The 144,179-nt window shown below is 36.9% G+C and overlaps 9 protein-coding genes and 1 long non-coding RNA gene across 16 annotated transcripts; 2 read left to right on the top strand and 8 right to left on the bottom strand.

Moving 5' to 3' along the window:
- Positions 1–39,452: 39,452 nt before the first annotated feature.
- Positions 39,453–40,787, bottom strand: LOC110779949 (uncharacterized). Its single transcript, XM_056830905.1, has 2 exons — positions 40,566–40,787; positions 39,453–40,463 (listed from the first exon to the last, which is right to left on the bottom strand). The coding sequence occupies exons 1-2, from the start codon at positions 40,785–40,787 to the stop codon at positions 39,453–39,455; spliced, it is 1,233 nt and encodes a 410-aa protein (XP_056686883.1).
- Positions 40,788–59,805: 19,018 nt separating this feature from the next.
- Positions 59,806–63,935, bottom strand: LOC110776890 (uncharacterized). Of its 3 annotated transcripts, none has more exons than XM_021981455.2 (2): positions 63,468–63,935; positions 59,806–61,997 (listed from the first exon to the last, which is right to left on the bottom strand). In XM_021981455.2, the coding sequence occupies exons 1-2, from the start codon at positions 63,523–63,525 to the stop codon at positions 60,016–60,018; spliced, it is 2,040 nt and encodes a 679-aa protein (XP_021837147.2). In that variant the 5' UTR covers positions 63,526–63,935; the 3' UTR covers positions 59,806–60,015. The 3 variants fall into 3 exon arrangements, with proteins under 3 accessions (XP_021837147.2, XP_021837148.2, XP_056687539.1); XM_021981456.2 differs by having other exon boundaries at positions 59,806–61,952; positions 63,468–63,933; XM_056831561.1 differs by lacking the exon at positions 63,468–63,935 and having other exon boundaries at positions 59,806–63,461.
- A 2,158-nt stretch (positions 63,936–66,093) lies between these two features.
- On the bottom strand, positions 66,094–75,011 carry LOC110776884 (uncharacterized). Its single transcript, XM_021981449.2, has 14 exons — positions 73,674–75,011; positions 70,315–70,426; positions 69,712–69,824; positions 69,497–69,619; positions 69,221–69,393; positions 68,900–68,975; positions 68,141–68,227; positions 67,968–68,048; positions 67,827–67,859; positions 67,466–67,519; positions 67,329–67,370; positions 66,800–66,878; positions 66,643–66,713; positions 66,094–66,517 (listed from the first exon to the last, which is right to left on the bottom strand). Exons 1-14 carry the CDS (start codon positions 73,869–73,871, stop codon positions 66,428–66,430), a joined length of 1,332 nt encoding a protein of 443 aa, XP_021837141.1. The 5' UTR covers positions 73,872–75,011; the 3' UTR covers positions 66,094–66,427.
- A 375-nt stretch (positions 75,012–75,386) lies between these two features.
- On the bottom strand, positions 75,387–90,669 carry LOC110776891 (lysine-rich arabinogalactan protein 19-like). Of its 5 annotated transcripts, none has more exons than XM_021981457.2 (6): positions 90,514–90,669; positions 89,718–89,794; positions 80,740–80,828; positions 77,078–77,149; positions 76,005–76,615; positions 75,387–75,682 (listed from the first exon to the last, which is right to left on the bottom strand). In XM_021981457.2, exons 3-6 carry the CDS (start codon positions 80,804–80,806, stop codon positions 75,593–75,595), a joined length of 840 nt encoding a protein of 279 aa, XP_021837149.1. In that variant the 5' UTR covers positions 80,807–80,828; positions 89,718–89,794; positions 90,514–90,669; the 3' UTR covers positions 75,387–75,592. The 5 variants fall into 5 exon arrangements, with proteins under 5 accessions (XP_021837149.1, XP_056686624.1, XP_056686625.1 ...); XM_056830646.1 differs by having other exon boundaries at positions 90,597–90,615; XM_056830647.1 differs by lacking the exon at positions 77,078–77,149 and having other exon boundaries at positions 76,005–76,647.
- A 349-nt stretch (positions 90,670–91,018) lies between these two features.
- On the top strand, positions 91,019–96,171 carry LOC130464397 (uncharacterized). The gene is made up of 2 exons (XR_008924798.1): positions 91,019–91,443; positions 94,294–96,171. It is a non-coding gene; the product is annotated as an uncharacterized lncRNA (long non-coding RNA).
- Positions 94,182–99,686, bottom strand: LOC110776892 (lysine-specific demethylase JMJ29). The gene is made up of 13 exons (XM_021981460.2): positions 99,412–99,686; positions 98,258–98,766; positions 98,054–98,169; positions 97,855–97,954; positions 97,628–97,760; positions 97,464–97,527; positions 96,680–97,355; positions 95,672–96,001; positions 95,225–95,503; positions 94,977–95,049; positions 94,793–94,878; positions 94,566–94,685; positions 94,182–94,478 (listed from the first exon to the last, which is right to left on the bottom strand). The coding sequence occupies exons 2-13, from the start codon at positions 98,759–98,761 to the stop codon at positions 94,410–94,412; spliced, it is 2,550 nt and encodes an 849-aa protein (XP_021837152.1). The 5' UTR covers positions 98,762–98,766; positions 99,412–99,686; the 3' UTR covers positions 94,182–94,409.
- Positions 99,687–104,615: 4,929 nt separating this feature from the next.
- On the bottom strand, positions 104,616–107,419 carry LOC110776885 (60S ribosomal protein L15). Its single transcript, XM_021981450.2, has 4 exons — positions 107,268–107,419; positions 106,989–107,155; positions 105,787–105,984; positions 104,616–105,071 (listed from the first exon to the last, which is right to left on the bottom strand). Exons 1-4 carry the CDS (start codon positions 107,269–107,271, stop codon positions 104,826–104,828), a joined length of 615 nt encoding a protein of 204 aa, XP_021837142.1. The 5' UTR covers positions 107,272–107,419; the 3' UTR covers positions 104,616–104,825.
- A 1,576-nt stretch (positions 107,420–108,995) lies between these two features.
- LOC110776889 (protein OSCA1) lies at positions 108,996–119,214 on the bottom strand. The gene is made up of 12 exons (XM_021981453.2): positions 118,784–119,214; positions 117,511–117,903; positions 116,709–116,855; positions 116,053–116,188; positions 114,706–114,807; positions 113,952–114,071; positions 113,715–113,795; positions 113,085–113,425; positions 112,314–112,559; positions 110,858–111,182; positions 109,938–110,171; positions 108,996–109,502 (listed from the first exon to the last, which is right to left on the bottom strand). The coding sequence occupies exons 2-12, from the start codon at positions 117,822–117,824 to the stop codon at positions 109,251–109,253; spliced, it is 2,298 nt and encodes a 765-aa protein (XP_021837145.1). The 5' UTR covers positions 117,825–117,903; positions 118,784–119,214; the 3' UTR covers positions 108,996–109,250.
- A 3,720-nt stretch (positions 119,215–122,934) lies between these two features.
- Positions 122,935–123,970, top strand: LOC130462514 (uncharacterized). Its single transcript, XM_056830903.1, has 2 exons — positions 122,935–123,817; positions 123,923–123,970. The coding sequence occupies exons 1-2, from the start codon at positions 123,191–123,193 to the stop codon at positions 123,968–123,970; spliced, it is 675 nt and encodes a 224-aa protein (XP_056686881.1). The 5' UTR covers positions 122,935–123,190.
- A 5,065-nt stretch (positions 123,971–129,035) lies between these two features.
- Positions 129,036–129,748, bottom strand: LOC130463869 (uncharacterized). Its single transcript, XM_056833147.1, has 2 exons — positions 129,368–129,748; positions 129,036–129,278 (listed from the first exon to the last, which is right to left on the bottom strand). Exons 1-2 carry the CDS (start codon positions 129,693–129,695, stop codon positions 129,262–129,264), a joined length of 345 nt encoding a protein of 114 aa, XP_056689125.1. The 5' UTR covers positions 129,696–129,748; the 3' UTR covers positions 129,036–129,261.
- Positions 129,749–144,179: the final 14,431 nt, after the last annotated feature.

Genomic DNA, 144,179 nt, shown 5'->3' with positions numbered 1-144,179 from the left:
ATTAATTGCTGCAAATGTTTACATGATGCATAATGTGTTTTACTAACCAGCTATGTGGGCCATTCATGATAATGAATGGGTGAATGGTATATATTGTATATGTACTGTTTTGCAGGTTATGAAGTGACTAGTATGGCCCAAATAGGATAGAAAATATGGTCTGCGTACCATTAATTTGAATGTAATTGGTCTAAAGTACCAAAGTTATTTTTCAATTCAAATATGGTCTGCGTACCATCAAATAGTTGTAATTAGTTATAGCTTATCCTATTTGAAGAAAATGGTGCCTCCCACGGAGATTTTCAAGACGGACTTTGAAGTCAAAGCTTCAAGATGAAGTCGGGCCATACTAGATCACATTTATCTTATGCATGTTTTAAGTTATTTATTGTTTTAAATATGTCTTAAAATGCATGAGATCAAAAGCTTGATTATGTTGCATGATTAAGGATTTTAGTTCACTTAAAATCTAACCAACATAGTAAGAGCCTTAAGTTCCAAACTTAAAAATTGAGTTAAAAGGTGCCATGCCAAAATATACACTTGCTTGGATATCCTTTACATCAATCTAGTAATAGTTTTCGCTCAGCGAGGTGTTACTTATTGGTCCTAAAGGGGCAAGGTACACAAATAATTGTGAGTACATGTTAGTTTTGGTGAAACTCAACGATATAAGTAAGGAGTCCTTTTATGTCGTGGCAAATTCGATAGGTTTACCTAATAAGTTCTTAGACGTACCTATCAACCAAGAATAGTTTCTAGACTATTAGCAAAAGGCTTTTGCTTACCTAAGATGTTCTAGGATTAAGTCGACAAACTGTGCTTAGTTCTTCAATGATTTTAGGATCTTGGAATCATTTTATTCACACCTGCCGGAACAATAAAATCGAATAAAATGCTAATAACTTGTTTGAATTGCATGGTTGCTTTAATTTCAAGTTATTATTCATGATAAATGTTTAGACTTTGCATGCTTCAATGTATGTTTTAATTATTGTTTATAATTAAATATCTTGCACTGCAGTAAATCCTTTTAGAAAGGTAACAGTAAATTTCCTCGATTGGTAGTGAATCCAAGAACGATTCACGGAAATGAGAGAAAGAGCAATTTAAAATGTACGTTTCTTATAGCGACTTTTATGGTTGTTTTCGAACATCAAAGTCGAATGGCAAACCAATTGGTGCTTGTGAATTCAAAATACACTGTAGTTTTGAGATCATAAAGCATTGAGTTTAATACGCTCAGCTTTACCAATGGTTAACAACCTAATATCTTTGTCCATTTAATTCTCGAATGAGTCTAGTCCCTAGACATTCGAATAGATCGATGCTTAGAGAACTTTAGAAGCTTCTGGTAAGATCATCTAGTTGAAACTTAATATTCAACATAAATTAAATGGTAAGAACCTTGTTGGGTGACATTGGACATGTCTAACAAAGTATAAAAGTCAACACTAAAGAATTCAATTCTTAAGACTATAAGAAAGGGTACAAGAAATAGGAAAACGAGGAACAAATGAAAGGAATTTACGATTCCGTTTCTACCTATAAGTTTATGTTTAAAGAGAAGTGACCTAGCAATCAAACTTCCTTGGTATCATATACCGCTTGAGGTTCTTACTTCGGTAATAACTCAAACAATGGAAGCTAGGATACACTAATGACCTACAAGTGGGAAATGAAGCATGGCATTGCTACATTAATTGTAGGGTCATCTAAGTTTGTTTTAAGTCCTTTCAAAGGCTGGAACTTAATGGCTATTTTGTTCCATAATCAACATACCTAAATTTCTGTTTTCAAACACAGAAAGACTCACATTCAAGAAAAACAAAAACAATGTTTGTTTGTTTATTTGAATGAAATGGTCAATTACAGGTTGAGTCAATATGCTTGATTAAAACAAACAACTCTTTAAAGAACTTTACTAGGTTCAAATCAACCCCTTGATTTGAGTTCCACTAATCTTTGGCATTGTTGCTTAGACCATATCAATAAGTTAACATTCAAAAGCTCTATTTTGATGGACTTTTGAAAGTTGATTGATCAATTCAAGACAAGCTAGTCTTACTTGTTGAAAGTAACAAAAGATATGAACTATTGTTAGAACGCCTAGACAATAGAGTTCAAAGCTAAAGAAAGATTTTATGACTTTATTATTTCACATGGATTTGAGTGAATATAGGTTTATTTACTCAAATGTGATATAAGTTGAATCTGTTTGGCTAGTTCAAAGATTCAGAAGTATAAAATCCACTTGGTAAGAAATCATAAAGATCTAGGTTAGATCATGTTGATGATTACTTAAATCAAGAATGATCATCAATGATTGTGTGTTGTAATTTCACAATCTAGGTCCATAAGATATGGCATATCTTAGTTGGAATAATCGAAGTCAATTAGTACTTGATTCGATCAATGATGGATCATAAAGACTTTTCCTATAATTTCTAAAACAAAATGCTCAACTACCACCAAACTAAACCAAATTCGTCAAAGCTATTGAAAAGTAATTTCAGAATAACTTTTCATAAAATATATCTAGAGAGTTGCAAAACTCAGTGGGAGCTTAGTGTTTGTCATTTCGACAAACTAAGGCCCAAGTATAGATATATGTTTCATTATGATTTATTCAAATGAGGCACAAGGGTATTGTTTCTACCACGAATTTTGAGAACATAATGTTTGTTTGCTCGAAATAATGTCCTTTTGGAGATTCGTTTCCAAAATGACAAGTGGGAGAAAATAGACCTCGAAAGTCTTCGAGGCGAACAACAAACATAAACGGACATTCCGGAGGCTTTTCGAAGTGCTTCAGAAAATCCGAACTTATTCTTTAAGGACTTTAGAAGTGGCTTTAAAGAATAGACATCTCTTAGAAGACTTTACAAGTGCTTCAAGGAGAACAGAATATTCAAAGGACTTTCAAGTGGCTATTGATATTCTATTGTTTGATGTTCTATACCCTAGTAGGCATAGAGTTCAATTCACTGGAACTATGAGATTCTTCTATTAGATAGTGAAGAAACATGGAGTTCAGGTCACTGAAACTATGCAATTCTTCTATTAGATAGTGAAGAAACCTACAACTTGCAGTCAAACTATTATCATGTAGATTAATGAGTTTGTGACTTGTAAGAAAGCTATGACGAAACCCAGATTCCCTAAAATGGTTAGAGGCCATATATAGACTCAAATGTTTTAAATGGTTAAAGGCCATAAAACATACTCAATGTTTTGATGACAAAATTGAAATTTTGTTGATTTGCAAGAATAGTTTCACACCTATTGGTTGCAAGTTTGTTTTAAAGATAAAAACCATCAAACATGAAATTGTGTTCACACACAAAGCTAGATTAGTTGCTAAAGGTTACAAGCAAATTCACGGCGTGGATTATGTTGAAACCTCATGCATAATCATAATGCTCAAGTCTATAAATCAAGCAATGATTGCATATTGGTACATATAGCAATTGGATGACAAAACGTATTCCTCAATCAAATGTTGGAATAAAATATGTACATGGTATGTCATAGGATTTGTGGATCCAAATAAATGCTTGAAAAGGAAAGCTAGCTTATAAAATCTAAGTACAGATTTAAGCAAGCAATTGGGAGTTGGAACTGTATTTTAAGTGAAGCTAATAAGCATTTTAGTTTCATAAAATATACATGATTCTTATAGATATATAAGAAGTTTAGTGGGAGTACATAAAACTTATTGGTCCTATGTGTATCACACACATATCTCTCTATTGTGAAATAACATTCAAATGCTAAATACTTAGATTTGAGATTATTCATCAATGACGGACCATGGCGAAACTTAGTACATACTGGGTATTAAGATCTATTTACAAAGATCTTATGATATTGTTTTGGATTAAGTAATGGCATTTACTAAATCAAACACGAAAGTCTCCATTGGAGATATTCGACCCATGTGAATAAATCTAAGTAAAGGATGTTTGAACTATGTATAAGCATTTACTAAGTTAAACATCAAAGAATCTAAATGAGATTCTTAACCTATATTATATGTCAAAGAATTTAGCTGAATTTAGTATCTACTGAAACTAGATAAGCTAAAGTTACATGAATAGAATTCAATTGGGAATTATTCTGCAAAAGAATTTATCATGTATGATATAATATGAGGATCGCCAAAAACGTATCGTATGACTTTAGGCATGACGAACATATACCAATCTCTATTGATCTAAGTGAAGATCAACTAGATTGAGATCAAGAATACTTATGGTACTTGAAAAGGTACATAGGAATAGTTCTTGATTCAAGGAAATAAAGATATGCTAAATATTGATGCTACATGCATAAACACTGGCAAAGGATCAAGCAAGACCCTTTGGAGTTAACCATTGATAAGGACGAGCTATAGAGCATCGTGTTTTGAAATGGCAACATGGATTGGAGACCATGAGTTGTTGCGTGGGAAATTAAAATATTAATTTCTATGTTCTAAGATACAGCTGGAAAGTCTTCCACATATCTGTGAACTGCTTGGATAAGCAAATCCAAACAAAACATCACTAGCAACCTAAACAGTTGAAGTAAAAGTAATTATTGCCTAAGGAGCAATAAAACAGGGTTGTTTAAAGTTCTTCACTGAACTTGGGTAGATCACCTATCTGCTAGCTTGATGGTTCTTCATTGAAAAATGCGTAGAACCACTCTTGAAGCAAGAAAAACGTCTGCTAACTTGATGGTTCTTCATTGCAAAATGAGTAAAACCACCATCGAAGTAAGAAAGACTAGATCACATAATAAACAAACTCGAAAAGATCTTATCATCATATCTCGAAGAACATTCGATGAAAAGGATATTAAGATTGGCAAAGCATGATAACTAAACCTATGCAACAAGTGAGAAGCAACACTCACGTTGTAGCACTGGAAATCAAGCGTAGCTTTGAATTCCATGAATTGTTTTAGAAGATGGGTTTGAGGCCCATGGTTATAAAACATTGGGGTTGAACATTTATCATATATGAAATGTATTTTCATATTCCATTTAATCTTGGTTTAGTATTAAATGATGAGTCCCTTCAAATTTGACGATATATTCAAGATAGACTGTCAGGACCAGTCCTGTGACTAAGAAATGTCTATCAAGTGAACTTGAATGTCAAAGGTTGAAAATGGTCCCTAATCGGAGTTTTCTATAAAATTGGACGCATAGAAAACGTTAGACGATTAGAATGCAAGATGACTAGTAGTTCTGTTTCTTGAACTATGTGGACATGGCAATGTCATAATCATTAGCATAGATACTTACTTTGGGAAGATTAGTATCGGACAAGACCTATGAAACTTTACTGTAAGAGATGAAAATCTGTCATAAGTAAATTTCATTAAATTATTAGACACTAAATCCTCAATACCTGAGTGATTTGAGATTACTTGTTTGAGAACTGGTTGCTTTGACGTTGACCAACCGTCGCACCGTAAAAGGAGGCTATAAAGGCAACGCTCAGGTAATCACCTATCAAACGAAGTCTAATCTCAAGATCGCAAGATTGGGATTTTCCTCCCATAAATCGGGATGAGATGCTTAAAAGTTGTACAAGGCCACTCGGAGAGCTAGAAACTGTGAAATGCATGGCCGTGCTCGGATGAATCATAGGCTATGATTATCTGTTTATTTGATCAGTTGAACTCTGAAACCGAGGAACACCTCTGGACGTAATAAGGATGACAACTCTTACCTTATGTTCAAGAGCAAGCATCGAGCGACAAAGGAATTAGGAAATGCACACTTGTCCCTAAGGACAAGTGGGAGACTGAAGGAAATAATGCCCTTGGTCCAAGTATGCATTCTATGTTAAGTCTAATAAATGCGGTTCAGTATTAATTAACAAGTTAATAATTCAGTGAGATCAAGTGAGCTGAATGCCTAGCTAGAGGCCGCTTCAATTCAAGTGGAATTAATGATATTAATCCACAGCTTACTCTTGACTGAACCCGTAGGGTCACACAAATAGTACGTAAACGGATCAAGTATTTAATGGCATTAAATACTCCATCTATGAATATTCGGAACCGACGGATCTTGGTTTCAGTGGGAGCTAAGATCGTCACAGGCAAGAAATGAATACTCCGGAAACGATGATATTGCCGGAAACGGAAATATGGATCGTATCGGAAATATAAATATTATCCAAGTCGTAGATGTTGCCGGAAACGGAAACATGGTACGTATCGGAAAATATTATCGGAAATGGAAATATTGCCAGAATCGGAAATATTGCCGGAAACGGAAATATTGTCAGAATCGGAAATATTACCGGAATCGGAAAATAATTCCGGAAACGGAAATATTAAATATTTGTTCGAAACGGAAATTAATTCCGGAATCGGAAATATTAAATATTGTTCGTATCGGAAATGAATTCCGGAATCGGAAAATTTAATCGGAAGCGCATCGTACGAATAAGCATCGGACGAGGCCTGCCGGACGAGGCCCAGCACGAAGCCAGGCCATCGCCCAGCATGCCAAGCGCGCCGCACAAACAGCCACGCCAGGCCCAGCAGGCTGAGCAGCGCGCACAGCGCGCACAGCACGCGCAGCGCGCAGCGCGCGCGGGCGCTGCGTGGGCTGCTGCTCGCGCGCACGCATGGGGCCCATCATGGCAGCCGTGCGTGTGTGTGCAAGTGTTTGTGTTCGTGCACGTTTCCTAAAACATGCAGAGTTCGGTTAATGATTAAATTCCTAATTCTATTTGATAAATTAATTAAATTAGAGTTCTTGTAGGATTCTAGGTTTAATTAATTTGTATCTGAATAGGATTTCGATTCCCTTTCCATACCCCTATAAATATGAGGCTAGGGCTCACAATTTATAACAAGTTTCAAAGTATTCAAAAGTGAGTTTTTTGAGAGAAAATTAAAACACACATCTTGCTCACAAAAGTGCCGAAATTTTCTAGTACCTTAAGGGCGATTCTAGTTGGTCAATCTTAAGGCGTATCCGGACGTGCTGTGGACTATCTACGGAGGGACGACACTTGGAGTCCTAAAGACTTGTTCTTGTTCGGTTCGGGCGCAGCTAGGGAGGGCACGCAACAAAGAGTATGCATCTAAATTATGCTATATGATTATGTGTAAATAATATGTTGTCCTGGGTTAATGGTTGTTTCCGCATGATCTATGTAAGTCATAAGTATCATAACCTATCATGGCAATGCTACATTAGTTGTAGGGTCATCTAGTTTGTTTTAAGTCCTTTCAAAGGCTGGAACTTAATGGCTATTTTGTTCCACAATCAGCATACCTAAATTTCTGTTTTCAAACACAGAAAGACTCACATTCAAGAAAAACAAAAACAATGTTTGTTTGTTTATTTGAATGAAATGGTCATTTACGGGTTGAGTCAATATGCTTGATTAAAACAAACAAATCTTTAACAATAAGAACTTTACTAGGTTCAAATCAACCCCTTGATTTGAGTCCCACTAATCTTTGGCATTGTTGCTTAAACCATATCAACAAGTTAACATTCAAAATCTCTATTTTGATGGAATTTTGAAAGTTGATTGATTTCTAGATCATTCAAGATGAGCTAGTCTTACTTGTTGAAAGTAACAAAAGATATGAACTATTGTTAGAACGCCTAGACAATAGAGTTCAAAGCTAAAGAAATATTTTATGACTTTATCACCTGGATTTGAGTGAATATTGGTTTATTTACTCAATGTGATATAAGTTTGAATCTGTTTGGCTAGTTCAAAGATTCAGAAGTATAAAATCCACTTGGCAAGAAATCATAAAGGTCTAGGTTAGATCATGTTGATGATTACTTAAGTCAAGAATGATCATCAATGACTGTGTGTAGTAAAATTCACAATCTAGCTCCATAAGATATGGCATATCTAAGATGGAATGATCGAAGTCAATTAGTACTTGATTCGATCAATGATGAATCATAAAGAATTTTCCTATAATTTCTAAACAAAATGCTCAACTACCACCAAACTAAACCAAATTCGTCAAAGCTATTGAAAATATCTTTTCATAATATATCTAAAGAGTTCCTAAACTCAGTGGGAGCTTAGTGTTTGTTATTCAACAAACTAAGGCCCAAGTATAGATATATTTTTCATTGTGATTTATTCAAATGAGACACAAGGGTATTGTTTCTACCACGAATCTTTGAGAACATAATGTTTGTTTGCTCGAAATAATGTCCTTTTGGAGATTCGTTTCCAAAATGACAAGTGGGAGAAAATAGACCTCGAAAGTCTTCGAGGCGAACAACAAACAAAAAACGGAGATTTGGAGGCTTTTCGAAGTTCTTTAGAAAATCCGAACACTTATTCTTTGAGGACTTTAGAAGTGGCTTTAAATAATAGACATCTCTTAGAAGACTTTACAAGTGCTTCAAGGAGAACAGAATATTCAAAAGACTAACAAGTGGCTATTGATATTCTATTGTTTGATGTTCTATACCCTAGTAAGCATGGAGTTCAGGTCACTGAAGCTATGCAATTCTTCTATTAGATAGTGAAGAAACCTACAACTTGCAATCAAACTATTATCACGTAGATTAATGAGTTTGTGACTTGTAAGAAAGCTATGACGAAACCCAGATTCCCTAAAATGGTTAGAGGCCATATATAGACTCAATATTTTAGATGGTTAAAGGCCATAAAACATAATCAATGTTTTGATGAAAAAATTGACATCTTGTTGATTTGCAAGAATAGTTTACACCTATTGGTTGCAAATTGGTTTTAAGGATAAAAACCATCAAACATGGAATTGTGTTCACACACAAAGCTAGATTAGTTGCTAAAAGGTTACAAGCAAATTCATGGCGTGGATTGTGTTGAAACCTCATGCAAAATCGTAATGCTCAAGTCTATAAATCAAGCAGTGATTGCATATTGGTACATATGGCAATTGGATGACAAAACGTATCCCTCAATCAAATGTTGGAAGAAACTATGTACATGGTATGTCATAGGATTTGTGGATCCAAATAAATGCTTGAAAAGGAAAGCTAGCTTATGAAATATAAGTACAGATTTAAGCAAGCAATTGGGAATTAGAACTGTATTTTAGTGAAGCTAATAAGTATTTTAGTTTCATAAAATATACATCATTCTTATAGATATATAAGAAGTTTAGTGGGAGTACGTAAAACTTAATTGGTCCTATGTGTATCACACACATATCTCTCTATTGTGAAATAACATTCAAATGCTAATGACTTAGATTTGAAAATTATTCATCAATGACGGACCAAGGCGAAACTTAGTGCATACTGGGTATTAAGATCCATTCACAAAGATCTTATAATATTGTTCTGTATTAAGTAATGGCATTTACTAAATCAAACACGAAATACTCCATTGGAGATATTCGACCCATATGAATAAATCTAAGTAAAAGATGTTTTAACTATGTATAAGCATTTACTAAGTTAAACATCAAAGGATCTAAGTAAGATTATTAACCTATATTATATGTCAAAGAATTTAGCTGTATTTAGTATCTACTGAAACTATATGAGCTAAAGTTACATGAATAGAATTCAATTGGGAATTATTCTGCAAAAGAATTTATCATGTATGATATAATATGAGGATCGCCAAAAATGTATCGTATGACTTTAGGCATGACGAACATATACCAATCTCTATTGATCTAAGTAAAGATCAACTAGATTGAGATCAAGGAAAACTTGTGGTACTTGAAAAGGTACATAAGAATAGTTCTTGATTCAAGGAAATAAAGATATGATAAATATTGATGCTACACGCATAAACACTGGCAAAGGATCAAGCAAGATTCCTTTGGAGTTAACCATTGACAAGGACGAGCTAAAGAGCATCGTGTTTTGAAATGGCAACATGGATTGGAGACCATGATTTGTTGCGTGGGAAATTAAAATAATAATTTCTATGTTCTAAGATATAGTTGGAAAGTCTTCCACATATCTGTGAACTGCTTGGATAAGGAAATCCAAACAAAGCATCACTAGCAACCTAAACAGTTGAAGTAAAAGTACTTATTGCCTAAGAAGCAATAAAACAGGGTTGTTTATGTTAAAGAGTTCTTCATTGAACTTGGGTAGATCACATGTCTGTTGATTTAATAGTTCTTCATTGCAAAATGCGTAGAACCACTATTTAAGCAAGAAAGACTAGATCACAAAATAAACATACTCAAAAGATCTTATCATCATATCTCGAAGAACATTCGATGAAAAGGATATTAAGATTGGCAAAGCATGATAACTAAACCTATTCAACAAGTGAGAAGCAACACTCACATTGTAGCACTGGAAATCAAGCATAGCTTTGAATTCCATGAACTGTTTTAAAGATGGGTTTGAGGCCCATGGTTGTAAAACATTGGGGTTGAACATTTATCATATATGAAATGTATTTTCATATTCCATTTAATCTTGGTTTAGTATTAAATGATGAGTCCCTTCAATTTGACGAAATATTCAAGATAGACTGTCAGGACCAGTCCTGTGACTAAGAAATGTCTATCAAGTGAACTTGAATGTCAAAAGTTAAAAATGGTCCCTGGTCGGAGTTTTCTATAAAGATGGACGCATAGAAAACGTTAGACGACTAGAATGCAAGATGACTAGTAGTTTTGTTTCTTGAACTATGTGGACATGGCAATGTCATAATCATTTGCATAGATACTTACTTTGGGAAGACTAGTATTGGACAGACCTATGAAACTTTACTGTAAGAGATGAAAATCTGTCATAAGTAAATTTCATTAAAATTATTCGGCACTAAATCCTCAATACCTGAGTGATTTGAGATTACTTGTTTGAGAACTGCTTACTTTGACGTTGACCAACCGTCGCACCGTAAAAGGAGGCTGTAAAGGCAACGCTCAGGTAATCACCTATCAAACGAAGTCTAATCTCAAGATCGCAAGATTGGGATTGTCCTCCCATAAATCGGGATGAGATGCTTAAAAGTTGTACGAGGGCACTCGGAGAGCTAGAAACTGTAAAATGCATGGTCGTGCTCAGATGAATCATAGGCTATGATTATCTGTTTATTTGATCAGTTGAACTCCGAAACCGAGAAACACCTCTGGACGTAATAAGGATGACAACTCTTACCTTATGTTCAAGAGCAAGCATCGAGCGACAAAGGAATTAGGAAATGCACACTTAACCCTAAGGACAAGTGGGAGACTGAAGGAAATAATGCCCTTGGTCCAAGTATGCATATAATGTTAAGTCTAATAAATGCGGTTCAGTATTAATTAACAAGTTAATAATTCAGTGAGATCAAGTGAGCTGAATGCCTAGCTAGAGGCCGCTTCAGTTCAAGTGGAATTAATGATATTAATCTACAGCTTACTCTTGACTGAACCCGTAGGGTCACACAAATAGTACGTAAACGGATCAAGTATTTAATGGCATTAAATACTCCATCTATGGATATTCGGAACCGACGGATCTTGGTTTCAGTGGGAGCTGAGATCGTCAAAGGCAAGCAAGTGAATACTCCGGAAACGATGATATTGCCGGAAACGGAAATATGGATCGTATCAGAAATATAAATATTATCCAAGTCGTAGATGTTGCCGGAAACGGAAACATGGTACGTATCGGAAAATATTATTGGAAATGAAATTACCGGAATCGGAAATATTGCCGGAAACGGAAATATTGTCAGAATCGGAAATATTATCGAAATCGGAAAATAATTCCTGAAACGGAAATATTAAATATTTTTTCGAAACGGAAATTAATTCCGGATTCGGAAATATTAAATATTGTTCGTATCGGAAATGAATTCCGGAATCGAGAATTTAATCGGAAGCGCATCGTACGCATTAGCATCGGACGAGACTTGCTAGACGAAGGCCCAGCACGAAGCCAGGCCCGCGTCCAGCAAGCCAAGCGCCCAACACAACGCAGCCAAGGCCACGCCAGGCCCAGCGCAAGGCCAGGCCCAGCAAGGCCAAGGCGCGCGCGCGGACTGACGCTCGTGGGCTGCGAGCAGCGCCTGCTCGTGTGGGCCGCAAGGCCTGCGCGGGCTGTGCGGTACGCTCGTGGTCGTGCAACATTTGTGTTCGATACGAATCCTAAAGCTGATGGAATTCGTTCATTGATTAAATCCTAATCCCAATAAAGATAGAATTAGTTTAAAAGATTTTTAATGAAATTCTAATTAAACTAATTAGTATCCTAATAGGATTATAATTCCTTTCCATAAACTCTATAAATTGGTGCCTAGGGTCACATATTTACATCGAGGATTGAAGTATTCAAAGGTAAGATTTTGGAACAAAATCAGCCAAACACTTGTAGCCTATTAGCCGAAAATTCTTAGAACCTTAAGGGTGATTCTAGTTGGTCAAGCTTAAGGCGGATCCGGACGTGCTGTGGACTATCTACGGAGGGACGAAACTTGGAGTCCTAAAGACTTGTTCTTGTTCGGTTCGGGCGCAGCTAGGGAGGGCACGCTACAAAGTGTATGCATCTGAATTATGCTAAATGATTATGTGTAAATAATATGTTTCCTGGCTTTATGGTTTTTCCGCATGATTTATGTTGTATCATAACCTAACAATAGTACTAACATATCATTCATGATTCCAACCTCATACCAATTTGCGAACCAAACACCCTTTAATGACATCTTCATGTACTTTAAAAGTTTTAAAACAATTATTGTGGAAGCTTAGACAACAGTTAGTGTCTTTTGCTTTCATGATGAGTAATACATAATCCTAAAAATAGGTTAATTCTTTAGAAAAGTAGGAGTAACAAATTAAAAAGTACTCCATAGGTTGTTTCACCATATTTATCAATGGTTTTGAAAATTAATAATTGCATCTTGATTTTTTTTGAAGTAAGGGTTTGAACGATCTCCGATTACAAAAGACTAATTCAACCTCTTCAATTCTAAGGTTACTTCTCTACACTTGCATTAAATTTAAGATGACAACTTCTTTTCGATGAAGCAGGACACGCGGGTCAGGTGGCGTGTCCCGTGTCCGACACGTATTGGGTAAAGATACTATGTGAGCACGCGATAATATGTGCCCGACAAGTGAAATCAAGTATCCAGTTTGTTTTTTTACAAATATTAGAACAAGAACACACAGACCGAATACGCGATGGATATTTATTGGACACGTATTTCAATATTAGTCAAATTTAAGATGATTTTGAAAATTTGAAAGACTTTATTTATCTTGGAATGAAAAACCTCTAACTTAATGAGCCTAAACTAGAAAATAACCTCTTTTTGGAAGATTTTGATAAGGATAGTATGTCCGAATACGTTTGAGTTTGTTTAATTCGTGAAACTATTATTTGATATACTTTTTAATATATTATATAATATATTTTTTCACATTTGTAAAATTAATAAATAATATTAAAACTTAAGAATATTGTGTTATTTAATTTAAACTATTGGTAAATCATATATGTGGTGTACTAATAATTAATGACTTACATTCGTAGAATGGACATCCAACCTATGAATGTTCAAGGTCCCAAACATGTGTTACCTTATGCACATTGTTTAAGGCACGCCGGGTTCTATTGTGAGCCTTGTACTACGCGCCTTCTTCAGATATTGATCACCGTTATTGCTGCGGTTGGTTTGCTCACCACTTCGGACAGGTTTACGTTTCTTTTTAGGAAATTTTGTGCAAAACTACCTTAAAGTTTGGACGTTTTGTGAATTGCTACCTTATAATTTTTTTTTTTTAATTTTGCTACCTTATAAGTTTGTTTAGTTTGAGTAACACTACCTTGTAACAGTTTCCGTCAATTTCCTCCGTTTGTGGGCCCCACCTCCAACGGCTATATTCAACTGCTTTAACTCCTTTTCCCCCTTATTTAAACTTCCTGTAAAACCCTTATCAAACACATTCAACCATTTTTTCGAAAAAAATTCAAAAATCTGGTTAAATGTTTTTGACAAAGCAAGATTCGCAATTTGGTGTAGGAATCGAGTAACCAAAAGGTAAGTGCATTAATTTCGTTCTTGTTCTTCAATATCTGGGCTTAATTTTTCAATTTAGGGTTTTTGTTCTTGTTGAATTTTATTAAATTCGAATCAATTTTGCTAAATTAAGGGTTTGAAACCTTTTAATTGACATGTGACAACAACTAGATTGCAAAATTAGGTTCTTGAATTGACTAAAAATGTGGGTGTTCGTGGTTTAAAATTTCAATTGTGATCGTTATTTGCAATTTGGGGGTTTTTGATTGAGAAATCTAATACTAATAATTAGTTGTTTTAACTGTTGCAGGATGTCGAGTGGGTCTCCTTGTGCTTCAAAAAAATGTTATTGTGGCATTCCATCCAAGATGTTGACATCGTGGACAACTGATAACCCGGGGAGAAAATTCCTGACTTGTAAGTTCTCTGATGTACATACTGGTAGGAAAGGATGTGGTTGGTTTTATTGGGTTGATCCTGATGTTGTGGAGTGGCAAAGAGTCGTGACGAATGAATTGGTGGTGGAGAAGAGATTGCTGAAAACAGAGTTGAGGATCATGATGACGGAATTGCAGAAGTTGGAGGATGACAAAGCCCTTCTTGTTGCTGCCAATGAGAGGCTTGAAAGGATATGCAATGGTGGAGTGGCTGGAATGAAGGGACAGAGGATAAGGGCCAAGAAATTGCCCATTCTGTATTCTGTTTTGTTGTAGGATTAGTTGTTTGTTGCGTGTTGAAGTTTGTAATGAAGTTCCTTTAGTGTAAACACGACAATGGAACGGGAAATTGGATGGAATGTAATGTAATGTTGTTGACATTAGTTGTACTCTAATTATTTAGTAATGGTAATGCTATGAAGGAAATAATGCCCTTGGTCCAAGTATGCATTCAATGTTAAGTCTAATAAATGCGGTTCAGTATTAATTAACAAGTTAATAATTCAGTGAGATCAAGTGAGCTGAATGCCTAGCTAGAGGCCGCTTCAGTTCAAGTGGAATTAATGATATTAATCCACAGCTTACTCTTGACTGAACCCGTAGGGTCACACAAATAGTACGTAAACGGATCAAGTATTTAATAGCATTAAATACTCTATCTATGGATATTCGGAATCGACGGATCTTGGTTTCAGTGGGAGCTGAGATCGTCACAAGCAAGAAATGAATACTCCGGAAACGATGATATTGCCGGAAACGGAAATATGGATCGTATCGGAAATATAAATATTATCCAAGTCGTAGATGTTGCCGGAAACGGAAACATGGTACGTATCGGAAACTATTATCGGAAATGGAAATATTGTCGGAATCAGAAATATTGCCGGAAACGGAAATATTGTCAGAATCGGAAATATTATCGGAATCGGAAAATAATTCCGGAAACGGAAATATTAAATATTTGTTCGAAACGGAAATTAATTCCGGAATCGGAAATATTAAATATTGTTCGTATCGGAAATGAATTCCGGAATCGGGAATTTAATCGGAAGCGTATCGTACGAATTAGCATCGGACGAGGCCCGCTAGACGAAGGCCCAACACGAAGCCAGGCCATCACCCAGCGAGCCAACACGCACCATCGCACGCCAAGCCTCGACCAGGCCCAACGCAAGGCCAGGCCCAGCCAAGGCCTGGGGCGCGCGCGCGAGAGCACAGCAGCAGCGGGCCGAGCGCTGTGCGCCTAGCGTGGGCCGCAAGGCTTGCGCGGGTGTACGGTGCTCGTGCAATGCTCGTGCGGGAATCCTAAAGCAATCGGGATTCGAAATATGATTAAATCCTAAAACTATTAGATAATGATTATTTAATAGAGTCCCAGCAGGATTCTAATTAAACTAATTAATATCCTAATAGGATTATAATTCCTTTTCCATACCTCTATAAATAAGTGCCTAGGGTCATAATTTATAGATACGATTGAAGTATTCAAAGGGTAAGTTTTTTAAAGAAAATTCAGCCATACACTTGCACAACAATAGCCGAAAATTCCTAGCACCTTAAGGGCGATTCTAGTTGGTCAATCTTGAGGCGGATCCGGACGTACTGTGGACTATCTACGGAGGGACGACATTTGGAGTTCTAAAGACTTATTCTTGTTCGGTTCGGGCGCAGCTAGGGAGGGCACGCTACAAAGTGTATGCTCCTAAACTATGCTAAATAATTATGTGTAAATAATATGCTTTCCTGGCTTTATGGTTTTTCCGCATGATTTATGTATTGTCATATGTATCATAACCTAACATGCTAGAACTAGCTCTTTTTATTATTTTTTGTTCAATTATTATCTCCGTTTAATTTGTGTTCGGTTATTAGCTCCGTTTAAATTGTGTTGGGTTATTAGCTACGTTTAATTTGTGTTCGGTTATTAGCTCCTTATAATGTTTACTCGTTTAAATTAGAGGGAAATCCTAAAATTTTGGTTAACATTAGCCTTAAGACTCTAACAGTCCACGAAGTCAACGGGAGTCAACTTTGGTCCACTTACTTAAACACACCACTTGAACACCAACTTATTTACAGACACACCATCTGAACAACAAATCAAGTAACTGACAACAACAACAACAACAACAACAACAACAACAACAACAACAACTACAACAACTTATAAAACCTACACTTAATTAAAATGAGCCATGCGTGAGCCGAGCTTGAACTTCAAATATAATTAACAAGCAAATGAATCCATACACATTGTTGCAACTAATTTTAAGTCTCATTGACAAAATGTAAACCTTATAACTAATTGGAAACATTAACTAAATGTTCAAAGGAATTACATGGTTGTACAACCAACCAAACTACTTAAATCTTCCAAACTGGCTTCTTGGTTGTCTGCATTTTGGGTCTGAAAGTAGGAGGAAGTGATGGTTGAGGCTGCTGGCTTCTTGTCTGACTGGATTGAGCTGGCTGATGGGTTCTTGTCTGACTGGATTGAGGTGGCTGCTGACTTGCTGCCTGACTGGATTGAGGAGGTTGATAACTTCCTGTCTGACTGGATTCAAGTGGAGCAATAAATGTGTATTGTTGTTCTTGACTGCCTCTGTCTGATACACCTTCAGCTTGATACCTCTGCATACACACAACAAATCCACATTTTAAACATTGAAGCTCTGAATCAAACATTAAAGTGTAAAAAGAAGACAAAAACTCACCCTTAAAACTCTTGCAGCCCTCTTGTTTCTGTCAGCAACCACCCATGGATTCTTGGAGTAATCCTTCCCTGGTTCCTTGGGTTGAATAACAGCAGGTGCATTCTTGCACTTTCTCTTGTTATGCCCTGGTTGCTTTCAGTTTGAGCAATTATTTTGTTTTTTCCCTCGCTTCACAAACCTCTCCTCAGCATCCTCACCTGCTTCTTTTTTTCTCTTGTGTGACTTAGGCCTTCCTGGCATTTTCCTTAACAGTGGTGGGAAAGGTCGTGGAAGATCAGTTTTCTTCCACTGCTTCATCCCGGGCATTGGCTTGATATGTGGCGAGTAAGTTGCTAAGTATTTGGCCTTTGAGTAACACTCATGAACAAAATCTTTAGGCCTCCACCTCTTCTTCACAATACATGCATAAGCATGTGGACATGGTATTCCCGTTAACTCCCACCTAAAGCATGTGCATGTCAACACCTTCAAATCTACCACATGCCTATCAAAAGCAGTTTCTACCTCCCATTCATCCAATCTAGAAGGGCACACAATACAATTCAAAGCTGCCTCAGAAACCCAGGCTAAAACCTTCTCCACAAACGGCATAAACCTACCCTCATAGTTCTGAATACCCTCCCACTTCTCAGCATTCCTCCTCATTACGTACCTCCTAATCCAATATTGGCTTATCCCTAGCTTCCCTTATGACAGCATTGAATGTCTCACAAAGGTTGTTAAGCAACATATTAGACCTAGAATGTGATCCAAATGCATATCTACACCAATGCACAGAAGGTATGCCATTCAAGTAGTTGTACGCATCCTCATTTAGCTCTTTGATTTCAGCCATGTAAGAATCATGACAATGCTATACACATTTAACAAACAAAAACAAGTATGACATCAACAAACAATAACAAAATAATTGCAATGGAATAACCTATGTTAATCCGACTCGGGTATGTGTCCAAGTCCCGACTTGGGTACGTGTTCAAGTATGCTTTGCTTTACAACCAACATGAATGCCAAAATTGTGAATAATTCCTAACATGACACCCTAAGTGCAACAAATGATAAACATCACAGTGAATTCTGAACATGAAACCTTAAATGCAACAAATCGAATAATACGAGTAAATTCATAACATGAAACCCTAAACGCAACAAATCGAAGACAAGTAGAAACATCAAACCTTAGTTGTTGATCTAGAAGATGCACAAAACAGATCCTTATAAGTCGTTCCACTGAATTTATTCTTGAAGTTAGCCCATATGTGTCTAGCACAAAATTTGACCTCGGCTTTTGAACTCACAGCAGCAATAGCATCCAGAAGTCCCTGTATTGAAACATCAAACAGAAACATACATCAGGTTAGTAAAAATACAGAATATAAGGCACCAGAAACAAAATGGGAGCATGTTTTCCTTTTGCCTATCAGACATTAGTGTCAAGCCTTCTCCATCATGGTGTCCTATGTCACTCATCAGCAAATTAAGAAACCATGTCCAACTGTCACTATTTTCCACTTCCACCACTGCCCAAGCTACGGGGAAAATATTGTTATTCCCGTCCTTGCTCACAGCCACCAAAATCATCCCCGGATGAGCCCCTTGTTAGGTTATGATACATATGACAATTCATAAATCATGCGGAAACAACCATTAAGCCAGGAATACATATTATTTACACATAATCATTTAGCATAGTTTAGATGCATACTCTTTGTTGCGTGCCTTCCCTAGCTGCGCCCGAACCGAACAAGAACAAGTCTTTAGGACTCCAAGTGTCGTCCCTCCGTAGATAGTCCACAGCACGTCCGGATCCGCCTTAAGATTGACCAACTAGAATCGCCCCTAAGGTACTATAAATTTTCGGCACTTTTGAGCAAGATGTGTGACTGAATTTTTCTCTCAAAAACTCACTTTGAATACTTGAATAACTCGTCATAAATTGTGAACCCAGGCCACATATTTATAGGGGTATGGAAAGAGAATTGGAATCCTATTAGGATACGAATTAATTAAATTAGAATTATAATAAAACTCTTATTTAATTAATTTATCAAATAGAATTAGGAATTTAATTATTAAACGAATTCTGCACGTTTTAGGTTTCGTATGCGAACACAAACACTTACGCGAGCATGACCCGCAAGCGTGCAGGCCATGCCCGCGCACAGTCCACACGGCCGCACGGCCCACGCGAGCTACAAGCCCACGCGAGCTGCAGCAATGCTCGCAGCCCACTGCTCGCAGCTGCGCGCGCTGCGCGCGCTGCCACGGCCTGCTGGGTTTGGCCTTGCGCTGGGCCTGGCGTGGCCTTGGCTGTTCGTGTGGCGCGCTTGGCTTGCTGGGCGATGGCCTGGCTTCGTGCTGGGCCCTCGTCCGGCAGGCCTCGTCCGATGCTTATTCGTACGATACGCTTCCGATTAAATTCCCGATTCCGGAAGTTATTTCCGATACGAACAATATTTAATATTTTCGATTCCGGAATTAATTTCCGTTTCGAACAAATATTTTATATTTCCGTTTCCGGAATTATTTTCCGATTCCGATAATATTTCCGATTCTGACAATATTTCCGTTTCCGGCAATATTTCCGATTCCGGCAATATTTCCATTTCCGATAATATTTCCCGATACGTACCATGTTTCCGTTTCCGGCAACATCTACGACTTGGATAATATTTATATTTCCGATACGATCCATATTTCTGTTTCCGGCAATATCATCGTTTCCGAAGTATTCATTTCTTGCCTGTGACGATCTCAGCTCCCACTGAAACCAAGATCCGTCGATTCCGAATATCCATAGATGGAGTATTTAATGCCATTAAATACTTGATCCGTTTACGTACTATTTGTGTGACCCTACGGGTTCAGTCAAGAGTAAGCTGTGGATTAATATCATTAATTCCACTTGAACTGAAGCGGCCTCTAGCTAGGCATTCAGCTCACTTGATCTCACTGAATTATTAACTTGTTAATTAATACTGAACCGCATTTATTAGACTTAACATAGAATGCATACTTGGACCAAGGGCATTATTTCCTTCAGTCTCCCACTTGTCCTTAGGGACAAGTGTGCATTTCCTAATTCCTTTGTCGCTCGATGCTTGCTCTTGAACATAAGGTAAGAGTTGTCATCCTTATTATGTCCAGAGGTGTTCCTCGGTTTCAGAGTTCAACTGATCAAATAAACAGATAATCATAGCCTATGATTCATCCGAGCAGGGCCATGCATTTCACAGTTTCTAGCTCTCCGAGTGGCCTTGTACAACTTTTAAGCATCTTATCCCGATTTATGGGAGGACAATCCCAATCTTGTGATCTTGAGATTAGACTTCGTTTGATAGGTGATTACCTGAGCGTTGCCTTTATAGCCTCCTTTTACGGCGCGACGGTTGGTCAACGTCAAAGCAACCAGTTCTCAAACAAGTAATCTCAAATCACTCAGGTATTGAGGATTTAGTGTCTAATAATTTTAATGAAATTTACTTATGACAGATTTTCATCTCTTATAGTAAAGTTTCATAGGTCTTGTCTGATACTAGTCTTCCCAAAGTAAGTATCTATGCAAATGATTATGACATTGCCATGTCCACATAGTTCAAGAAACAGAACTACTAGTCATCTTGCATTCTAATCGTCTAACGTTTTCTATGCGTCCAATTTTATAGAAAACTCCGACTAGGGACCATTTTGAACCTTTGACATTCAAGTTCACTTGATAGACATTTCTTAGTCACAGGACTGGTCCTGACAGTCTATCTTGAATATATCGTCAAATTGAAGGGACTCATCATTTAATAAACCACAAATTAAATGGAAAAATGAATTCTTTTCATTTATTGTGAATGATTAACCAATAATGTTTTACAAAGATTTAAACTCTAAAACTTTAAAACATTAAACAGAGACATCAAAGCCATTCTCCAATATGCTTGATTCCCATAGCTGCAGTGTGCGAGTTGTGCTTCGCCTGCGGCAGAGGTTTAGTTAATGGATCTGATATGTTGTCATCAGTACCAATTTTTCTTATCTCGACTTCTTTTCTTTCAACGAACTCTCGTAGAAGGTGAAATCTACGAAGTACATGCTTGACTCTCTGGTGGTGTCTAGGCTCCTTTGCCTGTGCAATAGCTCCGTTATTATCACAATACAGGGCTATTGGTCCTTTAATGGAGGGGACTACACCGAGTTCACCTATGAACTTCCTTAGCCATATAGCTTCCTTTGCTGCTTCATGTGCAGCAATGTACTTCGCTTCAGTTGTAGAATCCGCAATGGTGCTTTGCTTAGCACTTTTCCAGCTTACTGCTCCTCCGTTGAGGCAGAAGACAAACCCAGACTGTGATCTGAAATCATCTTTGTCGGTTTGGAAACTTGCGTCCGTATAGCCTTTAACAATTAATTCATCATCTCCACCATAGACCAGGAAGTCATCTTTGTGCCTTTTCAGGTACTTCAGAATGTTCTTGGCAGCAGTCCAATGCGCCTCTCCTGGGTCTGACTGGTATCTGCTCGTAGCACTGAGTGCGTACGCAACATCCGGGCGTGTACATATCATAGCATACATTATTGAACCAATCAATGATGCATATGGAATCCCATTCATTCATCTACGCTCATCAAGTGTTTTTGGGCACTAAGTCTTGCTTAGAGTCATTCCATGAGACATGGGTAGGTAGCCTCGCTTGGAGTCCGCCATCTTGAACCTATCAAGCACCTTATTGATATAAGTGCTTTGACTAAGTCCAATCATCTTTTTAGATCTATCTCTGTAAATCTTGATGCCCAATATGTACTGTGCTTCTCCTAGATCTTTCATCGAAAAACATTTCCCAAGCCAAATCTTGACAGAGTTCAACATAGGAATGTCATTTCCGATAAGTAATATGTCGTCGACATATAATACTAGGAAAGCAATTTTGCTCCCACTGACCTTCTTGTATACACAAGATTCGTCCGCGTTCTTGATGAAACCAAAGTCTCTGACTGCTTCATCAAAACGTATATTCCAGCTCCTGGATGCCTGCTTCAATCCGTAGATTGACTTCTTTAGCTTGCATACCTTTTTAGCATTCTTTGGATATCCTCAAAACCTTCAGGCTGTGTCATAAACACAGTTTCTGTTAAAACGCCGTTTAAGAAAGCAGTTTTGACATCCATCTGCCATATTTCGTAATCGTAATATGCAGCGATTGCTAACATTATCCGAATAGACTTTAGCATTGCAACTGGTGAAAAGGTTTCATCGTAATCCACACCGTGGACTTGCCTGTAACCTTTTGCAACCAATCTAGCTTTGAAAACTTCAAGTTTCCCATCCTTTTCCTTTTTCAGTTTGAAAACCCATTTGCTTCCAATGGCTTGGTAGCCATCTGGCAAATCGACCAAATCCCATACTTGGTTTTCAGACATGGAGTCTAATTCAGATTGCATGGCTTCTTGCCATTGCTTGGAGCTAGGGCTCGTCATAGCTTGTTTGTAAGTCGCAGGTTCATCACTTTCAAGTAATAGAACGTCATAGCTTTCGTTCGTCAAAATACCTAAGTACCTTTCCGGTTGAGCTCTATATCTTTGCGATCTACGCGGGGTAACATTTCTAGATTGACCATGATTCTCACCAGATTCTTCTAAAGATCTCTGAGTTTCATCCTGAATGTCATCTTGAGCATTCTCTAGAGTTTGTTGTTCGACTCGAATTTCTTCGAGGTCTACTTTTCTCCCACTTGTCATTTTGGAAATGTGATCTTTCTCCAAAAAGACACCATCTCGAGCAACACACACCTTGTTCTCAGATGTATTGTAGAAGTAATACCCCTTTGTTTCCTTTGGATAGCCCACAAGGATACATTTGTCAGATTTTGGATGAAGTTTGTCTGAAATTAATCGTTTGACGTATACTTCACATCCCCAAATCTTAAGAAAAGACACATTTGGAGGCTTTCCAAACCATAATTCGTATGGAGTCTTTTCGACAGCTTTAGACGGAGCTCTATTTATAGTGAGTGCAGCTGTATTTAGTGCATGTCCCCAAAATTCTAATGGAAGTTCGGCCTGACCCATCATTGACCTGACCATGTCTAGCAAGGTTCTGTTCCTTCGTTCCGACACACCGTTCCATTGTGGTGTTCCAGGAGGAGTCAATTCTGATAGAATTCCACATTCTTTTAGATGGTCATCAAATTCATAGCTCAGATATTCACCGCCTCTATCAGACCGCAGTGCCTTAATCTTCTTGCCTAATTGATTCTCTACTTCACTCTGAAATTCCTTGAATTTGTCAAAGGATTCAGACTTATGCTTCATTAGGTAGACATAACCATATCTACTGAAGTCATCAGTAAAAGTGATAAAGTAGCTGAAACCACCTCTAGCATTTGTACTCATTGGTCCACATACATCTGTATGGATTAAACCCAATAGTTCATTTGCTCTTTCTCCAACTTTAGAGAAAGGTTGCTTTGTCATTTTGCCAAGTAAACATGATTCGCATTTACCATAATCCTCTAAGTCAAATGGTTCTAGAATTCCTTCCTTTTGAAGTCTTTCTAAGCGTTTCAAGTTTATATGGCCTAATCGACAATGCCACAGATAGGTGAGATCTGAATCATCCTTTTTGGCCTTTTTGGTATTTATGTTATATACTTGTTTGTCGTGATCTAATAAATAAAGTCCATTGACTAATCTAGCAGATCCATAAAACATCTCTTTAAAATAAAACGAACAACTATTGTCTTTTATTAAAAAGGAAAATCCCTTAGCATCTAAGCAAGAAACTGAAATGATGTTTTTAGTAAGACTTGGAACATGGAAACATTCTTCCAGTTCCAAAACTAGCCCGGAGGGCAACGACAAAAAGTAAGTTCCTACAGCTAATGCAGCAATCCGTGCTCCATTTCCCACTCGTAGGTCGACTTCACCCTTGCTTAACTTTCTACTTCTTCTTAGTCCCTGTGGATTGGAACATAAGTGTGAGCCACAACCTGTATCTAATACCCAAGAAGTTGAATTAGCAGGTATACAGCCTATAACGAAAATACCTGAAGATGGAACGACTGTTCCGTTCTTCTGATCTTCCTTTAGCTTTGGACATTCTCTTTTGTAATGGCCTATTCCATCACAATAAAGACAGCTTGATGTGGACTTGTCCTGCTTTGATTTAGCATTGCCCTTGGACTTTCCACATTTCTTGAACGGTCTCCTTCTAGCCTTGAGTAAATCTTTGGCTTCATAGTCCAGTATTATTTCAGCCTTTCTGACAAGGTGAACAAATTCTGCAACTGTTTCTTCTCTTGGTTTACTTAGGTATAGTTGCTTGAAGCGACCAAACCCACTGTGTAGTGAATTGAGCAAGATAGAGACTGCCATCCTTTCGCTTATTGGTGTTCCTAGTAGACTTAGGCGATCAAAGTATGAACGCATAAGATCCACATGGAACCTCAGTGGGACGCCTACCCTCTGTTTAGTGCGAAGGAGCTGAACATGTCTTTCTTGGACCTCCATCCTATAACACCTGTTGGGAGAACTAACCTTTAGACCAGACATTGATTCAATCAACTCATGGACGTTCAGGTCCCTGTCCTCCGTGCTTCCACGACAGATATCCCTCAGATTCTTGATGAGCGTAAAAGGTTCATAGGCTACAAACCTTCTAGCCCAATCATCAGGGATATTGTTCAGCATGAGACTCATAACCTTTTTGAGATCCGCATCCCAGGCGTAAAATCTCTCAGGGGTCATGTCTCTGGCATAGTAGCTTGGCATGGGATGTGATAGTACATACTCAAGTCCATTGAGTTTGACTATTTCAACTAGCTTAGCTTCCCATTCAAGAAAATTTGCCAGGTTCAGCTTGACCATAAGCTCAAAACCCATGATGATGTTTTGATTGTTGTTTGCCATATTAAAAACTACAATTGAAAAGAATAAACAAATAAATAACCATTCACAGTTTCTCTTAATAAACTTAAATTCTAGCATACATGCATAATTCAATGTTTATTAAGCATTTTATTCAAGTTATGTGTTCATGCAGGTGTGAATAAAATGATTCCAAGATCCTAAAATCATTGAAGAACTAAGCACAGTTTGTCGACTTAATCCTAAAACATCTTAGGTAAGCAAAAGCCTTTTGCTAATAGTCTAGAAACTATTCTTGGTTGATAGGTACGTCTAAGAACTTATTAGGTAAACCTATCGATTTTGCCACGACATAAAAGGACTCCTTACTTACATCGTTGAGTTTCACCAAAACTAACATGTACTCACAATTAATTGTGTACCTTGCCCCTTTAGGACCAATAAGTAACACCTCGCTGAGCGAAAACTATTACTAGATTGATGTAAAGGATATCCAAGCAAGTGTATATTTTGGCATGGCACCTTTTAACTCAATTTTTAAGTTTGGAACTTAAGGCTCTTACTATGTTGGTTAGGTTTTAAGTGAACTAAAATCCTTAATCATGCAACATAATCAAGCCACAATCTCATGCATAATTAAGACATATTTAAAGCAATAAATAACTTAAAGCATGCATAAGATAAATGTGATCTAGTATGGCCCGACTTCATCTTGAAGCTTTAACTTCAAAGTCCGTCTTGAAAATCTCCGTGGGAGGCACCATTTTCTTTAAATAGGATAAGCTATAATTAAAACTAATTACAACTATTTGATGGTACGCAGACCATATTTGAATTGAAAAACAACTTTGGTACTTTAGACCAATTACATTCAAATTAATGGTACGCAGACCATATTTTCTATCCTATTTGGGCCATACTAGTCACTTCATAACCTGCAAAACAGTACATATACAATATATACCATTCACCCATCATTATCATGAATGGCCCACATAGCTGGTTAGTAAAACACATTATGCATTACGTAAACATTTGCAGCAATTAATCAAGGGCACCAATAATCTACCAATTATTCAGTCCTTATTAATTCTAATCAAGTAATTTTAACCTTAAGGATTCGTAGACCTAATCAAGAGTTTATGACTAAAAAGCGCTCCCACTTAAACCAATAAATTCATATGCTTTACTAATTTTAAACATAAAAATGTATTTCAAGTCTAACCGGAAACATACAAATTTAATTAAAATTTAAAGCCCATATAAATTTATAATTGAATCCAAAAATTTTAATTTGATTTCAGTCGTATTTAAATTAATTCATGATTTTAATTTTAGTAAAATAATTAGAATAAATAAAATTTATTATAATTACAATATTCAAAATTAAAATCCAAGAAAATAATTTAAATTATTAATTTTAAAATTAATTAAAATTACGTAAACTGAAAATTTCAAATTAAACATTCAAAACGATCTAATCGTAATGCAAACACCCTATGCATCGCACGCCCATGGGCCACACGCACACAGCCATCGCTGCCCATGTGCGCGCAGCCCATGCGCTCGTCGCATAGCTGCTGCATCTACCCATAGCAAGCCATCGCACAAGTTGGTGCTCGCTGCGCGCGCGCCAGCGCTCGATGCACGCGAGCCATAGCTCGCTGTGCGCGCTCGCCAGCAATTGCTGCGCGCGCTCCAGCGCTCGATGCACGCGAGCCATCGCTCGCTGTGCGCGAGCAATTGCTCGCTGCGCGCGATCGACGCTGGGCGCAGCGCTCGTGGCACGCGAGCTTGCGCTCGCTGCGCGCGAGGCTGCGCGCGCTTGCGCGAGGCAGTGCGCGTTGTGGCGCAGCTTGCTTGCTGCCCACACGCGACTGCCGTGCCTTGCCTTCGCCCATGCCCATTCGTCCATAGCTCGTGGCCCACGACACAAGGCAGGGCTGCTGCCTTGTGCTCTTGCACCATGCCCTTGCTCATTGCATTCGTGCCGCACGGGCGACGAGCTCCCTTGCTCGTCGTCGCATGCCCGCACTATACAACACCCCTTAAGGGTAACACGAAGCGTCCATTGCTTTGTGCGTGCAAGTTATATGAACGAATCGCATAAAAAATTTAAAATTTATATTTAAAATTAATGACAAATTAATAAATTAATATTAATTTCATAATTTTAGGGCGAAAAATCGAAAATTTATTATTCAATTGATTTCCGATTATCATGGATTCAAGCCTAGGTCATAAAAATTTAAAATTTATCATAAATTTACAATTTTTATGGTGGTTTTTAATCATAGGTTTCTAATTAAATTATAATTAATTATGAAAATCAAATTAATTCTAAATTATTCTAATTTTCAACAAATTAATCATAATTACAAATTAGATTGCATAATTAACAAGGCTAGGCATTCAAACTTGTTAAACATATACAGTAGGTCAATCAAAAATTCAAGATTTATCAACAAGAATCGCAAATATTTAATTTAACATCTTAAATTTACGAAATTTTGCATTCGAAAAACTAAAACCTTCGAAAAGTCATAGTTAGGCTTCGAATTTGAGAATTCTGGGTACGGCAGAAAAATACTCTTTTTGTCAAAATTTTAGAATGCCTTTTACATGCGGAATTGACACAAAAATCACTCGATTTGGATGAGTAACGAAGAAACTGCCGAAAAACTGCGTACGTATAATTAAATAAACGCAATTTGCAATTAATTAACAATTACGAAAATTAATCACCCCTTTTAATTCTTGCAAATTTGTAATATTTAACCATGTTCATGCAATTTAGATTATGAAAATAATAAGAGGCTCGTGATACCACTGTTAGGTTATGATACATATGACAATTCATAAATCATGCGGAAACAACCATTAAGCCAGGAATACATATTATTTACACATAATCATTTAGCATAGTTTAGATGCATACTCTTTGTTGCGTGCCTTCCCTAGCTGCGCCCGAACCGAACAAGAACAAGTCTTTAGGACTCCAAGTGTCGTCCCTCCGTAGATAGTCCACAGCACGTCCGGATCCGCCTTAAGATTGACCAACTAGAATCGCCCCTAAGGTACTATAAATTTTCGGCACTTTTGAGCAAGATGTGTGACTGAATTTTTCTCTCAAAAACTCACTTTGAATACTTGAATAACTCGTCATAAATTGTGAACCCAGGCCACATATTTATAGGGGTATGGAAAGAGAATTGGAATCCTATTAGGATACGAATTAATTAAATTAGAATTATAATAAAACTCTTATTTAATTAATTTATCAAATAGAATTAGGAATTTAATTATTAAACGAATTCTGCACGTTTTAGGTTTCGTATGCGAACACAAACACTTACGCGAGCATGACCCGCAAGCGTGCAGGCCATGCCCGCGCACAGTCCACACGGCCGCACGGCCCACGCGAGCTACAAGCCCACGCGAGCTGCAGCAATGCTCGCAGCCCACTGCTCGCAGCTGCGCGCGCTGCCACGGCCTGCTGGGCCTGGCCTTGGCTGTTCGTGTGGCGCGCTTGGCTTGCTGGGCGATGGCCTGGCTTCGTGTTGGGCCCTCGTCCGGCAGGCCTCGTCCGATGCTTATTCGTACGATACGCTTCCGATTAAATTCCCGATTCCGGAATTTATTCCGATACGAACAATATTTAATATTTTCGATTCCGGAATTAATTTCCGTTTCGAACAAATATTTAATATTTCCGTTTCCGGAATTATTTTCCGATTCCGATAATATTTCCGATTCTGACAATATTTCCGTTTCCGGCAATATTTCCGATTCCGGCAATATTTCCATTTCCGATAATATTTCCCGATACGTACCATGTTTCCGTTTCCGGCAACATCTACGACTTGGATAATATTTATATTTCCGATACGATCCATATTTCTGTTTCCGGCAATATCATCGTTTCCGGAGTATTCATTTCTTGCCTGTGACGATCTCAGCTCCCACTGAAACCAAGATCCGTCGATTCCGAATATCCATAGATGGAGTATTTAATGCCATTAAATACTTGATCCGTTTACGTACTATTTGTGTGACCCTACGGGTTCAGTCAAGAGTAAGCTGTGGATTAATATCATTAATTCCACTTGAACTGAAGCGGCCTCTAGCTAGGCATTCAGCTCACTTGATCTCACTGAATTATTAACTTGTTAATTAATACTGAACCGCATTTATTAGACTTAACATAGAATGCATACTTGGACCAAGGGCATTATTTCCTTCACCCCTTTAAGGTGACAACCATCCACTCCAATTAGGGGCCTACATCCATTCTTAAACCCGACTTTTAGAGCTTCAAAACAAACATACATCCTTTGAAAGTGAGGGGTTGGGTTGTCCCTGATCTGGCATACAACATAGGCTGAAGAACCGGGGTTGTACTGAAGAATTGCATAACCATAGTCATAAACAACAGCATACTCATCTGCAGCATCATCATACAGAATCAACTTGGCTCTAGCCCTAGCAAACCATGACTTGTAGTATCCAATATGCAACCCCGTTTCCTTGTAAACCCTTTCCCTAAACTTTACAAGCTTCCAATATGGTTCTGATCTCCACTCCTCCAAATATTTCTCAGCTAACCACTCGGATGTGATTTTAGAACTTGAATGAACTACACCAAAAGTATGCCTCAACCTCAAAGACTTGATCTGAAATGTTTCTTCCATCCTTAGCTTCTTGACATGAATCTTAAACCTACACTTATTAGGATGTTCACACACACACTTCACAAGCTTAGCATGCTTTTTATCCCATGGACATTCACATCTATACCTACAATACACACTCACCCTCTGCCTTCCATTATGGAGAAAGTAGTAATCGTAATGGTTATCGATCGAATGATACCTTATCGCTTTCCTAACCGCATGAACACTCGGGAAGTTCAAACCCAAACTTAACACAACCTTCTTCTTGAAATCCGACTCTGGGTTAAAAGTAGGGTAGGGATCTACTTCATCATCTGAACCACATAGACTCCTAAGCTCCTCAGAATCATATTCCACCTCTTCCACCAGATCAACATTCTGTTCTACAAATTCTGGCCTTGACTGCCCTTCACCTGCCTGCTGATTTGCTTTGCATACATCATCTACACTCCCTTAGTTACCTCATCTACTCTCCCCTAATTTACCTCATCTACTGCCACCTTAGGTACCCTATTATATCCCCTAAAAACAGAAGACAATGGCTCACAGAACAACTCATCCTCCTCTTCTTGTTTTTTATCCTCTTCCCCTGGCTCAAAATCTACATCTGGATCTGAAAAATCAGATTCACTTTAAGACCAATCACCCATCTCATCACTGCTTCCATCCTCATCCCCAACATCCTTTTTCTTTCCTTTTCCCTTCCTCAATTTTCTCTTTTTAGCACCACTCTTCCCTGTTTTCTCAGCTTTTCCTTTTTCCTTTTTTAATCTCTGAGCTACACTCTTGATCCTAGGGCTATATTTCTTTGCATCTGGACTAAGTAAGGGTATTTGTGAAACCTTTGTGGGAGTGGTGGAAATATTTGATGAAGGACCTGTGTTCTGGGAAGGATTCACAGTGTTTTGAGGAGGATTTTCAGAGTTTACAGTGGCTGGAATTTGAGGAGGGGCTTTCACAGTGGCTGAGGAACCAGTTGCTGGAGTTTGAGGGTTTTGGGGGATGGATTTCTCACTCTTTGTAGCTGGTTTACTTGATGCTTTCTCAGCAGAGGGTTTACCTTTTCCCATATATATGATGTCAGGATCAAAACCAAGCCTTGGGCTTCTCCTAACTGGTGAAAACTTGTGTGATTCACCAAGTTCTAATTTAACTTGCTTTAGTGAAGATGGGCCAGGAGGGTTGATTTTTGTGGGTTGTTGCATTGGTCTTGGGTTTAAAGGTTGCAGTTTTATAGGTAATAGATGGGCCAACAAATGCTGGTTTGGGTTCCTCAATTATGTACAAAATGACCCTATTACCCACATCTTTTGTCTCCAATAACCTCCCTATATCTTCATGACTGTGTATAACCTTCCTACCATTAGTCAAAGTCTTTCCATGTAACCTAAACCATATACTAAAATGCTCATACATCCTACCTATGGTTCCACTCATCCCTTTCATTACATGTTCCCTAAGAGTAAAAACACTCAACTCATGCAACCACACAGTCAATCTTGTGTACAACTTCCCACCAACATAATCAGTTTTGCCTTTATTGAAAACAAACTTCCCCCCATCCATATTGCAAGATCAATGTACCCCAACTGCTGATTCCTACAATTATATTTACCAATTGAATTATAAATTAACTCCAAATCAACAGTGAGTAAAAAAGAAAAACATAATTCCCGAATCGGGTACGTGTCCAAATCCCGACTCGGGTACGTGGCCAAGTGTCCGACTCGATTACATAACACAAACAAAATAGTAACCACATGGAATTTTAAACTAATAAACTAATCAGTTATACTAATGAATTTATCAAATTAAAAATTTAGGGGTTTTCCAACACTAATCCAGAAACCCTAGAAATTAAAAATTTAGGGGTTTTCCAATTAAACAATGAATTAATCAAATTTTCACATTAAACAATCAATTAAACAATCATATAAGGTTTTTCAACCACATTAAACAATGAATTCGTGGATTTCAATGACAATAAAAAATTAGGGTTTTAATTGGAAAATTCACAGTGACAATAAAAAATTAGGGATTTCTAATTAAACAACTAATTAAGCATTAATCTCATATTATACTACTTAAAGCGCAAACCTATAACAGTTTAATACCTGGTTTGGACTCCTCCTTGTTGTTGCGCTGTCATTATCCCCTTTCCTTTAACTTGTGGACCATTGCCTGTCGTTGTCATCTTTCCAAAATACCCTTTTGTGCGTAAGAGAGAGAAGAATATCTTGTGTTGATGATGAACTCAGAAGTACAGCAGCAGTAAAAGCTTCATGCGTTTGTGGTTGAGAGTGAGGGAGATGAAAGAGACGAATAAATGAGAGGAGGGACAGAGGTTGCGAAAAATGACAGAGGAAATAAAAGGAGAAGATAGAAAGTGGTTGGAGGGAAGTAAAGGAGGGATAAGGGGGTAAATTCAACTCAAAAAATGGAGGGAATCGTTGGAGGTGGGGCCCACAAACGGAGGAAATTGACGGAAACTGTTACAAGGTAGTGTTACTCAAACTAAACAAACTTATAAGGTAGCAAAATTAAAAAAAAAAATATAAGGTAGCAATTCACAAAACGTCCAAACTTTAAGGTAGTTTTGCACAAAATTTCCTTCTTTTTAAAAGCAAATCCAACCTATTTTAGGCAAGACTTACCATTTTTGTTAATCATTAATGTCAAGTATATTGTTTAATCCAAGCAGTAACGCCCTGGAACGTACTAACAAGGTAAAAAATTAATTCACTTATTGGTTCAGGTGAGTCAGGTGACTACGACTCGTTAATCGTCAATAATTCAATATCCTATCAATTTCAATTACTTTTAAAAAGTGAAAGTGATGTAATTCGTTTAAACAAAGTAACCAATACACATAAATATAATTGATTTTTTTCACTTTAGATGTCCAATCTTCCCTCATTTTTACTCTGTATTTTCCATTTTATGTGGAATCACTTTTCTCTAATAAACCCATCTCTTTCAAAATCATGTCAATCTAGCAGTTTTTTGAGGTTCAAATAAGCTTTTAAACTTTTCGAAAATGGAGGACGAAGATTACTCGGCTAAGTATTACTATAAATGTGTATGTTTTCTTTTAACATAGTTTTTCTCAATTTAGTTCTATGATGGCGTCTATGGCGTGTCAAGCCACATGGAGCTTTCTTTTAATGTTGGTAGAACTCATTGTTGCGAGGAGAAACAAATACCAAAATAATTACGTATGTAACTTACAATTTGCCATGATCAAGAAAGAGACAACAATGAACACAAAAAATACAATTCTTGGTGCCATTGTTATTAATCAATTATGTGAATAAAAGGGTCTGTATATGATATTAATTTGTGAGTACATAATGATGGTTGTACCTTGAGTCTTATTTACAGGTGCATATTGTGTGTAAATTAAAACAAAATCTTCATATTATCTTAAATAATGTTTATATCTTAAATAATGTTTATATCTTACGAAGTAGTACACCACATTCTAATGAATAAAACTCCGGCTAAAAAGTTACAGAATCCTCCTAAACTGACACTACTTTAAAGTTTTAACCAGATAGATAATAAGGAAGACTTTTCAATGACTACAATAGAGTGGTATCTACTATAATTATAACGAATCTCAACCGTTAGATTTTAAAGACTGAATCTTATCCTTTTATTTGTTTGACCACTATCTTTCATAAAAAAAAAGTAAAATAAAAATAAATTTTTTTTAACAAAAAAAGTTTGCATCATGGAAAAAAAAACCTTTTATCTTCTTCTCCATTGTTACACAATCAAACCATGCACAATATAATATCACAGTCACCAAAAAAAACAATATATTATCACATTTATCTGATTTTTTAACAATAAAAACCCACAAAAATAATAATCAAATACATTAGAGTCATGTCTCATCCACCTAACAATTATGAGTTTTACAATTGAAACATTCTCGGTACCGATTAAAATTACTGTTTCTAACTAATTGAAATCAATTTTTGAGATTTGTGTTATTTTCGTTCTAATGGTGTTTTATCTTTCAGCAAACCTAGTTTTCACTAGAGTAAGATTTTGTTAAACAATACTCATATATGATAACTCTTTTAGATTTTGTTAAGCAAGCTCAGTTCTAATGGTTAACACTACTTTAAAAAATAAAGTTCCTGCTAAATAGTTACAGAATCTTCCTAAACTGACACTACTTTAAAAAATAAAGCTCCTGCTAAAAAGTTATAAAATCCTCCTAAACTGACACAACTTTAAAGTTTAAACCAAACAGATAATAATTAAGAACAAAGCTCCTGCTAAAAAAAATTATAAAATCCTCCTGCACTGACACTACTTTAAACAATTAAAGATCAATAATAATGATTAATATTCGGGCAACAAATATAAAGTCTCAAGTAAATCAAGCTCAGATAACTACCTCTAACAAATTGAAGCAAACATTTTCTAGAAGTTAAAAAAATCAGCATTTTTGGTATTATGGTGCTGGAAATTAACGACTTTTTTTTTTTGAAACTCTTCCTTAAAAAATGTTAGAAAGTTTTTATTTATAGGAGGATCTGCTTAGCCGAATAGGTAATAGTTTTATAGAAAATGGTAGTGTAAAGTTGGGTTTTGGATAAAGTAAACCGTTATTTTTGGATAAGTTGTGTTGGGCTTTTTCTGCTTTTTTCGCTGGACTATTTCAACTCCATCTACTATTGTTGAATTGTTTGGGCCGGTACCAGGGGCCAGTCCCCATATGGCCCCCCTGGCTTGGATTACATAATGTCAATTGACACATGCATTTAATGTATATAAGTGTAATACCCCATATTTTTAGGCATTTTATTAATCATTTTATGCATTTTTTTAATATATATTTGATATTAAATTATTTTGGAGGGAAAAATATTCAAATATTTTGGAGGGAAAATATTCAAATGTGAATATTATTTTCAAAACTGAATTAAATTATATTTTTCATATTTTATTAATTCCTAATTCTATTAGGAATCAATTTTGGAGAAAAAGAGTTTAATCAACTTAAAATTATTTTTAAAATCCGAAAATTATTTTTAGTATTTTATAATATCAGTTTTATATAATAATATATTTATGATAATATATTTCTGATTTATTTTGGAAAAAATAAGATAATTCTATTTAAAATTGGATTTTAAGAGTTTTACCAATTCAAAATTCCCTAAAAATCCGATTTCTTTGAGATAAATTCTGAAATTTTCAGGATAAATCTTAATTAATTATTCAAGCCTCTGTTTAAAATTTCGTGATTTTATCTTTTGTATTTCTATTTTAAACAATTTTACTCTATACCGAATATCACCAAAATCATGACTAGATTCAGAATCCTATCACAGCTTGAACACCAATCACGGCCATACCCCTTAGGGTTCCAATCTAACCCTAACCCTAATCCTATACCTATAAATACCCCCTACTTCATTCATCATTCCTCACACCAAAAGTTGAGAGCTTTCCCAAGCCCGCTCTTAAACTTCTTCTCCCTCTTTGGCTCTAAACCTTCTTACCTAAAACCCTTATACAACCACCACGACACCCCCGTCGTGCACTCCTTGCCGCCGACATCTACCTCTTGGTGTCGTGACTTCCACACCCCAATTGTTTTCAAAGCCTTCTCTTTTACGGTCAGTTTTTACTATTTAAACTCTTCTAAATTAATGCCGTAATTTTTAAAAGTGTATTTTTAAAATATGGGTTCGAAATTTTGATTTATAATATTGTTATTATGCATTCATAACTCATGAATTAAATTTAAGTCCATTAGATTTATTTTTATTAATTTAATTGTTTAATCATGAATTAATTAGGGTTTTATTTATTTAATTGTTAGGAACTCGTGAGTGATCCGTAGCAGGATCAAACTAATCTTTGTGTGAGGTGTTATTTAATCAAGGTACGTTTATGTGGCTTGATAACTATGTGTTAAATCTATGTATGGCTTGAATTGTTATATTCTAATTGATTAATCGATTTTCAATTGAATTGTGAACCTATGATTTTGATTTTATTCTTGAATTTATGGACAAATGATTTATGGATTTAGAATTTATATATTAATATAATGATTTTCAAGTGTTAATGATTCAATAAAAAGGCACTTCGAAATTATTGATGAATTTTAATGATTTAATAATTAATCATTTATTTACACATGTATTTAATCAAAAAAAAAATTTATATTTGATTAAACAAAAGGAGGTTATTGGTTATCATGTGGAATGGAATTGGAAAGTCTTTCACGACATTATTATACTTTTGTAAAGTCTCAAAATGGAATGATCTCATGGAACATTAAAGTTCATACGCATCACTTGTTGTGTAAGTCGAGGGTCACTTGTTGACTATTATTTGGTTAGTACCCAATGCATAGATTTGTGATGGAATACTAGATTGGGGGTGTGCACATTTAGGAAGGAAGGGGAGAAAAGAAGAGGTGTTTGATTTTCATATTCTAATTGGAATCTGTTTTTGGAAAGTTTCTACTTTTGGAATATTGTTATATTTGGAAAGTTTATATATTGGGAATATTTCTTTTCGTGGAATGTTTCTATTTTTGGAAAGTTTCTATTTTGGGAATCTTAAATCTTGAAATGTTTATACTTTTGAAAATTTACTATTTATGGAAAGTTACTATTTATGGAAAGTTTCTAATTTTGGAAAATGAATATTCTATGATTTCAATCAAGCAAGTTTGAATTAAATGGTCTATGAAAGTATGTCCAACTATATATAAATGTTTTACATGTCTTGTATATATTCGTACTTAGCTTTTGCTAACCCGTATTTCCTATTTGTTTTGGCTTGACCCTGTTCACCTTTTGGTGAGCAGTTTTCAGGAACTTGATGTGATGATGTGACATGCTTGCGTACGGGATTAATGGAGAGTTCACTAGTTAGGATTTACTTTTCTAAGTTGGTTTCATTAATGAGTTCAGATTTTAGTATTTTAATTTTAAGGGTTTATCCAATATACACTATTATCATTTCGATTATTATTATTCAATAAAGAAAAGTATTTGAGTTATTCCGCTGCATTAGTTGAGTTAATTAGCCTTTAACGTAATCACGTGACAGTAATACTCCTAAGTTTCTCTCCATGTTGGTTTTGTTCAAATAAATGTTGGTTTTAAAAAGAGAGAAATTTGGGGGTGTTTGTAATACTCCAATATTTTATGATTTTATAAAATATATTTATAGCTAGAATAAGATTATATATATTTATTAAGTGAGTTTATCTAAACTAAAGGGTGTCTTTCTATTTTTTTTAAGTTATAATTTTAATAGGACTCTTTTTACAAGTACTATAAATACTCCCTAACCCTAATTATCTTCTAAAATCTTAATGCTACTTCCATGTTGTAAATTTTATAGCTTTTGCCGTGTATAGTTTTCCAAAAGCCAATTATAAGGCTTATGTTATTCGCCACTTAATCATCATGCTTTTGAGATTGATTATAGTCAAAAGCCCTTGTGTATTGTCGTGGATTTTGGTACTCAATTTATATTCGATCGTATACGAAGTCGGAAGGTAATCACGCACGTCTATACATCTGTTATTATTAATACCTATTATTTGTATCAACACATATTTCTTGGAGTTGTGCGACTAATTTTATATTGTTAGTATACATTATTGATGCTGATTATTAGTTTAGATATAAGATTTTTTTTTGAGGATTCGTATTAGTAGTATGGATGAGTAGTATTATTTTCCTTCAAAGAGTTGAGTTTTATATTCTCCGCATGATCGAGTTCGATCAAGTGATATTTTGGGATGCAAAATTATAAGTTTATAATTGGTATAAGTTGTACGAATGAGTTTGGTTATTTTAGACATAACTAAGTTATATCCTAATATAGTACTTTGAGATCTCGTGCCAGTATTGAAAAGTATAGACTATTCACTCATAATGGATATCGATCATATTGATCATATTATGAGATATTATGAGAAGACGGTAATTATATATTCTTGGTTTGAGGCTCGACGTTATAGACCTTAGTCCTTGGCATGTTGGTAAGGAGATGATAACCATTAGTAGAGGAGCAAGATACAATCTTTATTATTTCTTAATATCTCCAAAAAGTGGGATTTGGTCCAAAAGTGGCCTTGACTCAGAGAGTCTTTTTAGTAGCTATTGAGAGTTTCAAGTTTTTATACTTGTTGGTTTATTTATTCGAATTACCCATGTCCAAGGCTAGGTATAAAACAAAGAGCAAACATGGCACCTATTTGTTGAAGTAAGTTTAGTAGATGAAAGGATCATATCAAATATATTTGAGGTTCAACTGAAGAGAAGACTTATAGTATTTATAGAGTTTGGAGTTAGTTTCATCTTTGGGATCATACTTGAAATGTAGTTCATACTACATTGTTTACATGAGCCTTTATTATTCTATATTAGTATGTTTCCGTTTTTGTTGATTACTCAGCTTTTTGCTGACGTGTGTGTTTATTTGCTATGTGTGTTTGCGGCCATGTCTTTTTCTTATGGTGGCCCTGCGACGACCCTTTTGGAATTTGTCCTCTATGGTGAGCAGTCAAGATTGACTGGAGCAGATTGATCGTGAAAGATCGCATTTCAAGATGAAGGAGCTCAAGTGTTATCGTTCTGCCTTTTATGACAGTTTTATATTTTTCAGTTGTAGATAGACCACCTAGTAATTGAGTTGTAATAGTTTAAGTCTTGTAAGCCTTAGCACTTGACAATGTGATCAAGTGTGGCGGTGATACCTCCGATTTAGGTGTAAGCTTCCGCATATTTTTATAAAGTCTTTTATATTCTTATTTATTTAAAGTTAGTAAATCGGGGGTGTTACAGTGTTACAATAAGAGTCAAGTCATTTAACACTGCGCATGTCATTATATTTCAAATATGAAGTCTTAAGTAACACAAAATAAGTTCCTTTTAAAAAAAAAAGTAACACAAAATATAGTACATCAAAGATCCTGGAATTTCATCATACCAAAACTTGGTTATACAAAAAATGATCTTAACACTAATCAACTCCACGTCCATTTAGAAAAATAATCATGAATAAAACCCTAATAAAGCAGGAATTACCTGGGAGAAGGGATATTCAGAAATGTGAATCTTGTGGTAATCCTAGAAATTTGGGATTCAGGATGATTTGGAGGAGAAGGGCACTGAAAGAAATTTGGAGGAAAAGGTGTAGAAATGCAAATCAGTGGCTACTTTCTTCTATTAAAGCCTCTTAGACCACTCCCATCAATGGGGAAAAAAAAACTCCTCACCACTATCTCTCTACCACTTTCTTACTCCTCCACATCACTTTTCTCACATTCAAATTTTGTTATAACAAACTCATCCCACCAATGAGCAAAAAAAAAAATCTCCTCACCACTTTTACTTTTACTATTCACTAAACCCCACCACACTTTCTATTTCCCACATACTCCATCCATTTTGTATTTATTCAAATATATTAATAACTTAAATGAATTTTAACAATTAGTTAAGATAAATTATTTAATTTACGTTAATTATTTAATTTATGTTAATTATTTAATTTACGTTATTTTTATATCTATTTTTAATATTAAAAATTTTATTGAAAATATTTCATAAATTTAAATAAAATAAAGGGACATAATTGAATAAAATACATAATAGATGGACTAAAGCAAGACAAGTTTCGGATAACTAAAACAATACAACAACTAAAAACACTATGTCATAAATTAAAACATAATAAAGCCAAAATATGATTTAAAAAAATTACGATAAATCAAACGCAACCACTAAAATAACAACTCTTCTTCGAGGCATGAGTTTAATGATTATTGCCTCCATATTTTTGCCAGTTATGCTCAATTAAATCCTCTTTCAAAGAGTGATGAATTTGACTGCTACGCAAAGCTGTTATTCTCCCCAATAATGCGTTAATGGAGAAGGGTTGTCCAATCTGGAACTCAAAGGGTTTACCATTATTCACTGTTGCGGTTAAGCTCGAAAGGTCTTCTTCATAGTACCTTCGTAACACATCAGCTCGGACATACATATCTCGTTCATCCTTAACTATCATGTTGTGTAAGATGATACAAGCGTTCATTATATCGCCTAATATATCTTCATCGTAAGCCAGAGATGGTTGTCGTAAAATGGCGAATCTTGCTTGCAAAACTCCAAACGCACGTTCAACATCCTTACGAACATGCGCTTGTCTGTTAGCAAACAACCTTTCCGTTTCAAGTTGGGGACGAGAAAATCCTTGAATGAACGTAGCCCAAATTGGATAAATACCATCTGTGAGGTAGTACCCCATGTTGTATTCATGTCCGTTCACCTGAAAAATTATAGGAGATGCCTTACCTGTCAAAACATCATCAAAAACAGGAGAACGGTGCAGAACATTAAGGTCATTAGATGAACCAGGAATACCAAAAAATGAATGCCAAATCCATAGATCTTGATCTGCAACAGCTTCAAGAATTAGGGACGCTTTCCCGCTGCGTCCTTGGTATTGACCTCTCCATGCAGTAGGACAGGTCTTCCATTCCCAGTGCATACAATCAATACTACCGATCATGCCTGGAAATCCGCACATTTCATTTTGATAAAGGATCCTCCTTAAGTCTTCATCTGTAGGACTTCTTAGGTAATCCTCTTCAAAATGCTTGATTACCCCTTGAGTGAAATGTAATAATGATTTTTTTGAAGTTGTTTCACCCATTCGCAGATATTCATCAATTGCATCCGGAGCCAAACCATACGCTAACATTCTGATAGCCGCAGTGCATTTTTGCAATCCTGATAACCCTAATTTTCCGGCAGCATTTCTTCTCTGTTGCAAGAAAACATCATTTTCAACCACTTTGTTCATGATACGGAAAAACAAAGGTCTTCTCATTCGAAACCTTCGACGAAACTACTTGTCTGAATATACTGGATTTTTCGCAAAGTAATCATTAAACAAGCGGCTATGCCCTTCTTCATGGTTTCTATCTGCTGGAATCGGAATGGTATCATTCGCATTTCGAAGTCTAGGACCTCGTGGAAAGAATGTGTTTGGTAAGTGATGAGTGACAAAATCGTCAACCATTCGATCAACTTCTCCGTATGGATTTTCATCAGCAGATTCTGAGCTTGAACTGTATTCAAATAACATTTTTTTTTGAGATATAGTAGAGTGTGATAATGAAAAGTGAGTGTGAGAAATGAGTTTGATAATGTGTGTGTATTTAAAGAGTAATGTGGATAAGAATATATGGATTACGTGATAAGATTTTACTAGATTTTATTGGATTTTCTTATATTTTCTAAGATTTTTCAAGATTCTCGATTGGTTGATAGGATTGTATGGAATACGTGATAAGATTTTTTTGGATTTTCTTAGATTTCCGATAAGATTTTTTTGGATTTTCTTAGATTTCCGATAAGATGTTATTGGATGTTCTTAGATTTTCTTGATAAGATTTTCTTGATAAGATGTTATTGGATGTTCTTAGATTTTCTTAGATTTTCTATTGGTTGATAAGATTTTATGGATTTCTTGATAAGATTATATTGTACTTTCTTATAATATAATAACAACAATGTGTAAAATACTACTTGGCAATAAAAATAATATAATATATTACATAACACAAAACAATACAAAGTTAAAGACATAACACGAACTAATACAAGTTTAAAGGCACAACACGAATTAATACAAGCTTATTGAAAACTTATTAAAACTAGAATGTGACATAAAATTTAAACACATGAAATAAACTAAACATTAAACACTTTGCTAATTATCACCACCATAAAACTCCAACATCAATCTTGCCTTAACTTTTTCCTCATCAGGAGTTAGACAAGCCTTAGACACCAATGTTTGCAAGAAATCATGTTTCATTTTTTGCTTATCCAACTAAATTCTTTGTTCCTCTATGTCAAGTTGTCGCCTCCTCATTATAGTCTTTTCTGCTTCTCGCTCGAATCTCTTTAAATTTAGTTCGTGCTCATTATTCCTCACTTCAGTGTTAGCTTGCAAACGACTTCCAAAAGACGAAACTGCCTCTGATGATTCTGCCCTTTTCCTTTTCTTCTGGCCTTAGCTTTCTTTACACCATCTGGTCGAGATATACCTCCAGATACGAAGCTCCCACCACTTGGCAAGACGGTGTCACCATCATCATCAACTCTAGTTCTCTTACCACTTCCATCACTCTCTTCAGTAGAAATTGGTAGACTGGCATCGTATGTTTCTCTCTCTGTCTTTGACATACCCCACCTCATCATCACCCTCCACTTTGGGTTTTCATTAGTAAGCATCTTCCAAGCATGCATCAATGTGAAGTTCTTTTTGTTTTCTGTGCGGAATAACTGGTGAGCGGTAGCAACTTGGTCCGCATCATTATTCCCACTTGCAAATAACCTACCAGCCTTTTCAAAACTAGCAGCCCATAACATGATGTCTGGAGACATCTTTCCCCAACGACTCTCTAAACATTTTGCATTTCTTATAGCAAGTTCGTACGGTCTACCTACTTGAATTTGGTTATAGCGCACAGCAGCTTGCCTCCAAATATCAGCTTTTCTTATGTTGGTGCCTATAATCTGATCGGAGCAAACTTTAATGTAGGAATCAACCAGAGCTTCATCCTCCTTAATCAACCAACTTCGAGACTGAGATGCAACCTTAGTTGGTTGATTTGGTTTGACGGGCAATGGATGTGTCATGATCGGTTCCTGTGTCTCCATAACACGTTCCTCTATAGCTTCACGGTCAACAATAGTGTTAGCATAAAAAGATTGTTGAAAATTTTGAGAGGAAGAATTACCCTGCGCATAAGAATCATAGCCGGGATGCTGATTGTTGTCAGAGTTAAGATCAAAATCATCAAAATTGTTTTCTAAATTTTGTGAATAAGTAATTAGGGTCCATTTTATTTTTAAAAAATACGCAACCACACTAATAAGTAACAACAATAATAATAAAACTAATGACAATAATAATAATAATAATGACAATAATAATAATAATAATAATAATAATAATAATAATAATAACAATAATAATAATAATAATGATAAAATTAATAAATAACAACCGGAAATAAGATTTTCGAAAATATATGCTATTGGAAATGTTCAGTAATTTTCAAAAAATAACACAAATTATAGTAATACTTAGTATGAAAATGATTTTGATGATTTTAGAGAGAGAAAAATGATTTTTGAAAGTGTGTCAAAATATAAAAAAATTGGTCTCTATTTATAGATCTTGAAATTTTATGACCGTTGGTATATTTTTTTTTTTTTACATTCTTTAAGGCAAAATTACCGTTAAAAAAAATATAGCCGTTTTGAAAAGGGAATAAAATTCTGATTGGCTAATCAAATAATGGGACATGTGTCAAGCAGGGAGTGGGTGATAAAATGTAGTGTTTTATTTTTTTTGGAATGTAGCTGTTGGAAAGCAAAACAAACGGTACAAATCACGTGAATGCTTCAACTTTCAAAAGAAAATGGTCAGGTGGTGGGGCCCAAAAACAGGCGAGCAATTCAGCCTAAAATGCATGCCTCGCGTTCTGTTTTTGGTTTCCTCGTGGGCAAATTTTGTCTTCCTCATTGATGTGGTATGTTTTTTTTTCCTCACCCTTTTTTGCTTGTGAGCAAAATTTCTCCCCATTGATGGGAGTGCCCTTAGACCACTCTCACTAGTGGGGAAAAAAAATCTCACCACTATCTCTCTACCACTTTCTTACTCCTCCACATCACTTTTCTCACATACAAGTTTTGTTACAACAAATTCATCCCACCAATGAGCTAAAAAAAAAAACTCCTCACCACTTTTACTTTTACTATTCACTAAACCCCACTACACTTTCTATTTCCCACATACTCTATTTATTTTGTATTTATTCAATTATATTAATAACTTAAATGAATTTTAACAATTAGTTAAGATAAATTATTTAATTTATGTTAATTTTTTTATTTACGTTATTTTTATAAATTTAATTGAAAATATTTCATAAATTTAAATAACATAAAGGGATTTAGATGGTTTTAGAGAGAGAAAAATGAATTTTGAAAGTGTGTCAAAATATAGCAAAATTGGTCTATATTTATATATCATGAAATTTTATGACCGTTGGTATAATTTATTATTATTATTATTAATTATTTACGGCAAAATTAGCCGTTAACAAAAATATAACCGTTGCAAATTTCACACAATTTTTTAATTGGTTGATATACTGAGTATGACAAGTGTCACACGCCCGTTGGGTCGTTGACTTCACACATCAGCACACGTTTAGCCAAAGGGAATCTTTCCCTTTTATTTGGAGTAATTTGCATGCCAACTGCTATTTTTCCTTAATTTGCATGCAAGTGCCAGTACTTTTTGTCTGCAACAAACATTAAGTGGGATCCAAATTTTTGGTGAGCAAAAATTACAAAATGAACGCAATGCGAGTCTTTTTTTATTTCCTCGCGAGCAACTTACATTTTACCCATTGGTGTGATGTACGAGCTAATTTAATCTCACCATTTCTCACTCATGAGGAACTTTTTTCCCCATTGGTAAGAGTGCTTTTAGAAACCAGGAAAGAGAAAATAGGAGAGAGATAAGAGGGCAAGTATATTTTTGTTATTATCAGATTAATTAGTTAATTATTAAAGCAATATTTCCTTTTATATGCAAGGAATCATTTACTCTACCTGATTGTTTACAAAATTATAAAAATGGCGGTCAGACGCGTCAGACCTGTCCACGTACCCATGGGTCAGGGCGCGATTCAAATTATGATCCGCGGTTCAAATCATGATCCGCTGTTCAAAATCGTTTTTTTTCCGGGTTGAGTATAAAAGCCCTATTTTCCACTCTTTTCCCTATTTTCAAATCACTGTTCACCACCTAGAGAGAGAAAACTCTCCGACTTCTTCCATTTTAGGAGAAAGAAAGCTTCTTCTCTTTGATCTTCTCTTCGATTGCTTCAATTTCTGTAAGTTTTTTGCATTTTTACTTGTTTTTCTTTGTCTCTTTGTAACACCCCGACAATTCCCTTTTTCTAAAACAACCCTTTTATAAATATAACTATAGAGAATTATCAAGGCATTATCGCCCGTGTGAAAACGTAACGGCTTATTCAGAATTTTGCAGCGGAAAATATAAAACTAACTTTTAGGTTCATAAATAATCTTATTACATATTAGGTCCAAAACCAATTAACTTAAATAAGGAAATACGAATAGTACGACAAATTTCAAATTAAGTTAACAAACCAAATCATTTAAATAAGCAAATATAACTACAAGCTCTCTAATCCCGATCCCAATGATGCATCATCTTCAAACCTGTAGATGGGCAACGCTTATTGATCCTTAGAGACTGCTCACCAAAGATGGGCCATCACAGGATCAATAAGGCATAGCCATGATCAACACACACAAACAAAGCACGTAATCAGCAAAGCTGAGTACTACATACTAAAACAATAATAATCCTAACATGATACTATTAACGAACAACCCTAACATGATACTAATGAACATAAACAAGGGCAGACCAAACATGATAGTTTGACGACCATACTTAACTAGACTAGGCTAGACTGGACTGGACTTTTATAACAATAATATTATTTTAGTTGAAATAGACAATGGACCGAGTTTTCTAGCTAGATGCTTCACTAAGGAAGACGAGGTACGGGCGCGACTCCGTAACCTCAGTGACCTGCGATATCGAGGAACGTTTGAATAAAAATAGGACACGGTGTTCAATCCGGTCCGAATTAAAGGCCATGGGCTACCACCATGAACCCCAACTCCTGTTTGTCCGTCACTTTAGACGTGCACAGTCTAAAGCTATTGCTACTCAGTTTCACTTTACATGATTTACAAATTGAAACTCTGTTATGACTTAACAATCACATAAGGCATACAAACCACATGTATTCACAACTGTTTTTATCTTGGAATTAAGTAAGTATCATAAAGGGATCAAACAAGACTCATTCCAATTAAATCCAACATTTCCTTTAATACTGATTAACCCCTCTATATGGGTATAAGGTTTCAACTTAGTAAACAAGGTTCTCGGCCCTCATAAAGTAGTGAAAAGCTAAAAGGGAACAACAATCAACTGACTTGAATCAATATATACAAAGTAATCTAGTGTTCCCAATCAAACATGTTTGCATCAATCATCCATACTAACATGTTATAATTCTCATTATGCAATATAGGTTCAATATGTCCATGCAACAGTATTAAACATGCAATTTCAACCTGACTAAGTTCGTCAATAATATCAACATCACCAAGTTCAACAATACTATCAACATAGCCAAGTTCAACAACAAATTCAACATGGTTTCAACAATTAGCACACATTCCAAGCACACAGGTATGTACGTACCTTGTGTAAACAAAATGCGAGACCACTTTAAGAATTCAAAAGTCGCCTACGGAGAATTCTCCACCTAACAACAACCAATATTATCTCATATCAATTCATATTGAATTTTCAGCAACATTAGGGAGCTTCAAACCCCTCCTAAACATAATTAGAACATTTTCCAATATCGAAACTTGAATATTTGGTTTCCTAGCATCATAATTATTATATTAATTATTGAAATTCGTTGAAAACTCTTCAAAGCATCATACTTTAAATTTCCAGCAATATAACTACTTTCAAACTGCTCCAAAACATAATTAACATGTTTGAAATTATAAAAACAATAACTTTAATAACTTATAATCATCCTACCATGGTTTCAAAACTATAAAAACCTTAAAATTCATGCTTTAAATAATTAAAAATCATTATTTCAAGGCAATTACATAATTTGAAAATTAAATTATTATTCAAGCATAATATGTAATCTGGAAATCCTAACTAACTCATAAAAAACGTATAATTTAAATTCGAGAACATAATTTAAATTATTAAAACTTAATTAACTTCACTAATTGGTTTAGGGTTAAGGAAATACCCAAAAGAGAGAGAATAACAGGAGTGATGCCGGCAGTAGGGCGGCGCGGCTGGTGGTGGCTGTCGGCGCTGGGCGACGCGACTGATGCTCTAGGTGGTCGCGCAGTGGTGGTTGCACGTGCAGCGATGTGAGAGGGGCAGAAGGAACGAGGGAGGAGAACACAAAACAGACACCGACCAGCAAGGGGGAAACGACGTTAAGGTCACAGAAGGCCGACGGTTGCGCGGAACACCGGTGGTCGGTGGTGGCTGGCCTGGTTGTGCGCAAAACAGAGCACAAGTGACGGAAGAAAACAAAGAACAACGAGAGATGAAAGGAAAAACGAAAGAGAAGAGAAGGGGGAGAGAGAGTTATCGGACGGCGGAGCGGTGGTCCAGTGTGGTCGGTTGACCGGCGGCGGCAAGGGTGAAGCTATTCTGCAGGATTACGTGAAGGAGCAATGAGGGTTTGCAAATCTTATTTTCACGTAAAGTTGAATGAGAGGAGAGGAGAGTTGTTTCACGTGCATATTGAAATTAGGATGGGGGTTATTTGTTTTGGGCTTTATCAAATTGGGCTAGGATTAGAATTGAACTTTCACGTTTGAATCCAAAATCGATTAGGCTTATTTTCCAAATTCCAATGTGTTTTCGTAATTCAAATTCTTTTCAACATAAAATTCAAAAATTATTTTTGATTTCGTAAATCATTAAAAACATTAAAAATGTAATAAATAAATATACGTTATTTATATATTTATTTCTAAAATTCATAAATTAGTTATTAAATATACGTTAAAATATATAAATAAAATGTATAAAATTACGGGGGATTACAATCTACCCCTCTTAAAAGAAGTTTCGTCCCGAAACTTGACACGAAAATTCACATATCTTTCCAAACTTTTCAACTTGTTCTTATTGTACAAGTACTTTGTGCCACTCTTGTTCACTCTTTTGCCAACTAAGAGTTACTTGTAATATTCACGAACACATTTTCTTATGCGGAGAATCTATTTACTTGCATCAACATGTATAAGTTGCTAAAAATGAGCATAAAATGCATAAAATTGCTATAAAAATAGGTAAAAGCGCAAATTTCTATCGCATTCTACCCCTCTTAAAGAAAACGAGTTACGCCCTCGTAACTCATCTCAGGGAATAAGCTTGGATATTTCTACTTCAACGAATCATGTCCCCAATGCTATATTTCCACTAAAATCGTAGCAAGTGGGATTTCTACACTTCTTTCCACACAATTCCTCAACAGGTGTCATCTTAAAGCTTGCATAGTAACTATTGTTGCAAGAAATTCAATAGACTCTAGGTGGTTTTCCCAATTACCCTTAAAGTCAATAACACAGGTTTCAACATAAATTCCGTTAGTAATCTCAATCTGTCTATCGGTTGCTGGGTGGAAGGCAGTATTCACTTTCAATGTTGTCCCCAAGATTCAACTGGACCTTATTGCAAAAATTTCAGACTTTTGTTCTCGGTAAGGGTCTTACATGTTGCCCTATAAAGGTAATGTCTCCAAATATTCGTAGATAACACCATAACAGCTAACTCTAGGTCATGGGTTTGGTAATTAGCCTTATAAGGTTTCTATTGACGCGACAATAGCTAAATCTAGAAAGCTTCCTCACATTTCTCACTTCACTTGAATTTCGATTCCTTTTTCAACAAGTTGGTCATTGGTTTTGCTTTCTTCCAAAAGTATTTCACAACCTCCTATAATGGTCATCTAGGCCTAGAAAACTTCAGATATCAGACGCGTTCTTGAAATAGGTCACTTACTCACAGCTTGAATCTTAGTAGGATCTACAAAGACTCCTTCTGGTCAACTTTTCCTTTTTACCAAACCTCATTACACCTTTCATGGATGTATGACTTTTGGGCTTAACTCTTAGCTCTTTCACTAATGCATATAATTCCTCCCATCTTTTCAAGACAACACACTTTCTAACGATCCTGGACCACTCGAATCTTCTCTAAATTTTATTCCCTTACGTAATGTAGTTTTCAATCAATTTAGTCCTTCACTATTCCGCCAGTGTCACTTATACCCACATGACTTCAAGATTTGTATACTTCATTCATATAAAACTAGATTCTTTCTAAGCGTCTCCAAAATAACTCTCAAGTGTTTACCATGCTCTTTCTCATTCCTTGCTATACGGTGTTTCAGATAGGGGTGTTAACGAGCCGAACCAAGACCAAACTTAGGCAGGCTCGGCTCGAGCTCGAAACTCTTGAGCATAGGCTCGGCTCGAGCTCGAAGCTCGACGAGCCTGAAAAATTGAGTTCGAGCTCGAGCTCGAAACAAGGCTCGAATCGGCTCAAAACTCAACGAGCCTATAAAATCTCAAGAATGAAACTCAACGAGCTTATAAAAGCTCGATATTGAATCTTGTACACTGCTCAGCTCAATTGCTAAAGCTAACTTAAATTGTCAATTCAGCCCAACTAAAATTATAAGGCCCAAATTTTTGCATTTTAAGCAAGGAGACAACTTGTAAGCGCATTTTTATTTTATAACTTCTCATTTATTTTGCTTTAGGATATCCAACCGATGTGGGACAAGTTAATTTGTTTTTTTAGCCATCTCTAGAATATCAGGCATATTACTCCAATTCACTATACTTTTTGCTATATTAAGAGGTAATTAAACCAAAAAAATAAGCAAATTTAGAGGTAATTAAACCAAAAAAATAAGCAAATTTAGAGGTAATTAAACCATAATATGCAATGAAAAATCGCTTCTTCCGCTAGGTTACACCCAAACTACCCGGTTGCTCGCTGGAACAAAAGAACATGGTTAGTGATTTTGTACCTCAATTCAGATGCTGGATGCAGTTTTCCAAATCATTGAAAAGGTCTTCTTTTTATACTGGGTATAGCCATACAGGGGCTCAAAAACACTCCAGGTGAATGTAATGATGTACTCCGTATGAAGTTGGTTATGCTAGCTAATGATACTCGTACAATACTTGATGAGGAAATTGTCCACCATTTTAGGACTACTATCGAGGACAAGCAGCAAGAGACAAAAAGAATACATTGCCTAGTTTATGAATGCACATGTGCCAAAGGATGAAGTAGACACTTGGCTAGAAGATATGCAAATATGTGTCTTGACTGTATTTGGTATCTCTATACCAGCATATTATCGTGAGATTTATCAGGAGAGGGGAAAATAGTGGGGGAGCTTAATTAAAGAACTAAGGTTGTAGTTCCTAAGATATATCAATTAATATTACACTCATGTAGTAGAATAAATGAGTCGTTCCTCTATTAGTAATAGTGTTATGTTAATGTTGGTGTCCTTATATATTCCGAAAAACTTTCCAACATATGTACATCCACCAATGTGGGACTCCAAATCACAAAATATTTTAGACTATAAAAAAGTCGAGCTTGTTCACGAGCTTTCGAGCCGAGCCAAGGATAGCTCGGGCTTGGCTCGTTAAGATTTCGAGCCGAACTCGGACTCGAGTCGAGCCCACTCGAGCCGAGCTTTGGCCGAGCTTTGTCGAGCCGAGCATCGAGTAGTTCACGAGCAGGCTCAGCTCATTAACACCCCTAGTTTCAGATATAGGTGTCGTTTCAGGATTTAACTCTATAGTGAACTCAAATGCTCTAGTTGGTGACATACTCGCAATTCCACTTGGAAACACATCAATGAATTCATTCACACTGGGAACATCCTCGATCTTCACTCCAACTTATTTACTCCCAACTAGCACACTACAGAGAAATAGCTCACACTCTATATTCATCCATTTCCTCACTCGCATTACAGAAATAACTAAAGGTTCTTGGACTACTCAAAACATCTACATGAGGTCAATTTCCCAACAAGGTTCCTTAAAATTACTCTCTAAATTTCACAGTCTATCTTATCCTTGTAAAAACTTAGTCAATCCGTCCCTGGAATTACATCTAGGTCCCTAAAATTAAACTTTTGTCAAATCAGAAGGGAAAACGCAATCTTTTGTCTTCAAAGGCAAGTTCTTAAATAATCTTATACCCCTTATGGTTACACCGGTGGGCATAATAACAGGTAAATGAATCATTCAGAATCTACTAATTTCAGACTTTTAATAACAAATGACAAAATGAAAGAATAGGTTGCTACCGAATCAAATAATGTTTAACTAGCACGAAATTAATTAAAAAAAAAGTACCATGAACTACGTCTGCAGAACGTTCAGCTTCATTTCTACTCATCACGAATAGTTTGCCCGGAGCCTTATCCTGGTTGTTGTTATCATTTGCAGGCTTATTATAGTTCTCTTGATTGTTTTGTGCCCCTCCAGGCTTTGAATTTTGATCTCCAGACTGGTTAAACCTCTCTTGGTTCCCACCTCCATTACTATTTTGTTCCTTTCTGTGCTTAGTGAAGCACTCAAACTCTCTATGCCCCCTTTTCTGACAATAGTGGCAATTCACAAATTTTCCTTTACAGTCCTTCCCAGGGTGGTTATTGTTGCACCTCTTGCAGTGATACACTCTCTCGGATTTACTCCTATTGTTGTGCCCCTGACTGTTTCCTCCTCGACAATTTCCATTTCCATTCCCATTCATATTCTCATTTATATTCCTCTTGAAACTTCCTTGGTTTTCCCGGGCATTAAACTCTTTTCTTTTCTCCCCAACAACATTTTTCTCGTCCCTTATGGACTGCAAACCATAAATATGAGCGGTCCTCTTATACACATTATCTAAAGATGTAAAGGTTTCTCCACCTAATCCCAACTGGATCTCATCGGTCAACCCTTGCCCAAACCTCTGAGCCTTTATCTCTTCTGTGGCTACAACCTCAGGTGCAAACTTCGACAGCGCTATAAATTTGCTATAATATTCAGCGATGGTCGTACTCCCCATCCCAAGGTTTATGAATTCCTGCGCTTTTCGTTTTGTTATAAAAGGAGGATAAAACTTTTCCCTCAATGCAACAACAAATGAGTCCCAATTAAATCCTTCAACAACACTTAACTTAGTTCTATTTTCTTTCCACCATAGATCGGCCTCATCTTTTAGGTAAAGGACAGCTTGGCCTACTTTCATATTTTCAGGACAATTTACCGCCCAAAATAGTTTTTCAAACTCCCTAATCCAGTTTTCTAGGAAGGTCGGGTCTGCTTGCCCCTTGAAGTATGGTGGCTTAACTTTCGCAAACCTTTCAAACATGTCCCCTGCAGAATCGGGGCGCTCAGTTCTTTCCTGGGCTAGTTTTTCCGCCAAGAGGCGAATAGCAGCAGCTAGGTCATTATTGTTGGCCATCCTAGAGCGCGACCTGTAAGTAATATATTCTATTTTAGGTTCGAAACTTCACTTAACATTATCCTAGCAATGTAATATCACACTAGCATCCAGAATTCACATACATAAACAATCATTTATGAATGGTATTCGCATACATGACATTCAATTGAGAAACAAGGAACAAATTCAATCATCACGAATAATAAGGCAGAATAAAAGAAGAAGAAATTCTCTTTGCGTGCCCAAAATAAACTCTTGATCCTTTGGATAATCAATGATCTAACTCTATTCCTCAAAAGAATGTTAATAACAATCCTAAATATCCACAACACACCTGTCCTCAAAATAAAATTAAAAGTTCTATGATATAAACATAAACTATTGTTGGCGAATTATGGAATTCTCACATTGGAAACGAATACTTTAACTTTTATTGCTAATTCTATAAAGGTTTAATACATCCTTGAAAAGAATAAAGAATAACTCAAACTCCTATTGCTTTAACTTTAAACTGTTGTAGCTTTGCTACTTATTCTCCAAAACATTTAAGAACAAACTAACTATTACAACTTCAAATGTTTAAGGCATCTTGTCTATCTGTTCTTTCCTTGGAAATTTGTGAAGTGAAATCTAGATCCTCAGTATTCGTCGATCTTCTCAAAGGATCCTATGTTGGTGTACTTGGAAAGAAGCGTTTTATTCATGAAACAAACAACTTAAGATCTTACTAACGATTTCCCAACCAAAGCATAATCAGAATTCAATAAAACAATAAGTTTGGTGTAATCAAACAATTTTTATGCACATTTACATGCAACACTTAAACATTTAACATATGCACATAGCAATTAACTTCTTATGCTAGCAATTAACTACTAATGCACATATAATTCTATCCTATATGCCCTTTCCTATATTACCCATCTCTCGTAATAAATCATAATAGGTCAAACATTGAAGAATTTAAAGAATAAAACAAGAACGATTAGTAAGAAAAAGTTTATTAAACGAATTAATAATAAACGAATAAATAAAATAAAGAAATTTTTTTTTTATTATTTTTTTCAAACGAATAATTAATAAGAAATTTTAATTAAACGAATAAATAATAAACGAATAAATATTTATTAAACGAATAAATATTAAACGAATAAATATACTTAAGGAATAATTTTTTTTTTTTCCGAATATATTTAATTTAATTTCGAAAATAAAGAAAAACGTACTTAATTCACATAAATGAAAAGTTTCGAATAAATAAGTTAATTCCGAACTTAAATAAGAAATATTATATAGTTTCAAACAAGATAAAAGGAAATCGGCCCCCCAAAAAAAAGTACCAATTTTTGAACACTATAATACGTAGAAGCTCGATTTTTAAGAAATTTATTTTAAATAACTAGATAGTTAGGCGCCTAAAAAAAATTGTTAAAGTAAAACCTTAGCTTCTAGATACCACTTTGTAACACCCCGACAATTCCCTTTTTCTAAAACAACCCTTTTATAAATATAACTATAGAGAATTATCAAGGCATTATCGCTCGTGTGAAAACGTAACGGCTTATTCAGAATTTTGCAGCGGAAAATATAAAACTAACTTTTAGGTTCATAAATAATCTTATTACATATTAGGTCCAAAACCAATTAACTGAAATAAGGAAATACGAATAGTACGACAAATTTCAAATTAAATTAACAAACCAAATCATTTAAATAAGCAAATATAACTACAAGCTCTCTAATCCCGATCCCAATGATGCATCATCTTCAAACCTGTAGATGGGCAACGCTTATTGATCCTTAGAGACTGCTCACCAAAGATGGGTCATCACAGGATCAATAAGGCATAGCCATGATCAACACACACAAACAAAGCACGTAATCAGCAAAGCTGAGTACTACATACTAAAACAATAATAATCCTAACATGATACTATTAACGAACAACCCTAACATGATACTAATGAACATAAACAAGGGCAGACCAAACATGATAGTTTGACGACCATACTTAACTAGACTAGGCTAGACTGGACTGGACTTTTATAACAATAATATTATTTTAGTTGAAATAGACAATGGACCGAGTTTTCTAGCTAGATGCTTCACTAAGGAAGACGAGGTACGGGCGCGACTCCGTAACCTCAGTGACCTGCGATATCGAGGAACGTTTGAATAAAAATAGGACACGGTGATCAATCCGGTCCGAATTAAAGGCCATGGGCTACCAACATGAACCCCAACTCCTGTTTGTCCGTCACTTTAGACGTGCACAGTCTAAAGCTATTGCTACTCAGTTTCACTTTACATGATTTACAAATTGAAACTCTGTTATGACTTAACAATCACATAAGGCATACAAACCACATGTATTCACAACTGTTTTTATCTTGGAATTAAGTAAGTATCATAAAGGGATCAAACAAGACTCATTCCAATTAAATCCAACCTTTCCTTTAATACTGATTAACCCCTCTATATGGGTATAAGGTTTCAACTTACTAAACAAGGTTCTCGGCCCTCGTAAAGTAGTGAAAAGCTAAAAGGGAACAACAATCAACTGATCTGAACCAATATATACAAAGTAATCTAGTGTTCCCAATCAAACATGTTTGCATCAATCATCCATACTAACATGTTATAATTCTCATTATGCAATATAGGTTCAATATGTCCATGCAACAGTATTAAACATGCAATTTCAACCTGACTAAGTTCGTCAATAATATCAACATCACCAAGTTCAACAATACTATCAACATAGCCAAGTTCAACAACAAATTCAACATGGTTTCAACAATTAGCACACATTCCAAGCACACAGGTATGTACGTACCTTGTGTAAACAAAATGCGAGACCACTTTAAGAATTCAAAAGTCGCCTACGGAGAATTCTCCACCTAACAACAACCAATATTAACTCATATCAATTCATATTGAATTTTCAGCAACATTAGGGAGCTTCAAACCCCTCCTAAACATAATTAGAACATTTTCCAATATCGAAACTTGAATATTTGGTTTCCTAGCATCATAATTATTATATTAATTATTGAAATTCGTTGAAAACTCTTCAAAGCATCATACTTTAAATTTCCAGTGATATAACTACTTTCAAACTGCTCCAAAACATAATTAACATGTTTGAAATTATAAAAACAATAACTTTAATAACTTATAATCATCCTACCATGGTTTCAAAACTATAAAAACCTTAAAATTCATGCTTTAAATAATTAAAAATCATTATTTCAAGGCAATTACATAATTTGAAAATTAAATTATTATTCAAGCATAATATGTAATCTGGAAATCCTAACTAACTCATAAAAAACGTATAATTTAAATTCGAGAAATAATTTAAATTATTAAAACTTAATTAACTTCACTAATTGGTTTAGGGTTAAGGAAATACCCAAAAGAGAGAGAATAACAGGAGTGATGCCGGCAGTAGGGCGGCGCGGCTGGTGGTGGTTGTCGGCGTTGGGCGACGCGGCTGATGCTCTAGGTGGTCATGCAGTGGTGGTTGCACGTGCAGCGATGTGAGAGGGGCAGAAGGAACGAGGGAGGAGAACACAAAACAGACACCGACCAGCAAGGGGGAAACGACGTTAAGGTCACAGAAGGTCGACGGTTGCGCGGAACACCGGTGGTCGGTGGTGGCTGGCCTGGTTGTGCGCAAAACAGAGCACAAGTGAGGGAAGAAAACAAAGAACAACGAGAGATGAAAGGAAAAACGAAAGAGAAGAGACGGGGGAGAGAGAGTTATCGGACGGCGGAGCGGTGGTCCGGTGTGGTCGGTTGACCGGCGGCGGCAAGGGTGAAGCTATTCTGCAGGATTACGTGAAGGAGCAATGAGGGTTTGCAAATCTTATTTTCACGTGAAGTTGAATGAGAGGAGAGGAGAGTTGTTTCACGTGCATATTGAAATTAGGATGGGGGTTATTTGTTTTGGGCTTTATCAAATTGGGCTAGGATTAGAATTGAACTTCACGTTTGAATCCAAAATCGATTAGGCTTATTTTCCAAATTCCAATGTGTTTTCGTAATTCAAATTCTTTTCAACATAAAATTCAAAAATTATTTTTGATTTCGTAAATCATTAAAAACATTAAAAATGTAATAAATAAATATACGTTATTTATATATTTATTTCTAAAATTCATAAATTAGTTATTAAATATACGTTAAAATATATAAATAAAATGTATAAAATTACGGGGGATTACACTCTTCTTCGTACTAATTTCGCCTTTTTTTTGTTTGATTTAGGGTTTCGAAAGTGCAATTGTGATTCTTTATGTTCTTCTTCAACATTCCGTAAGTTCCTTCTATTTTCATCTACTTTTTGTTCAATTTGTTCATCATTTCATGTTTGTTTTTGTTTTCTTACTGTTTTTGGTCTTGATTTAGGGTTTGTTCAACATTCGGTAACTGCGATTTGTGATTATCTCGGTTGTTCTTCATTTTAGACAACACTTTGTAAGTTTCTTGCCATTTCTCCTTCTTTTTGTTCAATTTGTTCATAATTTGAAGTTCGTTTTGGTTTTCTTACTGTTTTTGGTCTTTTTTTAGGGTTCGTATCTGCGAATTTTGATTTTAGGTTTTTAAGGTATTTTTCTGTTGATTTAGTGTTTTCATCTGCTCAAACTTGCTTTTGTTTTTATTTTTTCGTATGATTTTATCTACCTGTAGATGTTTTAGTTTAGAATTTTGTGTATTTAGTTAAGATACCAGTATTTTTAGTTTTGATCTTTTTCATATTTGCCAAGTATGAGGTATGTATAAAGGCTGTAAATTATTAACAGTACACATGTATTAGTTTCGTATTTGTTGTACTTTATTAGTTTAGTATTGAAATTCATTAGTTAAGTTTTAAAACAAACTAGTTAGTGTCCCGGGCGATGCCTCGGATAGTAGAAATATGGATCAATTAGATTATTATATAACTCGTTTTGAGTCTAATTTAATTTTTACATTACAATATATCTTGCTTTGAGTATGCTTTAATAAATTTTATCATGTAAGAATTAGTAACTTGTAAAAGTAATGACTAATTAGTGATGTGAGACTATTAAAAAATGATTTAGACCATTTTTCTAATTATATTGAAATATAATTTTTTTTTTTTTTTGGCAAATAAATTTGATTATATTACCAAAGTAAGGATAACACCTAGTCACAAAAACCAACTCTAAGTTCCCAACAACCTGGGAACACAACAACTAAACACAAAGCCAACAGGCACAAGCTAAACTCTACAAGCCACACAAAACAGAATTCTACTTACAACTGACTCTATAGGATCATAGTGATCATTAAACACACTAGAATTCCTCTGAATCCACACAGCATAGACTGTCTCAATGAAGGCAATACTACACAGTTTGGCTCTTTCTTTGGTGCTCCTGCTCTGTACAGCTGCCCATCTAACCTCATCATCCCAGGTCTGAATTGTTCTCTGCATCCCCATTTGAGTAAGAACTCTACTCCAAATCTCCTTTGAATATTGACACTCAAAGAACAAATGTGTCAGTTTCTCTTCATGTACCAGACAAAATTCACATTCACCACTAATGTCTATGTCCCAGCTGATCAATCTGTCTTTGGTAGGAAGCCTGTTTTGTAAAGCCAACCAAGTAATGAAGGTCCCTTTAGGACTAGCCTTGCTGTTACAAGTGATTCTTTTCCAATGCACATGACTGGCTCCACTCTGAAGATGCTTATACATTTTACTGATTTTGAACTTGTCATTATGGAAAAATTGAGTCACTCCTCCTGCTTGCATTAGAACATCTCTATACTGCCAGATCTTCCTTAATGACCAAGTTAGCCCAGATGGGATGGGCATGGTCCAAAAATCCATCTGCTTCACATAGTAAGTGTGGATCCATTTCACCCACAGTCTGTCTTGTTTCATAGATAAAGCCCAGCAGTGTTTGAGAACAGCAGCTTTATTCTATATTGTTAAGTCCTTTAGATTCCACCCACCACAACTCTTGGGAAGGCACAAGTGATCCCAAGAAACTAGGGCCTTTTTTGAGCCAATATCCGACCCTGTCCACAGAAAGCACCTGCAAATGCTTTGGATTGTCTTCATAACTTTCTTGGGCATTACAAAAATTTGACACCAGTAGAGCTGCATTCCAAACAGAACTGACTTGACCAGCTGTAGTCTGCCTGCATAGGACAAGAATCTTGCAGACCAACTCTTAATTCTAGCAGTTGTTCTTTCAATAAGAGGTTTACAATCAGAGAAGCTCAACTTCCTAGTTGTCAAGGGTACCCCTAAATATTTAAAGGGGAAAACACCTTTCTGAATGCCAATTGTGGTAGCAATCTGGTTAGAAGCAACATCAGAAACACCAGCTGTATAGACTTCACTCTTATGGAGATTAGCACTGAGACCAGAAGCCTTTGAGAACTTGGTAAAAGCTCCAAAAAGAGTAATAATAGAAGGCAAATCTGCCCTGGCAAACATGAGAAGGTCATCAGCAAACATCATGTGGGTAATCTTCAATTTCTTACATCTTGGATGATAGTTAAATTCCTTTTGTGAACTCATGGCAGCCAAACATCTTGACAAATACTCCATACCCAGAGCAAAGAGATAGGGTGACATTGGATCCCCTTGCCTCAATCCCTTTTTTGCAGGAATAGGAAGGGTAGGAAATCCATTGACAAGAATAGAGTAGGAGACAGTTCCCAAACATTCCATCACCCACCTAATAAACATGTCAGGGAATCCTAATTCATGCATCATTGACTTCAGGAAGGGCCATTCCAAAGAGTCATAAGCCTTCTTGAGGTCAACTTTTATCATACACCTAGGGGAGATGTATTTCCTTGAATAACATTTCACCAGCTCAGAAGCCAGTAGGATATTATCAGCAATATTCCTACCAGGAATGAAGCCAGCCTGAGAATCATTCACCACTTCACCAATTATTGACTGCATTCTGTGAGTTAAGATTTTTGAAATCAACTTGTAAACAATGGAGCAACATGCTATAGGCCTGAAGTCAATTATTGAAATATAATTTTGAACGTATAAGAAATATCAAAATGAGTTGTGGCATAGTGGTTAAAGTATGTGTTTACCAAATGATAGGTTATAGGTTCAAAACTTATAACTAACATTTTTTCATGATCAAGAATATTACATGAGATGACATGTCAAAAATGACGTGAAGCGACATATGGCGAGATGGCATTTCTTGCCTTGGAGTTTTAATAATAGTATAGATTAGTGATTTATTTAACTTAAAAGTTTCCTGACCAACTAGTTAGTTTTTTAACCATTTAGTTAATTGCACAATCCAATTAGTTAACTATTTTAACCAGTTAGTGAAACATTCAAAGCACCAGGCCCGGCCCTATACATGTCCATAATGAGACACGAAACAGGACCCACGAATTTAAAGGGCCAGAAAAACAAGTAAAGGGCCCCAAAAATGAGTGAGTTGGTTAAGGTAAAATAAAATTACCCTTGGAGTTGTAGTAGACATCACGTCTACTTGAGTAACAGGGGCCCATCTAATTCTCTACCTTAAGTTTCATTGTTTTATTTTACACTTTCCCACGTCAAACTTGTCAGATATTTTTTTTACAGCTTAAATAAAGCCAATAAACTTTGTCATTTTTTTCTTATCAATACTCCCACGTCAAACTTGAGTATTATTTTGAAGAACTATTTTTTTTTTTTGTGCCTATCACTTTGTACTTTGTCATTTCCTTTTTTTTTTACTAAGTTAATGAAGTAGAAAAAAATCAAAATTATATGGGGCCCATTTCAAATTTAGCACAGGGCCTCTACTTTGTTTGGATCCCGCCTACAAAGCACTTATTTACACACTGAATTTTTTTTTATTTTGAATTTATTTTAGTGTTTTTTCTTGTTATCTATACGGATTATGTTCATTACACCCCTTAGATTAATAAGGTATCAAAAGTTCAAAACCATTACCAAGTCTATTAATAAGAAATTCCTATAATGCACAAACTAATGCTAAAAGTTATCAATCTACAACTACTAGTCCCTCTACTTGAAATTCAAAAGTTGACAAGGAATAGTAGATATTTTGAAAGCATAAAACTAACACCCCCAAATTGTTTTCCTTTAATAGATAATTCCAAAACCAGCAAATCTCAACTATTTAGTGATGATCATTTTCTTGGTAGTACGTTTAGGCCTTGAAAGGAAGTGCTCCCCTAGGCCAAGGTGAGCCATAAATAGCCAAGCAAGTGTGATAAGTTCCCCACCTTTGCTTAATTGTTCAATATGAGATCGAGGCGAACAACGAACAGCAGCATAACAAAGCAACTCTACCCAGACCTTGCTCATTATCTCCCATTTCTTTTCATCTCCAAACATTTCCAATTGTTTAACAAGACGACATGCATCAAAAAGCACGGATTTGCTTCTGTCCCCCTTGACATTCATAGGCTCTACATCTACGTTCACTTCAAGCACCTTGTTGCTAAATTGCTTTTCTATTCTTTCTGCAGAAATGGTTCGACTCCATAACCTGTTGCAGTTAGCCGCCTTCCACCAGGGATATGAACGAATGTATGTTGTACGGTTCATGAATTTGTTAACTTCTTTACACGTGTCTTCAAACCGAGAATCTGACATACCCACGACTGAGGATAGCAACGTCTGCTGCCTCAGTAAAAGATATGACATGTAATCTGAGAGTGCCTTACTGACACTACGATATTTTACTGTCGCGTCATTTTCATTTTCTGTGGTAGTACTAGTCCAATAACAGATATCAGTAGCAAGGTGCCAAATTAACACACTATCATCATAATCAACGTCTATAGTCCAACTGCTTAAGCACTCAGAAGCAAAGATATCATCTTCATGTAAAACTAAATTACCTCTTGAAGAACAGATTTCCTTAGCTACCTCTATATTGGTGCTTATATTAGCTCTCTTCTGTATCTCTTCTATAACATACTCCACAAGTTGTTCGTCTGCTTTCTGGTTCTCCACATATACCAAACCAATCAAAGTATCCCTAACCTGCTTCATACTAAAAATCCAACCTTTGAAGTTGAAGAATATTGATGGGGGCTTTTTAAAGCAACGTTTTAGCAAGTTGTACTTTGAGATGGATTGGGACCATCTTCTGCGATGGGGTCGTCTTACCAATCTTGAACACCTAAGAATCACCAACATTACTGATCGAAAGCATCGTTTCAGCTTATTTCCATCAGAGGAAATGACAATAATCCACCAATCTGACATTACAAACATAAGACATGCGCATATGTCCAAGGCTATAGCTCCCCCAAGCAAGACGAATGTTATTATAACATCAACATTCTGGTATTTGCTTCTGTCCTTGAGAGAGAAGATCAATGCGGATGCAACAACTGAAATGAAGCAGAAAACCCGAGCAAAAGCTCGTTTCCTTTGCAACAGAAATAACTTTGTATAGAAAACATCATAGATTAAGTTGAGTTCAATCTCTACGATCCTAAAAGCTTCATGTCCAGGCCGACTAATAAAAAATTCGAGACTTGTTTGACGATCCCCAAGACTCAAAAAATCACCTGCTAAAAGGGCTTTGAACATATCATAAAAGCGGTGAGCTTCTTTCACCATCTCATCAGGTTTCATCACCTGAGCAGTAGCAGGAGCAGTAGAAATAGCAGTAGAACAAGTAGCAGTAGAACAGCTAGCATCACCAAATGTGACTGGGATTGGGATTACTGCATCTCTCTTGCTAATGTACTCTTCCATTAACCTGGCATAGTTAGGCCCAGGTGCAGATTCAGACACCAGGGAGTCCTTAAAACTGTCTTTGCTAGCGAAATACAAAGCACATGTTCGCTCAAAATATTTGATTAATCCATCGACAAACATAAACACGGTTGGTAACCACAAATTGTTATGTGGAAACGATTGGACAAAAACATAAACGGTGAGAAATACCTGGGTAACCAGCTGTAGAGCATGTCGATTCCACAGCTCGTTATCCTGCAAGGCTAGAGCAGTGATTGTGTCTGGACCGCCAAGATGTAGAAGAAGAAATGGTGCCCAAAAGGCAAGCAACTCCTTCTTCTGGGGAGAATTGAATTCTTGACTTGCAATCAAACCAATGACAAATATTCCAATTGTATCAGCTGACAAATAAAGCAGCCAAATCAAGAACCCCAGAATGCTGCTTGCACTGTATTTTCTAAGGGGTGCAATAAGTGTAAGAAAAGCCTGGATAAACAGACTGACTAACATCAATGCACGGATATCCCATGTTTCCCACAAATGTTTCACTACTTTTCTTACACTTTGGCTTATTTCCATTGAATTGAATGGAGTGAGGAAAATTGCTTAGTTTCTTCTTCTTTTGGTTGCCAAACCAAAACTACTTCGTAACTCGTAACTAGGTAAGTAAAAGAGCATCTCACCCATGTGCAAGATTGTAATTATAAATTACTATTGGTAGTCTTGCTCATTCTTTAATCTTTATCTATAAATTATCAAGTTCACTCCAACCCAAATTGATGCTCCTACTCCTACATATATCTCCCCACCTATGACATCTTTGTATCATAATATTACAAATCCAAATCTCCTATCACACAATTCATGTACTACTGCTACCAAAATTTATTGATTAATAAAATTGAAAATAAAAAGTAGAGGACCAAATACTAAATATCAACTAATAAATGAAAGTGAAACGCAATGAGAACATAAATCGTGATTCGTGAGCCTTATATGGTGCACCAAAGGTATGCCATTTTTACTAGTTGCTCTCTAATTTGCCCAATTTACCTCTAATTTCAGTAACTTTTCTTCTAATTCTACTTCTAACCTTCAAATTGATGTAGTTTCTTGCACATGTAAGGGGGAAAATATGAGAGAATGCCCCTAGAGCTAGATGCACACGGCACTGTGTCCTTATATGAGTGTGATACTCCTATTTTCCTAAACAAAATTTGGTACATGCTAATGTCCATTTTTCATTTGTAAGTTAGAAGTTGCTACCCGCAATTTAGAAGGTGGATCATGGTGCACAGTGAGCATGGTGCACCTTAAGAACATATGGTTACTTGAAAAGAACATGAATAATTTTTTATGTCCTTTCGCCTTTTGGTAATGTTTTCCTAACAAGAAAGTGCACACCTTAGAGTACTCTTAGCTTAGTAACAATAATTTACTCAGTAGTATGGATTATTTACATGTACAAGTATATATTAGGACATTAGGGCAAGCATAAGATATATCAAAACAATCATTTTCACTAGCTAAGCTTGGCCTAGTAGAACACATGCATAAGTTTAAGGGTTTGATAATAGGGGTTTCAAGAAAAGGATTAGCTGGCAAGACATTTTGTTTTCCTAAGATAGTTTTTAATTTGATGCTTTTCTTTTTCTCAAATCCTTAAACCTCTAGTGAAATAATCGAAATTCGAGCTTAGCCAATTTCAAGTAATAGTTCAAATTACAAATTTACAGCCTCCAAAGTCCAAACCATCAATTGGAACAGTATACATGATTATTGCAGTCACCAAAAACATTTATATAACTGCCAGAAAATTACATAAATTTCTGAAAAATTCAATCAAAAAAAGAGAAAGTAAAGGGCAAAACCTGGGGTAAGGAAACATGTCAAGAACGTAGAACTTGGGTTTAGAAGTATCAACATCATCTGGGGTTCGGAAAGTTTTGTTAACCTCCCAAAATGTATGCCATTTTTACTAGTTTCTCTCCTCTAATTTGCCCAATTCACCTCTAATTTCAGTAACTTTTCTTCTAATTCTACTTCTAACCTTCAAATTGATGTTGTTAAAACTACAAGAACGGCAATTTGAAGAAGAATTGATGGTGAGTTTATGAAAGATTTGATTTTTAGGTGAAAAAAATGGTGGGTATATTAGAGAAGAAGGTTTAAGGTGCTGAATTCGTAAAGGTAGTTGGAGATTTGTCTCCATTTTCAGTGAGAGTGATGAATTGTTGAGGGAGAAGAAGGATGGAATTTCGAAGTAAGAAGATATTAATGCCTTTTCCAGTTTTCCTACATAATGACTAGGCCTTTATCAATTCACTTTTATGTCTAATTATCTGGGGTGATCTAATTTGAACTTATTTGGTTTGATGTGATCGAAACTTATTTTTTCTGATTTAATCTGAAATTATTTTTTCTTAATTTTATGATGGGTTTTGTTGTTGTTGTATTTAGTGTATGATAATGCTACTCTACTCCAGCCAGATTATATTATGGGGAGTACACTTTATGGTCGTCTCAAGGGGTGTAGCATGGTGATCCCTTTGGTCTTCTGATCTTTGCTTTAGTTTTACAACTCTTTGTGTGTAAAATCAGTGACGATTTTGATGTATGTCTTCAGGCGTGATATTTGGACGACAACACTATTATTGGTGACACCTTGTGAGTGTCTTTCCCCTAATATTGCTCGACTATGGTGTTAAGTTGTTTGGTGGTCCCGCCAGTTCCAGTTATATTTTTAGTGATGAGCTTGTGATGCAGAGGGTGACCAAGACCATTGTGCTTATGGATAAGGTCGATAAGATTGTATCTCGGATTCTCGGTTTCACTAATTTTTTATACTTTGATTGACTTTATTAGCATTTGATATAATAATAATCTGTTGTTATTATTGTTAGGTGGGCCTGTAAGTGTGGATTTCGAATTCAATAGTGAGATTGTGAGGAAGATAGTGGTCAAAACCATTATGCTTATGGATGCGGTCGCCAAGATTGATGATCCTCAAATTGAATTGTTGTAAATTCAATTAAGTAGCGTCTCCTCCTAAATCCAACCTCTGGTTCATTTGTCCTAAAATTGAATTTTTATCAATCTATAATTGGATTCATGATGATGTGAATACATAATATTGGATTTTCCCTATTGATCCAATCGTTCGTGAATCCAACAGGGTTCATTGGCCTACCTTAAAGATGTTATTCGAGATCTAACCTCGACTTGAGCGGTGGTCAGTGGACGTTGATGAAGGTAATGATACGAATATCACTTTAAAGTAATAAGTACTCCCTCCGTCTCTTTTTGTTTTTTACGTTTTCCTTTTTTGGTGTTTCAAAATGTTCTTTACATTTCCTTTTATATTATCACATAAATTATTTAATATTCTATCAAAATTTGCACCCAATTATTATATTAACCAATTAAATCAATTGAGTCATTTAATCCTCACACTTTTCTATAAAGACATTAACTTTTTCTCATTTTCCCCATATCAGAATTTTGATAAGAGTGAAAACATTATAAATAAACGTAATTTTCCTCGTTTACATGAAAAACTTAGAAGAATCTCAATGCACATTAATTAATCGTTAAAACGCGTGCAAAACACCAAACGTAAAAAACCAAAAAGAGACGGAGGGAGTAACTTATACCGATGGGGATAGATTTTTCCAGCTTAAATATCTTTGTCGAAATCCTAAACTTTTAAAAATTATACTAATCTAAATCATATCCCATCTTAAATATCTTTGTCGAAATCCTAAACTTTTAAAAATTAGGAAAAATTGACAAAAATAATCCCACCTTTCACTCATCTTCTCAAAATAATCCCGACTTTGGATTATTTTAGAATAATCCAAACTTTAGGGGTTACCTTCTCAAAATAATCCGAAGTCTTTTTTTCTTGTCATTACTAATCCATTTTGGGTCTATTGTACATAGGCAAATTGATAATTTGGATTATTTTGAGAAGGTAACCCCTAAAGTTTGGATTATTCTAAAATAATCCAAAGTTGGGATTATTTTTAGAAAATGCGTGAAAGTTGGGATTATTTATGTCAATTTTTCCTAAAAATTATACTAATCTACTTTATTATTCGAATGAATGATATTTTTCTCTTATTTTTCTAACAAACAAATGGAAAAATGTGAGTAAACTTGATTTTATTTTATAATTAAATTAGTGCAAGACGAAAATAAATAAGTACGAAGTATTTAGTAACATTCATGCGTAAAGTGGCGGATATTCCTTGTGGCTTGGGTGGGCCCAACCACCCAGCATTGTTCCGGTGTATTTTTAGTTATGGCTCATATCCGTAAAATTTGTATATAATTGTAAAAATTGCATACTATATTGCTTAATTTTTCTAGTATCACTCTCGTTAAACTGTTCAAGGCACGCCACTACAAAACTTAACAGTTAAACACGTTATATTTAAAGTTATGGCTCATAACATAAAAACATACAAATATTTATTGTGTTTCCAACTAGAGCGATTTATTCTAACAAAGAATTACTATTTCGACAACTATCTAATACAGTAACACTAACCAACAGTTTGATACAACTAATTCTGCCACATCATCAGTTGATGACATGAATACTAAATTACACAATACTCTAACTTGTTAACTTTCTTACCTTACATAGTACATAGTATTAGACTAATTTACACCCTAAATCCCTAATACAATGAAATAGCATTGAAAACTCAATGCATATATTTACACTATCAGAAGAAAAACTTAAAACTTTGAACATTAATTATACATGTATTTGATGTATAAGATAGAGAGATTCCTAAAACTAAGAAAAAGAGAGTCTCATGAATCATGATAGAAGCGGCGACTCAATGTTATCTAAGTTGTCGTCTTTTTTAGACTCAAATTTGGATCCCAAGGCAATCATCAGAGCAACCATCTGTAAACATTAGAGCAAATGTAAGCAAGATGATACAGTCTTGAGAGAAGACTATCCTAACTTTTGTAGTATCTTTCTTTACAAAAAATAAAATAAGCAGAAGGGTGAAACGAGAGTGCATGTACCATGAATAGTGATGAACAAACGATACTAAAACCTTTGCAATCAAATGGAGCATCTTCAGACAAGAACCATGCTGTAACCAGATTGGTACAGAAGTTTAGACACATTGTCAATCATACATATTATTTGACATCTAATGTAATGTTAAATATAACTCACAGGTTAATGGGCTCATAACTAGTGGTGATAACAAACTTGCAATAGATTGAACACCTGCAATAAACCCTTGTGCTTTACCCTGCAATTATCACAAAACTTCACTTTACAAAAGCAACCAAAACAGAAAACAGAATGATAATGCAATTATGCAAAAAAGACAATGGCCCGAAAAGGCAATGATCTGGTCTTCTCAGTGTAGCTGAGACCTTCTCTAAACCTCTGTTTGTTTCACTTGAAACTGTCTGATCTGATCTGGTGATCTGATCTGATCTGATCTATCCTGATCTAAAACTGAAGTTCTGATATTATTATCATCGTATCGGTGTTGTGAAATTGTCAGCTTTCTGAAACTGGGATCCGACTCATCAGCAGAGTATTTTTTAAGCTAAATAGCCTTTGCTGAACTAGGCCAAAGTATGGTGAACAAACATAATTTTCAGTAGAATCTAGTTGAAAGCATCTTCCTTTTGCCAATGTGCACAAACATAATTTGAGGAAAAACTTAAATAGGAAAGAAGCTTATACGGACCTGATCATTAGAACTTGACCCTTTTGAAATAATAGCATAAGTCTGCCAAATTAGTAGACCATGGAACAATATTAGAGAGATACTTTACAAAACAGAAATAAGAAGTAGTTTCGAGACATTAGTTTCAAAGTACTCACAGAAGGTTTCACAAGCACATATATAACTCCGAATGAAGCACTCAAGTATGGCACCTGAAAAAAATTCAATTGTTATGCCCTCAAAGAGCAAATCAAATGGAATTCGCAGATACAAAGGGGTGGCAATTCGGGTCAATGGGTCAGGTTTGGGTTTGGTTCCTGGTTGACTTCAGGTTGTGTCAAAAAATATCAAAAATATTGTAAAACATAATATTACTATAAAATATGATAAATGGGTCAAATTGGGTCGATTTCAGGTCATTCGGGTTCAGTTCAGGTCGGATTCGGGTTTCTCTCAGTAAATTCACCTTGTGTGTATACTAATTATTCGTTGCTGCCTAAAAAGTTTAGATGTGCTTACCCAAGTAGCCCAAGCAAAACCATAGAACAATGCCTGTAAAAGAAAATTATTATTGGCTATCAATAGTCCAAGCATTTGCATGAATGTAATACACATTTTACAATCAAGATGGCACATAGAACTTGATTCATCATCACTTACATAAGCTGTTGATGCAAGTAATGCCGCGCATAGTATCACTTTTTCTCCAACCAATGGATTGATAAGAGGAAGCACCAATATCTAAGACATACCCAGAAAATGTAGATTAATCATAATCTTAGCATATGTTGATTTAATTTGTAATAACCAAAAGCTGGTGTATGAAACCATACCTGAGAAACAATTGAACCAGCTCCAACAACCATCAATATCTCAGAAAACTGGTTTTTATTAAAACCAAAAGCTGCCTTCAGGTAGTACTGCAAGGGAATAAGGAACATATCAATCCTTTTAGCATGATTATTAAGACATGCAGGACACATAAGAAATTTAAGAACTATATTCATCCATAAATCTTTAGTTTGCATCATCCACATATTTAAACCGAATTGAATAGGGAAAAAAAATTAAAACACAGGAGTGTAGTATTTTCATAGAAAACGATTTTCCTTTTTTTAATCATTTTACGTTGTTTGGTTTGGCAAGGGATGGAAAACAATTTTCCATAACTCCCTCAATGGTGGGAAAACCTTTTCCTTTTAAAAGGGAGGAAAACCGCTTTTCCACTTTTCCCCCTTACCTCCCTCTCCCTTCTTCCCCTCAATCTTCACCATCTTCTCCAGTTTTCCTTTAAGGAACCAAATAAAGGAAAACTAATTTGGAATTGTGTTTTCCCTTGGAAAATGTTTCCATAGAAAATCATTTTGCACTAAAAACGTTTTACACCAAACCAAACAGAGCATTAATGTCCTTGTATTTTCACGCCAAAAAATGTGTGTTTTGCTCTCTTGTGTTGTGTGAACTTATTAGGTTATGCACTTCCATTGTGCTAGCCAAGGGAGTAAAATCCTATTATAGATACCAGATTTAGCCATTTGGGCTTAATCACTAACAAAAATATTCCAAGTAGTATAAATTTCAATGTATCTTACCAATAAGACACCGCTAATGCCGGACATTCCCAACTCGTAGAAGAAGGAGACCAGAGAAATCCCACGCAGTGTTGGACTACAGCAAACGAATCTTGTCAATATATAACTCAACACACATCACAAATACATTTGAACAAGTTACTCACTAATCACTAAGGCCCTGTTCTTTTTGGCTAACTGCAATTTCAGGACTTAACTCGCAGTTCAGTTCAGTTCAGTTCAGCTCAGCTCAGCTCAACTCTAAAGAACAGGGCCTAAGAAACTATATATGAAACAAGTAAACTAGTACACCATCTTAATGAGCGTAGAGAGAAACTGAACCTGCTAACAACTACACTTGCAGCATATTTCATAGAACTGTATCGTTGTTTTGGAAAAGTCAGAAACTTGGATAATAGTGATGACTGTGGCTCCTGTCTTTGTCTTTGCTTGACAGTCTCCGGTAAAAAGAATTGCATGTAAACAGGGCAAAAGATCAAAAGAGCAATTGATACCTGGGAAAATCATGAAAACATAACATTCTCACTGATATTATGAATATTATTATTAACAAAAACATTAAACAACTATGAACAGTCGAAAGTATGATGAACATGCCTCAAAAATGTATTTTTCTGGGAGAAATCGAGCCAGAACATTTCCTAGTACATGTGATGCTGAAAATAGACCGGTGATCCAGCTAAATGCTGCAGCTCTTTTGGAATCCTCAATCACATCTGCCTGTTTGAAGGATAAAACATTATATTTTGAGTTATTAATATGTATTTTTTTTCCAGATTTTGAATGATGAGTTTGAAAGGTCAGTTTCTTACAGCGTAGGCAACAGCAATGCAGAAGATACTCCCTTGGCTTATAATGTAGGAGATTGTTCGAAGAAAATAATAAGTATATACAAATTCTCTGGACTGGTCAATGGCAAGTAAGGCTGTAATAAGGAATTAGAAGAATGAATGTTAACAGTATGCTGTTTAAAAACCTCAGGAACAACAATAGAACAAGAGCAACAACGGGAACAATTGTTACAATTACTTATCAACGAAAATGATAAAGGTCGGAACAAGTGACCTTTAAGCCATGTCACATTGATGACATGATATGCGTATGTGTCATGATTTAATTGGAAACTAAAATATTTAACTTATATAACCTATTATGCATGTTACAGAAAAAGATAGGAAAATCTTAATATTCTAATTTGTTTCCTTCTTCGTATCGACTACCTTATTTACACATTTTCATAGTAAAAATATTTTGATGACGCAAAGCTTGTGTGGTGCCTATATGTACCAATTTAACTACGACACGTAAGATTGCTACAACTAAATGTTATTGCAACTTGCGACCTTTATCATCACCCATTTATCAAAAGATGTACTTGTTTCAGAAAATCAATTATTAGTAAAACAAACACATACTGAAGGGGATAATTGTGGTTGATACAGTAATAAGGAGCAGAGGCTTCCTTCCATACTCATCAGCAAGCTGTCCCAAGAGTGGAAGTATCACCATCTTAAAAATTCCAACAACCTGTGTTTTCCAAACTAACTTGCATTAGAAATTCATAACTTTAAGAACATAGCAAACAACAGTATAACCATTTGCATTTTCCGTTTGCAAATGCTTTTTTATTCATGAATGGAATGGTTCATATTCACAATAATAATTATATATTACTCAAGTTTGTTTTGTTCAGGAAATAAACAAAAAAAAGTACATCAAAATTCAGAATCTGTCAACAAGTATTAAATAATTTATGCAATGCTACCACCAATCTTAAAAACTCACTTTCTAGTTTCTACTTAACAAACAGATTATATTGCAGAAAATCAAATAATAACCAACCTGAAAAAGAACAACAAATCAAAATCTATGTCAATTGTTTTTATATTCAGAGAGATTCTACTACTAACAACTTCATAGCTGAGTCCTTTCCTAGAGGCAGTTCTTTAACAATTTTAACACATTTGCACTTTCAGAGTTCTTTCAACAACACTCATAAATTCTCTTTGTTCTTGTTTGTTTCTTTTACTCTTCTTGTTCTGATGGAAATATGTCTTTCCTTTCATGGTTAGACAATGATTACATTAAATAAAAACATAGAGTAACATAATTCTATTTAATAAGTGGCTTTTCTTTGCTTTCTGTTTGAATAATTGTCTTTCTATCATAAGGGGGAGGAAGGGAGCCCATACCCGTATCACGCTGAATCAAGATAACATGTAATCTAATGTTTTGTTTTTATTTTTGACATCGGATAACATGTCATTATCTCTGTAATAAGCAAACAAAAATTCCCCATTTCATGGCTTGAAAATTTCATAAATTTATGTTACACCTTTACGTAAATACAAAGTAAATAACTGGGATCCAAAACAACTTTGTTTAGAGAAAATAGCCAAAAAAAAAAAATATATCGTCTTGAAAATTCAATTATTAGTTAATACTCCTCCGTCCCTTATTGTTTGCTCCATTTGACTTTTCAAGGTCTCTAAGACATGACTTAATTTAACCCAAATATCACTAACTTTAATCGCGTAAAATATCTAAAAGTTAATATTCTAAAAATATACAATGATAAATGCCGATTCAACCAAAACCACGTGATTATATTATTTCTTATAGATAAAAGCTGGTTGATGATGACAACTAATTAAAAACTCATTTTCACTTGGATCGTACCCTTTTTGCAACTCAAAAGAGAATATAGTAATGGAAAATACTTAACGCAACATCATTAAAGTATCTAAACATTTCTAGAGCATCACTTTTTAAACTAGTCAAATTACTTCAATAAAAGAAGTAACTACTTTTTTAAAGGTATTCTATAAAAAATCACATATATCCTCTCTCTAAGAGCAAAGATTGGCGCTAGTCTGAGCAACAGTCTTAATGAGTGTTACCCTAAGACCTTCCATTTAAGTGGAAGTGTATGACAAAAGTCTGAGCAAGAGGTCTTGGAATTCCAAAACTCTACTAAAACTCTACTTAAGACTTTTAAACCGTAAATTCAATCTTAATTATGATTATTTTTTCTTTTTTATTTTATTATTTTCTTAAGTTTGAAGAGTTTTGAATGAGTACGAGAGGTGAAGTGGAAAAATTAAGTAAGTCTGAAAGGGTCTCAACAAGAATATGAGAAATTAAATATAAATAAAAATTAAGAAAAAGATTATGTGGAAGTCTTAGCCTATACCAGCGCTAATCTTGCTCTAATACAAGTGTTTAGAACAAGACTTCGTCCCTATTTGGCAATTCAATTCCTCCATTTTATTTATTAAATGTTTTCATCCGTAGCAGTTTTGAGTTGAATTTTAATAAACTAATATGCAGGAATTGTAGTTTAGTATTTTTTTTTTTTGGTTCTATAGTTTAGTATTTATTAATAGTAGGTGAATTATTATTATTTTTAGAAAAATACATTGTAACGAAAGATGTACTCCGTATTAGAGCTGTCAAAACAGGTCATCGGGTCGGGTTTGGGTTGGGTCATCTCGGGTTTCGGGTCATGATCAGGTCGGGTCGGGTCGGGTCAATATTTCATTCGGGTTGAGTTCGGGTTCGGTCGGGTCGATTTCAGGTCGGGTCATATCGGGTTTTTTCCTATCCCGGGTTCAGGTCGGGTTCGAGTCGGGTCACATTTCGGTCAGGTTTGATTTCGGGTTCGGGTCTTATCGGGTCGGGTTTAAGTCGGTTTGTAGCAGATAATTTCGGGTTCGCGTCTTATCGATTCGGGTTTAAGTCGGTTTGCAATACAATTATTTTCGGGTTCGGGTCTTAGTTTGGATCGGATAATAATCCGATCAAATAGAATTCAGATCGGGTCACTCTCAGGGACGGGTCAAACTCGGGTCTGATAATTAACCTATACATTTTAAGGATTTTATATTCTAAAAAATTTTGTTTAACTTATTTTAGAGTTAAATTTTTCAATATTTAGCAATAAATAATTAAAATAGATATATCAATGAAGTTAATATTTGGTCGTGTCATTGATAACTCGGGTAAATCGAGTAGCGGGTTCTCACAGGTCGGGTCAATAGCAGGTTTCATCGAGTTACAATCGGTTTCGGGTTGACATCGGGTCGGGTATCAAATCGGGTTCGGGTCATTGTTCGGTCGGGTCAGTTCGGTTATCGGTCATTTTCGGGTCGGGTTCGGGTTCGGGTGTTACAACATCGGGTTAAAATCGGTTATCGGTTTTTTCGGGTCGGGTTTCGGGTTACCTGTTTTACCGTAATTTCGGGTCATGGTCGGTTACGGGTTCGGTCGGTTCAGGTCGGGTTTTCGGGTCGGGTCAGTTTTTGACAGCTCTACTCCGTATTGTGTAGCGGCTTATAAAAAAATGTTCAACACTTAAAAATGGCGGCTTTGCATAAATTTAATACTAAAAAAATATGAAAGGAGCACATGCTAGTTGATTTTAAGTAGATACTACGTGTTACTCCATTAGTTGTTTGTATAAAAGTATTTTATAATGCTTTTTAGTGTACACGTCGTATGATTATTTTATTAATGAACTAATTTTTACTTTAAAAAAAATCAAAATTAAGAGTAAATTAGTAAAAGTTGTAAAAATAGAAATGTGACTCGGTAAAATTAAGGTGCGACCAAGGAAATACGGAAGTTATACTCGTACAAAAATTGACTCCGTAAACGAAAAAAATACAATAGAGATAAGATTAAGGAAATAAAAGCCTAACTTTTTCCGTAAAAAAAAAATTAATGAAATAAAAAGTGGTGTAGTTGTAAAAAGGGGAAGAGAGAGAAAACATACAGTTTGTTGAAGGCCGTTGAGATAAATTGCTTCAGAACATGTAGTTTGTTGAGGGCAAAGAGCACGAGTAGTAACGTCAACCAAAACAGACACCGTCATTTCTTCTGCTATCCAGTGTATACATAACGGCAACAATAACGTCATTAACGGCCGTATTTCTCTCATCCCTTTCTTAAACTCCGACTCTGTTTTCGCCATTGATGATGAATTCGATCTTGATTACAATCGATTTGTCAACAAAAATAGCAGATCATATAGTATATAGTATGTACTCTGTAAATGTTGTTGATGATGATAAAGAGAGAAAATTAAAACTTAGAAGTGAGTGCAGAAAGGACAAGGGTTAATCTGGAGTACAGAGAAATGTAATGAATTGATGAATGAATGAGATTTCTGAGGTTTTTTGGATTTTGTGGCAATTATTTAGGGGGGGATTATATGTGGCGATTTATTAGTCGTTGGAATTTTAATTAAATAAAGGGAACGTGAGAAAGGGGGGTAAGATTTTATGTGACATACGCTGGCGCGTGTTTGGCGTGTGATTTTGAGTGTTGTTCTTCTGCGACTTGTGTTGTACTTGTGTCTCATCTCACTTCAATAATTAATACTAATGGCGTGTTTACTTGAGTCACACAACAGCCATACTCGCTAATAAGAGTAAAGATGGCCGTGGGTCGGACCGGGCTTCGGGCCGAGTGCCTAACCGGAACGGGTTCATGTCGGGCCTACATTGTATCGTGTCGGGTCGAAAAGTTCAAAACACGGTCCAAGTCTATGGATTTTCGTGCCGGCCTGGGCCGTTGTCCCTAAGGCTAATTTTACTAATTTAACGTGCCGTGTCGAGTCGTTCTACCCGTGTTTTTTCCAAAAAGAAAGGCTCAGGCTCGGCCCGGCCCACGACTTCGTGCCCTTGCCGCCTTATCCGGCCGTGCTTTTTTCGTGCTTGTGTCGGGGTGGGCCGGGCTTCGGGCCGGGCCGACCTACAGTCATCTTTACAGGTCACTATGGCTTGTAAAAAATATATCGATTTTTTAAGGAAATAAAAACGAGAAAATTAGGAAAAAGCTCTTGTTTATTAAGATTTTACCAAATCTGGAGATGGATTGAGCTGGTGATGAATATTCTAGACACAAATCTGGTTGTAGAAATAGAAGCTTCTAATGATATTTGCAGAAGAGGAGAGAGAAAATGGTTGCTTGGGACTGGTAGACATTTATGGCGAGAGTGGTGGGAGTTATTGCCCAAAATTCATTCTTCATTAGCTTCAAGTTGTTGATTTTTTAGGATTTTTTTTAAATTTTTCTGGATTTGTGATTTTGTGATGTTGAGAATCTGTTGTTGATGATGATAGCTTGATATGCTTTTTATTTTTCTTTTAAGAAGTTCGATACCGTAGTTTCAATTATTTCTTTCGTTGGGTCATTGGCTAAAGCGAAATTTTGTAATGTATTAGGACATCTCATTAGTAAGTCGGTCTAGACCGATTTATCAGATTCGGTTATTCTTGATCGATTTGACGTAGAAGAGGCGTGATTGGATTATTTTGATCAAAGAGTCCGAAAGAAATGGTCCAGATGGAATTACTCAACAAAAGGGTGAAACGTGTAATCTAAATTGCGCTTTTGTTGTGTTGTCAACCCTTATTTTTTATTTTATTAATAGTATCTTACATTTTATTATCAAATTAATAAAAATAATAATAATGATATGGAATTACTCAACAAATTGTTATTATTTATTTTATTTTTAAGAAAAAATGATGAATAACTCAAAAATCATAATATAGGCCAAACAATGTAAAATACTTTTGAATTTGGTGGCCAAAACGATTCTATTTCTCACAATTGTTTCTCTAGAAACAGTTTCGGTAGAACTACTTCTAAGAAACAGAAATTACTTTCCATAAACTAAGGTTGAGATTACAAAACAACAAGCAGAGCAGCTGCTACAAGTCCTGTCATATACTTGCTCCACCAGTATCCTTGCTGATAAATTGATATACCTTCATTCTGTTCCCACAACACCATTTAGTCAGAATAAATTAGTTAATACAGAGTATGTATATATTTTAATTTGTAAAGAAACAAAAACGAGAAAAGAAAAGCTCTTGTTTACTAACATTGTCAGTTTCCAGTTTTTTTGATTTTGTAAGTCATATGATTTAGATTGAATAATGAACTTAAAAAAAAATCTTACTCATTATAGTAATCATGTTGTTTTTTGAAAACTGGAAACTACTTTTTGTGGCTTTCATATTTTTGGTTTTTAGTTTTGTAAAAAAACAGAAAACTGGAAACAAAAAACGATAACGAATGGGCCCTAAGATTTTACCAAATCAGGAGACGGAGCTGGTGATGTATCCTCTGAACTATCAGAGACAGCCGTCGGAGGCGCTGGTGGACTTGGTGGCATCGGAGCTGGAGCTGGTGCATGATGGTGCCTCTTGTGCTTATGTTTGTGCTTCCTCTTCTTTTTTCCCTCGGAGGGTGCTGGTGCTGGTGCTGTTGATGGACTATTTATTGGCGCCAAGCTTGGTGATATAGTCACAGGCGCCGGTGCAGGCGCCGCCTTTGTAGGTGCTGGTGCAGGAGCCGGCTTTGTAGGCGCTGGTGCAGGAGCCGGCTTTGTAGGCGCTGGTGCAGGAGCCGGCTTTGTAGGTGCTAGTGCAGGAGCTACAGTTGCTGGGGTAGGTGATATTGCCGGTGGAGGTGATACAGAGGCTGGTGGTTGAGCTGGTGGCTGGACTGGTGGTGGCGGCTGGGTTACTGGTGTTTGTACAGGTGGACTAACTGGAGAAACTGTGGGAGGTGGCGAGGCAGTTGGGGTTGACACTGGTGGAGTGGAGGAGGGTAGTGGGGGTGCTGTAGTGGGCGGGTTTGGAGGAAGTAAAGGTGGTGCAGGCAATGCATTAGTTGGTGATGTTGCTGGTGCTTGTGCTTGTGCTAGTGCCACGACAAGAAACATGCAAACACACCTTAGAGTAGCCATATTTCTTTAGTATGTCAAAAAAGAATGAAGGTGGTTTTATATACAATAAAGGAATGATGGGCTTCTAAGCAATGGAAAGGAGGTTGGTGAAGAAGGGGAGAGGTAAACCTCAAATGCTAGTTACATCTTATCTTACTGATTTCTGACAGTTGTGAATTTTATTTAAGTTTATAAAACAGTATAATTTACCTGATTCCTATTTTAAACTTGAGGTAATATGCGATTAAGTTTAAAGAGTGGGGATCCTCTCAATTCCTTGAAGAAATGGATGGCCCATTCTTATAGATATACATATATAAGACAGAAGACAGACATATGCAGATTCATACATAATAAAACTTAAAAGTACATCAAAATTCAGAATCCTTTTTAACTGTCAACAAGTATTGCAGTAAATCATGCAAGGTTATTATCACCTGTCGCTGGAAAATGACTGCCTACCAATTCCAGCACCCACATAAAATGAAGTTCCAGGAACATGTTAACATCTACAAGGACATGAGAAAATAAGGTTGCCAAAGTCTTTCATATATTTCTGCATAACGAACTAGGTTAGAATTGAAAATATTTCATGTTATTCAAAAAGCCAAGGAATTTGAAAGAAAATTTTGTCTGCAAATTCTTTCTTAAAGTAATACAGTGCTTGTTCAAAATCAAACTCTTTTGTTTACAAATTCTTTCTTAAAGTAATATAGACTCTAATTGATGCAAAAACGATACAGTGCTTGTCAAAAATCCTACAAACGTGTAACCTCACCTTATATTACTCATTAAAAACAAAGCTACATGAATTTAGCAAAACAAAACTAAGTAAGAGTTCTAAACCATCTGTATTAAATATGTACCTGGAGTGTGAAATATTACAGTACATGGAATAAATATGGGAAACGGATATCAACCCTCCCACAACGCAGTATGCTAGGTCTAATATCTAGTCACTACTCACTATAAAATTCTTGAAATCTTTTCTTAAATCTACACGAGAATAAAGTGTAAGTTATTCACAAGTTATTATGCAAGTGTTAGCCTGGCATCCTGTCACTTTCTTATGTCATTATTGGATAACAAAGCAATTAGTAAGATTAAGCTCGCAGAAGTTTATTGGCTAGGATAACAATGAGATTATGCAAGAGTGACAAAAAAAAATCCAGAATGCAGTCAGAGATATTCCTGCAACTGCACTACAGTACTAAGAACAGGCACGGATTTCAGAGCCTAATGAGGAAGGGTTCAACAAGCATCCGTAAGCTTACGCCATTTTTGAACAACTTGTTCCAGCATACCTAAATACTTATTTTGTCGTTTTATAAAGTCGCAAATTTGAACTGTTGTCAAAACACCTGATGATGCACATACCAATACCTACGGTCCGAACTGAAATGCATCTTGCCACAAAAACAAAGAAAAAAACAGGAAAATGAACAAAGAAGATCTCCTGATCTACATCATCTATGTTCATCTGAAAGCACGGGAGTCACAACTGGGAAGAATCAGGATTTCGCCAAACTTCCCTTTAATTTTTATGTCATAAACTGTAGTCATGCTTTCTATTTAAGGGTTAAACGTAAGTTGGAAACAGCCTCCATGTGGTTGCAGACTTGCAGCTGTTTGCTCTGACGGAGTCAAAGATTCACTACTTTGACTTTAGGTTATACCGTTATAATTACAATGGCTCGCTAAAATGCTTCCGCAAGGTTGTTGCAAATCAAGAACAACAACAACAACAACAACAACAACAACAACAACAAAATCATAGCCTAATTCCCAAAGAGATGGGTCGGTTGCATACTTGCATGAACCGAGAGTCTGTCACATGTGGCCATCCACAAATATCCTCCACCTCTATTAGCTTCCATCTAATGCTATATCATCTTGCAACCCCACTTTCTCCATGTCCTTTTTAACTCCCTCTATCCAAATCATCTTTGGCCTCCTCGATTGCGTTTGAGATCTCCACCTTCCTTACGGGTGCATCTTCTGGCGTCTCACACGCCCAAACCATCGTGGCCGATTCTCTCTTATCTTATCCTTAATATCTAAATATACCCACAACTTCCCCAAAATACCTAAATTCTTAATTATATCCCTCAAGGTGTCCGTACAAATCCATCCCAGCATACATATCTCTGCTACAATATTTTTCATATGCTCCTTCCTAAACACCAAACATTCTAATCTATATAATAATGTCGGTTGAATTGGCATCCTATAGAAATTCCTTTTAACCTTAAAGGTACACTACGATCTTAAGTGACCTCTCTCCATTTTAGCCACCTAGACTTTATTTTATGAGTTACATCCTAACCGATGTCCCCATTTCTCCATAGAATCGATCAGAGGTACTTGAAACGTCCACTAACAGGTAACTACTTACCGTTCAAAGTCATAACATCACCTGGCCTCCTCCCAATGCTAGTACGGCACTCCATGCAATGTGTTATACTCCACTAAGCCTAAACCCCCTACATTCTACGTTTTTTCTCCATCGCTCTGACTTAGCATTAACTCATCCACCAATTGATATCACCCTCAAACAGCAAACACAACAGTACTGTCAGTACCTCATCTTGGATAGACCTTGTTACTTCGTCTAAAACTGTTGCGAAGAGGAAAGGGCTTAGATCACCATAAACAACATCCTCATCCTATGACTTTCTCTCACTTCTCTCCTCCTTCTGACACCACACTCTCTCTTTCTTATACCCCAGTTCCCACTATCTAGATCCTCTTCATGTTCTCTTCCTATAATTTTTCCCACAGCCAAAAGGATCCTCTTTTGATCCTCTTTCACTCTATAAAGAAAAGATAGTACTTAAGATGGAATGACCAGCATAGGAGTTGCATCATACATTCTATCATCACCTTTAGGCATTGGCATAACAAAAACCAATCCATTTATTGAGGGGACAATATCCATGTCAAGAAAAAATGGCCCACAAGTCTATTTCATGACGCCAAAAAAAAAAAAACTGAACAAGTATGGTCTTAACAATAAGGCGCAGCTAAAGTCCCTTTTGTGAGTCCAGGAAAGTTTATCCACATGCATTTCCTATGTTCTTCACTTCCTTTTGTCGAAGTACAAGGTGGATCTGGAATTGAGAAGACAAACCTTGACTTTGAGGATATTCAGTTTTCGGAACTTATTATACTCGATCATCAGGAAAGTGGGAAAGAAAGAGACAGTTCTCTCCATCAAACTTTTGATTGAGGATATTCAGTTTTCGGTACTTATTATCCTTGATCATCAGGAAAGTGGGAAAGAAAGAGACAGTTCTCTCCACCAAACTTTTGGCGTGCCTATTACTTCCTTTGCCTACTACAACTCTACAAGAGAATTAGGATTGTTGAGAAACAGGTTCGCCACATCCAGTTAGTTTACATCCAGCATTCTACACTTGACTCCCTTAATTACTTATTGGAAAGGAATGGTTCACTTCAAGGTAAATGTCTATACCAACAGAAAACTATTTACAACCTTCAGCAGCAATTGAGCCTTAAAAAATCTCAATACCCTAGCTTTGTGTCCCTTTCCTAGAATATTTGGAATTAGCGCTTTGAGCTTTGCGGTAAAAACTGGGTTCGTCCAGTAAGTCCATCACCTTTAGTCAACCAGTGGGATGAGCCATTTGTCAACAAGAACAAAAGGTTCCAAACATACTTTCCATATCCAGCATCTACCTTTCAGACATTCAACAAATTGTTATGACAGTTGGTTTTGCACAGATTTTGTTTCATTTTGAGGTTTTCACATCTAGGCTCAATTCTCCTCTTACTGAAATCTCTTTCCTTGTTAGATAGGGAAATTTAAGCCATAAAATCCACAGAAATAACCCTGTGTTACTATCAATAATAATCAGTGGACATATAGGTACATGCTCTACAGTCTAAAACATTACCACTGTAGATCGACAATATTGAGAAAGACAGATATGAAAAAGGGTACACATGCTTAACTATGATTGTCAAAAATAGCCGATGGTAAAAGAAACATTGATGAAAATAACAGTATGATTCATATCAATTCCTTAAAGAAACAGAACAACAGGCATGTAGTTACAAATGTACAATATCAAAATACCTTGAGGAATATAAAATCTGTATAAAGTGAGTTTCCTGCAAGAAGGGGTGTGTATATGTACCAACATGTTTCTTGACAAACTCTATAACCTGCAAAATGTAAAAATATTTCCTTTTTAGATAATAAAAAAAAACACAAAAGATATATTGTTTACAAGGAAACAAAATCTAGCTCAAACTTCAAGGTATGTGGAGGCACTTTCTACTTGGTGACTTGGTGTTGCACCTCGTCAGAATGTTTTTATCCCATTCAAAATAATTGTACTAAGGTAAGAATTCCTTTCATTGAATAATACCAAGAATTATGTAAACCTTCAGAGTACAGTACCTACAATCTATCATGCAATGTCAGGTAGAAAGATTACAAGATAAAGAGTATCAAGAGCATGAACAGAGCTACTCTATGCAATATACTTGTTGAAGAAAGCCTGTATATCAGTAATGTCAGTACTACTTTCCTTGAATGACTGAAAGGTAAAACAAAAAATACATCAACTTTCGATAAAATTTCAAGGTCTGCCTAGTTTAAAAGTCAACTTTGGAAGTTAGCATAGTTTAATAAACTTTTACCCGCCTCCTCTGAGTTATCTCACACTTTCGCTCGACCTTTACACAGTGGGATTTCATGCTTAATGTTCCCTTCCTTGATTTATTTTTTCAGCTTCTTTCCATACTACTCAAAAACACTAGCTGTTAAATCACTCCAAAAAATAGAGACATATAGCTGATCATTCACATATGTTAAACAGTCACAACGTATGATTACTTCTGCAGTTCTGCTAGTTCTGCAACTAGAGTTCCCATCCCACCCATCCATGATGCACCAAACATCATGTTCACAGCAACAAATCCCTCCCCCTTTTCCAGGGCTACTAAGGAGTATCATTATCAGCAAAATAGAGGTTTTAGTTCTTATTCTCCGCACGGCCGCACCAGAACTTTTGATATAACTCCGTGTCTTGGTTTAAAGTAATAGAAAAAAGTCCCAAGAGACATATTCTCCTGGAACTTGGATATCCAGATTCCAGAGAAAGGAAGCACAAAAATATATCTGCAGAAGATACTTGAACACAACTATATGGCCGTTTTACAGAAATTGTTACTCTTTCTGTTACAAAATGAAGTTTTTCATATTAGTATCTAACTACCCAAGAAGAAGACCGGGTCCTTGTACGGTCAGTCGGACACGGCGGGCTAAAAGGAAGAGGAAGAAGCAATTCAATTTAATTTTTTATATTTTTTTGCAATTTTCAAACCCTAGATCTGTTAATTGGGGTTGAAGATTACCTAATTTCTTGTTGAAACATTGGGGCTTTTTTTAGAAATGTAATTCCGAACATGGTGGTGTAATTCCAAATATTCCTTCTTTTTTTGTCCACTGAACTGAATTTTTTTTTGATAAACTGGGTTATGTTCATCTCTATCCATCAATGTTCTTTAGACAAAATTTAAGTCACCAAAAACTAAAATCAAACCAATTCCATGCTTTCTATTTAAGGGTTCTAACGAAAGTTGGAAACAGCTCTGACGGAGTCAAAGATTCACTAATTTGACTTTCGGTTATACCGTTATAATTATAATGGCTCGCTAAAATGCTTCCGCAAGGTTGTTGCATATCAACAACAACAAAATCATAGCCTAATTCCCAAAGACATGGGTCGGTTGCATGAACCGAGAGTCTGTCACATGTGTGGTCATCCACAAATATCCTCCACCTCCATTAGCTTCCATCTAATGGTATATCATCTTGCAACCCCACTTTCTCCATATCCTTTTTAACTCCCTCTATCCAAATCATCTTTGGCCTCCTCGATTGCATTTGAGATCTCCACCTTCCTTACGAGTGCATCTTCTTGCGTCTTACATGCCTAAACCAACGTCGCCGATTCTCTCTTATCTTATCCTTAATATCCACATCCCCAACTTCCCCAAAATATCTAAATTCTTAATTATATCCCTCAAGGTGCCCGTACAAATCCATCCCAACATACATATCTCTGCTACAATATTTTTAATATGCTCCTTCCTAAATACCAAACATTCTAATCCATATAATAATGTCGGTTGAATTGGCATCCTATAGAAATTCCTTTTAACCTTAAAGGTACATGCAAAGAACTCAATTCTTGCTCACAACTCACACACAGTGAACTCACATAATTATGGAAAGGATGGTTGTTTGTATATTGATAGAGCATAAAGCTTAGGTTACACCAAGGACATTCGATTCGAGAGGTTCTGTCTCTCCCAAAACTATTACAATACTTGAGATGCCATTTGTTTTCCCTTCCCTTCCCTTTTAATCCCACACAACACAACATAAGACAAAACTAATTAAGAATAGTACTACAGACAAAATGGTAACTTATACCAGACAAAAAGTCTTAACGCATAAAACCATTGCCTCCACTAGTTGAGGTGGTTCCTTGCTTCTGATAAAGGGGCTGCTGCTGCTGTACTCACAGGTCCCTGTTGTCCTGGTTGTCTTCTTGCATATGTACGGATGACCGGTGGGTGTCTTGCAGTACACTGTAAACTAAGATCTTAAGTGACCGCTCTCCATTTTAGCCACCTAGACTTTATTCTATGAGCTACATCCTAATTACGTGCTTATATCGATGTGCAAAGGCGAGGAAGTCGAGGAATGAGATTAAGCTTCTACAGACACAGGGAGGTAAATGGACAACAGACACTGATGAAATAAAAAATATCATTGTCACCCATTTTAAGCAGATTTTCAAGTGTGATGAAGATCCCGTTAGCTGGTGGGAAAACCTAAGTCAGCTGCATGATCTTACGGCGAAACTTTCACAAGAACACAGACAGATTCTGCAACAAGACTTCACACCTGCAGATGTCCACAAAGCGGTCTTCCAACTAGGTGGACTAAAAGCTCCTGGTCCTGATGGAATTCCAGCGGTGTTTTATCATAAGGCATGGGATGTAGTGGGAAAAGACATCACAGATGCTGTTCTTCACTTTTTAATTCTGGATACATCTTGCGAGAGTGGAATCACACTCTTATTGCATTGATTCCAAAGGTGGAGTGTCCTGATACTCAATCACAGTTTAGACCAATCAGTCTATGTAATGTGATTTACAAAATCATTTCTAAGTAAGCCATCCTGCAAGATCTGGTTGGGCCGTTTCAGAATGCGTTTGTTCCTAAACGTAGTATGGGTGATAACTGTCTGCTTGCTCATGAACTCTTGACGTTTCTGAAAAGGAGAAAGAAAGGATTGCAGAGAATAGCAGTGCTTAAAGTAGATATGAACAAGGCATACGACAGGATAAGCTGGCAGTTTATTGATTGGCTACTTGGTAGCATGGGATTTCCACCTAAATGGAGACACTGGGTGCAGCAATGTATTACCACAATCTCATACTCCATACTAGTTAATGGCGAGCCAACTGGAGTGTTCAAGCCATGATGTGGACTGCGGCAAGGGGACCCGTTATCACCGTATCTCTTTATCTTGGTAATGGAAGTCCTTTCTAAGATGATGCTTAGGCTAGAAGAACAAGGAAAAATTAAAGGAGTTAAGATCACAAGAACTTCACCACCTACATCCCACTTGTTTTTTGCGGACGATTCTCTCTTCTGTTTTAAAGCTGATTCAAGGGCATGCAGGTATGTCAGAAGTACAATAGATTTATTCAGTGAAGTATCGGGTGAAGCAATCAATTTTGAAAAATTAAGTATTATGTTTAGCCCTAACACGCCACACCGAGTTAAGCAAGAGTTGAAAGAAATTATTGGAACTCCATGTACGGACACATTGGGGAAATATTTGGGCTGTAATGTAGAAGTTGATGGTCGTTCCTCACAAGTTTACTCACAGTTGGTAGAAAAATTGCAAAGGAAAATCACCTCCTGGCAGCATTTAACTCTATCACCTGTAGGACGACTACTCTTAGTCAATGGGATCCTAGCTGCATTGTGCTCCAATATTTTATCAATTTTCTTACTCCCGAAGGTAATTACGGAAAAGATAACTCCTATGCTAATGTGGTATTGGTGGAAAACAAATAGCACCACCAGAGGAATGTGTTGGATTAAACGCTCTCAGTTGGAATTACCTAAGGGCATGGGTGGAATAGGATTACGTAACATTGAGGCATACAACAAGGCACTCTTGGTAAAGCAAGCTATGCGGCTATATCACGCTCCAAACACACTCCTCTCCCGTGTATACAAGACAGCATACAATACCACTCCGCTGGAGGCCGGATTAACGGGAAATATTCACTACAGGGCTTCTTGTGCAAGAGTAGCTCAAGTTAGAGGAGGGTTTAGTAAGATTATATATAGTGGAGATACTATAATACAGAAAGAAAGGTGGACACAATCAGGGAAAATACAATACAGGCAAAATGATGTACCTGTGTGTTTGCAACACCCTGTGAAGACCCTTTTTAAACAAGGAGATAGAGCATGGAATCCTAGTATGGTTTGGAATATGTTTAAAAAAGAAACAGCTTATGAAATACTCAGCACTCATATAGCTGAGGGAGACAAGGACGATCAATATCACTGGACTGGTAGCCCGTCTGCACGGCTCACGGTTAAAGCTGTTTATGCCAACTTAGTTGGAAATCATGGAACCAGAGCAGGCACAACGCAAGAAAATAAGTTCTGGAAAAAACTGTGGCACTCCCCTTTATTGCCAAAGTGGAAAATATTTGTCTAGAAAATAATGTGTAAAGCACTCCTTCTGAGAGAAAGGATGAAACATAGAGGAATACAAGTTGATCCGAATTGCCCTTCTTGCAATAGTAAACGAGAAACTAAAGAACATATGTTTAGAGACTGTTGCATTGCCCGCCATGTTTGGAAAGCAAGTCCCTTGGGGATCAGAATACAGGATATTGAGACGCTTAGTTGCAAGCAATGGATATTGAATTGGCTCTGTTACTTGTGGAAGAGGATGGTCTAGATAGCAGTAGAGCAATGGAATTCTCGATAACACTTTGGGCTTTGTGGATTTACAGGAATAGTTTGGTATTTAGAGGAGCACGCATACACCCAAATAATATATGCAAAATATAGTTGAGCTGAAACGTGTGGCATTTAAAGCCATTGAGGACAGGAAAAGGTTCGTAGGGAATGGATGTGACAATAACTTGGCCAACCCAAGAGCCCATGGACAAAGCATTGTATGCATCAAGGGTAGTGGAAATAATTGCCCAGTGACAGTCACAGTGGATGGTGCATGGAAGAGGAATAAGAAGAAAGCACGTATTGATGAGGCAATCGGCTGGAGTGTAGCTGCTGATGGAAGAATTGTTGGGGAAGGAGCTGCTCGGGTCTTCAGCTGTAATACTCTAGCTACTGAAGCCTTGGCAGTTGGCACTACTGCAAGGAATTACAGAAGCAAAACGAAGAGGTTTTATGGATGAGACTATACTTACTGATTGTGTTAATCTGGTTACAGCAATACGCCAATATCCTAATTGCCCTTTTGAAGTACCTTCTATATGTAGTGACATACTTAAGACAGCTAGACAGCTAGTTGTATGAATTATGTTGTGGTAGCCAAATGTGATAGGAATAGGGTAGCTAGAGCTCATGATCTGGCCTGTATGGCTAAAAGAAATGTGCTGTAATTTCTCTTCTCTGTTTGTATCAACTGTCAAAAAAAAAAAAAAAAAACTTACGTGCTTATACAACGCATACAATCCGGAATAAGTATAATACTTATGAAAGTCCACCAATGTCATCGTCTTCCGGTACTCCTTATCCCATCACTTATTTAGTTAATTATGAACGTTTTTTGTCAAAACACAGAAATTTTATTGTAGCATTACAGGAAGAAAAGGCACCTAAAACATTTAAATAGGCAATGCAACAAGAGGGGTGGGGTGAAGTTATGGCAGCTGAGATTTCTGCGCTAGAAGATTAGGGTACTTGGACATTGGAAAATTTTCCGGAAGGGGAAAAAGCACTCGGAAGTAAATGGGTGTACACACTGAGAAGCGGGACGAAGATGGGAATTTGTTACGCTTAAAGGTGCGCTTAGTTTGTCTGGCAATCATCACCTGGCTTTCAGAGGAATAACTCGGACAAACAGAATGACAAAGTCGTTGTATGGCTTGAAACAAGCTCCCCGGTGTTGGTTTGAGAAATTGTCCACGACACTTAAACACTACGACTTTCAATAGTCGTGTTCTGATTACTCCTTGATCACACTTTCCAAGGGTACGTTGCAATTAAGTGTGCTTATTTATGTGGGTGACATGATTATCGTAGGAATTAGTACATTTGCACCGGAGAGTTTTAAAGCATATTTGAGTGAATGTTTTGAAATGAAAGATCTTAAAATACTTCTTAGGGTTGTAGATGGCTCGTAGTAGTCATGGTTTTTATGTCTGAGAAAATATGCTCTGGATATAATTCCAGAGACTGGGTTATTGGGTGCAAAGCCTGCGGATTTTCCTATGGAGCAGGATCATAAACTAGCATTGCAGAAGGGGCAGACTTGGCAGATGGTGAGAAATATAGGCGTTTGATTGGGCGTCTGATTTATTTGGCAGTTACAAGACTGGATTTGGCATACTCGGTCCATATACTTTCATAGTTCATGCAGTCACCGGAAGAGGAACATTGGGAGGCGGCTCTGTGAGTGTTAAGGTACTTGAGAAAGTGCCCCAGTCAAGGTATTCTACTTAGCTCTGAGTCTCTGCAGTGCTTTACAGTTGGAGGGATAGTGTGACTCGAATTGGGCGAGTTGTCCGTTGACTCATCGTTCCTTGACTGGTTTTTTTGTGTTACTTGTCTGTCTCCGGTGTCTTGGAAGACCAAGAAACAGCATATTGTCTCTCGTTCGTCTGCACAGGCGGAATATCGTTCGATGGCCGAATTAATGTGTGAATTAAAGTGGTTGAATCAACTACTACAGGATTTGGGAGTATCGCACAAGCAAGGTATGACATGTTCTGTGATAGTCAGTCTGCGTTGCATATTGCGCAGAATCCAGTATTTCATGAGCGAACAAAGCATATTGAGTCACATTGTCATTTTATTCGTGATGCAAACGAGGAGGGGATCATCTATCCTTCGTATGTATCAAGAGGATATTTTCATCAAAGCGTTGGGGAAGAGATTGACTATATAAGATTGATGGGCTACTCCACTTATCACCAATTGGTTTTAAGATGGAACCCCGTCAGGCTTATATGTGGTCAGTCTCTTCTAATGTGTGGGCTTGTGTAGCCCGGTGAGTTTATCATGGTATCAGAGCCGACGTTCCTGGCCCATTATCAACACCCGAGAAGAGAGGGCCTAATGAATTGAAGAATGCAAGATGGAAAGGATTTGGAGATCTGTTTGAAGCAAGAAGCCCAACAGAATTGATTTCCCCAAGTAGGGGAACTTAACCTCATGTTGGAAGACCAAAGAAGACCCAACGAGGAAGTGATGACCTATCCAAATTGCAAGAGAAATAGATGGGCTCACAGGTGAAGGGGAGTGTTGAGAAGATTAACCCACATGTGAGTTAGGACTAATTGTCCCACATGGAAGAAACAAAGAGAGATTGACTAACATATAAGATTGATGGGCTACTCCACTTATCACCAATTGGTTTTAGGATGAAACTCCGTCAAGCTTATATGTGGTCAGTCTCTTCTCATGTGTGGGCTTGTGTATGGCCCGGTGAGTTTATCACAAGTCCACGTTCCTTTCTTTTTCTTCTTCATCGACTCCCCATCCCGAATGGTGTTTGAAGCTTTGTTCGTGTAATGAAAACTTTCACTTGTCGTACAACCGGCTGCACCTCCAAGGCTATTTGTAGACACATGTGTTACGGCATGAATAAAAAAAATAACCTTGGTTGTACCATGTCAATGTATAATGGTCCAGATTGTTCATAATCAAAATAACTCACCAAAATTTGATAAATATCACCCCATTACATCCTTCCTGAGCAACTTGTATTAGACAAAACATCATTGCTTTCGTCTCCTTTACTCTTAAGCACAATAACTTAAGCAATTGAGGCAGCTAGGCTGCGTGAGATGGATAATGAGCAAACACACAACACATTAGAAAAAAGCAAAACACCGATGCTGCGGTAAGGGAAGACATGGCAGGGCTGGGTATTGTAGTTAGAGATGATACTGGTGATGTTTTGATGACTGCAGGTGAAAGAATGAGGGCGAGCTAGACAGCCCTGCAAGCAGAGGCTACAGCAGTTCTGTTTGGGCTGAAGTATGCATATGAAGCAGGCTACAGGAAGGTGGAAACGGAATCAGAGTGCCTTCATCTTGTGGAGATTTTAGTGAATGATATTCTTAGTTTTCTAAAACAATTTGATACTTGCATTTTTAATTTTGCTAATCGTGCTTGTAATCGAGTTGCACATATCATGGCCAAGGCCTCTCTTAACTTTGAAGAGGTACTGGTATGGATGGAGGACTACCCCCGATGTAGCCCCTTTTGTCATTGAGGACAAAGCTTTAGTTGAATGAGCACATAAATCATTCCCGTCAAAAAAAAAAATACTTCAGCAATTCAGGCACGAGCCAAAAACCTCGAAAAAAGCATTTGCATTTCAAGAAAGCTTGACAAATCGAATAGAGCATTATATCCTCCCCATGCAAACTTATATTTGAAAAAAAAAAACTTCATTGAATAGATAATTTTACCCATAAGCAACAAAATCAAGAGTTTGGTGTCTACCTAGTCAAAGATTGACCTTGGATGTTGATCCCACTAAGAAACAACAATGTCAAGAAGAGGCAATATAAGTCACAAAAATTTAAACTCAATTAATATAAAAAAGCTTCAGGTTATACTTTTTGACATTGGATGGAACTTCACGACATAACCACCTTTTTAGGGTTAGGTAAGACAAATTTGGGTTCAAAACAATAAGCTCAACGGTAAAACTCAAAGATGTTCCAAAGGTCCAAAAAGATGCAGAAACATGCTTCAGAGAAGGGAAGAGCAAGGAGAGTGAGAAGGTCAAAGTGTCAAACCTTATATGCTGCATTAATAACTCCGTCATTGCTGATATACCAGTGTTAAACCGTGTTGCTTCAATTTCCTCATTGACCTACATGAAACCCAATCGACATTGCTCAATCTCATAAGAATGTACAAGTCTACTAACCATTGTCATATAAGCACTCATCAAATCAGGAAACAGTGGAAGCTACACGTAGAGAGTAAACAGTATTCCTTCGGCTATAACCTGACCACTTGACTAACTTTTCCCATTCCTTATTAACACTCATTCAAAATATCCATCCTATCATTTGTTGGTTGACACTTGACAATAACAATGCACTATTACTCTGGGCAAAGCAAAGATCCATACAGGTGATACAGCCAGTCGAACTCGAAGGACGGTACCACAATGTAAATTAATACTTGAAAACACTTAGTCAAAAAAAACATTCAATCACTACCCAAAAGAACTTGATTAACAGCTAAAATTGACAACTGCTGCACCAGAAATATCATCAGCATCAATCTTCCTAATTTGTTTCCACATTATCCCAAAAGTGAATTGGAATTATCAAAAGGTCGTCTAACCCCCATTTCAAATAACAAACAGGCAGCAAATGTGAAACAAAATAGTAAAACAATCAAAATTCTTCAATTAACAGTTTAAATTTCCAATTACAACCTCCAAACAATCTATTAGAACAGTGTACATTATGCATGATCATTGCAGTTACCAAAGCGTTTATACAGTACTCCCAAAAAAACGAAAAATTACATAAATTTCTGAAAAATTCACTCGCAAAAAGAGAAATTAAAGGGAAAAACCTGGGGTAAGGAAACATGTCAACAACGTAGAACTTAGGTTTAGAAGTATCAAAATCATCTGGGGTTCGGAAAGTTTTGATAACCTTTATATTGCTCCCGGATGCATCTAGTGCTAGATTTACCAAGTCATTTTTTTTACCAATATATGAACAACTTCATGTACACCTACTTCTAAATCTTTATTCACTTTATTTCAGTTTAATAATTAAACAAGTAGGGACCATGTCATTTTGGTGGGTGGGAGGTGAGCTGGGTTTATGAAATTATTTATTTAATAGGATAGTGGGTCATAGGGTAAATTAGATGTATTATTTAATTAGATGGTGGGTTGATAAGTTACTAAAAATAGCAAGTGAATCTCTTAAATAAATACAGCCGAAAAAAACAAGTGTATCCCTTAAATAAATACGGAGGGAGTAGTTCACAGGTTGATGCAAAATAAGATATTTTTTTTGACAATTTTACCGAAAAATAATGTAGTCACGTGGTCTTATTCATACGTGAATAATTCAATCTCGAGGAGTAGATGGCTACCAATTACACGTCACCTCTATCAATATCTCCGCAATTGTAATACCTTGAAGTCGGTGAGATTCCTTCAAAATGTGAGATATGGGGTTGCTTCGCATTATTAAACTCTACTTTGAGCATTGGATGCTTATCGCTTAGTATTTGAGCCATACAAAAAGTCTAAAAAGCATTTGTGGGTGCGCCAAATGCTTTCCTTATTTAAGGAATAAATCACATGATCACAAGGGCGTTTTTGTCTTTTCACTTAAAACCCTAAAATTAGTTTTTTTTGGGGAGTATAAATAGCTTGACATAGTTTTTTTTCAAAGGTTTGAAGAGAGAGATTGAAGGTGGCTAGATCTATGGAGATTAGAGAGAGAATGAAAAAGCAATTGATTTGGGTGGATTTTTCTTATGATTGTAAGTTTTTTCTCCTTATTTCATCCAAGATCTAGATTAGTTTAATTTCTTTAATTTTGAAAGAGATCTATATATTAATATTGATTTTTGTATGTGTAAATATGACTATTTTATATAGTATTGCTTTTGATTTTGAGAAATCATCTCTTGTTTTGTTGATAGATGGGAAATAAAATTAATCTAGATATGAAACTTTGTTTTCAATTGAAAGTAGATTTGATTGTGGGGGAAGACTATGATGAACTAGACATATTATCTAAATAATTTTCTTAAAAGTTGATATGGAAATAGATTTTAAGTACCCAATCATGTTATCATAAAACAAATTAATTTTATTTGGTGGTGTATACAAGGAGAACAAGATGAGTTACATGATCACAAACAATTATGATGTAAATAAAATTTGATCATATGATTTTCTATGGCACATGGTTATTAAAATCGCGGTTCAAATAAAATATGATTCTACACGATTCTGTACTTTTTTACTAGCGAAAACCTGTAAATTTCAATACTATTGATAAAGTTATTAATAGATAAATATCGTTAATTATTGTATATTTAGGCTTCACAATTAAACAACTATAAAACATATTCACAAACAATAAAATCTAAATTCGATTTACGATCCGATTCTTAGTGTCCTTCCAATTCAAAGTAGAATTCCGATTCTAAAAAGTATTAAATAGATTCATCTAACCTTACAAAGTTCAAAATTTAATTAAAGTTCAAAACTTAATTAGTATTTAATTAGTATTCATGTTGATTATGTTGATTTTGAAAAAGTCACTTGATATTTTGAAAATACGTATTGAGACGAATCGAACAAGATTCGTTGCGAGTTGCGAGTATTTATGAACACAGGAAGTACATTATGTTGATTTTGATAAAGTTAAACATTAATCATATCCATTGTGATCATGTTGATTTTGAAAACTCACACAAGAATCAAAAAAAGGTTCAGTTGCATCACAAAGGTCCTTTTAATTTTCTTACAACTTTCTTACTTATTTATGTGTTTCTTTTCCACTTATAGTACCTGAACTCATTTGAATTTATTTGAATTTACTTATCTCAACTTAAAAGACTTGATGAAACGTGATGTAATTTTGTTCTCCATTGTATACCGATAATTTTTCAAGATAATTTTTCATTCCTAAAAAGAAATAATCAAGTATCTGAATTTATTTGGACTTATCTAAACTTGATGTAATTTTGTTCTCCATTGTATACCGATAATTTTTCAAGATAATTTTTCATTCCTAAAAAGAAAAGGGTGGAGATAATCTATGTTACACTTTAAAGAGAATAGGTTTTAAAGTGAACTATAGACCGTCTCGGGTAAACTATTAAAAAATGATGAATAGTTACGACAGACGAGATAAAAGAAACCTCTCCATTGAAGGGAGCTTAAGTAGTGAAAACAAACAAGGGATTTGAAGTTGGGTGGATAAGATAAAAACAAATTTCCATTGATCAATCAATTATTCTAGTATTTTAGTATTAAATCCCTCTAATAGATACAAGTAAGCATATGTTCTATTTGTCTTGTTTGGTTTATGATGAAACGTGATGTAATTTTGTTCTCCATTGTATACCGATAATTTTTCAAGATAATTTTTCATTCCTAAAAAGAAATAATCAAAGGGTGGAGATAATCTATCTTACACTTTAAAGAGAATATGTTTCAAAGTGAACTATAGACCGTCTCGGGTAAACTATTAAAAAATGATGAATAGTTACGACAGACGAGATAAAAGAAACCTCTCCATTGAAGGGAGAGTAAGTATTAAGCATGGTGAAAACAAACAAGGGATTTGGAGTTGGGTGGATAAGATAAAAACAAATTTCCATTGATCAATCAATTATTCTAGTATTTTAGTATTAAATCCCTCTAATAGGTACAAGTAAGCATATGTTCTATTTGTCTTGTTTGGTTTATGAAAGTGTTTAAAAGTGTTTAAGAATTTTTAAGAATGCTTGTATTGCTCGTGTAGTAAAAAGTGTTTTGATGATCATGTACAAATGAATGATCATGTACAAGGAGGTTTCTCGATTACTCTTAATGAATCTGTACAAGTTGGTTCTACGCTTATCAATCAATTATTCTAGTACTAAAGGAAGTGTTTAAGGAGTCTTAAGAATGTTGGTATTGCTTAAGTGAAGTGAACAAGTGTTTTGATGATCTGTACAAATGAATGTTAAAGCCTACTTATATCTCCACCTGTAAAGGAACGAGTACCTACAAGAAGGTTTCTAGCTAGATGACTCTTAACAAATCTGTATAAGTAGGTTCTACGATCATCTAGAGTAATCCAAGTTAGAATGCTCAAAAACACTCTAGAACTCCGAAGGCATTTCGGAAAGTACTTATGGGCTGATCTTGGTAGGGAGGACGACAAGTTCGATCCCCGCAGCAACTTGGGAGGGGGCTAGAACCTATCCACCCACAATATTCGCCCCGAATCCGAATTAGCCCTAAGGGTGAACGGGAAAAAAAATAAAAAAAAATTGATAGTCAATGTTATAAAGTAAAATGGAGTACAAAGTATAAAAAATGGAACGTATTCCGATTCGGAGAGAGTATGTCTAGTTTTTCGGAAAATAAACAAAGAATTTAAGAAAGGTGCGATCGTGTTTGTGCAAAAGAAGTCCCCCTCTCTGCTCGTTTTATTAACTGTAGGGACTTGGCATTTCAACAGATGAATTTACAACTTACAAGTAGAATACTGTACATGTACAAAGATTTGCTTGATTTCATTCAGGGTTCCCAGTATTCTTATTACATGTATGTGTCTGTTTCGCTTCATGGATCTCATGTTTACATAACTTTTTTCATGTACTGTTCAGTTTACCAGCAAAAAAAAAGACTCCTCAGAACACTGCTCCTTATTTTCTGCTATACAAAATGGCGGCTCGAATGCAGGGTACACTTTTGAATTTACTGGGAGAATCAACTTCGGGTCCTAGTCTGATTTCATCTCCTCTAAATGTTTTACTGCTCGATTAGCTGCATGAAGAATCATCTTCTTGATCTGTTCAATGTTGGAAGAAGATCATTCATTTGTATTACAAAGTGAATTCATATATGCATGCAATTAGAAGAGACTCGACTTTGTTACCTCGAGTTTATCTTCTCGAGCCTTGTGGAATTTTGGGAGTTTTCGGAACTCTTCTGTCAGTCGAAAACACTCTGCAATGTTTTCTGGTGAGACGAAATCCACAGCTACCTTTGTGCATGACTGCAAATCGAGCACATTATCAGGTACATACATCAACAAAAATCCCCTGAGATTTCGAGTAAAGAAATGGGGGTAATAATAATCACAGTTTGGTTGGTATTTTTTACCTTGAGATTTCGAACCTGATGTGGACAACCAGCAGGTATGAACACTGCCTCTCCTAGCTTCTGCTCAAATGTCCAGGGTTCAATACCTAGAAAAGTAAATGAAAAGTTAGCTTACGAACAGTTAGCTAACTTTATATTTCTTCGAAAAAGAATCTACTAATGATAATTTGTGCGGCATACTAACCATATTCCTCCTTCAGCTTTCGCTTGTGCTCTGAGGTCAAGTAGAAGGACTGATCATGAATGGGATGGATTACCTGATCATATGAAAAAAAATAAAGGTGTTATTTCCAAAGCGTCCTACTCACTGAAGCCGGTAAACATAATGCAGATTTGGTGTTGTGTTTTGAGTGATTAAGTTTACGATTATCATGCTAAAAAAGGAACATAAAGCTCGAGATTAAAGAGAATTACAAGAGGTTTGATTATTACCTGTTCTACAGGAGAGCAATAAGCATGTCTGAATTCTTTGGAGTGTTCCCTCAAATATTTTTCTAACAAAGATACATCTTCCCTCCTGAAAATGTCCCAAAGAGCTGCACCCTTTGCTGTTATACCACGCGGCTGATGAAGATCGAGTTCTTCCTGACCGGAAACTGAGCACTGCAATTCTCTTCGATCTTGAGCTTTGTGTTTCTTTTTTAGTGTGTCAATCTCCGACACTTGATCGACACTCAAAGAAACATCAGCCGTATGCATCAAGATATTTACCTGTATCAGTGGAAAGGATTTTGGAATTCAACAATATGGAATTATAAGAGATTAAGAGTTCCTCTAAACCTACACAATATACGGGTGAAGTTTATGTTTTTGGAGATTAAAAATAAGCTAATGTTGTGCTTTGTTTTCTTTCAGAAAAGTGAACAGACTGAGACATACCGCATCTGACATATCACAATGAAGCTTAGTCACGGAATCTCCTCTTCCGAGCTCTTGAGAAGTCCCGTAAGCTATATACGTCTTCGGTCCCAAGTCCGGTTTGAGGATGTTCGAAGGTAAAAGAGTAGCAATGTTTAATATGCCGTTTCTCGGATCCGTGTAATCTTGAAATGGCAATGCGCTAATAAATTCATCACAATGACGTGGCAAAAGATTTTCGAACTTGTCTGATGGAGGCCAGTCTTTTAGCTTCAACATCTCAGGCCATAAGTTATCATAACTTCTACCTTTTGTGTATCCTTTGAAAAATTCTCTAGTGCTAATTTCAACCTACATGCATTAAAATTTAGAGTACGGTTAGAAATTATGTATATTCAGAAGGGCTTTATGTTGGCGTTGGCTAACAACCCAATACCCTAAATGTACAATAATTATACAAGATGATGATAAAAACAATATGTTAATAAACAAGGTGTATATCGAAATCAAGGTCTGATTGAGCCCCCCACTTTGTTTAAAGCACCGATTAGGGGACTTGTATGCCGAAAGGAAAGAGATAATCCATAATCCATGATCACGCCAACAATTCGGCTCCCGCCTTGGTCTTTCGTTAGTTTTTGAGCCTATCAAGTGAATCTTTTCTAATTCAATCCCACATAGGCATCATTTTCTTGTATGACCGTCATCGGATAACTTAGACCCTCATTGGATAACTTAGACCCTGTTTAAGTCAACTTAAACCCTGTTTAAGTCAACTTAAACCCTGTTTAAGTCAACTTTAAAAGCAATATTTAGTTAAAAACAATTAAAATCCTTTGAACTCATGTGTTTAATAACAATCCAATAGGGAATGGAACAAGATAAATGCAAGGGTGTTAAACATCATTGATGAGCAACTATCACAAAATTAAATGAAATCACAAAATTAGGGGCACTAACATGATTTATAAGAACTTTTATAATGTCCAACAAAAAGTGAAGGAAGGAAAGGATGATGAGAAACTTTACCTCACAGTTAGCTAGGCAGTCCACAGCTTTGATGTTCGAGTCGACATTTTCACAAAGTGCACGCGACATTACCATCGGCTCCCAACTCAAACCGAGTGTCTGAGACAAAGTGTCTCGGACAATCACAGGTTGTCCCTTTCCCCAATGTTTCTTAAACTGTATCATCCCGTCAACTGTGTGAATCTGATTGGCATCCGGACAATACAAAAAGTTATCATTGAAATTTTTCCGGTAAGCTGCTTGCCTCTTTCGGGGACCAGGACCCGGTACAATACCCGTTGCTTTTACCCCATTGCCGTTTACAGCCTTGTCTTTTACCACATTTTCTACCCTTGTTTCCAAGTTCCGTATCCAATGTAAAGGAAGAATTCTCCTCAACTCCAAAGATCCAACACCACATCCTCCTCGATCTTTCGAAGGGCAAGGAATAGTGTTGTCATTGTTAACAACCCATGTAGTCAATGTAGGTACAGTGTGGGATTGAGGTAGACAACTTAGCAAAGGATCGCCGCCATGTAAATATTCATATCCCTGGTGAATGTATTCGTGTGAAACTATTTCAGGGCCTCCAAAGAGGCTTCCTTGGCGGATCTCTCGACAACAGCTCAAACAAAGTTCAAAAGAACAGTTTTTGCAACTTCGGTGAAGATCAAAAATTGAAGTTGCACATTGGTTGCTGAAAAAAACAACAAAAAACGGAAGAGGAAAAACAGATTAGAAATGGTTTCCCAAAATAAAGCAAGTGATTTTACTTTTTTGTTGATCACTAAAGTGAAAAATGTACCAGTAAATTCGCTCATCATCAAAACTCGAAGTCTCCTGTATGTCTTCTTCACTCACAGTAGCACCTATACATGATGATAACAGATATTACAGTTAACAACCTTCAAAGTTATAGTACGTGAGAGAAAAACTGCATACAAGATTCGAGATTGCACATTTGCATACCTAATATCTTAGACTCCAACATTATTTCTAGAGACTGCTCGTACTGAATTTGTCTTATGAATGGCAACAGTGTTGTGACAAGATATGTGAGATGTTGTGCCTTTTCTTGGTCAAGGGTTTCTCCACTTGATGTCTGTTGGTATCAATATGACGAGAATTATTATATAAATGACTTCATTTATAATGTCGAAAATTCAAGAAAAGTTCACATAGCCAATAACACTCACCTCGATTGAATTTATGGAGTGTAGACATTCATTACAATTACAAATTTTCCGACAAAAGGGACATGCTTGTGCAAGTTCCACTTCAGAAGCTTGAGGATACCTAAAAGAACACCTCGATTAAAAAAACAGAAACACCGGTGTATTATGATAATCGAGTTCATATTTGAGTACAGGAAACTGCATAGCAGTAGCTGCTTACCATTGTCTGATACATCGCACACAGTATTGCTTTTCGTTGCACTTGATGCACGGAACAACTGCTCGTCTGTCAGATTTTTTGCACTGATGACATGTCAAATGCTTTTCTCGTTTTTCCTGTCATAGGTAAAAACTAACAAGTCAGACAAACTCCCATATTTAACAACTGATACAAATTCATACAAAGAATAAGTCAGATTCTCACCATTGTATTATTGAGTGATCGTACGACACTCTTTCCATCATAATTCGCGCATAAAGTTGAATTAGGTGAGGAGTGGGAGTTGAATGTGAGCGAAGAATGAGGGGAAGTATTCGAATCTGAACTCTCAGACGAAGTATTACTCAAATCAATTATGTTCCTTCCCCAATCGTTAGGCTCGGAGTGCCTAGTTCTAACAGTAGAACGAGTTTTCTTAACCACTGCTCGAACTGATTTTCGCTTCACTGCACTAGTATTTGATCTTCTACTTCTACACATTGAGATCACGAAATCCTCATCAGTTGTATCTGCCTCTTCTTCTAAGTCAACCCTCTCTTCTTCTGCCTCATCACTTGCACAGTCACCAAACAAATAGTTCCCAATTGTTTCACCAAGACGACGTCGTTTCAATTCAGAAACAGCCTTGTCTATTTCTTCATCAAAGCTTCCTTCCATCCTCCTTTTCATCCCATTCATCTGCCTTTCGTTCGCAACCATTACCTGCATTTTCGCTGAACAAATCCAAAACAAAATTACCAATCGTCAATCACTTGAATACGCTGAATATGGTTTTACTGCAATCGTTGTAAAATCACGAATAATACATCAACATGCATGGATTAAAAACGTTATGATTTAATTAAGGATCGATTCTTGAGGTGTGTTTTTGTTTCTGGACGATGCGGACTACCTAAATTAATCCTTCCGGATTTAAAAAGAGTCAGATAAACAAATAAATTAGAGTCCAATGAATCTAAAAGACTAGCTTCAGACTCTAAAGATGATGATGATGATCTACAATTGATTCGTTTTTACTAAAATCTAATTCAGTTGTTAATAAGTTTCAATACCTTAATCTTCAATCAACAAGTTCTGAATTTCAATCAACAAACAGACTCTAAAGATGATGATGATCTATAATTGATTCGTTTTTACTCAAAAGTCATAACTAATTCAGCTGTATAATTTCAATACCTTACTCTTCAATCGACAAATTCGATCGTCTACATTTAAACCTCAAATTCTATCCAAATATTAATCCGATAAACAACTTTAATTCCAATTTGACAAATTAATCTAGCAGCATTAACAAAAGGAAAAAAGGATATGAATTCTAATTTCTAATCAACAAATTTGCAATTGAAGAATAATATTACCTTCCTATAATGAGAATCGCACAGAGTTTACTGTTGTTTTGAGGCGGCGTTGGCCAGAATCCGACGACTTGATTGGTGGCGCACGGTGGTGGAGAAATATTGGGTGTTTAGAAATAAGGGTAGGTGGAAATTGAGTAATACAGAGAGAATAAGGAGTAAATATATATTTATGAAAGGATTTGGTTTGGCGTAATCTTTAATTGAGAACAAAAAATTGCCATAAATGTGATTTTAATAGAATCTGAAGTCGCATAAAGTTGAGTAAATCCGAAATTAAATAGAATTATGAGAACATGTCAAAAAGGAAAACCTGACCCGAAAGTCTTTCAAAGTGTTGAGAGTTTGAACCCACTGACAAAAGAAACGCACATTAGATTTTTTTCTATTTTTTTAATTATCTTTAAATGTACTCCCTCTGAATCTAATTATTTTTTTCATTTTCTATGGCACACACACCAATGTATATTTTATATCGTTAATATCTCTAGTTACGTGTTATTAAAAATTATAAAATTTTCATATTGTTAAAGTATTCGGTGAGACGAATCAAACAAGACCACCACATAACTATGTTTTTTCTTATATATTAAACGTAACTCATAAGATTCTCTTAAATTGGGAATAGTGTCAAGATTCTAAATCGGAAATGAAAAAAATATTTAGATTCGGGAAAAATAAAAAGGCACATTGGATTAGTTATCCTAAATTGTACCCGTATTTGCAGGGTGTTGGTGGACCTGCCATTTGCCAAACATGATTCCTGTGTGCGCCATAGTGTTGCATGTGTTGGCTGATGCGCGGGAACTAGGAAGTTGCTTACGTTTTCCTTGTGTTCATGCGCGTGGATCACGTGATAGAGGTAACAATCAGATTGTTCGGTATCGATGTACTTTCTCCGTATTTATTTAAAAGATACATATTTATCGGTACAAAATTTTGAGAGAGTGTTAAATTTATTAAAATAAGATAAAAGTGGGATATTGAGTTATTATTTATTGTAAGAAATTAATGGTGAATGAATTATTTAGTGTAGTAAAGAAAAGTAGTGAGTAAGTGTGGGAGGGTACAAAAGGGGGAGAAAAATAAAATATAATTTGAAGTGGGGACCATTATATACCAAAAATAGAAAGTGTATCTTTTACATAATTAAATACGGCCGAATAAAGTAAGTGTATCTTTTAAATAAATACAGAACCTTCATTTTTTTTTGTTCTCATTTACTGCAAATTCTTGTTTCGAGGAGTGGTGATTAAATGTAACAAAAGGTTAGAAAAGGTAAAAGATGTGTGATAAATTGATGGATAAATAGTGGGTAAAGTATGAGAGTGATTTTTATGGAGAAAATAGGTAAATGGTAAAAGTTAATTGACAAAAATAGAATAAAATAGAAGTGAATGTATAAAAATAAAATAAATAAACACCTCTGTTTGAAAAGTGGATATATAACAAAGAACGGAGGCAGTATCTAGGTTGAGTTATTTTTGGAGTGAGTTTAGATCGAGAAAGTTTAAGATTTATTGTCAATTGCTTATAATGGAAAAAAGAAGAATATTTTTTTGCCTTGTTTATTTTTGGAAAGAGTGACTTAAAGTTGTGTTGGATTTTGGGAGCATATCAAGGAGTACAAAATAGGAAATGCAATAACTATCGAGAAATTAATCATGCAGCAGACTATGTCGCATCTACTGATCACTACATTCTGACCCACCAAGGTATAGACCCACATGTAAATAGTAAAACTTCTTATTTTATTTCTTTAGATAAATTATACATAGTGTTAAGAGAAAACTATCATTATGTTTGTGTACTTTTCCCTTTAAAAAGAAAGAAAGAAATTCAGACCCGAATAATATTTGTACCGTATTGATTAAAATAAAGAAATTATTAGTGAGAATATATCACTGTATGAATTTATTTTATAACGTGAACAAAACACAACCTATATAATTCGAAAAAATAAAAGTTAAATGTTACTCTTAATTGTTAAGGATTTTGGTTAGGGGTAAACCAAAATTTAATTTAATTTTATGATAGAAAGCCAACAAGTTTATTTCTTATTAAATGTCAAACAAAATCTGAATATCTCAATCGTATTATGATAGTGATAGCCCTCACCCACACTTTATTAGAGTATTTTATACGGAGTAAGACTTTAGTAAGCGATCACATGAGTTAATTCATTAGCTTCTCTAAAAACATGATCACGATTAATATAATTAAAAGACTAAGCAAGTTGGAATATTTAATTTGATGAGTAATTATCACCTTCCCCCTCAACTTCGAGACTAGCAATCATATTCCACAACTTTATTCAAGTTGCACGTATTTTTTTTTTTTTTTTTTTTATTATTATTATTCAAGTTGCACATTGGAGCAAAACATTTACTCCGTATTTTCTAAAGACAAAGAATTGACTTGGACAAAGTGGCCTATATTTATGGTCAACAACTCAATAATCAACATTATCACACATAAGAAAATTCTACTCTTAGGTCCAAATTGTAATTTTCCAAGAACTTGCCGTTTTAAAAAAGGCAATTTTTTTTTTTTTTATTTTATTTTTTGATGGAAAGTAATGCGATTTTTATTTTATTTTCTAATAATAGGAATTATTTCAAGTTTGATATATAATGGACTAAATAAATGGTGCATATTCAACCTTTTGGCTAGGATCAATGAAATAAATGGAGCAAATTTAGGCTCCGAAAATAAATCGTCCAAGTTGAAAGATTATAATGGCAAATCATTATGAAATCAATGTAGTAATTGTAAACCTAACAGAATTTTAATACTTATATTTAATTAGAGTTTGATTTACGGGGATGCCTAAAATTAGAGTATACTTTTTTTCTTCATATAATATCAAGTTTTAAGAGGGGGCATTTGGAATATTTTAAAGAAGAATTCGCAATATCGTTTGCAAGTCCAAAGAATAAGAATACTTCCACTTATAACATTACTTTATATTACAAAAATATTCTATGTAAACTGTTGATCTTGCATATTTCCAGATTGTATCTATAGTACGCAATTTTTACGTCAAAAAATAAAAATATACTCTGTAGTACACTATTTAAAGGTCATAATATTTCATGATTCTGTAGCCTTAAATATAGTTTAGGATCGAACAACGAAGTATCCGATTGATTTTATACCAACATGAAATCTTGTGTGTGGTGGTAAGCTTGTAAGTGGTACTCCCTCCGTCTCGGAATACTCGACCCGGTTTGACCGGTACAGAGTTTAAGGTACTTGAATTGACTTATTTAATTTAATAGGTAGTAGTTGATAGTGGGGTATTATTTTAATGTAGTTAGTGGAAGGTGGGTTAAGAGGTGGGGTTGGGGGAGAGTAGAGGTTGAATTTTTAATTATTTTTTGTATGGAGTAGGGGGTAGGTGGGTTAATAGGGGTGGAGTGAGAAATAATATAATATTGTTAGAATATTTCCATTTTTAGAAACAGGTCAAGTATTAAGGGACGACCCGATAAGGAAAATAAGTCAAGTATTCCGGGACGGAGGGAGTAATTAGAGTCTAGAGCTTACAAATATGTCGTGTTTAGTTTCATTTCGTGTGGTTTACGACCATTAGCAATGCCACTATGAGAAAAGGGTGGTCAACTTACCAACCAATTTGCGTTCATGCCTTGTATTTATTAGAAAAAGTAAATAACAAGGATTAAATAATGACATTCCGATTTAAGGATTCCACCACAGTTTACGATGTGTAGATTATACTATAACAAATTGATCTAAAATAGCATGTTCAGGTCAGTTTCTTGTCAGTTCAACATCTTTGTTGTTCAATACTCCCTCCGTCCCTTAATACTCGCACCGGTTTGACCGGTGCGGAGTTTAAGACATTGAATTGACTTATTAATTTAATGGGTGTTAGTTGATAGTGGGGTATTTTTTTTAATATAGTTAGTGGGAAACGTATAAGGGGTGGGGAGTGATGAGTGAGGGGTGTGGATTTTTAAATGATTTTTTGTAGAGAGTAGGTAAGTGTGAGAAATAATATAATATTGGTAAATATTTCTTTTTATAGAAGCGGTGCAAGTATTAAGGGACGGCCCGAAAAGAAAAGCGGTGCGAGTATTAAGGGACGGAGGGAGTACTTTTGTATTCGTGACGTGTCAATTTCCGATTGTTTTGTCACGTGTTGCGCATGAGGCTGCCAGAAGCCCAAAACTAGTGGTAAGCTAGTAATTGGTAAGCCAGCCCAAAAAGAAATTGATGTTGAGTTGGAATCTAACCCATGAACACTAATAAACAAAGCCCAAGTTGTTTTGAGTTAAATTTTACAACATACAGAGTAATGTATAGTACCTGTACAATTGTATGGTTAACTAATTTTTTTTTTGGATTATATCAAGGAAGATATCAAGACACTTTTGCTGTATTTTTTCTCTGTCAACATCAAGCATATATACAGAGTAGTAAACAGAGCGGCGTATTGTATTGCTAGTGTAGAATAGGTTGTCCAAGATTCAATGTACATTCAGAACAGTAGTAGTCAGGTCCTTAAAAAAGATTGTATCTGATGATTACTTGGGTGTAACCATCGAAACTACGGTCTGTTCTACAGGTATTTTATTAGCTCAAAGTCATTGTAATTTCACCTACGGTTTCCTTATCAAAAAATAAATAAACACTTAGGTGTAACCATCGAGCGGAGAGACTCAAAGTCTATCCTTTTTCCTTACCTTACAAAAAAAAAAGAGAAATATATTAGGACATTCACTCAAAGGTAACTCCTAAATAAGAGTCTCTCCTTTTTTCCTTACCTTACGAAAAAAAATATATTAGGACATTCACTCAAAGGTAACTCCTAAATAACCACGGTTCAATCGAATTTAACAGATGACTATTACAAGGTTGGACACACATAAAATCCTCCTCAGTCAGTTCTCATTTACGGCAGTATTATACTTTGTTCTTAATTAAACCATGCAATTGCAAGGACATATACACGGTTTGATAAACCAAAGCTCTATTCTTTTGAATATTTTGATCAGATCACATTTATCTTGGTTTTCCTACTCATTTTGTTGTTTACGGGTGTTTGGCATGAACAATACCAACTTCTCAAACCGGCAACATCTGTAATTCGGAAAATTAAATAATTTCAATCAACACCTAAACTTCAAATTAGATACGAAGTAATCTCTCTGAACATATTAAGTGCATCTTTTACCATAAAAGACAGTAAAATAGTAAAAATCCATTACTCGAATAAGATAATGCAGAGTGCAGACACTAGATTAAGAAAGATATCAAACATATTTCCTGAAACAAAATTTCCAAAACCATTGATAAGTCTTAAGCCTCAATAAGATTAAATTCAACACAACTAAGCAGTACTCCAAATGACCAGTAGTATCTGATAACAAAAGGTGAAGAGATGATAAAATCTATCGGTAACGGCGGAGAGAGAGTGTTTGGTTCCTCTTCCAGGTTGCACGGCGAGAAGGCCTTGCCTTGTGGTGTCTGTGACCTCTGCCGCGGAGACCTCTGTACTTCTTACCAGCAGAGGTAAGACCACGAAGCTCTCTGTGCTTGTGAACCGGGTTGCAGATCCAGTTGACTCTTGGGTCATTCCTGATAGCATTGTGTGCTGTGTCAACGAGAATGACTTCAAAGTACTTGTAGGTGGAATCCTGTAAACAAAGGCCATTTACACAATTTTTGCAAGTTTATATCAGTAATTCACAAAGCAATTTATCAGTTAAGAACTCATATTTGGTAGTGTTTCCTCTATTAAACAATAGATTTTCATAGAAGTGAAAATGACATTATCAGAAATTAAGAAAAGAGTAGGGAGAAAAAGGGATACTTAGGCTCCGTTTGGTTTGGTGTAAAACAGTTTTAAAGGGAAAATACAATTTCAAACTAGTAATTCTTTGTTTGGTTCTTTGAAAGAAAATGGGAGAAGATGGTGAAGATTGAGGGGAAGAAGGAGAGGGAGGTAAGGTGAAAAAGTATTTTCCTCCCTTTCAAATGGAAAATTTCTGCGAGGTTGTTATAGAAAATTGTTTTCAAGCCCTTGCCAAACCAAACGTAAAATGATTGTAAAGGGGAAAATCATTTTCCATAAAAAGATTTTACACCCTAACAAAAGGAGCCTTAAATGCAGAATCATATCTTTTTGTAAGTAAAATGAAGTAATGAACCCTGATAATAGGGAAAATGAGGAAATTTTTAAGCAATAACTACCAAGAAACTAATTCATAGAGTGAAGGCAAAAGAAAAAACAGAAAAGACAGCTCTGGATTAACAGTGACCTAAAACTTAAAGATCGATAAAGTGGTTTACTTCGGATACATTTAGAACAGCATGCTGTAAGGTATGAGAATTAACTAGTTAGGAACAAACCTCATTGACCCAGTATGAATTGAGGACCCTAAGACCACCCAATTTGCGACCAGCACGCTCCTCAGCAACTGACCTCTTACTACGCTGGAACTTCAATTGAGTAACTCCCTGGTTGGTGGGCTTACCGTAGACGATACCCTTTGGTACGGGCCTCTTGCGACCACCTCTCCTCACACGGACACGGTAAACAACAAAACCCTACAGTTGTGGGGAAAAAATGTAATGAATATTGATGTAGTTAACAGAAAACAGACTACAGCATTCAAATAAAAGAAAAGCAACCAAATTCATGAATAAATGACAAAAGCCAACACACCCCTTGCTCATACTCAAATGAAAACAATATATTTGTCCATTATTCATCCAAATGCTGTCATGTAAGATAAATGTTCTAATCAATCTAGCTAAAGCAATTATGCCATTGTGCAGATACTAGAGTGTTGCAAGGTGCAAGATATAACTCAATTACAACTGGTATCTTGTAACAATTACCCTATAATGTTCATCTCCATAAGAAAGGAATGGGACAACAAGTGATACATTCAGTGCATGAATTATTACCACAGCAAAAACCCAACAAACAAAGAGAGACAAACAGCTCCTATACAGAGCCACAAAATCCAATCCTAAGGGTTACATTGGTAAACCACTAACTTAACTCTCAAAGATGAACTGTATAACTTAGGAGTTCTTTCAATGCACCTTCCCCATATCAACAAAAAGAACACTGATTGTTTAAAATGCAGCTATAAGACAAATCGGTCTCATTGGGCACCGCACCATTCAACAAAAAAACCCTAATTTCTACGACAAAGTAGCCACCGGAAAAAATTCAATCCTTCAAATTTACGCCAACCTCACTCAAATTGAAACTAATACAATCATGAATTAGTATTAAGAACACCTTATTTCAAATTCATTATTTACAGCAAGAATCAAGCTATGTTGAACACTAATCCAACCTTAAAAAGTTATATCTCCTTCAAATAACATCATTTCCACTCAAAAAAAACCAGCTAAAATCCAACATTTTAAATCAACAATTCAAAAACAAACACGCATCCAATACAAAATAATACCAACCCAGTGAAAAAACAAAAGATCCACACAAAAATACATCGGAAATTCAATCAATCAAACCAAACAAAACAAAATCACAGAAAAACTGAATAATTTAACTAAAAAAAGGAAAAGAGATAAACCTGCTTGGCCTTGTACCCAAGACGGCGAGCTTTGTCAGGGCGAGTAGGGTGAGTGACACGGACAATGGAAGGAAGCTGACGATACTCCCAGCACCTGACTCTTTGTGTGAACCTCATCACATCGGATTGTTTCTTCCTCCATAGCTCTTGCATATACTTGTACGCACCTGCAAATCATCCACAAAAAACACCAAATTCAGTACCAAAGTGAACATCGTTATCTTCAAATTATCGGAAATGTAGAAGGGAGAACGAGAGAGGAGAAGGAAGGAGATGTACCCATGGTTGCTGCTGCTGTTGCCGCTGTTGCTCTGCGGAGAATGAGGAGACTAGGGTTGGGGTTTTGGGAGGTTAGGGTTTGTTGTTGTTGATGATGGTGTTATATTAATAATGTTGTTTGGGTTCTGTGAAAATGGGCCGGAGTTTCAGCCCATTCATTGATTTGGGCTGAACTAAAATGTAACTATTCCGTACAAGGGTCATGCATGTAACTTTTATTAAGTGTTTTTTATTTGTTCGGAATTACTTTCCAAGAATTTTTAACAGTGGGTTTTCGAGAAAATATTAACAAAAAAATAATTATGTGAGGAGAAAATATAAGAGGGAATGTAAATGGGCAGTAAAATACCTTGGAGGCACATAATAATTCTGTTTTTATGTTTATAGGAGAATTTTTGTGCATAACTTTCATCACATCTTTTAAAGAATTATAAAATAAATCAAACATCTCTAACCGATCAGAAATAGGGCCGGATAGAATCATAATTATTAATCCATGAATACTAAAGAAAGAAGTTAGGACGTAGAATTTCTATTGTGCACCTAACAATATACATTTGCTTATGTATATAATTAAAGCAAAGTGATGGTTAATGAGAGGTGAGCAAACCCCCCAATACTTTTTTCTCACCCATGCCACGTCAATGGCCTTGTCATACCTACTCAAAAGGCAACTAATCAATTCACAACTTTAATGCTTCAATCAAGAATGGAAAAAAAAATATTATTATAACTAATTGACAATTTATCTTAGGCATCTAACAACATTTCAATTGTCTAACACCAGTAAAAAAAAAAATCTCATATAGACCAACATAGATATATCCTGATTTATTAATTTCATAACTACTCTATATTTGTGTTATTACCATTATAATGTAAAGAGTAAGAGTTTCAAATATAATGCACTATTTTATTTACTTTCTAATTTTGTAGAAATCGCGTGCATTAGCATGGGCCCATACTAGTTTGATAATTAATACGAAGTACAAATACAGTTCATACCTTGTTTAAAAGAAACATTAACCTTTTGATGTATGTCTCTTATGCAATATATACATCGAAACAATCAACCACCTTTTTCTACAATGTCATGTCCAACTACTTCTAAATTTTGGGATTCACATAACCAAAATCTGGCTTGACTACTCTTCAGTCTCTCATGACTTCTTTGATTCCATCAAAGTACTTAGAAAACACCCATTAGCAATTTGCAAATTCATTTCTGCCACTTGGGCGCTATGGAAAGAAAGAAATGACCGCATTTTCAACAAATGCGTCTTTCAATCCATACAAAGTGTACAAGGCTAACTTCAACTATCAGGAATGGCAACTCCACCTTCAGATAGACTTCCATCGGCTTAAAGGCACCCCTTTCACCTTACACACTTACATTGTTACACATCTCACCCTCAATCTCCACCTTTGGTAGTTCATTGGTACCCTCCTGCTCCGGGCACCTTCAAACGCAATTTCAACGGCTCCTACAAGACTACTTCAGCTAGTTCTGGAATTATCATAAGGGAGATAGCTATGGCAGTGTGATTTCCTCTTGTAATTTCAACCTTAGCACCTCCCAAGTTTTCATAACCGAAATAATATAAGGAAACTTTTGATGGAAGGCGACAACCTACTTATTATCAATGCTACAAAAGGCATTGGATGCCTCTGAAAAAGGGTAAGGGCTCAATGTTGAGCAAACCTGTAAATAAATTCAATTCCAGAAAGTACAAAAATACCAGGTTGAATTAAGAAGTAGGCTTTGAGCCTTTGACATTCATAGAATAAAACACCTGAAAACAATTTACATGCAAAAAAAAGTCGGTGCTTTATACACGAGGGAACAAGTAACAACGATATAGAACCATAAACATTGATCTATCATACTACATTCTCTCTTTAAAGAGACATATATAGACCTGCTATTTGCCTGCACAAATTAATTTCCCTAAAATGCTATGATTCAATTTTTGCAATCTTAATTCATAGGTCCATATGTTTAGATGATGGAGAAGGTGAAGACGCGTAGCTCATTTTGCTTGGCACTGGAGTGTTTCTTCTTGACTGGCGTCTAGTTGGAACAAGCTCCGTTTCCATCTCCAACTTGTTCTGCACATCGTTGTCATCTTCATCATCATCTTTAAACACGGGATGTATGTACGCACTCTGAAGGTATCCTTTCAAGTTGAAGTTCGGATCCCTTGCACGTTCTAGAGTGTCTTTCATCATTGCTTCCTGAAAATCCAAGAACATGTTACAATAAGAAGAGGTGATAAATGCTGACTCCAAACATCCAAGTACATTAAGGCTCCGTTTGGTTTGGTGTAAAACGTTTGCAGTGCAAAATGAGTTTCCATGGAAAACATTTTCCAGCAGAAAACACAAATCCAAACTAGTTTTCCTTTGTTTGATTCCTTGAAAGAAAATGGGAGAAGATGGTAAAGATTAAGGGGAAGAAGGGAGAGGGAGGTAAGGAGGAAATGTTTTCCACCTTAGAGGGAGTTATGGAAAATTGTTTTCCAACCCTTGTCAAACCAAACACCGTAAAATGATTGAAAAGGGGAAAATCGTTTTTCATGAAAACGTTTTACACCCTTCCAAACGGAGCCTAAGAGAAACTAGTGTAATTGATTAAATGATGATTATCAGGTTGTACGTTCTGTGACTGACCTGTAGAGGATAAGTCTTGAATGCAGGCTCAAATCGACCCTTGCAGAACTTATGAAACCATATAGTAATAATTGGAAGTATAATGAGAAACGGTGTTGATGAAGCAGCTTCCTTTGTGCTCATCAATCCCATCAGAAGCAACTGAGAGAAAACCATTGCTGTAACAATTCTTCCATGGACAGCAGGCCAGAATGCAGCAGCACTTTCATACTCTTGGTTGTAAACGTTTATGATCTGCAACCAAAAAACAAGATTATTATTTTTTATTATTTTTGATTTGGATACTTGTTCTTCCTATCTCATTTACAAATAAATTACAATTACACTGTTGTGTTCGGGAACCAAGTTAACTTGGAAAAATGTGAGGAAAAGTAAAACTATGGAAATCTGTAGAAAAACAATAAATCTGAAGAAATATGTAGAAATATTTTTATTATTTTTGTTTAAACCTTGTTTTTTACCACCTAAAAATGGAAAAAATTGATAAAACCGTTATATGGAGGGCCACAATAACGGTGATATATCTAATATTTTATCTTTTTCCACGATTTCATGTATTTAACTCCCTTCTCTTACCCTACTTCATTCTTTTTATGAATTCACATGATTTTTTCTCTCATTAATGATTAATTCACAAAATTAACAAAACTCAATTGAAATGAAGAGAGGAGGGTGAAGGAGTTAAAGAAAATCGCAGAGGGAGTGTATAAAATTGGAGGGAAATTGAATTAGTAAGCCTTACATAATGATTTCATCTTTTTCCCGTTTTCAAGTGGTAAAAAACAAATTTTAATTTTCTTTTAGGTGGTAAAATACAAGTTTTAGTTTTTAGGGGGTAAAAAACAATTTGTCCTTTTTATTATTTTGATTTGGATTGTTGTTCTTCCTATCTCATTTAAAAATTAATTAAAATTAGTTACCTGATGTCTGTAGACAAGATAAGAGAAGCCGAAGAAGACCAAAATGAAAGGAAGTATAATTGGAGTAACGACAGCATAAACAAAGGCCAACAATATGTATAATTGTATTTGAGGTTCTCCCGTGTTAAACCCGATGCTTCCTGCATCCATGGCTTCTTCCCTGTCCTTCTCAGTTTTCACCATAAACCAATTCTTCAAGTGGTATATAATCAAAGGTTTCAATCTCAGGATCTCACCAGCAACACCAGCCCATCCATCAATCATAACGTAAGTTATAAAGAAAGTTGCTTTCAACGGAATTGCTATACCAATTATCTCAAAGATCCTGTCAATTCAAAAGTATAAAACTTTATCACATAATCTCAAGGCACAAACTGCATGACTATTATTAAAAACAAACCACATAAAGCAATCAGAAATCTGTAACAATCATAGGAAGTTTCAATAATAAAATTGCCAAAGCATTTATGGTCCTATAGGAACTCTGCTGTTCATCCATAAACGCATTTATGGTCCTATAGGAACTCTGCTGTTCATCCATAAACTTTGGCTTTGTGCCACTTTTTGCGGCTTTTAGGCCTAATGTAATGTAATCTCCTATTTTGTGTCAAAAAAAAATAAAGAGGAAAAGACTGCTAGAAAGACGTGTTCCCTGCTTTTCCAAGTATTTAGACAACCCTATTTTAGAAAAAGATTTTAAAAAAGTTAATACAAACTGGAAAAGGCATAAATGCACCAGAACAAACCAAAAGCAAAAGGTTTTAAGATCGAGATTCCACTACGAGCACAAGTGTTAGTTAGTCACTCAATGCACAAGTGTTACTAAACTACTAATGAAATACTCCAGTTGCCAATTGGTTTTGGGAAAGAAAAAAAAAATCATATGGGCTTGTACGTGGAATGCCTTTCCTTATTTGCAGAACAGACTAAGGTGTAGTTTGGTTCACATAGGAAGTAGAATTTCCCATGAAATATAAAATCATAGGAAATGAGTTTAAATTCATGATAATTTCCAAAACTTGTTTGGTTAATAATGTGGGAAGTAACTTCCCATTGAAATTCCCCCCTTTTGTGGGAGGTTTCACTCCCCCCATTTCACCAAAATTTCGTCAACCAAACAACTCACATACTTTGCAATTCCTAGGAATTCTAACTTACCATATTTTTTGTATGCCAACCAAACAACACTAAGCCCAATTTTCAATTTAACTGAACAGCAAAGTTCACCTCAAGTCATCAATATTTACACTTCAAAAATCAGGTACTTATTGAAATATTTGAGCATGAATACTCAATGATTTCAAAACAGAAACTGTTAGATCCACAAACAGACTTGAGATTTCTATCATGATTCTAAACAGACTCAGCAATCCAGAAACTTAAATTAGTCATGATATCCTGCACAAGGTACAACATATAAACAAGTAGGTCAAAGCATAGAGTGGAAGTGACATACTTGTTTGGTGGCGATTTAAGGAATGTATCAAGTTGCGTCATTGCCGACCCAGCTACAACACTAACAAGGAAAACATTGACAAAATTGAACATATAATATCTTGAAGCTGATCTTCGTTCTAGAATTGACAATGCTTCATAGCCTTCAAATTTGGACATCATCATTAATATTGCTGGCAGGAAGATCAGGAAAAGCTTCAAAACAAGTCCAGGTAGGAAGCCTGAAAGGAATGCCTTAATAAAAGGGCTGCATGGTGAATACTTTGACTAATCAGTGAGGAAGAAATAAAGGATACAAAATCAACATTCTTTCTTAATCAAAGATACAAAATCAAAGATCTTTGACATTAATTCACTATGCATCATGCATGGTACCATTCATTTTATTGAGTGTTCAAGAGAAAACTACTATAAGAAGAAAAGAAATGTTGACTGATGCAGAGTTTCAAAAACAAACTAGATTAGCTAGAAACAATTTATCCTGCAATTCCAGCAATAAAATTTAGAAACCCAACAAGAGAAGTATACAAGGAAATTCTAAGATTACACACTTCACAATGAGCAAGTAGCAACAGACCAACGTTGTCAAGGAAACTTCCCTTATTTTCTAAGCTCTTTTCATCAGTGACTGCATCTATGTCAAGGCGTCAAGCTAGTTTGAATTAAGAAACTGTTTTCTTTTAAAACAGATGTAATCTCTTCTTTCAATATGCTTTAAATCAAATAAAATATATTTACAGAAATAATTGAATCCAAGACCAAACAGACTTACTTCTCTACAATAAAGTTTAAAAATGGAGCATATTTCTGAATCCCCTCAATGCTTGCCAGTGATTGTACTATGGCAATTGGAACCATGAAGAAAAATGTCAGAAAGAAAAACGCAACAGACATCATCAGCCTTCGGACGCTGAGATGAACGTACGGAATAGCTAGGTTGGGCCAGTACACATCGCGTGGCTCTGGGGCCCAATCAGTCAACCAAATTGTTGGATTTCTGGTTTGATGCGTCTGTGCACAAACAGCAGCACCCCATCGAGTCTTAAAGGAGACAAAAGCAGCTGGCATGATAGACTTTGGATCGTGTTCAGCTCTCTCTCTTTCTTCAGCAATCTGGCATGAAGAGATTATAATCAGTCAACTCCATGAAAATATAGGACACTTTTATCATTTTAAACCGACTTATAAAAACTTATGCTACAAAATAAAACATGGACGAGCACAATGAGAATTCTGTTCAAGTTACCAGATATATAATGGAAAAGGCAATTAGGTAAACACTAATCCTTAGTTAAGATTATTTCTTCTTGTAGATAATGAAGAGCTTGAGTTAAAATCAATATCTGTGTAATACATATTAGACAAACAAAAAGACCAGAAAAAGAAAAAAAGGGGAACGCACTTCTTTGTTTAGTCTCTCAATTTCAGCAGTATAATATTCTATGGCATCAACTCGTTGTCCACATAGGCCAAGAAATCCAGTCTGCGATATCAGGAAAAGAGTTTGCATTAGACGTGTGCTATAGAAACCCCTGCAGGCTGCTGTCCGCCTTCACTTTTGTATCAAAAATATTAGTCTTTGAAAGAATTTCTATATAAAAAAAAACTTTTAAAGTATAACATGTTGCAGAATAAGTACCTTCGTCGTGGGCCGTTGATTTTGGTTTCTAGAAAACTTCAGTTCGTAGTAAACCAACGAATTTTGCTTCTTTTTCTTCTCTTCAACCAAATCTGACAGCTTATTTGCATTATGAACCACCTGAAATTGCATAAATGTCTCCTTATGAGCATTGATAATTAACTTTGACGGATCAAACTTCAGTCACTAAACAATAGGGTGATAAGATTCATAAAACCAAGTTTCTGTACACTACCAAAAAGTCCAAGCACTCTTGCTAGTCTAAAACACCTAATAAATACACGAAGTTAACACCTCTATAAAACCAACAAACAAAAGGGGTCAGAAATTTCATAGTCAATAATGATTGATGATCATGGAGATTGAAGTCTTATTCCCAAAGAAGGACCAATACTTCAAGTCTTCAACATACAAAAGTATAAAACCATACTCAAATTAGCCGGCTCAAAACCGAAGCATAATTAGTGCCCATTGACTAGACTAAACTATCGATTTCAGAAAATTTCCTACATTATCGGCTTCATGTTCTTTCACTCAAAGTGACTCAACCCAAAACATAAAAGCCTACTCCTCTTGGAATTGTATGAAATGTATAAAGTATTTCAAGATAAATATAAAAAAAAATATACAAGTCAAACTCGCCTAATCAACATGTGTACAACTACAATATAAGTACAAAACCCAGGGAATCGCCTAGGCCACACACCTTAGTTCAATAAAAATAGAAGGAAACCTGATATTAAGGATGCCTGACCTGATGTGTGAGATAATGATCGGGGTGATTGACTAGGAAAAAGTGCTCCACAAGCTCACTAATTGATTCATCAGCATCTGGGGGAATATTTCGTGCAAGGACCTGTGAAAAAATCAATCAAGATATTATCAGCAGAAAAGGAAGATTGATGGAATAAGTAGTTCAAGTTACATAGTCAAATACACGGATTGTGCTTGAATGATCAACAGTCATCTCACGTCTAATAGTTAAATCATTTATTTCCCTGTATCTTCCTTTACATTTCCTTTCATAATGCAAGCATACACTATTAACATAATGTTCTACAGTCCTTTTCTTTTCTTTTTCTTTCAAAATGGAAATTAGTAATCCATTAGAATCACAATACAGTCTACAGTATTAACATTACATCTATCATCCATTTTATTCAATGCTCAAAGAATCACCGTTACACAAATTTTAGTTTACAACTAGTTCAACTATTGTTCCTAAACATGCTTTTAGTTGTTGGTTAGTTATGCACCAGAAGCTTAGCACGAGATCTCGTTTAGCTTCTTTTGGTGTTAGTAGTGATAATAACTGCACGATTTCTTTGAGAGTTGTTTTAGTATGAATTGTTTGAGGCAGGTTTTACATTGGTTAAGGTTGACTACCCACACTTGGAGTATTTCAGAATTTGGAAATGGTTTGACAAGCATAACTTGCTTTCTAGATTCCAGAATAAAACTATATTTGGTGCTCTTGCTTGCTGTTATAGAGTTTGGCTGTCCAGAAATGATGCATTGTGGAACTGCAGAATTCCTATTATTGAGGCGATCATTAAACTAGTGAAGTTTGAGGTGACGACGAAAGTCAAGTGCATTGATTATCGGTCTATGTCAAGGAAGGATAATGATTGGTTATTTCTTTTGTAAGTTGGTTTTGTACTGTTTGTTTTGGTTTCAAATAGTTTTATGGAGGCTAAGGGTAGGAAGCCCTTCCTAGACAGTATGCTTCCCCTTGGTTCTTTTCCCTTGGGTGAGGGTATTTCTTACCATATATATATATATATATATGAAAACAAAAAAAAGGGTCAACTACAGAAGTCTACAGTAACTATATCAAATAATCAAATGTCGAATTAATTCCCAATTTAAGCTTCATAGTGACAGAAGCCTCACTACAACTGTAGAGAACTGGGCACAGGGGTGTATTATTAACATAAGTTAAAAACTTGGAATTGAATTGCAAGAAACTGAAATTTGCTAAACATAATAGTCTAATCCTTTACCATCATATACATGGTACACATCTATATAATCCACATCATGGCACACAGTAAAAAAGGCCAACAGCTAAAAAATTTATCTAAACAAAAAATGATCTTACAGTAAATTGATCAGGACGACGTCTTTCTGATGCCATAAATTGCAGCCGCATTGCTGTAACCCTTGCATACTCCTTAAACAGAACATAGCATGACCAAAAAGTAACGGCATATTGCACCAATATATGAGCCCAAAACCTGAAAATTAAAACAACCAACGGCGTGGTGAACAAAGACAGTACGCAGACTGTTTTTGTTAACAATCTTAGGAACTGTTGGGCAACTCTACTGTTAGTTGGAATTGGAATCGAATGATTTGGCAGAGGTTAGCCATTCCAAATCATCGATTCATTGCATGGATCGCTGTCCAACATAATTATACATCATTCTATAACCTAATTATAGAATACTACTCCTGTGTCTCAAATAAAGTTCCTCTTCAACTTATTGTGGTCAAAGTTTGATAAATATGTTACAAGTTACAGTTTATAAAGTAAAACTGTACACCTAAATTTGTCTTCACAAGTACTTAAATAAATAACAATAATATGTAGTTCTTGGAGACCCCCAAAAGGTCAAAATCAAATAGAAAGTTTATTTGAGAACAAGGGAATATAATAGAAAGTAGCCAAAGAAAAATTACAAAGTAATTTAACAAAAAAAGTTAATCTTAAGGAGCAAAAAAATCCAACTTTTTAAGAGAGGTCCAAATCCAAACCTTGGTGATTTAAGCGGTATATTTGAAACTGACAGCTTATCAATGCCGCTGAAAACTGCTTTGGATAATACTAACGTATCATTTGTATAATTGACAGGAAACAAAACCACCATAGAAAGCACAGCAACAGGGACAAAAATCTTCAGTCTGCAAAAAATAAGTAAATTTTGCTTCAAACTAGCAATAATACAGAAATTAATACAGACGCAGGTTTACATAAAACAAGAATTCAATACCCTAGATAACTTCACCCACTGGTTAACATCTATCATCTTGAACATATATGAATGACACTTTCTTCCTTATAAATCCTATATACCTCTCATAAACATCAAGTTCTATTGCTCACTTTAAATCATTTTGACTTCAAGGAACTTATATCCTCTAAGGAGACTTCAAACCCATCTAAACATTCTTATTCAGCTCAAATGCAAGAAAGAAGGAATTTTTTTAAAAGATTTGTTAAAAACAGACATGTTGTCTCCATCTCATACAACCTCCTACCCAACATTTGTTTCAGAACTCTTGGATATAACGGAATTAAACCTAAAGTTAACTTAAAGTAGCTGATAAATAAAATCAATCCCCCCCCCCCCCTTGCATCGCATCTTGGACAAACCATATCACTTGGGTATACTGCTACAACGAACAACAGAATGCAGAGAAAACACATGTCTATAAGTTGGTGAATACCAACAAATACAACAACAACAACATCAACAAAGGCTTAGTCCCAAAATGATTTGGGGTTAGCTAACATGAATCGTCATAGGAGATCGTCAATGTGAAAGTTGGTGCATACCCTATCAAATAAATCCGCAAGTAAACCACCGAATCCAACCCAGCATGCTCAATGAGCTCGGATTCAGGCATCTTGATGGCATCTGGCATCCAATTTAAGAAATTCAAGTATGACTTGAAATCCAAGTTGACAAATTTGCTCACAAAAGCTCCTGTGTGAAGCGGGCTGCTTCTTAAACCCCTGAGGTACCATTTTGGAAAGTAAACTCTATCGTTGAAAGGTTGAATCCTCAAAAGTGCGAATGCCAACAAGAACACAAATGCACTTAATAGATTGAAACCAGCAGAAACTCCTATATCACGAACAGAAGCCATTCTTTTCCTTCAAACGTTCGACACTTCCTACAAATGTTCCTCTGCGTGTTTTAGAAAATATCACCCACGATAACTGAATCTACATCAACAAAAGTTCAAAGAAAATTGTTAATACTTAAACTAGAAGTACACTTCAAAACCAACAAAATTATGTAAGTGTGTGACATGAAATCTGCAGAAACCAATTCCTATACTACTAGTCATTGTATTGATTCATACAATAAAGCTATTTCGTGCTCAAAATCAGACAGAACAGAAAGGATGAAAACACATCCTGTAAAAGGAGGTCATGTTGATCTCAAATCCCGTCTACATCACTTCCGTTAGTGGCTATCTATACACCCGAAATAATTCTAACAATCTAAAACCCTTTGGCATAAATTTCATTCTCTTCGTATCATCAATCAGCACTTCAGCAGTAGTGAGAAACAAAATTTTGGTTAACAACCAATATAAACTGACCAATTGATCAATTCAAGCCAAATTGCACAAATAGTCATACAATTTTCGTTGTTTTACAATAATTTCAAAATTATACGGAATATTTTTAGTTACCCATCAAATTACAAAATCTAGGGTTCCCCCATGGCCCCGCACTTACCATAATAATACACAAAAACTTCAACAACAAAAAAAGCATAATTCAAACTAATAACTAATAGAAATATAAAAGTGCCATTTCTTCACAAATTCTGCACATTTCAAGTAAATTATAAAAAAAGAGAAAAAAAAGACACTATTGCTGCAAATTTATGGATCAATAGTTCATCATTCCACAGAAAATTTCCAAACTTCAGCAGATATAATCATATTAAAAGTTGAAGATTTAAAAAACAATTCCAAAATCTCTTCATTTCTCACATAATAATTCCAAAATTCAGCTGAAATACTGCATCTTTATAACATCTACAAAAATAAAATACTAAATTAACAAAAAATAAAGGGTAAAGTGAACTTACTTGTGGGTGAATTCCCCTGAAATATTGACCTCAAAATCCCCAAAATTAAAAAGAAATTCCCAGAAGAATGATCTAGACTGTAGAGTATATAGTAAGGCAGACAAAGATAGAATCTTTGTTCACAAGGGCATGTTTGGATTGCCTTAAATGCTCAATCAAGGCAAAGAAAATTATTCCTCCTCTTCTAAAAGCAAAACCCCCACTTTAAATTTATGAAAAAAACTTAATTATTTTGAGTTAATCCTATTTAATTTAATCTTATTTAATAAGGAAGTTAAAGGGGAAGAATAATAGAACTTCCCCCCTCTCTCACACAGGAAGAGTGTGACAGATTTGAGAGAGGAGAGAGAAAATTGATTGAGAGAGATGAAACGGACGAAATGTGCAGAAGAATAACTGATTTTTGGTGGGGAGAACGTATAAGTGTATAAAGTATGGAGTACTCCGTATTAGTTACTCGGTATATATTTACAATTTAATAAATACGGTATTTATTTATTTCCTTTTATAACTACGTCCATAGTTCCCTAGAACTGCTAGAAGATGAAAAAATGCAAAAAATAGTTTGAGTTTTGGTAATAAAAAGATAACATATCTCCTCGTGACTCGTGAGCGAACATGATACAGAGTAGTGGAGTACTAAATCTAAATGTATGTGATTTTGTTTTAAATTTGAAAAAACGATGTACAATTAACGTTTTAAAAGAACCCATAAAAAATAGATTTAAAAGGATTCTAACCTACGGAGTATTACAATTCACAAGGTATTATTTTTTATTTTTTTTATTTAGCATGCAATAAGAAGAAGGTTTGCTTAGAAATGTAAATAAACAATCTTTTTAGAATTATTAAAAATAAAAAAATAATGTAGAAATAAGAAGGTTTGCGTAAAAATGAAAATAAACAATCTTTTTATTTAATTGCCTACATATTTTGTGGCAAAATCTATTTTTTGGTTTATGAACAAAATACGTAGCACATTCGTCTCACAAATATAAAGCATACATATTGAATTGATACAATCTTAAAAACTTAAGGAAAAAATATTATTAAATGATTAGGAAGCAAATTACATACTCCAAACAAAAGGTAGTTGTTCCGGGTGTGGAATGAGAACAGTTGACTGTGGGATACTGGATTCCTAATTGTCCCGGGTGTGGAATGAGAACAGTTGACTGTGGGATACTGGATTCCTGTCGAGATTGCCGGTTGATATCTGCACAACAGAATGGATTAACTAGCCTCGGGGTGGTTCGAGGATTCCCCCTCCGATGCTTAAGTAAGATTACTGAGAGATTAAGAGATGATTAAGAGATGATTAGGGAGTAAGAAAGAAGTGTGTTTAAGTGTTTGTGTACCTCATAACAATAAATGAGGTGCTCCTTATATAGACCAATCCAAGGGTACGATCTGGTAGGTCCCTTGTAGTTAGATAGCGACCTGTTGATAGTGACCCTTGGTTGGTTGTCTTCATGATAATGCCGGTAGGCTGTCTTGCAAAAATGCCGGTAGAGGATATTTACCTAAGATGACCAGGTTACCTGCAGGTTAAGTTTACATACGGGGAGTTCTGCCGGTACCAGGTGGTGCCGGTAGGACACCCCGTACAACTAGCCCCCTCAGAGTAAGCGCATATATGACCATTGTTGCGCTTGCTCTGAGTTTAATGGGAAAAAATAAGTATTATTTTGATACCTGGTGGTACAACTAGCCCCCTCAGAGTGAAGCGCAGGTGCTGACTGTGTTGCGAGTGTTTATGAGAAAAGACCGCGAACAGTTTGACGACTGCCTTCGCTCTGAATGAATAACTTTGTTGCTAGGTCCTTTTGGAAAAAATATTTGGACGACTGGCCCCCTTGGAAAAAGATTTTGACGACTAGCCCCCTTGAAAAAGGGTTGGACGACTAGCCCCCTTGTAAAAGGTTTGGACGACTAGCCCCCTTGAAATTGCCGTTTGGACGACTAGCCCCCTTGTAAAAGATTCTGACGACTAGCCCCCTTGGGAATACTTCAGATGACTACCGCTTTTCGAATTTTTTCCCTACAAGTGGCGGGAGATTGCTAGCCACGTTCCTCCACGTGGCCTTCATCCTGTGCCTTATTTTTTGTGCTTATTTTGGGCCGTTGATTTCGATCGTAACTGTCTCTTCAACTGCTCGACTTAAGGGGCATGACCTTTCACATCCCCCTTCTTTGACCTATAAGACCCCAAAACTTCTTCGAGACTTTACTTTTTTAACCACTTTTACTTCGTTTGAATTTTCGATTTCTCTTTCTTCCCTTGCGGTTTTGCGTTGAACTCCGTTGCTGTTTTACCCAGTCTTTGCTGTTGTGGTGATTTGTACTTGCTAAGGTTCTTAGCCTCTTTTCCTTTCGTTGCTGAATTCTGGGTTTTCCTTCCCCTCTCTTATCCTTGTGGTTGATTTTTCTTTGTTTCTGTGTTTTTTGTAGGTTTTTTCTGTGTTTCTCTTTGACGTGGTTCATTGTATTTCAAACTTCAGAAAATTCGTAGGTATCCCCCCCCTCTTTTCTGCTCCTCTTTGATTACTTAGCTTTTGCTTTTCTTTGTTGTGTTTTACTTTTTACTACCCGCCGCCTCGAAAATGACCAAAACTTTGGGCGGGGACAATCCTTCTTCTCAACCTTCTGGGTTTTCTGGTTGGAGTGTTCCTCGAGAGAGTAATTGTAGTTGGGCCCGGGAGGAGCCGTACTTTCAATCTAATTTAAGACGAACCGCCATTCGTGAGGTGTATGACGAGGGTTTGAGTCAGGCTGAGAGAGAGCGTTGCTTTGCCCTACATCAACTGCGGTCTCGAATGATAAGGGAAACGCGATCTAAAGAACGCCCTACTCCGGCTACCGAGGCCGCTTTAGATGTCTCCCCTATTTCAGTGCGGTATCACATTCGCTCTTATCGCGAATTTTTGGATTCCGCCGGTAGTGGCCATGGACAGTATGGAACTAATACTGGCAACCTCGGTGTTTCTTTTGGTCAGGCTGATAGGATGGCACCAGAACAACCGGCTAGCACTAGCGGTCGCCGCCCTGGTAAAGAGCCTGCTACTGACGACGTTGGTATTGCTATTGGGGAATATTCTGATGGTGATTCCATTTTTGAGGATTCCGCCGGTAAGGGTGTTGACGAACACAGAAGTGGTGGTGGCGATGAAGCCGGCGTGTCTGGTGGAGACGGTATGGAAATCAACGATGAGGGTGTGGAAGCCAACGATGAGGGTATTGGCTCAGATGATGATGACCCTGCCGATATTATAGTGGCCGAAGTTCTCGCGGATGAGGGTAAGGAGCAGCCTTATTTTACCGACGACTCCACGGACGTTCACAGGAAAGAAGAGCTTCCCCCTTTAGAGACTCTTCCTCGCACGACAAAGATTTTGACGACATGGCGCGATTTGATTATTAAGAAGAATCATGTAGTACATGGGGGGGTTTTTCTTGGCTTACCTGCTGAATATAAATTGGTAGTGCCGGCTGAAGGTGCTACAATTTTTGATTGCCCTCCCGGCCATATTGCTGTTTATGCGAAGCATTTTGATTTTGGGCTTCGCTTTCCTTTGCATCCTTTCGTTGAGAAGATATTTCGCGCCTGGAATGTTTGTTTGGCCCAGGTTACACCTACTACTATCAGAACCGTTATTTCTTTCGTCTGGCTGTGTCTGTTTAAGCAATGGCCGCTGACATTAAATTTATTCAAGCGATTGCTGTGGCTAAAGAAGGACGGTGAGACGGGGTGGATGTCGGCCTATAGTGCAACAAAAAGGAAGACTGTGCATCCGCCGCTGTCGAGTTGTAAAGACTGGCAGGATCGTTTTTATTTTGTTCAAGTTCCCGACACTTTTCTTCTTCGGCGGACTTTTACCAAACCTAGGCCTCGAATGGAGCAGTATAACCAGCGTGGTTTGGGCCGCCGGGAGAGAAAAGCATTTGATTATTTAGAGTGCGACATTCTTGAAGTCGGCCTCAGCAAGAAGCAGGCTGTAAATAGAAATTGGCTTCCTAATGCCTATTATATTTTGGGTAGCCAACCGTTGTCTGCTGTCGGCTTATGCAATACTCATTGCTTTGGTAAACACATCATTAGTTGATTTGCCCGCCTGAAAATAATCAATTTTTTTATTTTGTACAAGTGTCTTTCCGGTATTAATTCCTTTGTCGTCTTTTTCAGGTACGAAAACCTTGGATAGGGACCTTCTTGGTTTTGACGAGAATTGGAGACCTGTGTGCACGCAGCCTCCTCAACCTAAAGCTAAATACGACACAATAGCAACGTATTCGACCCGAGCTTCCTCTCGTCGCTCTACTACCACTGTTGCAAAGAATCGTGTGAGTGCCGCCTGCAAATCCAAATCCTCCTCTGTCGTTGTTTCTCAAGCTCCGCCTTCATCCACAATGCAGTCCAATCCCACAGGCCGAGGTGGAACCCGCCGGAAAAGGTCGTCTCTTAATTCCAGTCGGTCTAATCCGACTAAGAGGGCAAGGGGCACTGGTGAGGATGATGCTTACGCCGATCACGAGGCAAATGAGCCGGTCTTGGAGTCTGCTGCCAAGAAAACTACTGAAACCGCCCTTCAGGCGCAGCCGTCTCCACCAGCGTCTATTGAGATTTTGGACGAGGGTCCTGTCGGCGGTTTTATTGAGGACTTCCACCGGCAAGCTACTTCTGCTGCTGTTACCGGTGGTAATTCTAGTATGCCTCCCGTCAGTCGCAGCGAGAACAAGTCTGGGGATTCTAGGCTGAATTATCACCTACCCCTCCGCACCGGTGGTTGGATCGAGGATACTCCTTTCAAGATTCCACCGCAAATGAAGCCATGGTTCGAGACTCCTGGCGGCGAACCTACCGACCAGTTTTATCCCACCATTGACCTGTTGTGTGGGGAGTCGGTGGCTACTGATTCAGCTAAGGACGGTGGCGACTTAGGCTACCGTGCCTTTAAAGATTTGATTACGCCTGCTGACAGGCCACAAGGTCAGATTGATGCCCCTGCTGCTCAACACTTTAATGACCTCTACAAGGTATGTTATCTTGTGTATACATTTATTATACGCATATATTTTTTATTTGCAATATGTTTTTCCGGTTGAGGGCTATTTTGATTCCCTTCCTTGTTTTATTTTCAGGCCGTTCAGTCCAGCATGGATCTGTACTACGTTTACCGCTGCTGTTAGGTTATGATACATATGACATTACATAGATCATGCGGAAACAACCATTAACCCAGGACAACATATTATTTACACATAATCATATAGCATAATTTAGATGCATACTCTTTGTTGCGTGCCCTCCCTAGCTGCGCCCGAACCGAACAAGAACAAGTCTTTAGGACTCCAAGTGTCGTCCCTCCGTAGATAGTCCACAGCACGTCCGGATCCGCCTTAAGATTGACCAACTAGAATCGCCCTTAAGGTACTAGAAAATTTCGGCACTTTTATGAGCAAGATGTGTGTTTTAATTTTCTCTCAAAAAAACTCACTTTTGAATACTTTTAAACTTATTATAAATTGTGAGCCCTAGCCTCATATTTATAGGGGTATGGAAAGGGAATCGAAATCCTATTTAGATACAAATTAATTAAACCTAGAATCCTACAAGAACTCTAATTTAATTAATTTATCAAATAGAATTAGGAATTTAATCATTAACCGAACTCTGCATGTTTTAGGAAACGTGCACGAACACAAACACTTGCACACACACGCACGGCAGCCACGATGGGCCCCCATGCGTGCGCGCGAGCAGCAGCCCACGCAGCGCCCGCGCGCGCTGCGCGCTGCGCGTGCTGTGCGTGCTGTGCGCGCTGCGCAGCCTGCTGGGCCTGGCCTTGCGCTGGGCCTGGCGTGGCTGTTTGTGCGGCGCACTTGGCTTGCTGGGCGATGGCCTGGCTTCGTGCTGGGCCTCGTCCGGCAGGCCTCGTCCGATGCTTATTCGTACGATGCGCTTCCGATTAAATTTTCCGATTCCGGAATTCATTTCCGATACGAACAATATTTAATATTTCTGATTCCGGAATTAATTTCCGTTTCGAACAAATATTTAATATTTCCGTTTCCGGAATTATTTTCCGATTCCGGTAATATTTCCGATTCTGACAATATTTCCGTTTCCGGCAATATTTCCGATTCTGGCAATATTTCCATTTCCGATAATATTTTCCGATACGTACCATGTTTCCGTTTCCGGCAACATCTACGACTTGGATAATATTTATATTTCCGATACGATCCATATTTCCGTTTCCGGCAATATCATCGTTTCCGGAGTATTCATTTCTTGCCTGTGACGATCTTAGCTCCCACTGAAACCAAGATCCGTCGGTTCCGAATATTCATAGATGGAGTATTTAATGCCATTAAATACTTGATCCGTTTACGTACTATTTGTGTGACCCTACGGGTTCAGTCAAGAGTAAGCTGTGGATTAATATTATTAATTCCACTTGAACTGAAGCGGCCTCTAGCTAGGCATTCAGCTCACTTGATCTCACTGAATTATTAACTTGTTAATTAATACTGAACCGCATTTATTAGACTTAACATAGAATGCATACTTGGACCAAGGGCATTATTTCCTTCAGTCTCCCACTTGTCCTTAGGGACAAGTGTGCATTTCCTAATTCCTTTGTCGCTCGGTGCTTGCTCTTGAACATAAGGTAAGAGTTGTCATCCTTATTACGTCCAGAGGTGTTCCTCGGTTTCAGAGTTCAACTGATCAAATAAACAGATAATCATAGCCTATGATTCATCCGAGCACGGCCATGCATTTCACAGTTTCTAGCTCTCCGAGTGGCCTTGTACAACTTTTAAGCATCTCATCCCGATTTATGGGAGGACAATCCCAATCTTGCGATCTTGAGATTAGACTTCGTTTGATAGGTGATTACCTGAGCGTTGCCTTTATAGCCTCCTTTTACGGTGCGACGGTTGGTCAACGTCAAAGCAACCAGTTCTCAAACAAGTAATCTCAAATCACTCAGGTATTGAGGATTTAGTGTCTAATAATTTAATGAAATTTACTCATGACAGATTTTCATCTCTTACAGTAAAGTTTCATAGGTCTTGTCCGATACTAGTCTTCCCAAAGTAAGTATCTATGCAAATGATTATGACATTGCCATGTCCACATAGTTCAAGAAACAGAACTACTAGTCATCTTGCATTCTAATCGTTTAACGTTTTCTATGCGTCCAATTTTATAGAAAACTTAGATTAGGGACCATTTTCAACCTTTGACATTCAAGTTCACTTGATAGACATTTCTTAGTCACAGGACTGGTCCTGACAGTCTATCTTGAATATATCGTCAAATTGAAGGGACTCATCATTTAATAAACCACAAATTAAATGGAAAAATGAATTCTTTTCATTTATTGTGAATGATTAACCAATAATGTTTTACAAAGATTTAAACTCTAAAACTTTAAAACATTAAACAGAGACATCAAAGCCATTCTCCAATATGCTTGATTCCCATAGCTGCAGTGTGCGAGTTGTGCTTCGCCTGCGGCAGAGGTTTAGTTAATGGATCTGATATGTTGTCATCAGTTCCAATTTTGCTTATCTCGACTTCTTTTCTTTCAACGAACTCTCGTAGAAGGTGAAATCTACGAAGTACATGCTTGACTCTCTGGTGGTGTCTAGGCTCTTTTGCCTGTGCAATAGCTCCATTATTATCACAATACAGGGCTATTGGTCCTTTAATGGAGGGGACTACACCAAGTTCTCCTATGAACTTCCTTAGCCATATAGCTTCCTTTGCTGCTTCATGTGCAGCAATGTACTCCGCTTCAGTTGTAGAATCCGCAATGGTGCTTTGCTTAGCACTTTTCCAGCTTACTGCTCCTCCGTTGAGGCAGAAGACAAACCCAGACTGTGATCTAAAATCATCTTTGTCGGTTTGGAAACTTGCGTCCGTATAGCCTTTAACAATTAATTCATCATCTCCACCATAGACCAGGAAGTCATCTTTGTGCCTTTTCAGGTACTTCAGAATATTCTTGGCAGCACTCCAATGCGCCTCTCCTGGGTCTGACTGGTATCTGCTCGTAGCACTGAGTGCGTACGCAACATCCGGGCGTGTACATATCATAGCATACATTATTGAACCAATCAATGATGCATATGGAATCCCATTCATTCGTCTACGCTCATCAAGTGTTTTTGGGCACTGAGTCTTGCTTAGAGTCATTCCATGAGACATGGGTAGGTAGCCTCGCTTGGAGTCCGCCATCTTGAACCTATCAAGCACCTTATTGATATAAGTGCTTTGACTAAGTCCAATCATCTTTTTAGATCTATCTCTGTAAATCTTGATGCCCAATATGTACTGTGCTTCTCCTAGATCCTTCATCGAAAAACATTTCCCAAGCCAAATCTTGACAGAGTTCAACATAGGAATGTCATTTCCGATAAGCAATATGTCGTCGACATATAATACTAGGAAAGCAATTTTGCTCCCACTGACCTTCTTGTATACACAAGATTCGTCTGCGTTCTTGATGAAACCAAAGTCACTGACTGCTTCATCAAAACGTATATTCCAGCTCCTGGATGCCTGCTTCAAACCGTAGATTGACTTCTTTAGCTTGCATACCTTTTTAGCATTCTTTGGATCCTCAAAACCTTCAGGCTGTGTCATAAACACAGTTTCTGTTAAAACGCCATTTAAGAAAGCAGTTTTGACATCCATCTGCCATATTTCGTAATCGTAATATGCAGCGATTGCTAACATTATTCGAATAGACTTTAGCATTGCAACTGGTGAAAAGGTTTCATCGTAATCCACACCGTGGACTTGCCTGTAACCTTTTGCGACCAATCTAGCTTTGAAAACTTCAAGTTTCCCATCCTTGTCCTTTTTCAGTTTGAAAACCCATTTGCTTCCAATGGCTTGGTAGCCATCTGGCAAATCGACCAACTCCCATACTTGGTTTTCAGACATGGAGTCTAATTCAGATTGCATGGCTTCTTGCCACTGCTTGGAGCTAGGGCTCGTCATAGCTTGCTTGTAAGTCGCAGGTTCATCACTTTCAAGTAATAGAACGTCATAGCTCTCGTTCGTCAAAATACCTAAGTACCTTTCCGGTTGAGATCTGTATCTTTGCGATCTACGCGGGGTAACATTTCTAGATTGACCATGATTCTCACCAGATTCTTCTAAAGATCTCTGAGTTTCATCCTGAATGTCATCTTGAGCATTCTCTAGAGTTTGTTGTTCGACTCGAATTTCTTCGAGGTCTACTTTTCTCCCACTTGTCATTTTGGAAATGTGATCCTTCTCCAAAAAGACACCATCTCGAGCAACAAACACTTTGTTCTCAGATGTATTGTAGAAGTAATACCCCTTTGTTTCCTTTGGATAGCCCACAAGGATACATTTGTCAGATTTTGGATGAAGTTTGTCTGAAATTAATCGTTTGACGTATACTTCACATCCCCAAATCTTAAGAAAAGACACATTTGGAGGCTTTCCAAACCATAATTCGTATGGAGTCTTTTCGACAGCTTTAGACGGAGCTCTATTTATAGTGAGTGCAGCTGTATTTAGTGCATGTCCCCAAAATTCTAATGGAAGTTCGGCCTGACCCATCATTGACCTGACCATGTCTAGCAAGGTTCTGTTCCTCCGTTCTGACACACCGTTCCATTGTGGTGTTCCAGGAGGAGTCAATTCTGATAGAATTCCACATTCTTTCAGATGGTCATCAAATTCATAGCTCAGATATTCACCGCCTCTATCAGACCGCAGTGCCTTAATCTTCTTGCCTAATTGATTCTCTACTTCACTCTGAAATTCCTTGAATTTGTCAAAGGATTCAGACTTATGCTTCATTAGGTAGACATAACCATACCTACTGAAGTCATCAGTGAAAGTGATAAAGTAGCTGAAACCACCTCTAGCATTTGTACTCATTGGTCCACATACATCTGTATGGATTAAACCCAATAGTTCATTTGCTCTTTCTCCAACTTTAGAGAAAGGTTGCTTTGTCATTTTGCCAAGTAAACATGATTCGCATTTACCATAATCCTCTAAGTCAAATGGTTCTAGAATTCCTTCCCTTTGAAGTCTTTCTAAGCGTTTCAAGTTTATATGGCCTAATCGACAATGCCACAGATAGGTGAGATCTGAATCATCCTTTTTGGCCTTTTTGGTATTTATGTTATATACTTGTTTGTCGTGATCTAATAAATAAAGTCCATTGACTAATCTAGCAGATCCATAAAACATCTCTTTAAAATAAAACGAACAACTATTGTCTTTTATTAAAAAGGAAAATCCCTTAGCATCTAAGCAAGAAACTGAAATGATGTTTTTAGTAAGATTTGGAACATGGAAACATTCTTCCAGTTCCAAAACTAGCCCGGAGGGCAACGACAAATAGTAAGTTCCTACAGCTAATGCAGCAATCCGTGCTCCATTTCCCACTCGTAGGTCGACTTCACCCTTGCTTAACTTTCTACTTCTTCTTAGTCCCTGTGGATTGGAACATAAGTGTGAGCCACAACCTGTATCTAATACCCAAGAAGTTGAATTAGCAAGTATACAGTCTATAACGAAAATACCTGAAGATGGAACGACTGTTCCGTTCTTCTGATCTTCCTTTAGCTTTGGACATTCTCTTTTGTAATGGCCTATTCCATCACAATAAAGACAGCTTGATGTGGACTTGTCCTGCTTTGATTTAGCATTGCCCTTGGACTTTCCACCTTTCTTGAATGGTCTCTTTCTAGCCTTGAGTAAATCTTTGGCTTCACAGTCCAGTACTATTTCAGCCTTTCTGACAAGGTGAATAAATTCTGCAACTGTTTCTTCTCTTGGTTCACTTAGGTATAGTTGCTTGAAGCGACCAAACCCACTGTGTAGTGAATTGAGCAAGACAGAGACTGCCATCCTTTCGCTTATTGGTGTTCCTAGTAGACTTAGGCGATCAAAATATGAACACATAAGATCCACATGGAACCTCAGTGGGACGCCTACCCTCTGTTTAGTGCGAAGGAGCTGAACATGTGTTTCTTGGACCTCCATCCTATAACACCTGTTGGGAGAACTAACCTTTAGACCAGACATTGATTCAATCAACTCATGGACGTTCAGGTCCCTGTCCTCCGTACTTCCACGACAGATATCCCTCAGATTCTTGATGAGCGTAAAAGGTTCATAGGCTACAAACCTTTTAGCCCAATCATCAGGGATATTGTTCAGCATGAGACTCATAACCTTTTTGAGATCCGCATCCCAGGCGTAAAATCTCTCAGGGGTCATGTCTCTGGCATAGTAGCTTGGCATGGGATGTGACAGTACATACTCAAGTCCATTGAGTTTGACTATTTCAACTAGCTTAGCTTCCCATTCAAGAAAATTTGTCAGGTTCAGCTTGACCATAAGCTCAGAACCCATGATGATGTTTTGATTGTTGTTTGCCATATTAAAACTACAATTGAAAAGAATAAACAAATAAATAACCATTCACAGTTTCTCTTAATAAACTTAAATTCTAGCATACATGCATAATTCAATGTTTATTAAGCATTTTATTCAAATTATGTGTTCCGGCAGGTGTGAATAAAATGATTCCAAGATCCTAAAATCATTGAAGAACTAAGCACAGTTTGTCGACTTAATCCTAGAACATCTTAGGTAAGCAAAAGCCTTTTGCTAATAGTCTAGAAACTATTCTTGGTTGATAGGTACGTCTAAGAACTTATTAGGTAAACCTATCGAATTTGCCACGACATAAAAGGACTCCTTACTTATATCGTTGAGTTTCACCAAAACTAACATGTACTCACAATTATTTGTGTACCTTGCCCCTTTAGGACCAATAAGTAACACCTCGCTGAGCGAAAACTATTACTAGATTGATGTAAAGGATATCCAAGCAAGTGTATATTTTGGCATGGCACCTTTTAACTCAATTTTTAAGTTTGGAACTTAAGGCTCTTACTATGTTGGTTAGATTTTAAGTGAACTAAAATCCTTAATCATGCAACATAATCAAGCTTTTGATCTCATGCATTTTAAGACATATTTAAAACAATAAATAACTTAAAACATGCATAAGATAAATGTGATCTAGTATGGCCCGACTTCATCTTGAAGCTTTGACTTCAAAGTCCGTCTTGAAAATCTCCGTGGGAGGTTCCATTTTCTTCAAATAGGATAAGTTATAACTAATTACAACTATTTGATGGTACGCAGACCATATTTGAATTGAAAAATAACTTTGGTACTTTAGACCAATTACATTCAAATTAATGGTACGCAGACCATATTTTCTATCCTATTTGGGCCATACTAGTCACTTCATAACCTGCAAAACAATACATATACAATATATACCATTCACCCATTCATTATCATGAATGGCCCACATAGCTGGTTAGTAAAACACATTATGCATCACGTAAACATTTGCAGCAATTAATCAAGGGCACCAATAATCTACCAATTATTCAGTCCTTATTAAATTCTAATCAAGTTGTTTTAACCTTAAGGATTTGTAGACCTAATCAAGAGTTTATGACTAAAAGCGCTCCCACTTAAACCAATAAATTTATATGCTTTACTAATTTTAAACATAAAAATGTATTTCTAGTCCAACCGGAAACATACAAATTTAATTAAAATTTAAAGCTCATATCAATTTATAATTGAATCCAAAAAGTTTAATTTAATTTCAGTCGTATTTAAATTAATTCATGATTTTAATTTTAGTAAAATAATTAGAATAAATAACATTTATTATAATTACAATATTCAAAATTAAAATCCAAGAAAATAATTTAAATTATTAATTTTAAAATTAATTAAAATTACGTGAACTGAAATTTTCAAATTAAACATTCAAAACGATCTTTAATCGTAACGCAAACACCCTACACATTGCACGCCCATGGGCCGCACGCACACAACCATTGCTGGCCATGTGCGCGCAGCCCATGCGCTCGTCGCATAGCTGCTGCATCCCCATCGCAAGCCTCCGCACGCATTGGTGCTCGCTGCGCGCGCCAGCGCTCATCGCACGCGAGCTATCGCTCGCAGTGCGCGCGCGACATCGCTCGCTGGGCGCGCGACATCGCTCGCTGGGCGCGCGAGCCATCGCTCGCTGGGCGCACGACATCGCTCGTTGTGCGCGCGAGCAATGCTGGCTGTGCGCGCGAGTCCTCGCTCGTTGTGCGCGCGAGCAATGCTGGGCGCAGCGCTCGTGGCACGCGAGCTTGCGCTCGCTGCGCGCGAGGCTGCGCGCTCTTGTGCGAGGCAGCGCGCGTTGTGGCGCAGCTCGCTTGCTGCCCACACGCGACTGCCTTGGCTCGCCCTTCGCCCATGCCCATTCGTCCATTGCTCGTGGCACACGACACAAGGCAGGGCTGCTGCCTTGTGCTCGTGCACTACGCCCTTGCTCATTGCATTCGTGCCGCACGGGCGACGAGCTCCCTTGCTCGTCGTCGCATGCCCGCATTATACAACACCCCTTAAGGGTAACACGAAGCGTCCATTGCTTCGTGCGTGCAAGTTTTATGAACGAATCGCATAAAAATTTAAAATTTATATTTAAAATTAATGACAAATTAATAAATAATATTAATTTCATAATTTTAGGGCGAAAAATCGAAAATTTATTATCCAATTGATTTCCGATTGTTATGGATTCAAGTCTAGGTCATAAAAATTTAAAATTTATCATAAATTTACAATTTTTATGGTGGTTTTTAATCATAGGTTTCTAATTAAATTACAATTAATTATGAAAATCAAATTTATTCTAAATTATTCTAATTTTCAACAAATTAATCATAATTACAAATTAGATTGCATAATTAACAAGACTAGGCATTCAAACTTGTTAAACATATGCAGTAGGTCAATCAAAAATTCAAGATTTATCAACAAGAATCGCAAATATTTAATTTAACATCTTAAATTTACGAAATTTTGCATTCGAAAAACTAAAACCTTCGAAAAGTCATAGTTAAGCTTCGAATTTGAGAATTCTGGGTTCGGCAGAAAAATACTATTTTTGTCAAAATTTTAGAATGCCTTTTACATGCGGAATTGACACAAAAATCACTCAATTCGGATGAGTAACGAAGAAACTGCCGAAAAACTGCGTACGTATAATTAAATAAACGCAATTTGCAATTAATTAACAATTACGAAAATTAATCACCCCTTTTAATTCTTGCAAATTTGTAATATTTAACCATGTTCATGCAATTTAGATTATGAAAATAATAAGGGGCTCGTGATACCACTGTTAGGTTATGATACATATGACATTACATAGATCATGCGGAAACAACCATTAACCCAGGACAACATATTATTTACACATAATCATATAGCATAATTTAGATGCATACTCTTTGTTGCGTGCCCTCCCTAGCTGCGCCCGAACCGAACAAGAACAAGTCTTTAGGACTCCAAGTGTCGTCCCTCCGTAGATAGTCCACAGCACGTCCGGATCCGCCTTAAGATTGACCAACTAGAATCGCCCTTAAGGTACTAGAAAATTTCGGCACTTTTATGAGCAAGATGTGTGTTTTAATTTTCTCTCAAAAAAACTCACTTTTGAATACTTTTAAACTTATTATAAATTGTGAGCCCTAGCCTCATATTTATAGGGGTATGGAAAGGGAATCGAAATCCTATTTAGATACAAATTAATTAAACCTAGAATCCTACAAGAACTCTAATTTAATTAATTTATCAAATAGAATTAGGAATTTAATCATTAACCGAACTGTGCATGTTTTAGGAAACGTGCACGAACACAAACACTTGCACACACACGCACGGCAGCCACGATGGGCCCCCATGCGTGCGCGCGAGCAGCAGCCCACGCAGCGCCCGCGCGCGCTGCGCGCTGCGCGTGCTGTGCGTGCTGTGCGCGCTGCGCAGCCTGCTGGGCCTGGCCTTGCGCTGGGCCTGGCGTGGCTGTTTGTGCGGCGCACTTGGCTTGCTGGGCGATGGCCTGGCTTCGTGCTGGGCCTCGTCCGGCAGGCCTCGTCCGATGCTTATTCGTACGATGCGCTTCCGATTAAATTTTCCGATTCCGGAATTCATTTCCGATACGAACAATATTTAATATTTCCGATTCCGGAATTAATTTCCGTTTCGAACAAATATTTAATATTTCCGTTTCCGGAATTATTTTCCGATTCCGGTAATATTTCCGATTCTGACAATATTTCCGTTTCCGGCAATATTTCCGATTCTGGCAATATTTCCATTTCCGATAATATTTTCCGATACGTACCATGTTTCCGTTTCCGGCAACATCTACGACTTGGATAATATTTATATTTCCGATACGATCCATATTTTCGTTTCCGGCAATATCATCGTTTCCGGAGTATTCATTTCTTGCCTGTGACGATCTTAGCTCCCACTGAAACCAAGATCCGTCGGTTCCGAATATTCATAGATGGAGTATTTAATGCCATTAAATACTTGATCCGTTTACGTACTATTTGTGTGACCCTACGGGTTCAGTCAAGAGTAAGCTGTGGATTAATATTATTAATTCCACTTGAACTGAAGCGGCCTCTAGCTAGGCATTCAGCTCACTTGATCTCACTGAATTATTAACTTGTTAATTAATACTGAACCGCATTTATTAGACTTAACATAGAATGCATACTTGGACCAAGGGCATTATTTCCTTCAGGAACCAGCTGCAGCTGACTCAGAATAACATTGATATGGCCGATTTGAGGAAGCGGGCTGAGGATGTTGAGTCTTTGCTGGAAGACAGCAAGAAGAAGTTGGATGCTGCGGCTTCTGATTTGGAGGCGGCTAATAAACGGCTCAGTGATATTGAGCCAAAGCTGCAGGCTGAGGCTGAGAGAGCAGACGGTTTGGATCAACAGCTGGCAAGTATTAATGCAAGCTTGCCGGGCGTAAAGAAATCTGCCGCCAAGAAAGCCGTTGATAAACTTCTCCAGTCTGACTGGTTTAACGACATTCTGACTTTGCGCCATAACGGCGGTTGGTGTGCTGCACATCGAGTCGTTTGCCATGTGAAGAAGCTGGACGAGGATGGCTGGCAAGAGTTTGAAGATGGCTATGAGGAGAAAGAGCTGTACAAGGTTGCAACCGGCTTTGAGCCTCAGGAGCTACCCGAGGCGGTGATTTGCAATGCTAATCAGAGGACCCTGCCTCCTTTGGATGTCCCGGAAGCAGCTTATTGGTCTGATGATGAGCCTGCCGTTTGACGGTTTCGGCAGTCATCACCTTCCTCCTCTTGCGGATCTTCTTCTTTTCCCAGCCGGCCTCATACTTGTTAGGATTTTTATTTTTATTTTGGCGGTTGGCTTTAGATTTTTTGGCAAATGCTGTTAGGGCACTTCAATGTTGATGTAATTTTAATTTATAACATCGTATTATTGTGGCGGTGTTGGTTTTATTCGGCATCCCTTTGTGCCTTGTTATCAGCTAATCACTTCGCAAGTTTTTTGGGTGATGGCTGTCGGTTTTTCGTGTACTCCCTTTTGTGGCCATGTATTTATGACAAGTAATTTTTCGATTTCATATTTCCTTCTTTTTGCGTATGATACTTCCGATTATGCCGGTATTACTATCTTGCCAGCTTGTTTGAATGTTATATTTCGAAATGAATGTTCCTTCTACTGATATCACTTTGTTGAATGCTACGCTTCACAGTGGAGTGCCCCTTAACGGCATTTATTTTCTCCAAAGTTACTAATCACAACAACTTTATTATGGACTGCTACGCTTCACAGTAAAGTGCCCAAACGGCATTTATTTTCTTTACTGCTACTGATCACATCCATACACTTCGTTGAATGCTACGCTTCACAATGGAGTGCCCCTTAACGGCATTTATTTTCTCCAAAGTTACTAATCACAACAACTTTATTATGGACTGCTACGCTTCACAGTAAAGTGCCCAAACGGCATTTATTTTCTTTACTGCTACTGATCACATCCATACACTTCGTTGAATGCTACGCTTCACAATGGAGTGCCCCTTAACGGCATTTATTTTCTCCAAAGTTACTAATCACAACAACTTTATTATGGACTGCTACGCTTCACAGTAAAGTGCCCAGACGGCATTTATTTTCTTTACTGCTACTGATCACATCCATACACTTCGTTGAATGCTACGCTTCACAATGGAGTGCCCCTTAACGGCATTTATTTTCTCCAAAGCTACTAATCACAACAACTTTATTATGGACTGCTACGCTTCACAGTAAAGTGCCCAGACGGCATTTATTTTCTTTACTGCTACTGATCACATCCATACACTTCGTTGAATGCTACGCTTCACAATGGAGTGCCCCTTAACGGCATTTATTTTCTCCAAAGCTACTAATCACAACAACTTTATTATGGACTGCTACGCTTCACAGTAAAGTGCCCAGACGGCATTTATTTTCTTTACTGCTACTGATCACATCCATACACTTCGTTGAATGCTACGCTTCACAATGGAGTGTCCCTTAACGGCATTTATTTTCTCCAAAGCTACTAATCACAACAACTTTATTATGGACTGCTACGCTTCACAGTAAAGTGCCCAGACGACATTTATTTTCTTTACTGCTACTGATCACATCCATACACTTCGTTGAATGCTACGCTTCACAATGGAGTGCCCCTTAACGGCATTTATTTTCTCCAAAGCTACTAATCACAACAACTTTATTATGGACTGCTACGCTTCACAGTAAAGTGCCCAGACGGCATTTATTTTCTTTACTGCTACTGATCACATCCATACATTACCTTTGTGTGTTGATTTGTGCCGCGTTTGTTTTTTGCTTTTTTCTTCCTTCATTTATGGACTGGCCGTATTTGAGGACCGCCCTAATTATACATAACAGCAAAATGCAGACTGCTATTGCAATCAGTCTGCTCATACATAATCATTATAGTTTTTCAAACATAGTACTTTCTCAGAGTACTGGCGTTCCAGGAGTTTTTGAGCGCGGTACCATCCATTTGCATTAACCGGTATGATCCAGGAACTATTTCCTCCCATATCTGGTATGGTCCTTCCCAATTGGCTGTCAGCTTTCCTTGAGCATTTCCTTTTCCTGTTGCCGCCGTTCTCCGCAGTACCAGGTCTCCCACTCCTAGAGGCCGATGCTTCACTTTCTTGTTGTATGCTCTGCTCATTCTGCTTTTGTATGCTGCCGAACTTACTTCTGCTTTCATGCGGATTTCTGGCATGAAATCCAACTGGTGTCGCAGCAGCTGATCGTTTCTCTCCTCATCGTAGTGCTGGATTCGCATGGTTGGCAGAGCCATTTCTGCCGGTATGACAGCCTCAGACCCGAAGCTCAATTTGAACGGACTCTCGCCGGTAGCCTCCTTGATAGCAGTTCTGTTGCACCACAGAATTTCTGGCATAAGATCTGCCCATTTGCCTTTACAGTCTTCTAGTTTCTTTTTCAGAGCAGCCAGGATTTGCTTATTCGCCGCCTCTGCTTGCCCATTGCTCTGTGGGTGACATACTGATGAGTGAGCTAACTTTACTCTGTATAATCCCAGGAAGCATTGTATGGGTGCACAATCAAACTGTGATCCATGATCAAAAACTATTGCCTGCGGCAGCCCGAATCTCGTTATTATATTTTTCCATATGAATTTTTTCACCTGGTTTGCCGTTATTTTTGCTACCGGCTCTGCTTCTATCCACTTGGTGAAGTAGTCCACTGCTACTATCAAGAACTTGCGCCCTCCAGCCGCCATTGGGAATGGTCCAACAATATCCATTCCCCATTGTGCGAATGGGATTGGGTTCAGAATGGGCATCAAATCATTGGCCGGCAAGTTTATCACAGCTGAAAACTTTTGACATTTCTCGCACTTTTTTACATAAGCTCGACAATCTTCTAACATTGTTGGCCAGTAATAGCCTTGCCTTTGACAGATGATGGCAAGGGGTTTTCCACCGGCATGGTTCCCACATGTTCCTTCGTGCATCTCTTCGATCAGCCTTGCTGACTCGAATGCTGTCTAAATGACTTTTTGTACAACCGTCCCCACAGGATGATGTACCAAACCGAGTCCCTTCTTGTCTTTTTGGCCTCTGCAAAATCTGCTGGTAGGGCTCCAGTCTGTATGTATGTTTGGATATTATCGTACCATTCTGAGGTGGTTGTGATGGCCATGACCCGTATTATCTCCGACTCCGTACTTCGCTTATTCATGACTTCCATCATGACTGTTCTTTTCAAGTCGGCGACATTTGAACTTGCTAACTTTGATAGGGCGTCTGCCAGTGTGTTCTCTGCTCGGGGTACCAGATTAATGCTGAATTTCTCTAGCTGAGCCGACACCGACCTCAACTTCTCCAGGTATTTGACCATCGAAGGTTCTTTGGCCTCATATTCTCCGCTGAATTGACTTGCTACCAGCTGGGAGTCTGTTGTCAGTATTACTCTTTTGGCATCTGCTGCGAGGCACATTTGGATGCCGGCAATTGCTGCCTCGTATTCTGCCTCGTTATTTGACGCGTTGAACGTAAACTTTATAGCATACTCAAAAATGTCTCCTGCTGGCGATTTCATGATTATTCCAGCCCCACTGCCTGTCTGTGCAGCTGAACCATCCACTGACACATCCCATACTTCAGCTTGTACTTCATCTTCTTGGTATGACGCTTCAACTATGAAGTCCGCCAATGCCTGGGCTTTGATTGCAGTTCTTGGCCGGAATTCCAAGTCAAACTCGGACAACTCTATTGCCCATTTTAGCAACCGGCCTGATGTATCTAGCTTGCTGATGGCTTTTTCGAGTGGAAAGTTTGTTAGCACTTCGATTGTATGCGCATCAAAGTATGGTCTTAACTTTCTAGCCGCGATGAGGACTGCATATGCCATTTTTTCCACCAACGTGTACCTTGTTTCTGGGCCGTTTAGCACATGGCTCACAAAATATACCGGCTGCTGCCCTTTGTTCTCTGTTTCGGCTACCAGTACTGCTGCAACAGTCTTTGGCGACGCCGATATGTACAGTTGTAATTTGCCGCCCTCTTTTGCCCTTGCTATTGTTGGCAGGTTCTTTAAGTGACTTTTTAGAGCTTCAAAGGCCTCTTGCTCTGCCGGCCCCCATTTGAACTTCTTGTTTTGCCTCAGGGTTGTGAAGAAGGGCATTTGCTTATCTGCCGATTTGCTCACAAATCTGTTTAAGGCGGCCATTTTTCCTGTCAGCCGCTGTATGTCTTTTACGCTCTTGGGTTGCGGCAGACTGATGATTGCTTCTACTTTTTCAGGGTTAGCGTCTATGCCACGCTCGCTGACCAAGAAACCCAGGAATTTTCCCGATCTTACTCCGAAGACGCATTTTTTTGGGTTTAATTTCATCCTGTATTTTCTCAAAGTTTCAAAAGTTTCTCGGAGGTCGCTAACATGATCCTCCTCCTTCCGGCTTTTTACGATAGAGTCATCTACATAGACCTCCACGTTTCTGCCTTTTTGGTCGGCAAACACCTTGTCAACCAGCCTTTGATATGTTGCCCCTGCATTTTTCAACCCGAACGGCATCGCCTTATAACAGAAAACTCCTGCATCTGTGATAAAGGCCGCCTTCTTCCTGTCTGATTTATGCAGGCTGACCTGATGATACCCTGAGAAAGCATCTAGGAAACTGAGCATTGCATGACCGCTAGTGGAGTCTACCAGTCTATCAATCCGTGGCAGTGGGTAGAAATCTTTCGGACATGCTCTGTTAAGGTTGGTGAAATCTACGCACATTCTCCATGACCCACTTGACTTTTTTACCATTACCACGTTTGCCAGCCATTCGGGGTAGTCACATGGCTCAATGAAACCTGCCGCCAGAAGTTTTATCCACCTCTTCTTGTATTGCTGTCATTTTTTCCGTGGAGAAATTACGTTTTTTCTGCCGTACAGGCCTAACATTTCTGTCGGCGTTTAATCGGTGAACCATTATCTCTGGATCGATACCAGGCATCTCATCCGCCGAGAATGCGAAGATGTCCGCGTGCTCTCTCAGCAAGCTTATGAGGTTAACCTTCATGTCACTCCCCATTTCCGTACCGATCACGACTGTTCTATCCGTGTTTCCAGCCTCCAGCTCGATATTTTCTGTCAGATCATCTGGCATTGGTCTTGGTGCTGATGCCGGCCTTTCATCAAAGTGTTCCATGTTTAGGTCGGTTCGACCCCTTTTTGTGCAGCTCTTCCTTTTTGACAGTTGTTCTTGTCTTGCCGGCTTAGTAGTCAAGTGTATCTCTTGCCTTGCCGGCTCAGTAGTCAGGTTCACTTCTGGGACCATTCTTCCCGGTGTTCTCAAAGCAGTCAAGTAACAGGACCTTGCCGCCAACTGACTTCCCCTTATCTTTGCCGGCCTTTCCAGGTTCGACATATATATCATTGTCAAGTGATAGGTGGAGACTACCGCCTGCACGTCATGTATGAATGGGCGACCGATGATCACATTATAGGCCGCTGGCACTTTAATGATTAGGAAATCCACCATGAGATCTCGCATTTCGGATCCTTCTCCGATTTTCACCGGTAGCCTTATACTACCCTCTGGGTACACTGTAGATCCTGAGAAACCGATTACTGGGTAGTTTACCCTTTGAAGTTCGTCCTCTGGTATGTGCAATTGCTTGAAAGCTTCCCAGAAGATGATGTTTGCTGAGCTGCCGCCGTCTACCAGTACTCTGTTCACATCGGCATTTGCTATATCAATTGTAAGAACTAGTGGGTCATCATGCGGGAAAATGATGCCTCTGCAATCCGATTCCGAGAACGTCATCACTGGTATGCTGGGTGGGTTAGGCCATACTCTTGTGTTATGAAAGTTTACCATGTGCCTGTGTTCCTCCAAGCTTCTACTGGCGCCGCTTATTGTCCCTCCGTGGACTGGGCCGCCAGAAATTACATACACGGGTGGTTTTTTCCCGCCATCCCTCTGTTCTGCTCTGGCACTGGTTTCCGGCTGTTTTTGCTCGATTCTAGGCGGCTGATATGGTTGCTCGATTCTAGGGTATTGTTGTTGATTTTGCTGTTGTGGCCGGTATGAATTGGTAGGGTTTCCTCCCACCGAGTTGTTGTTACCATTTCCCTGCCTTGCCCTATACTGTGAAAAATACCCCTTTCTGACCATATCCTCAATGTTGTCTTTGAGGTCTCTGCAGTCCTCTGTTAGGTGGCCGTGCTCATTATGGAAGTCACAGAATTTCTTGACATTCCTTTCCCTACTCTGCATTGGTGGCGGCCTTCTCCAGCCATCCATCTTGTTGTTTATATTATAAATTGCCGTCCGCGGTGTGTTCAGCGGAGTGTAGTTACCAAAGAGTCCTCTGGACTCCCTTCTGTCTTGCCGGCTTCTCTGCCCTTGTGGATTGGCATTTCTGTTATTCTGGTTTCTCTGGCCTGCCCCTTGCTGATTATTGCTCTGATGAAAATTGTTTCCTCCTTTTCCCGTCTGTGGGTTATAGCTTGGATTGTACCCGACATTTCCGCCGGTTGCCACTACCACATTGGAGATCTTCATCATTTCATCCCCCCTGATGTACTCGTTGGCCTTGTGCAGGACGTCACCCAGATTGGTGTATGACTTCCGGCTGAGATATTTCTTGAATTCGCACTCTTGCATTCCCCTCATAAGAGCCAGAACGGCAACCTCCTGCTGCAAATTGGGAATAGTGATTGACTCGTTGTTAAAGCGGGTGAGATAATCCCTTAACGGCTCTCTATCTCTTTGAGCGAACGACATCAACTCTCCCGATGATTTCTTTCTCTTTTGTTTGCTCACAAATCGTGACAAAAACGACGCCTGCAGCTGTCGGAAACTGTATATGGAGTGTGCCTCTATGCCCTTATACCAGCTCGCTGCAACTCCTAGGAGTGTGGATGGGAATACCTTGCACCACATGGCATCAGAATCAGTGTACAGCATCATGTGCTGTTCGAATGTGGTGCAGTGATCCTCCGGATCTGTCGTCCCATCGTATCTCCCTGTCGGGATTTTTATCCTTTCCATCCTTTCTTCTAGGATTTCTCGGCACAGGGGAGAATCCTTTGGCTGGATTGTCTGCCGTCTAGCTATCTGTAGAACCGGCGCTCTTCGTTCGTATTCCGTGATGGGGACTTGCTCTGTTTCAGGCCATTCTGTTTCCGCCAGATTCGAGCGCTTTCTTTTTTCTGGGGTGTTTTCTTGATTCAGGGCGGTTAGGAGATCCCTAACAGGTAACTGGGGAACCGCCGACCTGGTCTTTCTTAGACTGCCGACTGACCCTGGCTGCTGCGAGGCTGGTAGCTATGACAAAGCGGCCATCACCGCTGACAGTGTTTTCAATTGCTCTCCCGTGAATACTTCCGACAGGGGAGACAGGCGCTCCTGCAGCGTCTGTTCCAGCGGAGTTTTCGGTTGCTCTCTGGCAGGGCTTTCTATTTCTAACTCATCATCGTCCTCCACTGTAAATTCCCTTTGTGCCGGTATCGAGGTGTTTTTTGTTATTGGGCTGATAACTGATTGTGCTTGTGACGGATGGACGGGGTTTAGAAGTGAGGGTTGGAACTTGGAGGTTGTCGCCGGTTGCGGGGTTGTTGCTTTTTCTTGACTTTTCTTTGATTTTTTACCGTCTTTCTGTGAGAAATCCATGCTGACTGTTCTACCGTTTCAAGGGATAAGAAGGCCCCTCCTTCTAGCGCCAATTGTTCCGGGTGTGGAATGAGAACAGTTGACTGTGGGATACTGGATTCCTAATTGTTCCGGGTGTGGAATGAGAACAGTTGACTGTGGGATACTGGATTCCTGTCGAGATTGCCGGTTGATATCTGCACAACAGAATGGATTAACTAGCCTCGGGGTGGTTCGAGGATTCCCCCTCCGATGCTTAAGTAAGATTACTGAGAGATTAAGAGATGATTAGGGAGTAAGAAAGAAGTGTGTTTAAGTGTTTGTGTACCTCATAGCAATAAATGAGGTGCTCCTTATATAGACCAATCCAAGGGTACGATCTGGTAGGTCCCTTGTGGTTAGATAGCGACCTGTTGATAGTGACCCTTGGTTGGTTGTCTTCATGATAATGCCGGTAGGCTGTCTTGCAAAAATGCCGGTAGAGGATATTTACCTAAGATGACCAGGTTACCTGCAGGTTAAGTTTACATACGGGGAGTTCTGCCGGTACCAGGTGGTGCCGGTAGGACACCCCGTACAGTAGTATATTAGTAGAGTTATAATCTTGGCTCGGCCAGTAAGATGTCTAGTTCAATTTATGCATTAATCGGTGAATGATTTTGTTTAGAATTGGGCATTTAGTCATTAGGATTTTTTTTAATGTACTTCACCATTAGCCTAAAAGGAGTAAAGCAATCCAGACTCGTTTTAACGTGATTGAGCAAAGTTTATTTCTTGAACAAATTTTAGGACTTTAGAAACTTCAGAAAAAAAAAAAAAACATTTAAATATATTATAGCATTTAAGATAATTAATTTGGAAATTTTTATATATACTCATCTCATCTATATCGAGCAAAAAACTTGATCGTAAACTCGTACGAAGTATATTGATCGTAAATTTTATATACACTCATCTCATGTTAGAGTTAAAGATGGTTGTGGGCCGGTCCTGGCTTCTGGGTGAGCCATGGGTCATGGGCCTAAACGGGTCGAACCCACTAATCTGGGACGGAGGGAGTAATTGTAGTAAACAAAATTAATAATTTTAACGGATGGATGGATGGATCAGATGATGGATCGGGTGACGGGTTGGATGAAGCTCCACCCGAATCCGACCCGACCCATCATCAGATCCACGCGCCAAACAACAGTGTTTTATTGGGTTTCAACCAAAAATTTGGTTCGGGTTGTTCGAATATCCGTCAGACTTTGATGAAATTGTCACCCCTAATTTGAAGGTTGAAAAAATATAAAAATTACTAGTTTAGGGCCCGTGCAACGCACAGCTACTACTAAAATAATTTATTATTTTAATAATAATTAAAAGACTACTAAGAAAACATGAAAGTAAAAAGGATATATGAAAAAGTATAAATTCAAAGTTGGGTAAAAAAATACTCTGTATTCAAATGAACTAAATTTGCATATTACTATACAAAATTAAAAATTATACTCCGTAGTCGTTTACTTGTATATAGAAGGATTTAACAACGTTAAACAAACCCGAATGACTCAAGATTAATTTTTGAAAAGACCCGAGCATAACCGAGTTAGTCAAATACAACATATTTTGAATTGAATAAAATCTTGATAAATAAACTTATATGTTAGTCTACTTACTATGTATTCTTATTTTAATTAACATTCTTACTTACTAGTTACCATGTATTATATTATTAATAGTAGACTAACATTAGAAGTTCATTTATCAATATTTTTTATATTTCTTATCAGATTAAAA

This window comes from Spinacia oleracea, chromosome 6, assembly GCF_020520425.1.
Source record: "Spinacia oleracea cultivar Varoflay chromosome 6, BTI_SOV_V1, whole genome shotgun sequence".
In the NCBI taxonomy this organism is placed as follows: Eukaryota; Viridiplantae; Streptophyta; class Magnoliopsida; order Caryophyllales; family Amaranthaceae; genus Spinacia; species Spinacia oleracea.
The sequence above is the reverse complement of the archived record's forward strand: the minus strand, read 5'-3'. Positions and strand labels throughout refer to the sequence as shown.

Coding starts and splice junctions, on each gene's coding strand:
- LOC110779949 (XM_056830905.1), bottom strand. CDS start 40,787: ATGTTATTTGAATACAGTTCAAGCTCAGAATCTGCTGATGAAAATCCA. Junction 40,464..40,565: donor ATTACTTTGCGAAAAATCCA/GTATATTCAGAC, acceptor TTCTTGCAACAG/AGAAGAAATGCTGCCGGAAA.
- LOC110776890 (XM_056831561.1), bottom strand. CDS start 62,175: ATGGAAATAAGCCAAAGTGTAAGAAAAGTAGTGAAACATTTGTGGGAA.
- LOC110776884 (XM_021981449.2), bottom strand. CDS start 73,871: ATGGCGAAAACAGAGTCGGAGTTTAAGAAAGGGATGAGAGAAATACGG. Junction 68,228..68,899: donor GCATTAGCGGTGTCTTATTG/GTAAGATACATT, acceptor ATTCCCTTGCAG/TACTACCTGAAGGCAGCTTT. Junction 68,049..68,140: donor CTGGTTCAATTGTTTCTCAG/GTATGGTTTCAT, acceptor GGTATGTCTTAG/ATATTGGTGCTTCCTCTTAT.
- LOC110776891 (XM_021981457.2), bottom strand. CDS start 80,806: ATGTTGGTACATATACACACCCCTTCTTGCAGGAAACTCACTTTATAC. Junction 77,150..80,739: donor CAGATTTTATATTCCTCAAG/GTATTTTGATAT, acceptor ATGTCCTTGTAG/ATGTTAACATGTTCCTGGAA. Junction 76,616..77,077: donor CAGTCATTTTCCAGCGACAG/GTGATAATAACC, acceptor TCGTGGCACTAG/CACAAGCACAAGCACCAGCA.
- LOC110776892 (XM_021981460.2), bottom strand. CDS start 98,761: ATGCAGGTAATGGTTGCGAACGAAAGGCAGATGAATGGGATGAAAAGG. Junction 97,955..98,053: donor GTGCGATGTATCAGACAATG/GTAAGCAGCTAC, acceptor GTGTTCTTTTAG/GTATCCTCAAGCTTCTGAAG. Junction 97,761..97,854: donor ACTCCATAAATTCAATCGAG/GTGAGTGTTATT, acceptor TGATACCAACAG/ACATCAAGTGGAGAAACCCT.
- LOC110776885 (XM_021981450.2), bottom strand. Junction 105,985..106,988: donor TTGGGTACAAGGCCAAGCAG/GTTTATCTCTTT, acceptor CCACAACTGTAG/GGTTTTGTTGTTTACCGTGT. Junction 105,072..105,786: donor ATTCATACTGGGTCAATGAG/GTTTGTTCCTAA, acceptor CTTTGTTTACAG/GATTCCACCTACAAGTACTT.
- LOC110776889 (XM_021981453.2), bottom strand. CDS start 117,824: ATGGCTTCTGTTCGTGATATAGGAGTTTCTGCTGGTTTCAATCTATTA. Junction 112,560..113,084: donor TTAAACTTTATTGTAGAGAA/GTAAGTCTGTTT, acceptor TTCACCATGCAG/CCCTTTTATTAAGGCATTCC. Junction 110,172..110,857: donor ATCTTGTCTACAGACATCAG/GTAACTAATTTT, acceptor TTTTGGTTGCAG/ATCATAAACGTTTACAACCA.
- LOC130462514 (XM_056830903.1), top strand. CDS start 123,191: ATGCAGTCCAATCCCACAGGCCGAGGTGGAACCCGCCGGAAAAGGTCG. Junction 123,818..123,922: donor ACTTTAATGACCTCTACAAG/GTATGTTATCTT, acceptor TTTTATTTTCAG/GCCGTTCAGTCCAGCATGGA.
- LOC130463869 (XM_056833147.1), bottom strand. CDS start 129,695: ATGGCAGTCTCTGTCTTGCTCAATTCACTACACAGTGGGTTTGGTCGC.